We start from the raw sequence: 121,092 nt of genomic DNA on the forward strand, positions 1-121,092 counted from the left end.
GAGGACAGAGCTCATATTAAATATTCAAACAATGATATACAATAATAAATATTATATATAAATAATTATAATGATTACATATAATCACAATATAATTAATATATTATTATTTAAAATTGTTTATCATTTTATATATAGTCATTACATATATAATTGTTTATATATAATAATATAGCAAATTATAATAGTTTTATATGTAATTGTCAATATATAAAGTATTATAATTATTAATTATATATATACAAGTTCATATATAATTGTTAATATATATAAACTATTATAATTATATATATACAATTAACAATTTGTGTGTGTGTGTGTGTGTGTGTGTGTGTGGAGATGGAGTCTCGCTCTGTTGCCCAGACTGGAGTGCAGTGATGTGATCTTAGCTCACTGCAACCTCCGCCTCCCAGGCTCAAGCAATTCTCTTGCCTCAGTCTCCCGAGTAGCTGGGATTACAGGCATCCGCCACCACGCCTGGCTAATTTTTGTATTTTAGTAGAAATGGGATTTCACCATGTTAGCCAGGCTGGTCTCCAACTCCAGACCTCACGTGATCCACCCATCTCAGCCTCCCAAAGTGCTGGGATTACAGGCATGAGCCACTGCGCCTGGCCCCTTTAACAATTTTAATTGTTATTATATATATTATGTATAATACACACACACACACACTCTCTCTCTCTCTCTACACTAAGATGAGTTCTCTTCCCCTCACCCCACAGTGTCATTTGGCTCCAGGTGGGGGTGGTGGGGGTGAGGTGGTCCAACAGCACATGCAAAATCCCAAAGGGGTTGAATGGGAAGGAGATGGTGCTTAGAACCTGGCATTAAGGTGTGGGGCCAGATGGGCACCCAGCTGGGTGCTGGAATGAGGAGCAGGACCAGGACAAGCAGTGCATTTCGGCATCATGGAGCTAGGGGGACAGCAGCCCACCCTATCATGGATTCTCATCTCTGCTGCTTCTGAGGACACTGGGGAGCTTGTCTCCAGGTGTAACTGTCACAGACATTGATGAGGGTCTGCACCGCAGCCATTACTCACTTCTTCCTTAACAACCAAAACCAGTTCTGTTTGAGTGGCTATGCTCCAAGCCCAGGGAGCAAGTGGGAGGGAAATGGAGTTTAGATTAAGGCGATTTTAGCAATCCCATTTTCAGGGTTTGGTTCAGAGCAGGGCATATGACCAGATATGACCAATAATACTTAAGGCAGAATAGAACAATGTTCCTGGAAATCATATTTATCTCTTAATAACAGAGGGTTTCAAAAAAAAAAAAAAACAGAAAAGAAAGTTTTTTGCATCAGAATAGTCCAAACATTTCAAAAACATTGAAACATTCCATCATAATCACTACATTGCAGACTAGTCCTCCTCCCGAGACGCGGTGACTGTAATGATCTCAAGCTGGGATCTCGTGGACAGACACGGGAACTCAAGCTAAACCCTGGTCTTCAAAGAGTTCTGCATGATACAGTCCCGGGTATGTTCTTTCAATCTAATCCAATGTTCTGTGAATATGTTGGACTGAGCCCATAAGACAGCAATCCATCTAAAAAATAACAATAAACCAACTAAAACTGCTTAATATAATATATTAAAATTTTTTTTTAGGCCAGGCACAGTGGCTCACGCCTGTAATTCCAGCACTTTGGGAGGCCGAGGCAGCCGGATCACAAGGTCAGGAGATCAAGACCATCCTGGCTAACACGGTAAAACCCCGTCCCTACTAAAAATACAAAAAAAAAAAAAAAAAAATTAGCCAGGCGTGGTAGCGGGCGCCTATTGTCCCAGCTACTCAGGAGGCTGAGGCGGGAGAATGGTGTGAACCCGGGAGGTGGAGCTTGCAGTGAGCCGAGATGGTGCCACTGCACTCCAGCCTGGGCGACAGAGCGAGACTCCGTCTCAAAAAAGAAAAACAAACAAACAACAACAACAAAAAACCTTTTTTTAATGCCTCAAAGATATAAAAACTAAGTGAAGGCTGTGCAGTCAAAAATTAAAGAAAGACGGAATCCCCAGACTCCAGCTGAATACTGAACCTGGTGCTCACCTTGATGATAAGGAATTAACTGAGCTTTATTTTCATGGTTTTGTAAATCATGGGGAGAAGCACAAACTGCAGGGGTGCACATTCCAAAAGCTTCCAGCTCATCCTAAGAATGATTTCGCCAGACGCAGTGGCTCACGCCTGTAATCCCAGCACTTTGGGAGGCCAGGTGGGCGGATCACGAGGTCAGGAGATCGAGACCATCCTGGCTAACACGGCAAAACCCCGTCTCTACTAAAAAATACAAAAAAAAATTAGCCGGGCGAGGCGGCGGGCGCCTGTGGTCCCAGCTACTCGGGAGGCTGAGGCAGGAGAATGGCGTGAACCCGGGAGGCGGAGCTTGCAGTGAGCTGAGATCGCCACTGCACTCCAGCCTGGGCGACAGAGCGAGACTCTGTCTCAAAAAAAAAAAAAAAAAAAAAAAAAAAAAAAAAAAAAGAATGATTTCAAATCACTCTCCAACTTCTCGTGATTGCAAGGAATACTACATTTGTTTTGAAACTTAGCATCAAACCAAGTGGCTCCTGAGAATGACTTTCCTGCTTCTGACTCTTCTTTTACTTGCAGAATGGTTTCTCTGTAGGAGAGTCTTCTTCAGTGATTTTTCACTTCAGCGATTTTTAATCAGCTTTATCAAGGAATCCTTGGCAGACAAACTGCCTTCATTGAAGCTGTGCAATTCAGTGAATTCTGACAGCTGTGAAACCACCAACATAGCCAAGAGTTTCCTCACTACTCAGAAGATTCCTCATGCTAACATCAAAGGTCACAGAACACATGGGCAGTACTCTGGGTTTTTCCATAAAAGGGGTGATACAGAGCTGTCCTTGCTCCATATTCTCAGAGGGCCCCTCTGCCTTTGCATTCCTCTAAGACTTTGATCCCAGCTGGAGAAAGTGTATGTCCAAGGCATGCTACAGATCCAGCAGAGCACAGCTTACTCATTCAAAAATGCTACTTGGACTGGGCGCGGTGGCTCACGCCTGTAATCCCAGGACTTTGGGAGGCCAAGATGGGCAGATCACAAGATAAGGAGTTCAAGACCAGCCTGGCCAACATGGTGAAACCCCCTATCTACTAAAAATACAGAAAGTAGCTGGGCGTGGTATGGCGTGCACCTGTAATCTCAGCTACTCAGGAGGCTGAGGCAGAAGAATCGCTTGAACCCGGAGGCGAACTATGAGTATGAGTCGAGGATCATGCCCTTGTACTCCAGCCTGGACAACAGACAAGGGCGCTCATCTAAAAAGAAAAAAAAGAAATAAAAACGTTACTCGTTGTGGGATGCACAGGCATGGAGTAATGATTCTCACACTAGACTCAGATACACACACAATATTTGCAACTAAAATCAAATTAAACACCAATTAAATGTCAAGTGGAAGGAACCAACAACGCTACATAAATAAATGACGCCGTTCTGGCGATGAGGCGTCGATTAAAGAAGAGTTTGCATTAGAATAGTTCAAATGTTCAAAACTGATTTCCAACTACATGATCCACTCGCGTTGCTAGCCAGTCTTCCTCCTGACATGTGCTTCCATGCGTGTGATCTCAGGCTTGGACGGCCTGTGGACAGACGGGGGAACTCAAGCTAAACCTTGTGTGGTCTCACCAGAGTTGGCACATTGCAATCGTGTCTTTCCTTCCAATGGAATCAATCCTCAAGGTCCCCAGTTCCTGAGCAGCCCTGGCTCAGCCAAGGGAAGTGTCTAGAGAATCTACAGGTCACCGACTGCTTGCAGGAGGTCTGCACTTCTTGCGTTTCAGGAGATTCAACTGCAAAGCCCTCCCAGGTCATCCATTTGGCTCGTGTCTGGCTGTCCCACCCTTCTGCCTGGAGAGCCTCTTGTTCAGCCAAAAAGCAGCAGCCTGAGGGGTGAGGTGGTATGGGGACTGCCACGTCTCTCTTGCCATCTTGATTTGAGGAGGGAGCCCTGGAAGGAAGACCTCAAGGACGATAGTCATCTCCATTATGGATTCCCACCTGCCTGGCTTTGTCTGAATGTGTGCCTGGCGGCCTGGCCCGGGTTCCGATGGTGGATGAACCTGGCTTTCCACGGGCTCCCACCTCCAGCCTGCGTTGTGGAGAGACCAGGTCCTCGGAACCATATTTTAACCTTGTCCTCCCTTCCCTGCCGGGGTTTACCAAGACATAGTGGATGTCACAGATGTGAAAATGCTTCTGCTATACCAGAGTCAGGAACTAAGCAAAACTGAAAAATGCACAGGATGTGGTCCGCCAGGTGCTAGCATCACAGCTCTAATCTTTAACAAGATCCAACCGCAGGTACGGAAATAAACAGCTTCTCCCTGCCCTGTACACGTCTCCAATTTTACCCAGGATGGGGCTGAGGAAGCAACACAGATTCATAAATTTTACTTTTTTTTTTTCTTGCATGAGAGCCAAGGCAATATAAGGCAAGCCTTGCTCCCTAGTTAGTGCCTGACAGGAACCATATCTCCGTCCCAATCCTTCTATTCAAAGGAGGCACAATTTGCTTTTACCAAATGTAAAACTCACGTCAAAACTGTGGTGTGAGTATTTACACCAGAGAAATCGGCAAACGCTACACGTCAGGGTTGTTTTTTGTTTTTCCTTTTGCTTTTTTTTTCACAGAGCTGATGGTCAAGCCTTTACCAGCACACCACTGGTAAATTTCCAAGGGCCAATTTAAAGAAAAATTTTTTTTACAGAACACGTAAAAAAAATCAACGTGAAGTCAACATGCTCCAGGAAAATCAGAGAATTGATAAAGCATGACTATTTCTGTAGCACATACTCCACCCTGTTTACCCCTCCTACCTCAGCTACCGTAATCAGCATCTGAAGTCTTATGTTCAAATTTCCCTTGCACTTTTGTACATACAGTGTTCTCTCATCGATGTATCTATTTGGCATGTGTGTGTATATATATGTAGGCTGTCATCTTTAAAATTTATTTATTTATTTATTCATTCATTTATTCATTTATTTGAGACAGGGTCTCACTCTGTCACCCAGGCTGGAGTGCAGTAGCACAATCTCAGCTCACTGCAGCCTCCACTTCCCGGGCTCCAGAGATCCTCCCACCTCAGCCTCCTGAGTAGCTGGGACCACAAGCACGTGCCACCACACTCCACAGATTTTTGATTTGTTTTATTTTGTTTGATAGAGATGGGGTTTTTTCTTGTTGCCCAGGCTGGTCTCAAACTCCTGAGTTCAAGCTCACCCACCTCGTCCTCCCAAAGTGCTAGGATTATAGGTGTGAGCCCACACACTTGAGCCATGCTGTCATTTTGTTCTTGTCGCTGCTGTTATGGCAACAGACTCTCACTCTGTCGCCCAGGCTAGAGGGCAGTGGCACCATCTCGGCTCACTGCAACCTCCGCCTCCAGTGTTCAAGTGATTCTCCTGCTTCAGCCTCCTGAGTAGCTGGGATTACAGGCACCCCCCACCACACCTGGCTAATTTTTGTATTTCTAGCAGAGACGGGGTTTCGCCATGTTGGCCAGGCTGGTCTCGAGCTCCTGACCTCAGGTGATTCACCTGCCTTGACCTCCCAAAGTCCTGGGATTACAGGCACTCAATTTTAATTTTAGTGCAAAGTATAGTTTTCAAAACAATGTTTGCAATGTCATCAAATGTAGAATGAGCATGCATCGATGTTTCCTTAATTCATTCATGATGAAATCATCATCGAAAATTCCTATCTTTACCCAAATATTTAGCTTCTTCTGTTGCTCTTCATTTGTTCCTGCATTTCTCCATTTCCACTGGTATTATTTCTTCTTTTTTTTTTTTTTTTTTGAGACGAAGTCTCGCTCTATCGTCCAGGCTGGAGTGCGGTGGCGCGATCTCGACTCACTGCAAACTCCACTTCCCAGGTTCACGCCATTCTCCTGCCTCAGCTTCCCGAGTAGCTGGGACTACAGGCACCTGCCACCATGCCCGGCTAATTTTTTTGTATTGTTAGTAGAGACGGGGTTTCACCACATTAGCCAGGATGGTCTTGATCTCCTGACCTCGTGATCCACCCACCTCGGCCTCCCAAAATGCTGGGATTACAGGCATGAGCCATCGTGCCCAGCTGGGATTATTTCCTCTTGTCCAAGCCTTTTATTCTGGCAACCAATGAATTTTTCACTCTTTCTATTGTTTTGCCTTCTCCAGAATGTCACATAGTTGGAATCAGACAGTGAATTCCCTATCTGGGCTGACTTCTTTCATGTAATGATATACATTTAGCTCTCCTCCACGTCTTTTCATGACTTGAGAGCTCATATCTTCTTCGCACGGGATAATATTCCATTGTCTGGACACACAGTTAATCCACTCACTTACTGCAGGGCATCTTGATTGCTTCCAAGTTTGGGCAGTTATGAATACAGCTACCGTAAAGATCCACATGCAGATTTCATGTGAACATATGTTTCAAAACTTTCCTCAGACCTTGAAATTATGAGAATGTAATTGCTGGATTACATGGTAAAGCTATATTTAGTTTTAGAAAGAGTGCCACACTGTATCTCCCAAAGTATGGCCTTGGACCATTCACTTAATCCACCAGCAATGAATGAGAGTTCCTGTTGCTCCACGTCCTCCCCAGTATGCCAGTATGTGGGATGGAGTCGCGTTTTCAGATTTGGCCCACTCTCTAATGGGTGTCGTGGTAACTTGGTTCCTAAGATACTGAGAGAGGTGCAGAGCACCAGCTGGGAAGTCAGCCAGAATGAGCTTCTCCTGTGACGTCCCATCCCACAGCCTCAGTGACCTCGGACAAGCCACTTGCCCTATAAACTTCTCTCTTCTTTTTTTTTTTTTTTTTTTTTTTTTTTTGAGACGGAGTCTCGCTCTTGTCACTCAGGCTAGAGTGCAGTGGCACAATTTCAGCTGACTGCAACCTTCCACCTCCTGGGTTCAAACGATTCTTCTGCGTCAGCCTCCTGAGTAGCTGGGATTACAGGCACATGCCACCACACCCGGCTAATTTTTGTATTTTTAGTAGAGACAGGGTTTCCCCACATCGGCCAGGCTAGTCTTGAATTCCACCTGCCTCGACCTCCCAAAGTGCTGGGATGACAGGCATGAGCCACCGCACTCAGCTACTTCCCTTATAAACTTTTCTAAACATCAATGTGTGACTATTCTTTCTTCAGAAGCCCAACCACCAATATTTATCAATTGCTTATTATCTGCTTGATGTTTGAGATTCAGGAGTGAACAAAACATATCCAGCCGCTGCCATCAACAGAGCTCTGAGTCTAATGATGATAGGGACAGGATCAAAGAGCAAATCACAAATTATTTAGCTACTATTGTGAGATAAGAGTTAGGGTGACACTCACCACTATAGTAAGTAAGTCTTAAAATGCTGGCCGGGCGCGGTGGCTCACGCCTGTAATCCCAGCACTTTGGGAGGCCGAGACGGGCGGATCACAAGGTCAGGAGATCAAGACCCTCCTGGCAAACACGGTGAAACCCCGTCTCTACTAAAAACACAAAAAATGAGCCAGGTGTGGTGGCGGGTTTCTGTAGTCCCAGCTACTGGGAGGCTGGAGGCAGGAGAATGGCGAAACCCGGGAGGCAGAGGTTGCAGTGAGCTGAGATCACGCCACTGGCGCCCAGCCTGGGCGACAGAGTGAGACTCTGTCTCAAAAAAAAAAAAATACCATGGCTTAACACAATGAGGTTTGGCATCTCACTCATGTGAATGACCAGTAAGGGTTTCTCTGGGCGGAATTTGAATTTTATCTCCAGGATGACTCAGGGACACCCGCTTCTTCCATCATATCATCCCTCGGGCAATGGCGTCCCATCCTTCACACAGAAAGAGAAGAAACAGAAAATGTTTGTACACTTGCAACGTTGATTGACGCACATCATTTCTGTCCAGACTTTTGGCTATAAATAGTCATATGGTCAGTCACACACGGATGTAAAGGAGACTAGGAGAAAAGTCCCTTGGTGGGGGTAGCCACCTCCCAGAGGTTCCAATGCATGCACTGTAAGGGGAAGTACAGAATTTTTTTTTTTTTTTCTGGTGAGCAGCCACATATCTCTGCCTCATGTGAAAAATAATCTCAAGAAGAAACGAACCTGAGACTGTACAGCCAAGGAGCACGATGCTGTGACACCCTGATTGATGGGCCATGTGGCGTGACTGACTCCTCTGTACTTAGAAGGAAATCAAAACCAAAGTTTCAAGTAATATTAAAGATAAAAATTATCATATTCCCTCTGGAACCCATGCACATCTTAACTTACCTGCAGAGAGCTGTAGAAACCACTAGAACCAAGGGAAGCAGCTCTGTGCAAGGGTGGTGGCCTTCTCCCCTCCCAGTTACCTTCGTTCTGGAGTTCGATGAAGGACGGGGTCCACACGGCCCACTCCGTTTCCTCTTTCTCTGAACCAGGGATGCAGAACCTGAACCCGGGTAACCTCTGGGTATGAGTCCAGCCCCAGATCACCAGCTGTGGTTTTGGCTGCCGCGGTGACCGTGGCAACGTCCAGAGTCGTTTGCTGTTGTGGGTATGATGGACAGCTGGGACATTTTCCTGGACTCCCACCAAAATCTTTATCTTTAACGTCAAGATCGTCTTCTCCATCCCAACGGGACTCATCAGACCCAGAAGGCTCCCAGCCCCAGAGGTTCCCAGAGGTTCCCAGAGGTTCCCAGACGTTCCCAGACGTTCCCAGAGGTTCCCAGAGCTCTTCACGTGGAATGTTGAGTCTGGACCAGCCAGGATGGTGACTCTGGAGAAGTTCTCCAGAAAAGAATCAGCATCTAGAGTCTCATGAGTTCCAGGCCCTGAGAAATTTAGACTCCAGAACCACTGCCAAAGTAACCCTCTCAGCCCAGTTCTTCGGTACCCGGCATCCACTCTCCTGCTGGGAGTCCGTTGTGTTGCTCCAAGAAGACAGATCCTCACCGTTACCGGAGAGACTGACCCTCCTGAATTCAGGTCCTGTGGCCCAGACTCAGCTCTGGAAGAGAAATCTGGATTTAAAATGCTCAGTACTTCGCTCGAAATCTGCACTTGATGAAGTCTGTAAGCTCTTGGTCCCAGCCTGGGCTGCGAAGCCTGAGGCTTGGGCAGATAATGCCTTCCCGCCATCATCTCTGCTCCCTCTTCAATCACTAAATCCCCACAGCATTGATCTAACCAGACATGGGCCCAGGGAGAGAGCTGTCTTCCCCGCCTCCCAGCCCCGATCCCTCGATCCCTCACCTGCCACGCCAAGACTGGTCAAGGGAAAGTCCAGGAAGAAACCATGGTAAGCGGCGCTGTGCTGCCTGCACCGGCCCCACTGTGCAAACGGCAGATGCTCGGGATGCGGTGCTCAGAGACTCGGTCCCCACTGTCTTCTGGTTTCTTATCAAGTATCTCCCAGGAAGGCACCATGAGGCTTCGTTCTTCCTTCCCGTGACTGGGGTAAAGGAGAGAACTGTCTCTTTAGACATCATCATCCATATGCTCGGCCCGAACGTCATCTCTGACCCAAACACCAAATCCAGACGGGCAACCATGACTGTGGGGTGTGGAAGGGGAATCTGAACACCAACCTGGAGGTCAGACTTGAAGGAGACGGCGACGCTGCCTACACCCCATCCAGAATATACAACCTTCAGTGGGCCACCTCCCCAGTAAGCCTTCATCCATCAGGCTTGGTCAACGTTCTTTTTGTGTGAATCAAAGCATACATATCCAGGCACCTATTAAGGGCTTGAGTCTGTGTCAGAGACGAGCCACGCAAGTCCACGGACTTCACAGTCTAATGTGGAGGACACACATCTGAGTATTCAAACGTCTTATAGGCCAGGTGTGGTGGCTCACACCTGTAATCCCAGCACTTTGGGAGGCCGAGGCAGGTGGATCACCTGAGGTCAGAATTTCGAGACCAGCCTGGCCAACATGGGGAAACCCCATCTCTACCAAAAATACAAAAACTAGCCCGTGGTGGTGGGGCATGGTGGCGGGCGCCTGTAACCCCAGCTACTCGGGAGGCTGAGGTGGGAGAATCACTTGAACCCGGGAGATGGAGGCTGCAGTGAGCCGAGATGGCACCACTGCACTCCATCCTGGGTGACAGAGCAAGAAGAGAGGGAAGGAAGGCGCACAAGCAAGAAGCTGGCACAGTGGCTCACGCTTGCAATCCCAGCACTTTGGGAGGCTGAGAGGTGGGCGGACACAGGTCAGGAGATTGAGATCACAGTGAAATCCCTGGCCTCTACTAAAATACAAAAATTAGCCGGGCGCCGGTGGTGGGTTTCTGTAGTCCCAGCTACTCCTCGGGAGGCTGAGCCAGGAGAATGGCGGAACCCGGGAGGAACTTGCAGGAGCCGAGATCACGCACCAGACCCAGCCTCATGGACAGAACTAGATCTCATCCCTGAAAAAAAGAAGGAAGGAAGGAATGAAGGAAAGAAGGAAGGAGGGAGGGGGAGGGAGGGAGAGGAAAGAAAGGAAAGAAGGAAGGAAAGAAGAAAGGAAGGAAGGAAGGAAAGAAAGGAAAGAAGGAGAAAGAGAAGGAAAGAGAGAAAGAAGGAAAGGAAAGAAAGGAAGAAGGAGAAAGGAAGGAAAGAAAGAAAGAAAAGAAGGGAGGAAGAGAGGAAGGAAGGAAGAAGGAAAGGAAAGACAGGAAGGGAGGAAGAGGAAGAAGAAAGAAAGAGAAGGAAAGGAAAGAAAGGAAGGGAGAGGAAAGAGAGGAAAGAAAGAAAGAAAGAAAGAAAGAAAGAAAGAAAGAAAGAAAGAAAGAAAGAAAGAAAGAAAGAAAGAAAGAAAGAAAAGGGAAAAAGAAAGAGGGACTCGACCCTGAGAGCTGGCCCCAGGGAAAGGAAGCCACCTGCACTGTGGAGTGTAACCAGGGGCTGAGGACTGACAAACTGGCAACGGGAACAGCAGTGTGGGGGGCTTGAGGGAGACGTGGGCCGAGGAGACAGCTTCTGTGACAGTCCCCATCCGGAGATAATTTGCCTGTTGTAAGTTGAGTGGATTCCAGATGGAAAAAATAACGAAGAAGAGAATGTGTATGGGTTGAGCGGGAGTCTCTAAAAGGCCAAGTAGAGTTTTGGTATTTTACCCTCAAGAGAGTGGCAAAGGTTCTGAGCCTCCATGTGGCATCATCATATTTTCGTCTGGAACATATCGGTGAGACCGCTTCCCGAAGTCAGAACTGCATGAGGCAATCGAAGGAAGAGGTAACTTTGCTGATCTCTTGCTCTATGCCAGACACTGCCCTGAGTCCCCCTTACGGCTAGTTTCTTTAATCCTCACAACTGTGGGAAGATATTGTCATCCTTAGGCCAGCTTTACAGATGAGAACACTGATGCTCCGGGAGTTAATTAATTTGATGAGCCTCTTGCACCAAGACGCCCCGGAGACAGGGCTGACGGCCGCTGACCCGGAATGCTGGCGTCATCGTCACAAGCGTACGACATGCCTTCGTGAAAATCAGACTCTCCCTTCCAAATGCAGGTCTAATTTCATAAAATAAGGTATGCTGATAAGAAAATGCAATGGGGTAGTAAAATAACAACACAATACAATAAAAACATTCGCCACTCTGTGCCACTCTTCTGCTCAGAAGCCTTCCAGGGCTTCCCTCCTCAGTCTTACTGACACGACTGCAACTTCCATCCCCCAACTCGGGTTAGTGCTTTGATAGCATCTCCTCCAACTCTGCCTTTCACTGACTGTGATGCAGTCCCAGTGACCTCCTTGCTACTCCTAAAAATCATCAAGCACGCATCTGCCTCCGGGCTTATCCACATGCCATTCTCAACCCGGAATGCTCTTCACCCAGACAGGCGCAGGGCTCCCCCCTCCCTCTCCTTCACTGCCAACCCCAGTATCTCCTTATCCTTCAGACCTTCTTGGACCATCCTGTCTGAAGTTGCAACACTCCCTCCAGATTTCATATCACCTCTCGCTGCCTTTTTTCTTTCCTCAGCATGTATCATTAAGCTTTGGCACATGTGCACGTATTTTACTTATTAATATTGTAGACTATCTGCCTTCCCACTACAACGTATCCCCATGAAGCCATAGATTTTTTTTCTGCAGCGTTTCCTAGAGTGTCCCTGCACCTGGAACACTCCCTAGCACACAGTACATAGTAAATATTTTTTGATGGCCAGGCGCAGTGGTTCACACCTGTAATCCCAGCACTTTGGGAGGCCGAGGTGGGCGGATCACAAGGTCAGGAGATCGAGACCATCCTGGCTAACACGGCGAAACCCTATCTCTACTAAAAATACAAAACATTAGCTGGGCGTGGTGGCGGGCACCTGTAGTCCCAGCCACTCGGGAGGCTGAGGCAGGAGAATGGCGTGAACCTGGGAAGTGGAGTTTGCAGTGAGCCGAGATCGCGCCACTGCACTCCAGGCTGGGTGGCAGAGCAAAACTCGGTCTCAGAAAATATATATATACACACACATAAATATATATATAAATATATATATACATAAATATATATAAATATATATATTTATGTGTATATATATATTTTTTATGAATGATGAATGAATAGACATAGTACATAGGAAGTACGGGGAAAGTTATGAGTTCATGATTATCAGTACAATTCCAGACGCCAGATATCTAGATTTTTAATTTTGGTCGTGCCAGTTATAAGCTCTGCCGCTTTAAACTAAGTTTATTAACCTCTCTATTTCTCTGCCTCTTCCTCTGTAAAATAAAAAAGCAGTGGTGCCTAACTCATAGAACTGCTGTGATTATTCAGTGTGTAATTATGTTAACGGTACTCACACTGAAATTACTTGATAGCCGGCTGGGCACGGTGGCTCATGTCTGTAATCCCAGCACTTTGGGAGGCTGAAGCGGGCAGATTACCTGAGGTCAGGAGTTCGAAACCAGCCTGGCCAACGTGGTGAAATCCCATCTCTACTAAAAATACAAAAAATTAGCCAGGTGTGGTGGCGCACACCTGTAATCCCAGCTACTCAGGAGGCTGAGGCAGGAGAATCGCTTGAACACAGGAGATAGAGGTTGCAGTGAGCCGAGATTGCACCACCATACTCCACCCTGGGCAACAGAGCAAGACTCTGTCTCAAAAAAAGAAAAAAAAAAAAAAGAAAAGAAAAGAAAATTACTTAATGGGTACAATGCACATTATTTGGGCGATGGATACCCTGGAAGTCCGGATTTCATCACTATGCAGTCTGTACATACAACAAAATTACACTTGTACGTCATAAATGTTTACAAAGTTTTTTAAAAAATAGAAAAATGAAAGGCAAAAGTAAGCATGCTTTCTTAAAAATCAAAAGTAGTCAGACGGAGCCTGACATTACCAAGGGTTCTAATATTGATTACTGTTATTTACTTATTTATTTTTTGAGATTGAGTTTCACTCTTGTCACCCAGGCTGGAGTGCAGTGGCACAATCTTGGCTCCCTGCAATCTCTGCCTCCCAGGTTCAAGTGATTCTCCTGCCTCAGCCTCCTGAGTAGCTGGGATTATAGGCCTCCGCCACCACGCCCAGCTAATTTTTGTATTTTTAGTAGAGATGGGGATTCACCATGTTGGCCAGGCTGGTCTCGAACTTCTGACCTCAGGTGATCTGCCTGCCTCGGCCTACCAAAGTGCTGGGATTACAGGCATGAGCCACCGCGCCCAGCCTAATATTGATTATTAATGGTTGTTATCATAATTGTTATTTTCATTATTGGTGTGTTGTTATATGCACAAAACAGCACCCATGGAGAACCCACATTCTTTTCAGGAACTTATGAAAAATCGACAAAAATTGACCACTTCTCAATCCACCAAGGAGGTCTCAAAATACTCCAAAGATCTGATATAATGAAACCACATTTTGTGACTACAGAAATTACATAAGAGACCAAAAATTAAACGTTTAAAAAACACACATTTTTAAAACAACAAAAATCTACATAACTTCTGAGTGACTGTTAAAACACACACACACAGAAGTTGTGACGTATTTAGAAATGAACAGACAATGTTATTCATATCGAAACTTAGATGCAATAAAAATCACACTTAAAATGAAATGTGTGTTGTTTTAAGTGCACTTTTTTTTTTTTTTAAAGAAATTATGAAGTTTGGGGTCGGGCGCGGTGGCTCACGCCTGTAATCCCAGCACTTTGGGAGGCTGAGGCGGGCGGATCACAAGGTCAAGAGATCGAGACCATCCTGATGAACACGGTGAAACTCCAAACCCCATCTCTACTAAAAAAAATTAGCGGGGCATAGTGGTGCCTGCCTGTAGTCCTTCGGGGAGGCTGAGGCAGGAGAATCGCTTGAGACGGGAGGCCGAGGAGGTTGGGAATGAACCCAGATGCGTGCCGTGCTCCAGTGTGGGTGACAGGAGACTCTGTCTGAAAGAAGAAAGAAAAGAAGAAAAGAAGAAAGAAAAGAAAGAAAAGAAAGAAAGAGGGAGAGAAAACGCTTGCCGCTGGCGCCAGTTGCCGCTGCCGCCGCCTTAACGCCCGCCGCCGCCATGCCCTTGCTGGGCGGGTGCGGGCGGGCGTGCGGGCGGGTGGGCGGGTGGGCGGGCGGGCGGACATCGGATCAGGATCAGGATGTCGGATCGGATCGCTTCCATCCGTTTCGGACGGACCAAGCTGCATTATCACGAAGGAAAAAGAAAATAAAGAAGCCTTCATAGGTGGGAGAGAAAAGACAATGGTGTACTAAGTTTCTATTATCATAATTACATCAGACTTCTCATCAGTCACTCTGGAATTTAGACGACCAGGGAGAAATACATTTGAAAATACCCCATGGGCTGGGCGCGGTGACTCCTGATTGTAATCCCAGCACTTTGGAAGGCGGATGCAGGCAGATCACCTGAGGCCAGGAGTTCCAGACCAGCCTGGCCAACATGATAAAACCCTGTTTCTACTAAAAATACAAAAAAAATAGCTGGACCTGGTGGCGGGCCCCTATCATTTCAGCTCGGGAGGCTGAGTAGGAGAATTGCTTCAACCTGGGAGGTGGGGTGCAGTGAGCCGAGATAGAGCCACTACCTCCAGCCTAGGCGTGATGAAGTGAGACTTGTCTCAAAAAAAAAAAAAGAAAAAAGAAAAAGAAAATAGCCGATGTACGTCTACGGAGAGATCCCAGAGTGTATAGTTAGATATTAACATCAGGATAGCGTCTGCATTATTATTGCCAAGAACTGGGAAATCAGAATATACATTCATACTGACTTATACTCACTTAGAAACAAACAGGGAGGATTGACATGAAAGAATTAAAGTGTGTGGCTCTCCCGCGTTTTCTTCCCGGCAAGACCCACCTGGACAAGCTGCAGACCTAGAAATCCCTTCCGGAGCTGCTTCTTTCTCACCTCTCCCCTTGTTCTACCTTCAGAATCCGTCCTCATGCAGACCGCGGCTTGCCAGCACCACGGCCAGGTTCGCCTCTCTCCCCACTCCTGCAGGGAACATCCCTGGCTGGGCCTCTCCATGCTCTGCTTGCTACTCAGTTGCCCCTCTCCACACTGTAGCCAGAGTGATCTTTTTTTTTTTTTTGAAGTGATCTTGCTCTGTCCACCAGGCTGCAGTGCAGTGGGTACAGTCTCGGCTCGTTGCAGCCTGCGCCTCCCAGGTTCAAAGCGATTCTCCTGCATCAGCTTCCAGAGTAGCTGGGATTACAGGCACCCACCACCACACCCAGCTAATTTATTTGTATTTTTAGTAGAGAACAGGTTTCACCATGTTGGCCAGGATGGTCTCGATCTCTCTTGACCTCGTGATCCGCTGACCTCCCAAAGTGCTGGGATTACAAGTGTGAGCCACTGTGCCTGGCCCCAGAGTGATCCTTTAAAGCACTCATCCGGTTATGATCCAAATTTGAAATCTCCAGTGACTTCACGGTGCGCCATGAAACCCAAACTCCTGGCGACCCACGGGACCTCCTCATCTTTCAATTTCACGTGGTCCCTGTACCCCTCACTCCCTGCCCTCGGGCGCTGCGTACATGACATTCCCGCTGTTCCTTGAAGACACCAGGTCCCTCCCTGCCTCAGGGCTCCTCGTCTCTGCCTGGATGCACTAACCTCCTGCTTTGCACCACAGCCTCCAGGTCTCTGATCAGCCTTCCCAGACCACTCTGTTGAAAGAAGTCCACTCCCCTGACACTCATCCCTTTGCTAAGAAGGTTTGTCTTCGTTCCCTCTTGACGTTCATCCTCCTTTCTAATTATCTACTCGTTGACTCGTACGCTGTCCCCTCCTGCAGTTAGAATGGAGACTTCACTTGGCCAGGGACCTCTTCTGTCCAGATCATCGCTCTATCACCGGCACTTAGGGCCAGGCACATAATAGATGTTCAGTAAATACTTGTAGAAGGAAGAGCAGTGAATTAGAAATATATTGCTCATCACTTAATAGACACTTAAATGTTCAACAATGCCCCCCCCACCCAATGCAATGGAATACTGTGTAGTCATTAAAAATGATGGTGCTGCTGGACGCGGCAGCTCACGCCTGTAATCCCAACACTTTGGGAGGCCGAGGCGGGTGGATCACGAGGTCAGGAGATCGAGACCATCCTGGCTAACATGGTGAAACCCCGTCTCTACTAAAAACACAAAAAATTAGCCGGGCGTAGGGGCGGGCACCTGTAGTCCCAGCTACTCGGGAGACTGAGGCAGGAGAATGGTGTGAACCCAGGAGGCAGAGCTTGCAGTGAGCCAAGACCACGCCACCGCACTCCAGCCTGGGTGACAGAGCGAGACTCCGTCTCAAAAAAAAAAAAAGATGGTGCTATTTAACTTTTATTGACAGAGAAGATGCCAAGGATTTTGCTGAGTGAACAAAACAGGAAAAAAACATGTATATAGGGGCCACGTGTAAGTTAAATTATGTATGCATATTTACACACACGTTTATGGAAGGAGACATTAGTAGGAAAATATTAATCAAGATGTTTGTACAAATTAATATTAGGTCAAGGGAGTTTAAATGGCTCTTCATTTTTTGAGGTGTTTTTATCTGAATTTTTAAATTGAGTATGTGTCAGCCTTATAACTGAAAAAAAAAAATTATTTATACCTGAGGGAAAAAAATAAAATGAAATAAAAGTGCCCCCTTGAAGGAGCTGAGGGTATTGGCTTAGAAAGAACAGGCGGCCGGGCGCGGTGGCTCACGCCTGTCATCCCAGCACTTTGGGAGGCCGAGGCAGGCAGATCATGAGGTCAGGAGATCGAGACCACCCTGGCTTATACGGTGAAACCCCGTCTCTACTAAAAATACAAAAAATTAGCCGGGCGCGGTGGCGGGCTCCTGTAGTCCCAGCTACTCAGGAGGTTGAGGCAGGAGAATGGCGGGAACTTGGGAGGTGGAGCTTGCAGTGAGCCGAGATGGCACCACTGCCCTCCAGCCTGGGCGACAGAGCAAGACTCCGTCTCAAAAAAAAAAAAACAAAGAAAAAAAAGAACAAGCAAGGTACCAAGATCTCTTTCCTATGACTGATACCTCCTCATTTTTCCCTCCTGAGTTTCAGTCATGCAAGATGAGGAAACCCTAGAGTCTCCTGTGCAGCTTGCTGTGTGCAGGGAACAATACTGCCTTGTAGCCTTACAAATTTGCTGAGAAGATAGCTCTTATGTTAAGCGCACTTATCATCATAAATTGATATGGGATAATACAAATATTATCAAATAATAAGAAATAGGCCGGGCGCGGTGGCTTATGCCTGTAATGCCAGCATTTTGGGAGGCCGAGGTAGGTGGATCACCTGAGGTTAGGAGTTCAAGACCAGCCTGGCCAACATGGTGAAATCCCGTCTCTACTAAAAATACAAAAATTAGCCGGGCATGATGGTGCGTGCCTATAATGCCAGCTACTCAGAAGGCTGAAGCAGCAGAATGGCTTCAACGCAGGAGGTGGAGGTTGCAGTGAGCCGAGATCGCACCATTGTACTCCAGCCTGGGCAACAGAGCGACTCTCCATCTGAAAAAAAAAAAAAAAAAAATCCATCCCAATAACCCTTCAAAAACACTTTTGAGTTCTGACTTTATTTCTTCTTGTTTTCTTATTTTCAATGGAATTCATTCTACTGTTTTCACATTTACCATTCAGGGATATTTGGACAGAATTACACGGCCACAGGTCAACCACTGTGACCATGATTCCCTTTCTAAGAATGAGGAAGGATGTGGTCAGTGAGGTTTATTCATATTATGTTACTGCTTTGCAACACTTTTTGTCCATTTTATTTCTTACATTTATTATTTCAGATGCTATTGTGAATGTATAAACTATTTCTCCATTTATGCATGTATGTATGTATTTATTTATTAATTTTGTGACAGAGTCTGGCTCTATCGTCCAGGCTGGAGCTAAGTTTTTGTTGGTTTATTTGTTTGTTTTAGTACACATCAGGTTTCCCCATGTTTACCAAGCTAGTCTCGTACTCCTGACCTCAGGTAATCCACCTGCCTTGGCCTCCCAAAGTGCTGAGGTTACAGGCATGAGCCACCACACTCGGTCTCTCTATTTATTTAGATCTTTAACTTCTCAGTACCTTTTGTAACTTCTAGTGTCCACGTCTTTCACTTATTTTATTGCATTTCATCCCATTCAGTTTGTTATTTTGGAGGCTTTGTAAATGAAATTGCTCTCCTCATTTCATTTTTAAATTATTGTTCGTTAGTATACAGACACATGATTGATTTTGGTGAATATATCTCCCATCCTGCTAGGAATGTGTTGTACTTTCCAACTCCAGAGCTTCCATTTAGTTTTATGTTTTAATAAGTTCACAGGATAGCACGGTGCTCACTGGTCATTTCATGTAATTAATATTTCTATTAGCCGGGCATGATGGCACTTGCCTGTAATCCCAGCTACTTGGAAGGCTGAGGTAGGAGAATTGCTTAAACCCGGGAGGCGGCAGTTGCGGTGAGCCGAGATTGCACCATTGCAAGTCAGCCTGGGCGACAAGAGCGAAACTCTGTCTCAAAAAAAAAAAAAAAAAAATTCTAACTTCGTGCATTTATTGGGATCTGGATTGCCATCCTTCAGATTTCTTGCTCTAGCCTAATGACTCTGTTGTTGTTCATTGCAAGTTTTATTTTTATTTTGTTTACTTTTTAGCAGCTTTATTTAGCTATTATTGTTCTTCTAAAAAAAAAAAACCCTCTCACTTAATGTACACAATTAGATGGATTTCGACCTATGCAATAACCCCTTAGAAGACATTCACGTGCACGCGTTGTTGGCTTTTTGCTTCTCACGGGAACATATTTCAGGCATTTCCATCTCCACGCTACACATGGGGAAATAGAGGCTCACAAAGGAGAAAGGGTGTGGTCCGGTCCAGGTCACACCTGTCCCTGGTCCTCCAGGCTGAGGAGCAGAGACACCACCCACCTTGGGGGTGCGAGGGTTTGACGCGTATCTCGGGCGCCCTCTTGTGGTCGCAGTGGAGAAACTCCCTGCTTAGTTCATTTCTTTACCATCCGGTATGCATTTTTCTCATGCAGTATTTGTTGGTCCTCTCCTGTGTGCCAGACACTGTTCGAGGCCCTAGCGGTCCGTCAATATACAAAACTAACATCCTTGGTATCGAGGAGCTTTTTTTTTTTCTTTTTTCTTTTGAAACGGAGTCTCCCTCTGTGGCCCGGGCTGGAGTGCATTGGTGCAATCTCAGCTCACTACAAGCTCTGCCTCCCGGGTTTAAGCGATTCTCCTGCCTCAGCCTCCCGAGTAGCTGGGATTACAGACTTGCACCACCACGCCCAGCTAATTATTGTATTTTTAGTAGAGATGGGGTTTCACCACGTTGGCCAGGGTGGTATTGAACTGCTGACCTCATGCTCCGCCCATCTCAGCCTCCCAAAGTGCTGAGATTACAGACTTGGGCCACCGCGCCTGGCCGTTAAAAAAAAAAAATGCTGCCAGCATATCGTCCAGAGTTCCTTTCCCTTTTATCTCTCCCTCGTTGCTGTTCTCAGCTGCTTTCTCCCAGACCTCTGCCCTTCCCGCTGTTCCATCCAGAACCGGCCACATAATTGGTGGTGTCGATTGCAAATGAGAACACGGGGTCCCTTCTTCAAAACGTAAGGATTTCAAATTGGTGGCAGCTGAGCATTAAAAAGAAGTGTGGTGGCCGGGCGCGGTGGCTCATTCCTGTGATCCCAGCACTTTGGGAGGCCAAGGCAGGCTGATCACCTGAGGGGTTGGAGTTCAAGACCGGCCTGGCCAATAAAGTCAAATCCCGTCTCTACTAAAAATACAAAAATTAGCCGGGCATAGGGGTGGGTGCCTATAATCTCAGCTACTCAGGAGGCTGAGGCAGGAGAATGGCTTCAACCTGGGAGGCGGAGATCTCAGTGAGCTGAGATCGCACCATTGCACTCCAGCCTGGGTGACAGAGCAAGTCTGCATCTCAAAACAACAAACAAAATTCCATCCCAATAACCCTTAAAAAACACTTTTGAGTTCTGACTTTATTTCTTCTTGTTTTCTTACTTTCAATGGAATTCATTCTACTGTTTTCACATTTACCATTCAGGGATATTTGGACAGAATTACATGGCCACAGGTCAACCACTGTGACCATGATTCCCTTTCTAAGAATGAGGAAGGATGTGGTCAGTGAGGTTTATTCATATTATGTTACTGTTGCAAGATGACACTTTTTGTTAATTTTTATTTCTTATATTTGTTATTTTGGATGCTATTGTGAAGGTATGAACTGTTTCTCCATTTTTATATGTACGTATGTATGTATGTATTTTGAGATGGAGTCTGGCTCTGTCACCCAGGCTGGAGTGCAGTGGCACGATCTCGGCTCACTGCAACCTGCGACTCCCAAGTTCAAGCCATTCTCCTGCCTCAGCCTCTTCAGTAACTGGGATTACAGGCGCACCCCATCACATTTGGCTAATTTTTGTTTGCTTTTTGTTTGTTTGTTTTTTAGTGGAGACCAGTTTCCCCGTGTAGGTCAGGCTGGTCTTGAACTGCTGACCTCAGGTGACCTGCCTTCCTTGGCCTCCCAAAATGCTAAGATTACAGCAGTGAGCCACCACGCTCGGCCTCTCCATTTATTAGATCTTTAACTTCTCCACAGCGTCTTTTGTAATTTTTAGCATACCCATCCTTTATTTATTTTACTAAATTTCTTCCCACTCATTTTATTACTTTGGAGGCTTTGTAAATAAAATTCCTCTCCTCATTCATTTTTAGACTTTTTTTTGTTAGTACACAGACACATGATTGATTTTGGTGAATGTGTCTCCCATCCTGCTAGGAATGTGTTACACTTTTCAACCAGAGCTTCCATTTAGTTTTATGTTTTAATAATTTCACAGGATTACTGTGCTCACTGGTCACTTCATGTAATTAATATTTCTATTAGCCAAACGTGATGGCACATGCCTGTAATCCCAGCTACTTGGAAGGCTGAAGTAGGAGATTTGCTTGAACCCGGGAGGCAGAGGTTGAGGTTAGCCGAGTTCATGCCATCGCACTCCAGCCTGGGCAACAAGAGCGAAACTCTGTCTCAAAAATATATATCTATATGTGTGTGTGTGTGTGTGTGTGTGTATGTGTATATATGTGTGTGTATATACATATATGTATATATGCATATACATATGTGTGTATATGTATATACATATATATATGCATATACATGTGTATATATGTATACACATGTGTATACACATATATGTGTATGTATACATATATGTATATATGTATATACATATGTGTGTATATATTTATACACATATGCATATATGTATATATACATATATGTATATATATTTATGCGCATTATGTACATATTTATGCGCATTATGTACATGTATGTATATCTTTGTGGATTTATTGGGTTCTGGACTGCTCTCCTTCAGATTTCTTGTGCTAGCTTAATGGCTCTGTTGTTATTGGACGCAAGTTTTATTTTTTTTTTATTTACATTTTAGCAGCTTTATTTAGATATATTGTTCTACTAAAAAACCCTCTCACTTAATATACACAATTAGATGGATTTCGACCTATGCAATAACCCCTTGGAAGACATTCGAGCGCATGCGTTGTTGGCTTTTTGCTTCTCACGGGAACGTATTTCAGGCATTTCCATCTCCACGCTACACATGGGGAAATAGAGGCTCACAAAGGAGAAAGGGTGTGGTCCAGGTCACACCTGTCCCTGGTCCTCCAGGCTGAGGAGCAGAGAGACCACCCACGTCGGGGCTGCAAGAGTTTCACACGTATCTTGAGCGCCCTCTTGTGGTCTCAGTTGAGAAACTCCCTACTTAGTTCGTTTCTTTTCCGTGGAGCCTTGGTTTTTCTCATTCCCTATTTGTTGGTCCTCTCCCGTGTGCCAGACACTGTTCGAGGCCCTAGCGGTCCATCAATATACAAAACAAACATCCTTGCCATTGAGGAGCTTATTTTTTTTCCTTTTTATTATACTTTAAGTTCTAGGGTCATGTGCACAACGTGCAGGTTTGTTACATATGTATGCATGTGCCATGTTGGTGTGCTGCACCCATTAACTCGTCATTTACATTAGGTGTATCTCCTAATGCTATCCCTCCCCCCCTAACCCCACCCCACGACAGGTCCCGGTGTGTGATGTTCCCCGCCCTGTGTCCAAGTATTCTCGTTGTTCAATTCCCACCTATCAGTGAGAACATGCGGTGTTTGGTTTTCTGTTCTTGCGATAGTTTGCTGAGAATGATGGTTTCCAGCTTCATCCATGTCCCTACAAAGGACATGAACTCATCCTTTCTTATGGCTGCATAGTATTCCATGGTGTATATGTGCCACATTTTCTTAATCCAGTCTGTCATTGATGGACATTTGGGTTGGTTCCAAGTCTTTGCTATTGTGAATAGTGCCGCAATAAACATATGTGTGCATGTGTCTTTATAGCAGCATGATTTATAATCCTTTGGGTATATACCCAGTAACGGGATGGCTGGGTCAAGTGATATTTCTAGTTCTAGATCCTTGAGGAATCGCCACACTGTCATCTTCCACAATGGTTGAACTAGTTTACAGTCCCACCAACAGTGTAAAAGTGTTCCTATTTCTCCACATTCTCTCCAGCACCTTTGTTTCCTGACTTTTTAATGATCGTCATTCTAACTGGTGTGAGATTGTGTCTCTTTGTGGTTTTGATATGCATTTCTCTGATGGCCAGTGATGATGAGCATTTTTTCATGCGTCTGTTGGCTGCATAAATGTCTTCTTTTGAGAAGTGTCTGTTCATATCCTTTGCCCACTTTTTGATGGGGTTGTTTGCTTTTCTCTTGTAAATTTGTTTGAGTTGTTTATAGGTTCTGGATATTAGCCCTTTGTCAGATGAGTAGATTGCAAAAATTTTCTCCCATTCTGTAGGTTGCCTGTTCACTCTGATGGTAGTTTCTTTCGCTGTGCAGAAGCTCTTTAGTTTAATTAGATCCCATTTGTCAATTTTGGCTTTTGTTGCCATTGCTTTCGGTGTTTTAGACATGAAGTCCTTGCCCATGCCTATGTCCTGAATGGTATTGCCTAGGTTTTCTTCTAGGGTTTTTATGGTTTTAGGTCTAACATTTAAGTCTTTAATACATCTTGAATTAATTTTCATATAAGGTGTAAGGAAGGGATCCTGTTTCAGCTTTCTACTTATGGCTAGCCAGTTTTCCCAGAACCATTTATTAAATAGGGACTCCTTTCCCCGTTTCTTGTTTTTGTCAGGTTTGTCAAATATCAGATGGTTGTAGATGTGTGATATTATTTCTGAGGGCTCTGTTCTATTCCATTGGTCTATATCTCTGTTTTGTACCAGAATCATGCTGTTTTGGTTACTGTAGCCTTGTAGTATAGTTTGAAGTCAGATGAGGAGCTTATTTATTTATTTATTTATTTATTTATTTATTGAGGCAAAGTCTCGCTCTGTCACTCAGGCTCTAGTGCAGTGGCACAATCTCGGCTCACTGCAACCTCCGCCTCTTGGGTTCAAGCGATTCTCCTGCCTCAGCCTCCTGAGTAGCTGGGACTACAGGTGTGCCCACCACCACGCCCGGCTAATTTTTGTATTTTTAGTAGAGACAGGGTTTCACTGTGTTAGCCAGGATGGTCTCGATCTCCTGACTTCGTGATCTGCCCACCTCGGCCTCCCAAAGTGCTGGGATGACAGGCCTGACCCACCATGCCCAGTCGAGGAGCTTATATTCTCGCAGAAGGAGACAGACAGTAACCCTTGGGCGTAATAAGCACATTCTCAGCCTGCTAGAAGGTGAAAGTGATTTGGATAAATGAGAAAGTGCAGCAGTGGTCTGGAGGGTGCAAAAGTCAGCAGGGGGAACAGTGTGGTGGGTGCAGACTGAGGGCCAGGGAAAGGGAAGTGGTCATGAGTGCCCTGAGTGAGTGAGCTGGAAGGTAACACGAATGACTCCAAGTAGAACACCCTTCACGAGGATTCTTCTTCCCAAACTTCCTCTCGAAAGCTGAGGAACCCTCTCACCACAGGGAAGGCTCATCCCATTAGACTTCAACATCCTCAGCAATTCCCTGCCCACCCCTTTCTAGGAGTCAGGATTCCTCCATCCTGATCTAGACCAGCATCTGGTGGCCCCTAAAAACCTGTCCTGGAAGTCTCACAAGGCTCTTCCACTCACAGTTTGTGATATGATGACCCCAGAGTTGTGCAGTACACAACTGGCACAGCTGGACATGATGGGCCTGGCGCTCTTCCTCTGTGCTCCCACTGCGCTCTGTGCTGACTATGTCATTCCACTAGATGGTGCCATGTCAACTTCTCTCCTCTCCTCTCAATATCCTGTAAGCTCTTTAAGGATAAGATAGGATCAAAGTTCCATCCATGTCCCTGCTACTCAGAAGAGGGGCTGAAACATTGAAAAGGGAAATGTTAGAAATCCCTCAATAGCACTAGACTTAAGAAAACAAATTGCCGGGTAGTGATGATTAGATTGCTATAAAAGTCTGAATAATTACAAAAATATTCTAGGAACTGACATATAATTATGTAGGGGCACTGGCAGTATGTAGTCACTGAAATCGGCTAAGGAATCATGGTGCAGTCTCAGGAACCAGCTGGGCACAGTGGCTCAGGTCTGTAATCCCAGGACTTTGGGAAGCTGAGGCAGGTGGATTGCTTGAGTCTAGGAGTTCAAGACCAGCCTGGGTAACGTGGCGAAACCCCATCTCTACACAAAGTTAGCTGGGCATGGTGGCACACAACTGTAGTCCCAGCTACTCGGGAGGATGAGGCAGGAGAATTGCTTGAACTAGGGAGGCAGAGGTTGCAGTGAGCTGAGATTGCTCCACTGCACTCCAGCCTGGCGACAGAGCAAGACTCTGTCTAAAAAAAAAAAAAAATGTTGGGAATGTATCCAGATGAACCAAAAAACCTAAAACCTTTGACCTTTCGTGTTCTTCCGAATACTTTATCTCTCTCTCTTTCCCTTCATAGAGGATACCCTGGGTTATCTGCTGACCCCTCCGCCCTTCCTGGCCTCCTCTCTCTCTCTGGCCTTCTCCACTGCAGACTGACCTCTGCCTGCCCACCCCACTTGGGTCTGCTCTCACCCAGGCCCCGAGTGAACTCTGGATTCTTACTGAGTCCAGTGGACCTCTCTCCCTCCTTCATTTTTTTTTTTTTTTTTTTTTAATCATACTTGGCCTGCTTTTGAAACCACAAGAAAGGGACGATGCATCTCCCACTCCAGGCTTCTGGAACACACCTCTCTCTTCTCCCTCTTTGCTTTATCAGGCTGCTGCCAGGATATCATCCAGAGTTCCTTTCCCTTTTATCTCCATTGTTGCTGTTCTCAGCTGCTTCCTCCCAGGCCTCTGCCCTTCCCACTATTCCCTCCAGAACCAGCCACATAATTGATGGGGTCTATTGCAAATGAGAACACGGGGTCCCTTCTTCAAAACATAAGGAATTTCAAATTGGTGAACGCTGAGCATTAAAAAGAAGTGTGGTGGCTTGTCACGGTGGCTCATTCCTGTAATCCCAGCACTTTGGGAGGCCAAGGTGGGCCGATCACCTGAGGTTAGCAGTTCGAGACCAGCCTGGCCAAATGGTGAAAGCCCATCTCTACTAAAAACACAAAAATAAGCCAGGCGTGGTGGCACGTGCCTATAATCCCAGCAACTCAGGAGGCTGAGGCAGGAGAATCGCTTGAACCCGGGAGGCGGAGGTTGCAGTGAGCCAAGATGTCGCCACTGGCACTCCAGCCTGAGTGACAGATAGAGACTCCGTCTCAGAAACAAACAAAAAGGCCAGGCGCGGTGGCTCACGCCTGTAATTCCAGCACTTTGGGAGACCAAGGCAGGCGGATCACCTGAGGTCAGGAGTTCAAGACCAGCCTGGCCAACGTGATGAAACCCCGTCTCTACTAAAAATGCAAAAAGTAACTGGGCGTGGTGGCAGGCACCTGTAGTCCCAGCCACTGGAGAGGCTGAGGCAGGAGAATTGCTGGAACCTGGGAGGCGAAGGTTGCAGTGAGCCGAGATCTCACCATTGGCACTCCAGCCTGAGCAACAGAGTAAGGCTTCGTCTCAAAAACAAACAAAAAAAGAAAAGTGTAGGGCCCTCCGAACATGGGTCGCTGGGCAACCCATGAAGCTGGCCCTGCTTTGGCCCCACCTCCCTCCCAGGACCTGAGTTCTGAGGGGCACTGTGGTAGGCAGAATAGCCCCACCCACCCCCACTCTGCCCTACATGCAAGGTGTCCACGCACAAATCCCTGGGACCCGCGAGTATGTCTGCAGATGCAGTTAAGGTTGTTAAGGTTGTGGATCTTACATCAGGGAGATTATCCTGGCGTGATGGATAGTTGTTTTGTTGTTGTTGTTGTTTTTGTTTTTTGAGACGGAGTCTCGCTCTGTCGCCCAGGCTGGAGTGTAGTGGCCGGATCTCAGCTCACTGCAAGCTCCGCCTCCCGGGTTCACGCCATTCTCCTGCCTCAGCCTGGTGAGTAGCTGGGACTACAGGCGCCGCCACCACGCCCGGCTAATTTTTTGTATTTTTAGTAGAGACGGGGTTTCACCGTGTTAGCCAGGATGGTCTCGATCTCCTGACCTCGTGATCCACCTGCCGCGGCCTCCCAAAGTGCTGGGATTACAGGTATGAGCCATTGCGCTCGGCCGAAGGTTAGTTTTATGTGTCCACTTGACTGGGCTCTAATCTCCGGTTATTCCATCAGACTCCAGTCTGGGTGTCGCTGTGGAGGCATTCCGGAGACGCCGTTAACATCTACAGTCCATGGGCCCTCAGTGAAGATTGCCCTTAGCAATATGGGTGGACTTCATCCAAGCCACTGAAAGGCGTTGTGCAAAACGGAGGTTTCCCAGAGGAAGAAGAAATTCTGCCACCAGATGGCAGCACTAACTCCCGCCTTAGTTTCCCTCCTACCCTATGGATTCCAGGCTTGCACAATTCAATTCTGTGAAATAGATCTCTTTTCTTTCTTCCTTCCTTCCCTTTCCTTCCTTCCCTCCTTCCCTCCTTCCCTCCTTCCCTCCCTCCTTTCTTTTCTTTTGAGACTGAGTCTCGCTCTATTGCCCAGGCTGGAGTGCAATGGCACGATCTCAGCTCACTGCAAACTCCACCTCCCGGGTTCAAGCGATTCTCCTGCCTCAGCCTCCCAAGTAGCTGGGATTACAGGCACCTGCCATCATGCCCGGCTAATTTTTGTATTTTTAGTAGAGATGGGGTTTCACCACGTTGGCCAGGCTGATCTTGGACTCCTGACCTTGTGATCCGCCCATCTCAGCCTCCCAAAGTGCTGGTGCTGGGATTACACACGTGACAAATAGATCTCTTATATACATTTCTTTCTTTCTTTCTTTCTCTCTCTCTCTCTCTTTCTCTCTTTCTCTCTTTCTCTCTTCCTTTCTTTCTTTCTTTCTTTGAGAGTGAGTCTTGCTCTGTTGTCCAGGCTGGAGTGCAGTGGCTCGATCTGGGCTCACTGCAACCTCCGCCTCCTGCGTTCAAGTGAGTGTCCTGCCTCAGCCTCCTGAGTAGCTGAGACTAGAGGCACACACCACTGCGCCCAGCTAATTTTTGTATTTTTTTAGTAGAGTCAGCGTTTCTCCATGTTGGCCAGGTGGTCTCGAGCTCCTGACCTCAAGTGATTCACCTGCCTTGGTGGCCTCCCAAAGTGCTGGGATTACAGGCGTGAGCCAATGCACCCGGCCTTTATATATATCTTAAGTACATAATACGTGTAATGAACCACTGGCACATGCTACACATGGATGAACCTGCTTATGTGATGGAAGTCAGATAGGTAAAGCTGTACGATGTGTGATTCCATTTATGCGAGTGTCCAGAAGAGGTAATCCATAGAATCAGAAAACAGGAGAGTGGTTTCCAGGGGCCGCAGAGAGCGGGGCATGGGGAGTGACCGCTTAATAGGGTTTTCTTTTGGGGTGATGAAAATGTTTGGGAACTTGATAGAAGGGATGGGTACACAATTACCAGTGTACCAGTTAGGTGCGTTCCATTGGCAATGTACTAAGTGTCACTGAACTGTACACCCTAAGGTGGTTAATTTTGGCTGGGTGCAGGGGCTCATACCGGTAATCCCAGCACTCTGGAAACCGAGGCAGGCGGCTCACCTGACGTCGGGAGTTTGAGACCAGCCTGACCAACATGGAGAAACCCCGTCTCTACTAAAAATACAAAATTAGCTGGGCGTCGTGGCACGTACCCGTAATCCCAGCTACTTGAGAGGCTGAGGCAGGAGAATCGCTTGAACCTGGGAGGCGGCAGTTGCGGTGAGCCGAGATCACACCATTGCACTCCAGCCCAAGCAACAAGAACAAAACTCCATCTCAAAAAAAAAAAAAGATGGTTATTTTTACATCAATAGAAAATACTTAATAAAAGTCTGTAACATATACATACACATACATATATATATATCTCTCTCTCTCTTTTTGATTATTGAGTTTCTGGTGACCACTGCCCCCCTCCTTACATTTTTCTGTGGGTGCTGAGTCCTGACCTGATTTACTCCATCCCCTGCAGGGACCCCAGAGGGAACTTTCTAACACCTGGATCTTTCCCTGCCATTCCTCCGGGTTCCCCCACGCCTGCAGGGCAAAGTGAGGCTCCCAGTGGCTTTCAGGCTGGCTTCTCCAGGCAAATCAAACTCCACCTGGCATCTGAGAACCTCCTGCCCCACCCAGCTTCCCCACTCCGCTCCGATATCCATCCTGCTCTCCAGGGTTCCATCAACGCTCACTCATCCTTCAAGACCCAGCTCAAGGCTGCTTCCTCGTTATCGCAAATTGACTATCTTCTCTCCAGCACTACAACCCCATCCCCAGCTAGGGATAAAACCACTGACTTAGCCTCCCACCTGGGGGCCTCCCCTTTCTCTCACCAAGCTGCCTCCTACCTAGGCTTCCCTCTACCTCTCCCACTGACCCTGACCCATCCTCCCACCTGGGCCTCCACCTCCCTCCCACTGACCCAGCCCCCCATCTGGGTCTCCCCTCTCTCTCAATGAGCTTCCTCCTACCTGGGCTTCCCTCTACCTCTCCCGCTGACCCTGACCCAGCCTCCCACCTGGACCTCCACCTCCCTCCTAATGACCCAGCATCCCACCTGGGCCTCCACCTCCCCCCACCACTGACGCAGCCCACTGACCCAACCTCCCCCTGAGCCTCCACCTCTCTCCCATTGACCCAGCCTTTCACCTGGGCCTCCCCTTTCACTGAGCTGCCTACCACCTGGACCTCCACCTCCCTCCCAATGACCCAGCATCACACCTGGGCCTCCACCTCCCACCTCACTGACCCAGCCTCCCACCTGGGCCTCCACCTCCCTTCCACTGACCCAGCGTCCCCCACCTGGGCCTCCACTTCCCTTCCACTGACCCAGCCTCCCACCTGGGCTTCCACCTTCTTCCCACTGAGCTGCATCCTGCCTTGGGACTCTGCTCTCCCCCTCTGCTCTCTCCCTGCCCACACTGCCCTGAAGGAATTGTCCTGACACCCAAACCTCACTCTCTTGTCATCAGTAGACACGGGTGCTTAGAATGAGATATGACCTTTCTATGACCTTTCTATGAGTGGCTTCAGGCAGGAAAGTTCATCTAGTGGATGCAAAGCCTCAGACACCCTCCGTGCTCTTCATCCTCCTGCTGCTTTCACTGTCTGACCTTCTCCCTCTCTCTCTGTCCTGTCTCTCTGTCTCCCTCTCATACAGCTGCAATCTGGAAGAAATTACTCTTCTAAACAGCCAGACTTCCCCAGTTTCAGGAAATTCCAAGCTGGGCAGGGGAGGGGCCAGGCTGGGGGCGCGCCCTGTCCAGCCCCACCCCCTCTGCCAGTTCCCCCTGCACACTCAGTCCTGGCCTCCTCCCGCCCCCACACTCCGCCCAGAGGGGCCTCAGCTTTTCCACCACTGCTTTCTAGTCCTTTAAATCCTAGAGGCAAACTTTTGGGGGATAAGAAAGGCTGGGAGGGGCCTGTGCCAAAACCCGCTCTGCCTGGGGACTGGGCGGCGATTCCGCTTCTGCCTGGGCTCCTACCATGGCCCCCGAGAGGGGCTGACACTTTAGTTCCCGGCGCAGGTAAAGGGGCCTTATGCCAGGGCTTGCCAGGGGTGGGGTCTGGACTCCTAGGCGTGAGGGAGGAGGGGCTGGGGGTCTGGACTCCTGGGGTTGAGGAAGGAGGGGCTGGGGTCTGGACTCCAGGAGCTGAGGGAGGAGGGCACTGGGGCGTCTGGATCCCTGGGTCTGAGGGAGGAGGCGCTGGGGCCTGGACTCCTGGGTCTGAGGGAGGAGGCGCTGGGGCCTGGACCCCTGGGTCTGAGGGAGGAGGGGCTGGGGGCCTGGACTCCTGGGGCTGAGGGATGAGGGTGCTGGGGCGTCTGGACCCCTAGGTCTGAGGGAGGAGGGGCTGACTTTCGGGTCTGGGGTAGGATTAAGAAAGCTAAGAGCTAGGACGCCTGGGACCTGAGGGCGAAGAAGGAGGTGGCTCTGCGGACCCGGATGCCTGGCCCCTGAAACCCCCTCCGGGTTCCTCATGACACTTTCTGTACCAGGTGAGATCCCGCCCGGAGGAAGAAGGAAGAAGGCGGGGGCCGAGGATTAGGGAGGTGGAGGCGGACTCGGAGCCAGGGAACCGGGGGTCCAGGCTAGAGCCGCAGTGGTGAGCGCGCTCCTGCCCCGCTCTGGGAGGACCGCGAGGTAAGGCGCGGTGGGGGACAGGGGTCCTGGGGTCCTGGTCGGGAGGGAAGAGGGGGCAGAAAGCGCAGGAGACGGCGGCCGCTGAATTCCCGGCCACAGCCACGTGGCTGCAGGAAGCGCGCAGTGAAGCCCTTACCGGGCCGGGGGTCTCCCCATCTGGGGTCCCCACCCGCCTCCCCGCAGCTCCCACGGGTCTGAGAACCAGTCGGGCCGGATCTAGAGCGGGTTGTTATTTCCGTCCTGGCGGGGCCGGGACTGAGAGAGGACAGAGGTGAACCAGCTGTGCCCACCACCCTGCACCTGGAGCCGTAGCCCTGCCCCAGCAGGAAAGAGAGGGGTGGGTGGAGGCCGGGGGAGAACGCGAGGCCAGGGGCTCCCGGGGCTCCACGGTCGCGCCCCGCTTTCTGCCTGTTCCACGTTGGTCGCAAACAACAGCCCCTCTGTCCCGAGGCCTGGCAGCGGGAGGGACTTTTTCCAAGCATGACCTCATTGCTTTAAACACGACTCAACCAGAGGGAGGTCGGAGGCTTCTATTTAAGAGGACACCCAGGCTGGCAGAAGCGAAGTGACTTACCCAGGGTCTCAGAGCTAGGGCGCAGGGGTGGCGTTGGAAAACGACTTCCAACTCGTTGTCGTGGTCTGGACTGGAAAGGAAAAAAGACAATCAAGGGTGTCAGAGGAAATCCCTGGCGTTCACATCAAATCAGAACATGATTATTTTTTTTTTTCCCATGGGGTGGCCTGTCCATCCTCTTCTGTGGGTAGCTAGAGTTCATCTGGATTCCGAATCTGGCGCCCAGCATTTGCTGCTGAGTGACCCAGGGCAAGTTACCTAACCTCTCTGTGTCTCAGCCATCACGCATCTGTAAAATGGGGTTGTCCTGAAGATTAAATAAATTAGTTCATTCATGGGGAGGCACTCAGGCAGGATAAGCACTTGGGAAATGAAATTTTGGCCCCCTGAATGTAGTCTTTCTTTTCTTTCTTCTTTCTTTCTCTCCTTCCTTCCTTCCTTTTTTTCCCTCCCTCCCCGCCCTCCTTTCCTTTCCTTCCTTTCCTTCTCTCTCTCTCTCTCCTTTTCTTTTGTTTTCTTTTCTTCTTGAGACAGGGTCTTATTCTGTTGCCCAGGCTGAAGTGTGGTGGGACGATCGTAGCTCACTGCAGCCTCAGACTCCTGGGCTCAAGTCATCTTCCCTTTTCAGCCCCCCAAGTAGCTAGAACTGCAGGTGCATGACACAGCACCTGGCTAATGTTTTGTTTTTATTATTGTAGAGAGGTCATCTCACTTTGTTGCCCATGCTGGTCTCAAACTTCTGGGCTCAAGCAATCCTCCTGTCTCGGCCTCCCAAAGAGCTGGGATTATAGGTGTGAGCCACGGCGCCCAGCCACAAACAGGAGTTCCAACCCCTGTTTTTCGAGGAGTAAACTGAGCTTTAGGTTGAGGAAGCCGGTTTGGGATCCCGCAAGAAGGAAATGGCAAAATTTGAGCCAGGCGTGTTTCATGTCAGAAACCAAGACTTTATGTGTGTTGCCAGGTGCTGGAAAATGGTGACCACTGATAGGGCAATGGAAGGGGGATGCGAGATGCATGCTGGGAGCTGGGTTTGAGCAGAGGCAGGAGCTGAGAGCTGTCCAGGAGTCAAGAGGTAGCAGAGTGGAGGGAGCCAGCTCTGGACACTGGAGTTCCCCAGAGCTGGCTTTGTGATCTTGGGCAGTCACATCCTCTCTCTGATCACCCATTTCCTTCTCTGGAACACTGGGAGAATGAGCCAAAGTGCGACTCCATTGAGCACGTGCTAATTGAACGTTCCCTGTGTGCTGGGTGCTGTGCCAAGACTTACATGGGTATATCATTCCACCAATTCTTGCAAAAGGACTGCAAAGTATTATCTTCCTATCATGCCATTTTCAAGATAAGGAAATGAGGTCAGAAAGGTCAAGTAAGTTGCTCAGAGCCACACAGCAATCAGCACAGCCAGATTCAAACCTGCATATTGGGCTTTCGGAATTCCACTGTTCACCTCTGACTCACTGCAGAGGAAGTGCTGAGATCACAGGCTGTGTTCGCAGCTGGAGAGGATTTTTTAACTGTGGATCCAGAAGATACATTCATGAGCTGAGTTCAACATTTAAAAACAAAATCGAGTACAATAGAAAATATCAGAGTAGGGGCCGGGCGCGGTGGCTCACGGCTGCAATCCCAGCACTTTGGGAGGCTGAGGCGGGCAGATCACGAGGTCAGGAGTTCGAAACCAGCCTGGCCAACATGGTGAAACCCCATCTCTACTAAAAATACAAAAATTTAGCCAGGCGTGGTGGTGTGTACCTGTAATCCCAGCTACTCGGGAGGCTGAGGCAGCAGAGTCACTTGAACCTGGGGGGCGGAGGTTGCGGTGAGCCGAGATCATGCCATTGCACTCCGGCCTGTGCGACAGAGCAAGACTAAGAAAGAAAGAGGGAGCGAGAAAGAAGAAAAAAAGAAAAAGAAAGAAAGAGAGAGAAAGAAAGAGAGAAAGAAGGAAAGAAAAAGAAAGAAAGAAATAGAAGAAAGAAAAAAAAAGAGGAAAAGAAAGAAGGGAAAAAAGGAGAGAGAAAGAGAGAGAGGAAGGAAGGAATAAATAAATAAATCAGAGTATCTACCACGTTGTAAGACAAGTATTGGCCAGGCTTGGTGGCACACACCTGTAATCTTAGCACTTTGGGAGGCCAAGGCAGGCAGATTGCTTGAGCTCAGGAGTTTGAGACCAGTCGGGGCAACATGGCGAAACCCCACCTCTACAAAAAAAATACAAAAATAACACTACGTGGTGGCATGAACCTGTAGTCCCAGCTACTCAGGAGGCTGAGGTGGGAGGATCGCTTGAGTTCGGGAGGCGGAGGTTGCACTAAGCCAAGATCTCACCACGCACTCCAGCTGGGTGACAGAGTGAGACCCTGTCTCAAAACAAGACAAATCTTGTTTCTCAAAATGTTTGTTTCCATTATGGGTAAGGAGGGAGCGGAGACTGTGTGCTAGGTAACGATAAAAATATATTTATTCATCTAGGTTGAGGTCAGAGAAATTTGATAAATGCTGCAGAGGTAGTAAATCAAAACTAGTTTCCCCATGGAAATCAATGTAAAGTGTGTGTGTGTGTGTGTGTGTGTGTGTGTGTGTGTGTGTGTGTGTGGCAGAGGCCAGTCTTCCAAATCTAGCCATCTATAATTATTTTAAATCCCTTTGGCTTTCATTTTCATCCATATTATCACCAGTACTTCCCAGGGTGCCTGTTACTATGCAAACAACATCAGTGTTCTATCCAACCTAATTTTTGTTCCACAGTTATTGTTAGGGAAATATTTTACCCCCAATGCTAGCACTACCAATAGGTGAGCACTATTACAAGTATAGTTTTCTCTGATCAGACTTTTCTGTGTATCCTGAAAGGAAGGTAGTGTTATTTTATTTATCTTACAGATAGAAAAATAGACAGGGAAATAAAGTAATTTATTCCAATTCATACAGCTGGCAAAGGGTAGGGCTTCAACTGAAATAGGTTTTTATTGTTGCGATAACAGTGACTGTTAAAACAAAAGTACAAGGTCATCAGAGTCCCTCCCAGAAGTTCCATACAAAACATGCAATGACCAGGATATGGGCAGAGGCTGTGGCTGCAGTTCTATTTCTCATTGAATTTAGGCCACGCGTGGTGGCTCATGCCTGTAATCCCCACACTTTGGGAGGCCAAGGCAGGCGGATCACCTGAAGTCATGAGTTTGAGACCAGCCTGGCCAACATAGTGAAACCCCGTCTCTACTAAAAATACAAAAATTTGCCGGGCATGGCAGCACACGCCTGTAATTCCAGCTGCTTGGGAGGCTGAGGCAGGAGAATTGCTCGAACCCCAGCCTGGGCAACGGAACAAGACTCCGTCTCCAAAAAAAATGAATTTGGTGCAGTTTCAAATATATGCAATTCTTCCCATCTTTTAACATAGGGGATTTTTTTTTTTTTTTGAGACAGTCATACTCTGTCACCCTGGCTGGAGTGCAGTGGCACAATCTCACCTCACTGCGACCTCCGCCTCCCAAGTTCAAGCGATTCTCCTGCCTCAGCCTCTCAAGTAGCTGGGATTACAGGCATGCACCACCACAACCAGCTAATTTTGTATTTTTTTTTAGTAGAAACGGGGTTTCACCATGTTGGTCAGGCTGGTCTTGAAGTCCTGACCTCAGGTGATCCACCTGCTTCAGCCTCCCAAAGTGCTCAGATTACAGGTGTGAGCCACCGTGCCTGGCTAGGGAATTTGTATTATTATTATTTTAGAAAACATAAGACATCATAATATTAGGTTGTAGTCTTTCAAGATCAGGTACAGTTGCCCCTTGGTAGCAGTGATGGGATTGGTTCTGGGATCCCCATGGATACCAAACTCTGAAGATGTTTAAGTCTCTTATATAAATGCCCTAGTATTTGCATATAATCTATGTACATCCTTTCCTACACTTTAAATCATCTCTAGATTACTTATAATGCATAATACAATGTAAATGCTTTGCAAATAAGTGTTATATTGCTTGAAACTTGTACTCGTTTTTTTATTACTGTATTTTTCCCCAGTATTTTTGATCAGCAGTTAATTGAATCTGTTGATGCGGAACCCATAGATACCAAGGACTGTAATTCAAATCATAAAATGCACCCTAGGCAAAGTCTGCCTGGGCCTCTTCCTTGTGTGCCTGGTGGGCTCTAGGCAGGATCTGCTTTGCTCAATGGACAAAGTCAGCCCTGTCTTCAGAAAAGGAGCCTGGGAATTTCCATCTTTGACAAGCTGGAGTTTTCTTTTTCTTTCCATTGAGCCAGGGTTTCACTCCTGTTGCCCAGGCTGGAGTGCAGTGGCCAGTGCAGTGACACAGTCTCGGCTCCCTGCAACCTCTGCCTCCAGGCTTCAAGGGATTCTCCTACTTTAGCTGGGATGACACGCGTGCGCCACCATGCCTCGCTAATTTTTGCATTTTTTATAGAGTTGGGGTTTCGCCATGTTGCTTAGGCTGGTCTCGAGCTCCTGGCCTCAAGCGATCCGCCTGCCTCGGCCTCTCAAGCTGGGATTACAGGCGTGAGCCACCGCACCTGGGCCAACAAGCTGGAGTTTTCTATCAGTCAAGTCTGAGAAGCACTGTGAAGGGTTTGTGAAATATTTGTTATTTGGCCTCTAGGAAGGCTCAAGTATTCGCTCTTAGGAGGATCGGCATAGCGTGGTGGTCATGGGAATTCTGGAGTCAGGTTAGGAAAACCTCGATCCGAATGTGAGTTCAGCAGCTGTGCCCATGGGACCTCCTGGAGTCTCATCTTACCCCATCTGTGACACGGGAGGCCGGGCGCGGTGACTCACGCCTGTAATCCCAGCACTTTGGGAGGCCGAGGCGGGCTGCTCACCTGAGGTCAGGAGTTCAAGACCAGCCTGGCCAATATTGTGAAACCCGTCTCTACCAAAATACAAACATTGGCTGGGTGTGGTGGAGGGTACCTGTAATCTCAGCTACTCGGGAGGCTGAGGAGGAAGAATCGCCTGAACCCGGGAGGTGGGGGGGGGGGGGGCGGTGAGCTGGGATGGCGCCACTGCACTCCAGCCTGGGCGACAGAGTGAGACTCCATCTCAAAACAACAACAACAAAAAAACGGGAGCCGTCCCCCATCGTCCTTTGAGCAGTCTCTCGGCTGCGAGCCCCGGGGCTGGGGCCTCGCTGACCCTCCCGTGCCCCTCGCAGATGCCCGTGCTGAAGCAGCTGGGCCCCGCGCAGCCCAAGAAGCGGCCGGATCGCGGCGCCCTGTCCATCTCCGCGCCGCTCGGCGACTTCCGGCACACGCTGCACGTGGGGCGCGGCGGCGACGCCTTCGGGGACACCTCGTTCCTGAGCCGCCACGGTGGCGGGCCGCCCCCAGAGCCCCGGGCGCCCCCCGTGGGGGCCCCCCGCTCCCCACCGCCGCCCGCCGTCCCGCAGCCCGCGGCGCCCTCGCCTGCCGACCCGCTTCTGTCCTTCCACCTGGATCTGGGGCCCTCCATGCTGGACGCCGTGCTGGGCGTCATGGACGCGGCGCGCCCGGAGGCAGCTGCCGCCAAGCCCGACGCGGAACCCCGCCCCGGGACGCAGCCCCCCAAGGCCCGCTGCCGCCCCAGCGGGGACCTCGAGCTGGACGACGTCATCGGCCTCTAGGTTCCCCCATTCCCCGCGCCTTTCCCGCCCGGCACCCCACTTCTGTATACATAAACGTCCAAGGCGTGTGCCCGGGCTCTGACTTTTCACTTTGCACGTGGGAAGGGATGACTGATAGGGTCCTGGCGCCTCTGAGAGCCGGAGGTGTCACCGGGAGATCTGCTCCGGGTCGGACGATTGCCCTGGGGTGGGGTGCGGCTCCTTTAAGAGAGCCCGGGGGCGTGGCCAGGCGGTGCCGCTTGCAGAGGCGGCCGCTCCCGCAGTCCCGTTCGTCAAATACTGAGCGCCACCGCTGGCTGCACTTGGTCCTGGGGCCGGGCCAGACTCAGCCACCGCAGAGCCCGCCGAGGCGGGGCTGCCGATTGCTGTAGCCCCGGGAGTCCTGGGCCTCCACGCCTCGGGTGGACTCCGACCGGGCGGGGCCGCCCTTTACTCTGGGAGCGGCTGCAGAGGGAAGTGTCTGGGAACCTTTTAGAGCAGTCGGGGCCTGGTCTCCGTGGGGGAAGGGTCCGCTGGCATCTTGCTTCTTTAAGGTCCCAGAAGGATGGGGCGAAACGTGCAAATGATTTGGACTGAGGGGCCAGGTTCTCTTAAGTTTCCCTGAGGGACGCGGCCGCAAATGTAAATCGCCTGGACTGAGGGCGGGTCCAGGTTCTTTAGAGACGTCCCCTCAGGGGCGGGGCACACATGTATCACCAGGAAAGGGGCGGGGCACCATATGTAAATTACTTGGGGAGAGGCACACATGTAAATCACCCGGAAAGGGGCAGCACAAAAGGATCACCGGGAAAGGGGCAGGGCACGCATGTAAATCACCTAAAAAGGGATGGGGCACACATACAAATCACTTGGGAAGGGGAGAGGCACACATGTAAATAACCTAAAAGCGGGGCACACGTAAATCACCCGGAAAGGGGCGGGGCATTACATGTAAATTACCCTGAAAGGAGCGGAGAACACATGTAAATCACTTGGGAAAGGGAGAGGCACACATGTAACACACCTGAAATGGGCGGGGCACACGTAAATCACCCGGAAAGGGGCGGGGCACTACATGGAAATCACCTAAAAAGGGGCGAGGCACACGTAATCACCAGGAAAGGGGCGGGGCATTGCATGTAAATCACCCAGAAAGAGGCAATTCACACGTATCACCGGGAAAGGGGCGGGGCCAGGCTCCCAAGAGCTCCGGGAGACCGAGACGGCCGCAGCCTTTCCGGAGCTCGCTTTCCCGGCGCTGGGGGAGGGCGCAGCCGGGAAGTCCCAGAGCAGCGGTGTCAGGCTCTCCACGAGGGAAGGACGGGGCCAGAGTCCTCGCGAGGGCCCGGGGCGTGGTCCCCTGGGCTGGGCCGGAGCGCGGGCCGCTGACGTCACTGTCGGGTGAAGCTCGGTGCCTCCAAGCGGAGCCGCCCTCCGTACGGGGTGACCTGGTCTGCGCGGCGGGCGTGCCAGCTCCCCGCACCCATGGCAGCGGCCAGAGGACAGCCGGAGTTGCCGCAGGAAGCCCCCGCCACGGAACCCGCGCCCCCGCCGGCCTGCCGCTTCTTCCTGGAAGGCCGCTGCCGCTTCGGCGCCCGCTGCCGCCAGCCCCACCCTGGGGCGCCGGCGCCGCCTGACTGCGAGGCGCAGCCCGAGGCCGGGGCCAAGAAGCCGCCGCTGCGCACAGCCGCAGATGTCATCCAGCGCATCCGCTGGGACCCGCGCCTCGACCCCGCCGACTTCTCGGTGGGCTACGTCGACCGCTTTCTGGGCGTGCGCGAGGAGCCCTTCAGCGCCTTCTGCTGGGACGAGCCGCTGGCGGCGCTCGGGCCCGGCGTGCTGGCCGTGCCCCAGCACCGAGTGCGCTTCTTCCGCTTCCGCGGCCGCCTCGTGTGGGACCGCGCCTCGCGCACCGACCTCGTCTTCGGCTCTGGCTCGACGGCGGGACGCGGGCCCACCATCCTGGACGCGCTGGACAACGAGGGCGCCCACGGGGCGGCGGACGCCGAGTGGACACCGGCGGTGGCAGGGCAGGAGGCCCAGGCTGCCCCCGAGCGGGGGAGCACAGGGCCGCTCCGCACAGGGCACCAAGAGCCAGGCGTGGAGGAAGCCGGAGAGCTGGAGGCGGCCCAGGAGCACGCGCTGGGCGCAGCTGCCGATTTTGAACACTGGCCCCAAGAGGACGCCTCGCAGGAGTGACTGAGGCGGCACTGAAGCCAACAGCAGCCGCCAGGATCACATGGCTGCGAAGCAAGGAAGCACAGGCTCTGGCAGCCCCGGGGGGCCCCGCTGAGGAGACAGAAGCCGAGTGGGGTCCTGGGGCCTGGCCCGAGGACAAAGGGGCCCGCCTTAGTGTGCAGCCCCTCGCCAACCGCACCCCATTTTGTGGCCCTCATGGTGACCCAGCCTGGGCTACAAGCAGAAGTGACCAAGGCCCAGGAATACCTGGTCCACGTGGCCCCACACCGCGCCGACTTCCTGTGCCCACCCAGAACCTACACCTGCCACTGGCCCTGCTGCTACCGGCAGGCGCTGGGGAGGCGGCGGCTACCATCAGGTCTCTGAGACGATCCTCTTGCCCCTGGGGCTAAACACACCCCCTCAGCTGAGCTTTAGGGAGCTGGTCCTCCTGGGCCCTCATGTGCTCTGTGCCCACCCTCTCCCACACTGGAAGGCATGGCACAAATGCTGAGCCAGAGGCTGGAAGCCGAGGGGCTGAGAGTGCTACAGTCTCCAGGGCAGCTGCATCGACACCTCATCGTGGCCAAGGTGCCCCATGGTTCCCAAGTCCACCTCCCCAAGCTGGAATTCACCCTCAGCCAGGAAGCGGGGTGCCAGACCCTGCAGACACTCTGGCTGTGCCGTATGGCGAGGACACGGGGGCCTTTCCAGCCCCTGGCTGAGATCCCACTGGAGTGACACCCCCAAACCTCTGGAGGAGACAATGGATGCAAACAGCCCACACAGGAAGGACAAAGCGGGAGCGTGTGCTCTCTCTCTCTCTCTTTAATTTTGGTTTCTCTCAAGCTTCCAAATGGTGCTCAGTGCTCCAAGGAAAGGAAGGAAGGAAGGAAAGGGAGGGGAGAGGAGGGGAAGGGAAGGCAGAGGAGGAACATCTGGAAAAAAAGCAGCCTGACAGTCCAGCTGTTTGCAAACTCATAGCACATCCTCCAGTTACATGGCAGAAGAGGGAGGGAGGGAGGGCCAAAAAGAAAAGGGAAAGGAGGAAGAAAAATAACTTAAACACACACACAAAGAAAAGAGAAGGCAACATGACGTGAGCTGGTGATCCATGAAGGCAGGGAGGGAGGGGAACCATTTTACCTGTGCTGAACCAAGGGAGGAATGCGGGGAGGAGGGAAGGAAAGGGGAAAAAAAAATCAGAAGAGACATTGGGGCAGAGGGAGGAGGGGACACGGAGACAACTTTATACAACTTGAGACGAGGCGGCCCGGCCGGCGTGTCCTCAGTGCGGTGTGGCGGCGGAGGATCTGGTGCTGGTGGTGCTGGCACTTCAGGGTGGGGGGCCAAGGACGGGCACAGTCTCTAAGCAGCTCCCCTCACCCCAAACACGGAGGCCCCAAAGGGCTGGGAACAAGAGTCTGTGGCGAAGCAGGTGAGGCAGCAGGCGGTGGGCAGGCTTGCTGGATGCCCCCGCCGCAGGCGGGCACGGGCTGGACGGCCTGTCTTCTTTCCACTGGCCCCCCGGCATGGGATGGGCCAGGGCGCCGGGTCGGGTACCGGAGTGCAAGCTCGAAAGAGAGAGAGAGAAAACACTGAGACAGCATTAGTGGAGTGAAAGGCGGACACAGATGAGCCTGCAGACCATGCCCCCAACCCTCCGCTGCCCATCCCCTCCTCCCCAATCCCATCCCTCTGAGGCAAAAAATAAAAACGTAGAAAAATCTCTGTACAGACTCCCCGGTGGGAAAACGGGGGCAGGGATGGTGGCTCTTCCTGGAGCCCACTCCCCACAGATAAATTTACAACCCAAGTCCACGGCTCAAAAACAGAATCCGCAAAGGCAGCGCTGGGGGCTGCAGCCCCTGCCCCCGCCCCCTCCTCGCTGGGTGCTCAGAAGGCTGACAGCTGCGCCAGGCTGAGGCGGCAGTCGATGCTGGAGTTGTCCGGGCCCGTGTAGGCCAGGCCCAGGGGCTCTAGGAAGGCCCGGCAGGCGGCCTCGCCCTCGAAGGCCAGCTCGGCCTGCAGGTAGGAGACTGGCAGCGCAGGGCGGAAGCTATGGAGACAAGAGGAGAAGGTGATGAGGCGGGCGGGCGGGAGGGCAGGGGAGGGCCCCACGAGCGGGGAGGCCCCCCATTCGGGTACCCACAGGATTTCCTCAGCACAGTACCTGCTGGCTTCCCCACCCGCCTCCCAGCCTCCCCACCTCAGGGGCTTGGGGGGGCCCGGGGTGGGGTTAGTGGCCCCAGCCCCCAGCTGTGCCCCCCCTCGCCCTCACTTACCTGTGCAGGGGGCCAGGGAGGAGAGGGGACAGGCAGGGAAGGGCCCAGCGGGCTTCTCCGCTGGCTTAGGGGCAGGGGTCAGATGGAGGGAGCAACACGCGGCAGGGGATGGGGATGGCAGGGCTGCCAGGGCCACCGTGGGGACCCGGCCCTCGCTGCTTCCCCTGCCCTGCATTCCAGTGTCTTTGGGAAGCCAGGCACAGGGGCGCCGCCAGCACTCACCACTACATACTGAAAGCAGCCACTTCTGGCTGCTGTAAGCCACACTACTAAGCATCTAGCACGACCCAGGTCCTCAGAGCTCCCTGAACCCTCTTCCACAGGCGGTGCGCCCTACCCTTTCCACACACACAGGAACCAAGGCACCAAGTGAGGGGCACTAAGTCCTGGAACCCGCTTCTGCTCCAAAGCCAGAGCTTCATGGAGGCCCTGGGATCCGAGTCCACGCCATCTCCCAGTCTCGCTGGCAGGGCAGCGTCAGCCTCCTTGGGGGAAAGGTGCTGACACAATGAGGTCAATGACAGACTAGGGCCCCACCCACGAGGAGCCTCTCGGCTATGTTCCCAACCAAGGCCAATTAGGCATCGATTCACCAGGACGCTCCACCACAGGACCCTGTGCAGTCGGAAGCTTGAGAGCCGCCATTCATGGGGCCCATCATGGCAGCAGACTGGGCAGCCTCCTGCCTCTAACTTCCCAAGCTGGCATGGAGCTCTGGGCACGGCATCCCACATGCTCGTCTGCTCCTGTGACTCCTACCCTGGCTCAGCCTCTCCCTGAAGTTGGCTTAATCCACACTAGATTCCAGGATGAGTCTCCCAACCTCCAGGCTGACGATCCCTCCCTAGCTCCAAACTATGCTGTGGCTATGACCTCAACCAGAGGGCCACCTGGCCAGGCACTCAAGCCTCTCCAGTCTACTGGTCAACCTCTTCGACCAGAATTTCTCCACCTCGGCAAGACTGACCTCTGGGCCCCAGTGGCAGTGGTGGGGCTGCATACCTGGCCTCAGCACCCCTGGCCTCCACTCACTAGATGCCAAGAGCATCCCCTTGCTGTGACAACCGAAAACCTCTCTTGACATTGCCCAGCGTCGCCTGGGCACCTCAATCACCAGACAGAACCATGCGTCTAAACGTGAGTCAAGCAACTGTCCCCTACCCACAGCGAGCCAAGAGCAATGTCTAGTGAACAAAGGACACTGCAGGGGCCTGGCCTGACCAGGGGCCTTTGGCACCGCACCCAGTGTGGCCTCATCGCAGGCGTCTCCCTAAGTGTTTCTGGTGCTCTCCAAGGAGCTGCGTGGGACAGGGCCTTGTCCTGTTAGACCAGAGACTGCCTGGATGGCCTCTATGGCGGGAGCACAGCGACAAGCTGAGAAACAGCGACCTCAGGGTTCGGAGGAAGCCCAGAGCGCGGAGTGAACTGGGGGATCCAGGCAGGAGAGAACAGGAGGAAGAGACGCACAGACGGGGTGGAAAAGAGGCCCCAGAGGCAGTGAGCTGGGAACAGTGGGGAGGCGGGGAGGAGTGACCCGGAACACAGAGGTGGCCAAGAAGGAAAGCAAGAGGAACTGGAGAGGGGAGGGCTGAATGGAGAAAGATGGGGGAGCAAGGACCAGGAGAAGGGTCGGAGGCTAGGGGAGGCCTGCGGCCAGGAGCTGGTCTGAGAGGTGGTGTGAGGCAGAAGGATGGGAAGAGCAAGGGCAGAAGGGAGCTTGGCATCACATACGTTTTGATCATGGCTTTGAGGGCGACCTTGCGTTCCCGATCTGCAAACTTGTCCACGAGGTAGCCAGACATGCAGGGTGCATGGCAGTAGAGCCGGAAAAAGCGGTGGTAGTTGCCCAGGGCCCAGGCTGTCCTTAATGCCAAGGCGTGGGCCACGCAAGGATCTGCCTTCAGTTCTCGGGTGAGGTATGCCAGCTCCGTGGTGATGTCTAGCGCCAAGACAAAGAGGGTCAAGTCAGCAGGGCTCAACCCTGGGCACCACGGCCTCCGTCCCAGGGACTGGGCCTCACCTCCCGAGTTCTTGGTGAAGATGTAGTAGAGGATTCGGTAGGCAGTAAACTCGCCCACGTTGCCAGGCAAGTTCTCGGCGTACAGCGACTTGAGCTGCGTCTGGCACTGGTTAAACTCTTCATGGTCACCCTGCAAGGCAGAGGCATGGAGGGAGGAGAGCAGAGTGAGGGTGCTGAGGGCAGAAGAGCAGCAGGAAAGGGGCTGGGGAGGCCCGCAGAGGCCAGCTCACCTTCTCCAAAGCGATCCGGGCGTGGGTCTCATACACCTCCACCGTGAACTCGGTGCGGATGCCCTGCACCTGGGGCCACGGGGCGAGAACAAGAGTCACAAGGAGCGGGAGGCAGGACTGGCTGAGGCCAGGCCCTTCCCAGCACGAGACTCACCGTCAGATCCTGCCGGATCGACTTCATCTGCTCGCAGGCAAACGCGTAGTCCTGCTTCTCTTTCCAGTGGGACTTCACCATGCACAGCGATTTTTTCAAAACCTGGAAAAGGAAACTGAATTAGCACTCGGAGTACAGCTCAGGTCCAGTAGGCAAGGGTTTCCACTGATTTGGTAGGAGAGTTGCAACATTAAGGAAAAAAACAACAAAAAAAGGCCGGACGCAGTGGCTCACGCCTGTAATCTCAGCACTCTGGGAGGCCAAGGCAGGTGGATCATCTGATGTCAGGAGTTTGAGACCAGCCTGGCCAACATGGTGAAACCCCGTCTCTACTGAAAATACAAAAATTAGCCGGGTGTGGTGGTGCACGCCTGTAATCCCAGCCACTGAGGAGGCTGAGGCAGGAGAATCGCGTGAAGCCAGGGAACGGAGGTTGCAGTGAGCCAAGATCACGCTACTGTACTCCAGCTTGGGCAACAAAGCAAGACTCTCTCCCCCACCAATTAAAAAAAAAAGAGAAAAAACACACCAGACATGGGTTAAGAGTGGCCACCCCACACCCATTTCCCCGTAAGCACACGGCTGTTCACACGTTCTGCAGCAGAACAGTGAGGACGCAAACCCTGGGAAGCACAGCCCCCCGTGCCCCACAGCCCACGGGCCTGGGAGAAGGCTCTGTGCTCCCTGTCACCTAAGCCAGGGACCATGGCCCAGAGGGCAAGCGATTCGCCGGCCAAGCTGCACACCCACCATGCAGGATCCGGGGCAGCAGTGTGCCTTCGCGCTCCTCTCAGAACGCAGACCGGCCGAGGCTTCCCTGGCCGGGCTTCCCCTGCCATACCAGAGCCCCCATGTGGCCTCTGCCACCCTCCCTGGCTCGGCTCTCCAAGTCCTGAGCCAGCAGGGCCTCACAGAGCAGAACTGCCCAGCCCAGCCGGGCACTTACTGCCACAGGGCGCACGGTGGACGGGTCGGGGGCACAGGTGAGGCGCAGGTAGTGCTTGGTGATGTCAGGGCAGGTGCCCACGATCTGCAGCTCCTGCCAGTCAGGGTCGGCCCCGCTGCTCTCCAGGCTGCTCATCTGCAGCACCAGGGGCTCGAGGCGCAGACGGCGGGAGTGTCCATGCTGGAAGCGAGCTGCCCGCTTCTGCTTCTTCAGCTCGCGCTCGGGGTCCTCGCACTCCAGCGCCGCCATCTTCTTTCGACTGCGCTTGGTGGAAGCCAGATCATGCCTAGGAAGGGGTGAAGGCAGTTGAGCGGGACGGGTGTCTCCAGCCACCCTACAGCCTCGCCTCTTTGGCAGCTGGCCATCCACCTGTCTAGCCTCTTCCTCCTTCTCCCACAGGTCCCCAGTACCCTCCTCCACCCTGGCCTGTGTCTCAAGCCCCTACCCAGTCTCACCTCTTCCCACGCTGCGCCCTGCCTCGGCCCCGATCCATATGGGCCCCTCGACCGCCCCGGCCCTTAGGGGGCGGGTTCCTGCGGCCCACAGGGTGACACTCGTTTCCTGAGTAGGAACTGTCGGAGTCTGAGTGGGAGTCACTGCAGGAAGAAGCAGGAAGATCAGGCCTGAAACGCCCCTCCCCCACACACCCCCACCCCAGCCCGGAGCCTCAGTACCTTCTGCGGAAGTGGCGGGTTGGGGACCTGGAGGAGGAGCGGGAGCGGGAGTCTGTGCTGGACGAAGAGCTGTTGTCCTTCATGAAGACATTGCGGTTGCCAAACTTGGTGAAGCTGTTGCCCCGGGCTCGACCAGCACCCCCAGCCCCCGGCGTCCCTCGCTGGGACGGGGCACCCCCGCCCCTAGTCGCTGAGCCCGCCCCTCTAGGAGGGTGAAGGCTGCTAGGGGCCTCCCACCGCTTCTTCTTAGGGCTCTCGGCCACAGGCTCCCGGGTCAACCTGAGGATACAGCAGGGCAGGGCATTACCATCCCCGCCAGACACGGGCAGGACAGCCAATACCACCTCCCTCAATCTACCAACCTACCTCCGAAAGGAAAGGCACTTACCCCAGGCGGCTCAGCTATTACGGTGCAGAAATGAAATACAAACCCAGGTTTTCTGTGTCCAGAGGGTGCGCTTAACCACTAAGCAATGCACACCTCTGCAGCATCCATGGTCCCCACCCCACCCACTGGCCTCCCTCCAACCAGGACTTCATTCCCCTGGGAGCCAACTTTCCAGTTCATTTCTCTTTGGAACTCCTGGTACCTGGGACCCCCAACTCTCCTACTTCCATACCCAGCCCGTGCCTCGCACAGCACCACCCTCCCACCTACGTCCCCCACCCACACTAACCCTGGCAGGGGCTCCCGGCTCCAGTCAATGGTATAGGCCGAGCCGTCCTGCAGCCGCGCCTGCAGCACCTCCTTGAGCAGCTTTTCCGTGCGGTCCTTGTCCTCCTCCGACTCACAGGCGGTGAAGCAGCGCTCCACATACTCTTTCATGTCCTGGGGCCAGTCGTCGGGCTTCCCAGACAGGTTCCCCCGGGCAGAGGACCCACTGCGGGAGGACAGATGAGGGGCTCGGTTGTAGAGAATTCCCAAACTCAGAAGACTATCCCCAGCACCACTCTGAGCCGACACACAGCGGGACACAGTCCCCATGCTCTCCTTCTGTCTCCTTCAGTGCTCACAGCAACCCCCAAGGGAGGGTCCTTCTCCCCTTTCCAGAGGTGCACACTGAGGCTCGGGGTGGCAGCTGGCCAGTGGCACTGGACCACAGACGCTGAGTGCAGTGTGCGGGGCTGTGACGGGGCAAGTGGGCAGACGTCACCTGTGGTTCTGAGCTTTCTCAGGGTTGGGCTGGGGGCCGAAGCCGCCGTGCTGGCCCTCTGCGTTGGAGCCAAAGCTCTGGGTGGTGACAGCAAACGGTCGCTTCTGGATGTTGAACTTGAGACCTCCAGTTCCAGGGGCTGCTGTGAGGGCAGCAAAAGCTAGAGTTAGGCCCTTCCCCAGCACATCCAGAGGTCCCCAGGGGACAGCAGGATGTGGAAATGCAGGGAGGAGCGGTCAGGTTCTAGAGGAGGGCTCCAGCACACACGTGCTGGTCCAAAGCAGCCCCACCCCAAGCCTGGCGATCACAACACCCAGAAATAAGGAGCAGCACACACCATATGCCTCACACCTAGGAGCTCTGTAAGGGCCCCAACCCCTCGAGCCTCCACACGGCTTTGCCGACTTACGTTTCATGCGGTTCCACAGTTGTTGGCCCTTCTTGGGCTTGGCAGGTTCAGTGTAGCTGTGTGGCCCATAGGCCTGGCCTGTGGCGGGCCCCGCCTGGCTGTGCTGTGTGGCTGGAGCTGTCCCAGGCTGAGGGCCACTGTTCAGCGTGTGAGCCCCATGCGGGGGATTTGAGGGCTGAGGGGGCTGAGCCGACGGCAGCTGCTGAGGGGGAGCCTGGTAGGACATGCCCTCATCCATGCCGGGGACTGGGGGCTGCAGAAGGAAGCAGGCGCTAAGCACGGGAGGCAGATTCGGGAGCTGGCGAGTGGCACTCAGCCCTCACCATGAGGACACAGTGGTCACAGCACTCGACCCTCCTGTGACCTTCCCACACGTGCTCATTCGAGTCCTCAGTAGCTCTCTGAGGTTAACATTTGTTAACAATCCTTTTCACAGCTGACAAGTCTCCAGCTCAGAGACTAAGCAACTTCCCAGGGCCCTGAGCTATGAAGCAGCAGCTGGCAGCGTCTCAATGCTGGAGTAACAGCCACCGACAACACACCCACTCCAGCGTTGCCATGTGAGCACACACACTCATAGAGCACGAGGACGAGGCCGCCATCCTTCCCGCTTCCCAGAGCGGACCGAGATGCGCACGTAATTACACCGGGGTGGGCACGCTGGGATTCAAACCCAGGCCTACCTGCCTCCTATGCACTAGCCCGGCCATCCCTCCAAGCTGCACCTTAAATGCAAAACCCAACCCGTGTGCGTGACCACACTGCGGAAAAAGACGTCTTTCAACATCTCAGGTCTGGCCTTGGCTCGGCCTCAAACCCACCCTAGGTTCAAACACTATGCTTTGTCCTCCTCATTTTCAGACCAGGAGTTGCTTCAAAGGAAAAAAGCAGTTTAGGGAGCACAGGCCATTCCTCATTGACAGCTCATTCAAAAATCTACATTTCCTCTGCTTGAGCACGGCATGGGAACTGGGCTAGGGTGTTACCTGGTTCAGAGTCCCTTGGTGCTGGGGTGCGGATGGCTGCTGGGGTGTGGCTGAGCCATAGGAGCTGGCCATCCCATACTGGGAAGGGGAGCCGTAGCTCTGGTACATGCTCTGCAAAGGTGCAGGGAGGGAGGGTTTAGTGGGAGGCCTGCCCTTTCCACTTCCCCAGCCCACTCAGGAACTACACCAGCCATGGCCCTCTACCGATCCCTCACCCCTTTCTCTCTCCACTACATTAATGCACCACACCCCCTCATCTACTAAAAAAAGAAAAACCTCTATCAATCCCGCATCTCACTTAGCTAGTTCTCAGAAAAATATAATCAACAATACTGAGTGCCAACTTTTCTAAGCACCACGACGAACAGTAAGAAGGAAAACCCATGAACTAATGAAGCTTGTGCCTGAATTACATGCCCGGCTGTAAACATCAATATATAATATATCCAGCAATAAGAATCATGAACAACAAAAAGGCAAAGAAAGGGAGAGAGACAGGCTGCAAGGCAGGAATGCTACTTTCAATCAGTGTCAGGCAGAGGCTCTCTGAAGGCGGCATCTGAGCAGAGACCTCCAAGAGGCGGCAACACAGGGAGCACTGCAGCCAGGGCAAAGCAAGAGCAGGCCTGGCAGGGGCGAGCATCAAGGAGGTCTCCGCTTTGATGGCCATGGCAGAATAAGCATGAGGAGAGAAGGGACCAGAACCAGGTACGTAGGACCTTGTGGCTCATGGTGAGGACCTTGGAATGCACCTCATGGGCAAGTAGAGGGTTTCTGAGCAGTCATCACCGCTATCTCCAGTCCATCCACCACCGGGCCCCATCCCGGCAGACTCCGCCCCGCCCCACCCCGCCGGCTGGGCACTCACCATGGGATAGTAGTAGCTGTAGGGGTAGGCATAGTTGTACTGCTGGTACCACTGGTAGTACTGCTGCTGCTGCAAAGCTGAGGCTTCTGCCTGGGACACGTACTGTGGAAACAGAGAGGCACACGTGCTGTCAGCAGCCCAAATCCACAGGCGGCCCCCAAAGCACAAGCCTGTTGTTTACTGGTGGGTAATTGCCAAGGGATGAAACTGGGTTCATGTATCTGCAAAGTGAGCCACCGTCTCCACCATGAGACTCACGGACGTTAGAGACCAGGGACATGGGCATGGCCTCCCTCTTCAGAACCACATCACACCCTAGATTCCTCAAGGAAACAGAACTTTTCCGTTCAGACTTAGATACCCTGGAACATCTTTTTATGTTTCCCCTCAGAGCACCCCGTCCGAATGATACAAGAGGACGCCAGACTGTCTCTCTCCCACGACCACTGGCTCAGGGTACCCCAGCCCCATGTCCTTCTCACTTGTGCACTGGCCACAGGCCCATTGCTGCTGGACTTGGCAGAGCTGCCGGCGGCTCCTGACTTGCTGATGCTGGCCAGGGCCTGGCGGGCCTTCTCCCACTCCGGGTTCTCGTGCATTGGCGTCTCCATGCCATTCTCTCGGCCTGCCCCAGCCACCATGCTGTACTGAGAAGACCTGCAGAGAGAGGACCTCAAGTCACACCTGTTCTCCCCACTGTACACAGGTGGGCAAGTTGGGAGGCAAATTCCAGTCCCTGGATCCCCAATCTAACTGTTACTACCTATCTAAGCCTAAGTTTTCTAATCTGTACTATGCTGATAAAGGGTTTCTGCTTCAGAGTCTTCTGGGAGGGATAAATGAGATCACCCACTTAAGGTACTTATCCCAGAGCCTGGCACACAGGACTTGTTAAAACCAAACAAACAAAATTAACAGAACCCACAGAACTGAACACAGGCCCTGGCACCTCCTAGGGCTATGTCTTTCATGAATCAAGGAATTCCGTCTGACATCACCCCAGTCGGCAGGTTATCACACTATTTTGAGAAAAAATAAGGAATTTGCAGAAAAACAAATAAATGAGTGTCTATTGAGTGTTGGGAACCTGCCTCCTAATTATACTTGCTTGAATGAATCATCACAATTCTGCAAAGCAAGCACTGTACTGTGAAAAATGAAAGCTCCAAGAGGTAAGGCTTGCCCCTCTCCACACAACCGAATGCTTCCCTCTGTGTTTGCCTCAACACCACCCCCAATCACAGGGATTGTGGTATCACTTCCCCTAAGGCCACGTGAGGTCCCACCCCAGAGGATAGCACTGGGTCTTGCTTCCTCTTCCTCCCGACCGGCCTCCATCCCTCTCGCCTCACTAACCAATCTGTGCTACGTTGATCACCCACGTTGGCCGCCATCTGGACCTTGGGGTATAAGGGGTGGACCTCGGGAGCCAGACTGCTTTTTCACTGTCTATGAGAAAAAGAATGAGTTAGGGAGACTTAAGGCGGAGCTAAAAACATGTCACAAAGTGGGGAGGAACAGTAGATGGACTCACGAGAAGCCAAGTAGAAAAGGGGAGGCTGACAGAGAAGCCACTGGGGTCAAGGATCTGAAGAGTTCTGGGTGTGGACTAAAAAGGCTGGAGTATGAGGAGAAGCCCCTGGCCGCTTTGTAGTGCTCCAGGTGGAAAACGAAGGATTTGGAAACAGGGAAGCCAGAACAGACTTCCCAAAGGGAAGGAGAAGGGTCTGAAATCCATGTGAGCAAAAAGAGGGTGTGATGAAAGGTCGAGAGGGTGGGAGTGCCTCCACCAAGGGGAAAAGTTCTAAAAAAAAATTCTAGGGGCCAGGTGTGGTGGCTCACGCCTGTAATCCCAGCACTTTGGGAGGCCGAGGCAGGCGGGTCACCTGAGGTCAGGAGTTCGAGACCAGCCTAACCAACATGGACTAACCCCGTCTCTACTAAAAATACAAAATTAGCTGGGCATGGTGGCACATGCTTGTAATCCCAGCTACTAGGGAGGCTGAGGCAGGAGAATCGCTTCAACACGGGAGGCAGACGGCAGTGAGTTGAGATTGCACACCACTGCTCTTCAGCCTGGGCAGCAAGAGCGAAACTGTCTCCAAAAAAAAAAAAAAAAAAAAAAAATTCTAGGGAATATGGGTTGTGAAAGGAACCTGAACCAAGAGAACAGATGCTATAATGAGAAGAGTCTGAGGGAACCCTTAAGGCTGAGAGGGTGGAAAGGTTTCCGAGAACTCTAAAAAAGACAATGCCGACGTGAACCCCAACGTGAAGAAACGGGTTCTTAGCACCGAGAGACTGATTTCAAACAGGTCTCTGAAGGGCAGTAAGGAGACCGACGTGGGAGTCCTCAGTGGGACTACCCCTGCCTGCTTCCACGGGAGGTTCCCGGAAGCAGGGGTAGGGCTGGGAGAGAAAAGGGATCACCTTGGTTGGGTGTCTGGACATAAAGCTTTGGGAATGCCAAAGAAGACCCAAAACATGTTCAAGGAATTAAGAGTGGGGTTGAGAGAACTGGAAGGAAAGTGGAGTGTCTCCGGGGCGAGGACGGCGAAGCCTAAACTCCCGCGAGGGAGTAACCGATAAGTAGGATAATGAATCCCGCAGGAGAACCGGAATTCTCCCAAGTTGACGGGATAGGAACAGGAGTCTGGAGCTGTGGAAAAGCCCTAGAAACGCAAAGGCTTAACTTAAACAGGACACAGGGCGTGAGTGGAGACGAGGGATCGTGCCGGGGACACAGGAAAAGGCGCCCCCGGGCAGAACGGAGATCAGAAATAAGGTCAGGAGTTGGGGGCTGGGGAGAGGACTCCAGGACGGGTCTCAAGAACGGGAACAGGCACCAGACGTGAAGCCTGGGGTCCCGGGAGCACCTGGCCGTCCCGCAGGCTGGGCGAAGGCAAAGGAGGACGCCGGGTGGAGGAGGCCGCCCGGATCCCCAAAGACTGGCCACGGAACCACTGCCCAGGCCGCGCCTGCGCACCACGCCCCAGAAAGACTCGCTGGAGTCGCCCGTCGCCCGGGGCAACACCCCGTCAATGGAGAGTGAGGGGCGCGCCCCGGGGCCCCAAGAACTCCGAGGGAGAGGGACGGGGAGTGGAAGACTACGGCGCACGCGCGCTAGTCCCCGAACGCGCGCCCCCAGGCCCGGTGCGCAGGCGCAGTGGCTGCCCCCTGCCCCGCCACACCCTGTCGACGCTCGCGCGCGGCGTCTGCTGCTGCGACAGCCGAGAAGGCCTCGGGGCTCGCGGGACACTAGACCGAAAGGAGATGCTATCCCCGCCCGCCTGCTCGCCCGCCGCTCCCCTTACCAACCAGGACCCTTCGCTGCAGGGACACGCCAACAACCACCCAGGCGATTACCAACACGGCCACGACACAGCTCGGCCACCCGGCTGGCTCTGGTCTTCTTTGGCTTCGACGTTCTGACCGCGGCGTCCTGACGTCACGCGGCGGCCTCGCCCCGCCTCGCTCGGCCCTGCACAGCCAATGACCGCCACGAGCTACGCTTGAGCCCGCCCTCCCGCCCACGCACTTACGCATGAGCGTTTTAAGGCAGGCCGGAAGTCTGGGTGGGGACGGTGGCCCCGAGGGGACAAATGAGGCCGCATTAGCTGTTTTTGCCTCCCACGCAGCCCCGTTTTGTTGTTGTTGTTGTTCTCGTTCTCCGAGACGGGGTATTGCTCTTGCTCTGTCATCCGCCAGGATGGAGTGCAGTGGCGCGATCACGGCTCACTGCAACCTCCGCCTCCCGGGTTCAAGCAATTCTCCTGCCTCAGTCTCCAGAGTAGCTGGGATTACAGGCGCGCGCCACTATACCCGGCTAATTTTTGTATTTTTAGTAAAGACGGGGTTTCACCATGTTGGCCAGGCTGGTCTCGAACTCCTAACCTCGTGATCCGTCCGCCTCAGCCTCCCAAGTGCTGGGATTACGGGCGTGAGCCACCGCGCCCGGCCGCAACCTTGTTTTGACTGAGTCAGTGGGAGCCATTACTGTTCCTCCATGTACACTGGCGTGACAAGAGTTCCGGGATTCTCCACAGCACCGTGATGTGGAAGCCCTGGGGAGAGAATGATAAAGAAAGGGGGTGAGGAACAGCTCCCCCCGGAAGAGCGGGCTTCCCTAGTCAATGAATCTGGAAGGGCGCAGTGGAGGGGGCGCGGCGAGTTCAGATGGATGGAGGCTGGAAGCTGGCGCGCTTGCAGGGCGCTGGGGTGGAAGCGTGTGGGGTCACAGGTGTGTAAGGGTGGGCGCGGAGCGGACCCCCAGAGGTCACTGAGGTCAGGCTGAGACATTGGACCAAATCTGTACATAGGCATTTCTCTGAACTCCGCGCCACCTGTTTCCATCCAGGACTCGGATACAAATTATCCAGTCCGCTGCAGGGACCGGTCACTGTGTCACAGTAAGTGGTAGGATTTAAGAGGCAGTTTTCCTCCTTATTTTGTACCATTATGAACTTGTAGCTTGAAAAGCACATACCATTTTCATAACTACGTATTATTTTGTTAATGCTAGCATAGATCTTTTTCTGTGTGTGGTGGGGGGTCGTTTTCTTTTGTTTGTTTTTGTTTTTGTTTGGGTTTTGTTTTTTGGTTTTTGGTTTTGGTTTTGGTTTTTTTTTTTTTTTTGGTACCAAACTTTTTGTTCCGGAATAATTTTGGATTTATTCAAAACCTTGCCAAGGCCGGGCGCGGTGGCTCACACCTGTAATCCCAACACTTTGGGAGGCCGAGGTGGGTGGATCACCTGAGGTCAGGAGTTCAAGATCAGCCTGGCCTGGCCGACATGGTGCAGTCTTGTCTCTACTAAAAATACAAAAATTAGCTGGGCGTGGTGACGCGTGCGCCTGTAATCCCATCTGCTCTGGAGGCGGAGGCAGGAGAATCGCTTGAACCCAGGAGGCCGAGGTTGCAGTGAGCCAGGGTTACGCCATTGCACTCCAGCCTGGGCGACAAGAGTGAAACTCTTGTCTCAAAAAAAAGAAAAGTTGCAAGATCATAATGCAGTCCAGCGTATTTTATGCCCAGTTTCATCTGATGCTGTCATCAGAAGCATCAATAAAAGTGCTTTGTTACAAATACTGAGAGGATGCGTTAGTGTAACTAAACCCCAGACTTCACTGGGATTTCACCTTTTCCTCCAGTGTTTTCTTTACATGCCAGAGTCCAAGCCAGGACCCACGCTCCATTTAGCTTTCTTTTACCTGTTGTTTAGGGCAGGTTTCTTGTAGATAGCATGTAGTTGGATCTTGCTTTTTTTTTTTGCCCAAGCGAACAGTCTCTGCCTTTTAAAAGAGGTGTTTATAACTGTACTTTTATTTTTTATGTCTTATTCTTTTAGCATTCTGTAACAGACACAGCGATAAAATGAAATGACTGGAACTTAAAAGTGAAAACTCTTTACAATTAAGCCCACAATTAGATACATTTATCTTACATGTCAGTAAAAAAAAAAAAAAAAAAATTATGAAAACAGGACGAATTATATCACAAAAGAACCCCAAAATAGAAAAAATACCTAAGAAATGTGTCTAACCATGAAAAGTACTGTTCTTTTGGTGTCTTCTGTGTACTTAAGTACAAAACATTGTTGCCTTTGATTAATGCACCCTGTACTTATTTTTCTGTTGTCCAGTTACATATTTGGTCGAATCCAGGGCTATGTTCATGTACCATCCAGGCAAACCAGCACCCCTCCCTTAATCCACTTCAGAATTTTACCCCAACTGTCTGATGATTTGCTCTAAGAAGTCACTAGGGGGTTGCTTTTTTTTAAAATCAATTATTTTATTTTATTTTTTTTTTTTTGAGACTGCTATGTTGCCCAGGCTGGAGTGCAGTAGCACGATGTCAGCGCACTGCAACCTCTGCCTCCCAGGTTCAAGCAATTCTTGTGCCTCAGCCTCCCAGTAGCTGGGATTACAGATATGCACCACCACACCCAGCTGCGTTTTGTATTTTTAACGGAGACGGTTTCACAGTGTCGAGCAGGCGGGTCTCGAATTCCCAATCTCAGGTGACCCGCCCGCCTCCGCCTCCCAAAGTGGTGGAATTACAGGCATGAGCCACTGCGCCTGTCCAGTAGGGCGTTGCTTCTGAACACTTATTTTAATAATCTTGGGTGGGCCAGGTGCGGTGGCTCACGCCTATAACCCTAGCACTTTGGGAGACTGAGGCAGGTGGATCACCTGAGGTCAGGAGTTCTAGACCAGCCTGGCCAACATGGCGAAACCCCATCTCTACTAAAAATACAAAAAAATTAGCCAGGCGTGGTGGCGCATGCCTGTAATCCCAGCTACTCCGGAGGCAGGAAACCTGAGTTGTAATCCCAGCTCTTTTACTTAACCAGCCGTATGAGTTGGAAAACTCATTATTTCCCTTCTGTTGGCTCCAGATTCCTCATCTTGCAGCTGGGATCCAGAGTTCATACTCCAGGAGCCCAACCACAGCAAAAACCAAAACTGCACTTTTTTTTTTTTTTTTGGAGACAGGGTCTCTCATTCTGTCACCCAGGCTGGAGTGCAGTGGCGTGATCTCGATCTCAGCCCACAGCAGCTTCAACCTCCCGGGCTCAAGTGATCCTCCTGCCTCAGCTACACAGTGTGATGGTATTTTGTTATAACAACCAGCATGTAGTTAAGACATTTATTGAAGGATGTCTCGGTTCCTTCCAAGTTTTTGGCAATGATCCATAAAGCTGCATAAACATGCACGTGCAGAGTTCTTTGCGGGCACAGGTTTTCAGCCCATCTGTGTAAGTACTGGGGAGCACTGTTGCTGGTTTGTATTCTACCAGTATGTTTAGGATGATGAGAGACTGCCACACTGTCCTCCAAAGTAGCTGTACCATTCTGCATTGCCAACACCAAGTAATGAGAGTTTCTGTTGCTCCACATTTCTACCAGCATTTGGTGGTGCCAGCATTTTGGATTTGGCATTCTAATAGGTATGTAGTGGTGTCTTGTGGTTTGTTTTTTTTTTTTTTTTTTTTTTTGAGACAGAGTCTCGCTGTGTCTCCCAGGCTGGAGTGCAGTGCAGTGGTGTGGTCTCAGCTCACTGCAACCTCCTCCTCCCGGGTTCAAGCGATTCTCCTGCCTCAGCTTCCCAAGTAGCTGGGGCTACAGGCGTGCGCCACCACGCCCGGCTAATTTTTGTATTTTTAGTAGAAACGGGGTTTCACCATGTTGGCCAGGATGGTCTCGATCTCTTGACCTCGTGATCCACCTGCCTCAGCCTCCCAAAATGCTGGGATGACAGGCGTGAGCCACCACACCCGACCAGTGGTGTCTTGTTTTAATGCGCAGTTCCCTAATGACATACGACGAACATCTTTTCCTATGCTTATTTGCCATCTATATTAGGGTTCTCCAGAGGGCCAGAACTAACAGGATATATGTATATATTGAAAGGGAGTTCATTAGGGAGAATTGGCTCACACGGTCATCAGGCGAAGTCCCACCACAGGCTGAGGAAGGAAAAAGCCAGTCATGTCTCCAAGTCCGAAAGCCTCAAAAGTTGGGAAGCCAATGGCCAGCCTTCGGTCTGTGGCAGAAGGCCCAAGAGTCCCCAACAAACCACAGGGAGAAGTTCAGGAGTCCAAAGGCCAAAGAACCTGGAGTCTAATGTCCAAGGACAGGAAGCATCCACCACAGGAGAAAATGAAAGCCAGACGACTCAGCAAGCCAGCCCCTCCCACCTTCTGCCTGTTTTGTTCTAGCCACGCTGGCAGCCAACTGGATGGTGTCCACCCACACTGAGAGTGGGTCTTCCTTTCCCACTCCACTGACTCAAATGTCAGTCTCCGCTGGCAACACCTCACAGACACACCCAGAAACAATCCTTTTTTTTTTTTTTTAAGACAAAGTCTCACTCTATCACCCCGGCTGGAGTGCACTGGCACCATCTTGGCTCACTGCAACATCCGCTTCCCGGGTTCAAGCAATTCTTCTGCCTCAGCCTCCTGAGTAGCTGGGACTACACGTGCCAGCAGGTTCGGCTAATTTTTGTGTTTTTAGTAGAGACGGGGTTTCACCATATTGGCCAGGCTGGTCTCAAATTCCTGCCCACCTCGGCCTCCCGCAGTGCTGGGATTACAGGTGTGAGCCACCATGCCCGGCCTCTTTTCCTGTTTTTTAATCAGATTGTTTTCCTGTTAACTGAGTTTTCAGAGCCCTTTGTATATCTTGGATAACAGTCTTTAATGAGATAGGTCTCTTGCAAATAGTTTATCCCAGGCCGCAGCTTGTTTTCTCATCATATTAAAAATGTTTTTCAAAGAGCAGAGGGTTTTTTTATTATTATTTTAATAAAGTCCAGCTTGTAAGTTTCTTTCATGGAGCACGCCTTTAATGTATCAAAAAATTTATCATGGCCAGATACAGTGGCTCACAGCTATAATCCCGGTATTTTGGGAGGCTGAGGTGGGCGGATCACTTGAGGCCAGGAGTTTGAGACCAGCCTGGCCAACATGGTGAAACCCCATCTCTGCTAAAAATACAAAAATTAGCTGGGCATGGTGGCGCACAACTGTAATTCCAGCTACTCAGGAGGCTGAGGCGCGAGAATCACTTGAACCCAGGAGGCAGAGTTTGCAGTAAGCCAAGATTCTACCAGTATACTCCAGCCGGGGCAACAGAGTGAGACTCTTGTCTCAAAAAAAAAAAAAATTTCACAAAACCCAGTCATCTAGATTTTCTCCTAGGTTGTCTTCTAGGAGTTTTATAGTTTTGCATTTAACATTCAGGTCTGTGATCCATTTTGAATTAATTTTTGTGAAGAGACTAAGGTCTGTGTCTAGATTTTATTTATTTTGGCATGTTGATATCCTCTTGTTCCAGCACCATTTGTGGGGAGAGGTTTGAGCATTTTTTATGATACTGTTCTTTTTCTTTCTTTTTTTTTTTTTTTAAGATGGAGTCTCACTCTGTCATGCAGGCTGGAGTGCAATGGCATGGTCTCGACTCACTGCAACCTCTGCCTCCCAGGTTCAAGCAATTCTCCCACCTCAGCCTCCCAAGTAGCTGGGACTACAGATGTGCGCCACCATACCCAGCTCCTTTTTGTATTTTTAGTAGAGACAGGGTTTCACCATGTTGGCCAGGCTGGTCTCGAACTCCTGACCTCGGGATCCGCCTGCCTCGGCCTCCCAAAGTGCTGGGATTACAGGCGTTGAGCCACCGCACCCAACCTTATGATACTGTTCGATCTCTGCTCTGCGCCCACCACCACATCCAGCTAATTTTTGTATTTTTTGGTAGAGACGGGGTTTTACCATATTGACCAGGTTGGTCTTGAACTCCTAACCTCAGGTTGTACGCCCGCCTCAGCCTCCCAAAGTGCTGGGATTACAGGCGTGAGCCACCGCGCCTGGCCTTGTCTTCACTTTTGAAAAACAGTTTCAATGAGTATAGAATTCTAGGTTGACTACTTTTTTCTTTTGCTACTTTAAGAATTTTCTTACACTGCTTTCTCACATTGTTTCCAGTGAGAAATCTGGTGTCATCCTAATTTTTGTTCCTCTGTTTATAAAATATTTTTGTTTTTCATCTGGCTGTTCTCAAGATTTTTCTCTTCATTACTGGGCTTAAGAAATCTGATTAGGATGTGTCTTGGTATTTGTGTTTCTTCTGCTTGGGGTGTGTTGAGTTTCTTGGATCTTTGGTTTTATAGTTTGTATCAAATTTGGGAAATTTGGGGTTGTTATTTCTTTAAACACTTTCTCTGTTCCTTTCTCTCTCCTTATGGGCCTCCAGTTACACATATATTAGAATATCCCACCACTCACTAGTGTTCTTTCCATTTAAAAAATATATATATTCATTCCTTTTGTGGCAGGGCATGGTGGCTCATGCCTGTAATCCCAACACTTTGGGAGGCCAAGGCAGTAGGATCATTTGAGCCCAAGAGTTTGAGACCATCTTGGGCAACATGGTGAGACCTCATCTACAGAAAATGTTTAAACATCAGCCAAGCATGGGCCGGGTGCAGTGGCTTACACCTGTAATCCCAGCACTTTGGGAGGCCAAGGCGGGTGGATCACGAGATCAGGAGATGGAGACCATCCTGGCTAACATAGTGAAACCCCGTCTCTACTAAAAATACAAAAATATTAGCTGGGCGTGGTGGCGGACGCCTGTGGTCCCAGCTACTTGGGAGGCTGAGGCAGGAGAATGGCGTGAACCCGGGAGGCGGAGCTTGCAGTGAGCCAAGATCACGCCACTGCACTCTAGCCTGAGCAACAGAGCGAGACTCCGTCTCAAAAATAATAATAATAAAATTAAAATTAAAAAATTAGCCAAGCATGGTGGCATGCGCCTGTAGTCCCAGCTACTCGAGAGGCTAAAGTGGGAGGATCGCTTGAGCTGGGGAGGTTGAGGCTGCAGTGAGTCATGATCATGCCAGTGCACTCCAGCCTAGGTGACCAAGTGAGACCCTGTCTAAAAAATAAATAAATCATTTTTTAAAATGTTTCATTTGGACAGTTTCTAATGCTGTCTTCCAGTTCATGAATCTTTTTTTCCCTGCAATGTCTAACCTGCTGTTCTAGCCAGTGCCTTATTTCTTTCAGACATTGTAATTTCTATCTCTTGATATCCAATTTGGGCTTTTTTAATATCTTCTATATCTGTAAAGAACTTTTGAACGTATGGAGTACATTATAATAGTGGTTTTAATATTCTTACCTACTAATTCTAACTTCTGGGCCCATTTCAGTTGAATGATTTTTATCCTCACGATGTGCCCTATTTTCCTGCTTGTTGCATATTTGGTGACTTCGTTATTGGATACTAGACAATGTCAGTATTACCTTGTCAGGCGCTCGTTACTTTTGTGTGCCAGTAAATATTCAAAAATTTGAGAATGCAGTGACGTTACGTGGAAGCAGCTCGATCCTTTCAGGTTTTGCTTTTTTTTTTTTTTTTTTTTTTTTTGAGACGGAGTCTCGCTCTGTCGCCCGGGCTGGATCTCAGCTCACTGCAAGCTCCGCCTCCCGGGTTTATGCCATTCTCCTGCCTCAGCCTCCCAAGTAACTGGGACTACAGGCGCCCGCCACCTCGCCCGGCTAGTTTTTTGTATTTTTTAGTAGAGACGGGGTTTCACCGTGTTCGCCAGGATGGTCTCGATCTTCTGACCTCGTGATCCACCCGTCTCGGCCTCCCAAAGTGCTGGGATTACAGGCTTGAGCCACCGCGCCCGGCCAGGTTTTGCTTTTAAAATTTCTCGGCCGGGCGCGGTGGCTCACGCCTGTAATCCCAGCACTTTGGGAGGCCGAGGCGGGCGGATCACAAGGTCAGGAGATCGAGACCACAGTGAAACCCCGTCTCTACTAAAAATACAAAAAATTAGCCGGGCGCGGTGGTGGGCGCCTGTAGTCCCAGCTACTCAGGAGGCTGAGGCAGGAGAATGGCGTGAACCCGGGAGGCGGAGCTTGCAGTGAGCCGAGATCGCGCCACTGCACTCCAGCCTGGGCGACAGCGCGAGACTCCGTCTCAAAAAAAAAAAAAAAAAAAAAAAAAATTTCTCAGGTGGGGCCAGAACAGTGTTTAACCGTCTGTTCCCCACAGTTGACGTAAGACCCTTCTCAGTGCTCTCCCCAGTGTTCCTTCAATTATGAGGTTTTTCTGGCAGGAACAACGCCTTGTCAAGCCCCGTGTGAGTCCCCAGAACTCAGGCACTATTTCCTTCAGTCCCTCCAGGCGGTTATTTCCCTGGCATTCTAGTCCATTCAGGCTGCAGTAATGGAGGACCATGGACTAGTGACTCAAAAATAACAAACACTTATTTCTCACAGTTCTGGAGGCTGGAAGTCCAAGATAATTTATTTTTATTTTTATTTATTTATTTTTTGAGATGGAGTCTCGCTGTGCTGCCCAGACTGGAGTGCAATGGCATGATCTTGGCTCACCGCAACCTCTGCCTCCCAGGTTCAAGAGATTCTCCTGACTCAGCCTCCCAAGTAGCTGGGACTACAGGCACTCACCACCACACCCGGCGAATTTTTTGTATATTTAGTAGAGACAGGGTTTCACCATGTTGGCAAAGCTGGTCTCTTAACACCTGAGCTCAGGTGATCTACCCGCCTCGGGCTCCCAAAGTGCTGGGATTGCTGGGATTACAGGCGTGAGCCACCGTGCCCGGCCAGTTTTTTGTATTTTTAGTAGAGACAGGGTTTCACCGTGTTGGTCAGGCTGATCTTGAACTCCTAACCTCGGGTGATCCGCCTGCCTCAGCCTCCCAAAGTGCAGGGTGAGCTATCGCGGCCGGCCCATAACTGCATTCTCAAAACAAAGCTCAGACTCTGCTCTCTCCTCTGCTCACGGAGTCCTCCCAGCTCCGCCTCAGTGTTCCCTCCCTGTCCCATGGCCTGGAAACTTGTAACAGGACCCTGCGGCAATTTTAGGGCTTTTCTTGATGTTTCCCATCCCTCAGGGATCACTTTCTTGTGAGAGTCTTGACTGCTGTTGCTCTGTTTTTGGGGGGCCGTTGCAGCAAGGAGAGCAAGTCCAGACTCTGTGACTCCATCTTGGTCAGAGTGGAAGTCCCCATAGGTAACATTCTAAAAATAACCACTGGATTTTGCTTTTGTAAAGGTTGGATAAGATGCCTTCTTTTTTTTTTTTTTTTTTTCTTTTTGAGACAGAGTCTCACTCTGTTGCCCTGGCTGGAGTGCAATAGGTGTGATTCCAGCTCACTGCAAGCTCCACCTCCCAGGTTCAAGTGATTCTCCTGCCTCAGCCTCCTGAAGAGCTGGGATTACAGGTGCCCGCCACCATGCCTGGCTAATTTTTGTATCTTTAGTAGAGACGGGGTTTCACCGTGTTGGCCAGGCTGGTCTCAAACTCCTGACCTCAGGTGATCGCCTGCCTCAGCCTCCCGTGGTGCTGGGATCACAAGCGTGAACCACGGCGCCCGGCCAACTTCTTGATTAAAGATCACCCCCGGGCTCATTGGCATGGGAGATCAAGCAGCTGAATCTCAAGGTACTTTGCACCCACCCAACAGTAACAGTCAGCGGTTGCCTGTGCTTGGGAAATGGGCTCAGGGGCACTAGAGGGCAGTGTTTGAGAGGAAAGAAGTCAGCACAGCAGTAGGGCCGGCCCCGGGGCAGACAGCCCACATGGTCAGGAAAAAGTGAGTGAACGGATGTGGCCCCCAGAACCCCTCCCTGAAATTGCAGTTGATTTTTATTCCCCACCTCAAGCCCACATATCCAAAGCTTCCTCTGAACGCTCCTTGCAGTGCACAAGATAGAAATGATTGACAGGCACGGAGCCGCGGCGGGCCCCACGCTGGACACCAGCATCTGGCACCGTGGGTCACCAAGCACCAACCTGATCTCCTCGGAGCCAGGTGTGTGTTGGGATTCAGGATTTTTCCGTTTCAAAGGTAGTATGATCTCTACTCCACAGGGCACACGGCACCCTCAGTGCTCAGCACAGCAGTGGGCAGCAGCCTGGTGAGCTTTTCTGCAGGGAAGTGTGTGAACGTTCACACCGAGCGGGGTCAGTCACGTCTGTGAGTCATCTCCCACCAACACAGGTCAGGTTTTCCCGCCCAATGAGCTTGGGGATGGCTTCACTTCGAAGCTCTTTGGATCTGTGGATTCTGGAATTTTGGATTTGTGATACCCATTTGATCAAAGAGGCAACCAAAGGCCGGACGCGGTGGCTCACGCCTGTAATCTCAACACTTGGGGAGGCCGAGGCGGGAGGATCATGAGGTCAGGAGATCGAGACCATCCTGACTAACACAGTGAAACCCTGTCTCTACTAAAAATACAAAAAAAAAATTAGCCGGGCGTGGTGGCGGGCGCCTGTAGTCCCAGCTACTCGGGAGTCTGAGGCAGGAGAATGGTGTGAACCCGGGAGGCGGAGCTTGCAGTGAGCCAAGATTGCGCCGCTCACTCCAGCCTGGGCAACAGAGCGAGACTCCGTCTCAAAAAAAAAAAAAAAAGAGGCAACCAAGGTCTAATGGGTCAAGTGACTTTCCACATCCGTGAAGGTCATGAGAAGCAGGACCAGGATGGTGGCCCAGCAGTGTCTTCAAGGATAAGCTGGGCCCTTCACCGTGCAGGCCCCTCTCCGTCGGTCCACTCTGCCACTGCTGTCTGCCACACCCTGCCCTGATATCTCCTCTCTGCCAGGTTTTTCCCTTACGTCCTCAACTCAGCCAAGAGCTGGTTTCTTCCAGAAAGAGCCCTGCTGTCAGGTGATTTATGGGACTTCTCTTTTTGTGGATGTTTGTTTTCAGGGTTTAGCTGATCAAAGTGGTATCGTTGTAACAGGCAGCTCTAAATATAAGTTTTCAGAGGCCTGTGTGTCTTTTTCTGTAAATCAGTTCCCAAAAGCAGGATTGTTGGGGCATGGGGTGTATGCAGTTTTGATCTGATCACATACAAGCACATTTTTTTTTTTTAAGGGATAGTGGCAGTTTGCAGCCTCAGAAGTGTTTCGAGTGCCTGTTCCTCCAGATCCTTGCCCGCCCAGGACGTCAGCACTCTTGTTAATTTTATTGTATCTGGGTAGTGAAAAAGAGTAGTCTCTCATTCTTTCAAACTGCATTTGCCAGTTATTAGAGTTTGAATCTTTTTGTCTGTTTACTGATGTTGGAATTTTTACTTTATTGAATATTCATCTCAGTCGATTACTTTTAAATGGGTTGTCTTTTTCTTAGTTTATGAAAGCTTTTGTAGATTATATCTGTTAAGAATATATTTAGATTATATCTTTTAAGAATAATCTATTTCTGCATCACAACTTTTAACACACATGCACACACACACACACACTCTCACACTCTCTCTCACTGTTCCCCAGTCTACCAATTTGCCATTTGACTTTACGGCATTTTTTTCCATCTATAATTTGTCAAATAAGCTATCTTTTCCTTTCTGGTTTTATGATCTCTTGCTGAAACTCCTCCCTCCCCACGTTCCCTACCCAGTTATACAACATGCAGACAACATACAAATATTCTCCTAATTTCTCTCTTTTTTTCCCCCCCCACCAGAGATGGAGTCTCACTCGGTCACCCAGGCTGGAGTGCAGTGGGTGCAACTTCCGCCTCCTGAGTTCAAGCAATTCTCCTGCCTCAGCCTCCCGAGTAGCTGGGGTTACAGGCTTGTACCACCCCGCCCAGCTAATTTTTTTTTTTTTAAGTAGAGACGGGGTTTCACTGTGTTGGCCACTCTGCTTTCAAACTCCTGGCCTCAAGGGATCCACCCATCTTGGCCTCCCAAACTGCTAGGATTACAGTCATGAGCTACCGCAGCCAGCCTCTCTCTGTTTTTTGTCTTTTTTTTTTTTTTTTTTTTAAGAGACAGGCTCTTGCTCTGTTGCCCAGGCTGGAGTGCAGTGGCATGATCACAGCTCACTGCAGCCTCGAAACGAGCTCAAGCCAGGAGCCTCAGCCTCCCGCGTAGCTGGCACCACAGGCATGCACCACCATACCCACCCTCCTAATTTCTCCTGAAATTCTTCTGTGCCTTTACTTGTACACATCCAGATCTTCCACCCATCTTATCTATAGAAGGTTTTGGCCAGATGGAGAGCCGATATGTCACTACTGCTGCTAAACCAACCGTCCTTTCCACACTGACTTGAAATCTGTCTTCTGTCATGCGTGTGTATATACACACACACACACACACACACACACTTAGATCTATTTCTAGGCCATCTATTCTGTGCCAGAGATGTCTGTATCTTCCTATATCAGAACACATGTATTACTTTTAGAATCAGAAGAAAGGGTTCTTTTTGTTTTTTGATTTTTTTTTTAAAAAAAAAAAAACCATGTCTTTGGAGCCCCTGCTGAGCCTGGACAGGCACAGAAATTCCTGGCGGCTGGGAGGCCAGGGGAGAGAGGACAGCAGGGAGGATGTCACAGCCCCGAATCAAGGGAGAGGAGAAATAAGGAGGACTCAGCTGCTTGTAAAATAGTCTTCCCTTTTATTTTCAATCAACCCTTTTCCAAGTTAGTGCCACGAGTTGAGATCAGGGGGTCAGAGCCCACTGGGATGTGGCGGGGGCAGCAGGGGGACTCATGTCCCCCGCACCAGCTCAGTCCCTCCAAGGATGGGACCGGCAGCCAGGGATGAAGGGTGTGAGGCTGTCTGCCCCCTCCCCTGCCAGCCCTACTCCCTAGTCTGCCCCCTCAGCTACTCCCAAGGCCAAGGACAGGGAGGCGGTCCTGTGCGGGCTGTCCGTGGCCAAGAGTGTTAGTGGTCAGAGCCCAGGCAGGCTGGGTTAGTGGGGTCTCCTCCGGCAGCCAGGGAAGGAACTGCAGAGAGAGGGAGAGACCGGGCAGTGATGCAGGTGGGAGGGCCTGCCCCGTGTGATCCACCCAGCAGGAAGCACGCAGCCCATGCCTGGAGCAGCTCAGAGGGCAGGAGGAGAGGGCAGAGGCCAGGCTGTAGGAGCTGGGGGTGTCCTTTGGAAGCTCACCGAAGAGGGGAGCCAGGGTCCAGTCCAGCAGGGAGGAGGGGCTCAGATAGACGACTGCCACTGCACAAAGCGCTTGGATTCCTGCTGGAAGATTCAGGGGAGAGGAGGGAATGGAGTGGGAATTGGTTTTGTACTGTGGGAGCCCTGCCCCTCCTCCCTCAGGCCCAAGTCCAGGCCCCCAGCCCCTCCTCCCTCAGACCCAGGAGTCCAGGCCCCCCGTCCCCTCCTCCCTCAGACCCAGGAGTCCAGACCCCCAGTCCCCTCCTCCCTCAGACCCAGGAGTCCAGGACCCCCAGCCCCTCCTCCCTCAGGCCCAGGCGTCCAGTACCTGAGGGTTGAAAGGGTCGTCATCGTCTGTGTCATCGTAGTCGTCACTGGGGTTTGATGCGGGGCATGGCAGAGAGGCGGGATGGGGACCCATCAGGAGGCTGCACCCCCCACCCCAACCATGGTCCCCAGGTGCTGCCCCCGCTCCCCAGGACCCTGCCCTCCCCCGCTCCTGACCTGGGTGGGAAGAGGGCCCAGGCTCGGGGCAGGCTGCAGAGCGCAGTGGCCAGTGCTCCTGCGGACAGCAGGGAGAAGAGCAGCAGGAAGAGCAGGCCTTCCAGGGCGTCTTCGCACAGGCCCCGCAGGGCTGCGCCATAGTCCTGAGGGGAGGGCGTCATCGGGCAGTGTCCCCACCCCCTCCCCCACCAGCACACACTGTGCACACCAGTCTGGCTGTCCTCCCAGCTGTGGTACTGCACACGTCAGCTGACTGCTCTGTGACTCAGTTTCCCCTGTCAAAGGGCAGTTCTGAGAATACAGTGGGGTCGTTGGTGTGATAGGCCTGGCACTCAGGAATTAATTGCACAGACTCCAGACTTGGCGTCTCCTGAGCTGCACACTCCCCCCCAACCCTGTGTCATTGCAGGTCCCCATCTCCCTTTCACATGGATCCTTCCCCACCAGCACCCCACATCCAGAACCAGTCCAGCATCTCCCACCAGCCCTGGGCCCTCTCCTCCATCTTCATCTGCCCCGGAACCTGAGAACTGCCCCTCCTGTTTCCCTTCTGCGTCCCGGCAGCGGCACCCCCTGCAGAAGCATCCTCTCCTGTACCAAGCGCCCGCAGGCCAGCCACCGCCAGCTCCGCCTTGGCCCAGGGGTGAGGGCTTCATAAGCTGGGCCCTGCTGACATTTTGAGCCAGATCATTCTCTGTGGTGACGGCACTGCCCTGTGTGTTGTGGGGTGCTGAGCAGCACCGCTCAGTTCCACCCACCAGATGCCAGGAGGACCCCCTCCCGCAGTGTGGCAACCAACAGCAACTCTGCACCCAGTCAAGTGTCCGTGGGGGCTACAGCACATGGAACGGCACGTAAAAGAACCAACCAGTGGCTCAGGATGACACCACACACACAATACACACTCAACACGCCAACAAATGCTGGCTCTGATGACTGTCATCCCAAGAAATCAGCAGAAGCGGCCTTCACCGAATGCTAAGCACCTGCACAGCCTAATGCACTCAGTGGGGGTTGACAGAGCCTGCTCCGCCGCGGGCGCTGCCCCCAGTACCAGGAAACTTTGGTAAACAGGACAGAGAAGTTCATCTCAGAGGGTGGTGTGTGCAACGAGGTAGGAGGGCGAGGGTCAGTGCAGGGTGGGAGTAGGTCGGGTGACCCCACCAGCAGGGATGGGTCCTCCAGGAAGGAGCCAGGCAGAGGGCTGTGCAGAGGAAGCTGGGAAGGGCTGAGGCCAGAGGCAGACGTATCCAGGACTGACCATCCAGGCCCTTGTAGGTCAGGGCGAGGAGCAGGGATTTTAATCCGTGTCCAGGGGGAATCACCAAGGGTTTTAAGCAGAGGAAGAACTTGATCGGATTGTGTTTTAAAAGGATCACCCGGCTGGCTGGCTGCTGCATGCAGGACAGATGGGGGTAGGCGAGGGGGGGACAGGGAAGAGGCCCCTGCGGTCATGGCGTTTAGGATGCGGGAACCTGGGCACAGTGGTGGAGGTAGGAACAGTGGTGGGAGTCCAGATAGGTTTCAGAGGAAGGGCCAACAGAACTTGTTCCGAGAATGGTTGTGGGAGGTAAGAGCAGGGAGCTGGTTGTGGGAGGATAAGCCTGAGTTTCTGGCAGGAGCACCTGGTTGAGGTGGGGTGTCTGTTACTAAGCCAGTGAGGGCAGGGGTAGGGACCTATCAGGGCAATGGAGGCTCTGTTTGGAGAGTATTGGTACATGCACACTGTCCTTCATCCTCACAACAGCCCTGCCAGGCAGACACTGACCCCCACACGCTGCTGCCTTTTGCAATGGTGGAAAGAAGTTGCAGCCCAGAGAGGGCAAGCTACTTGTCCGGAGTCACACAGTCTGGAAAGGGCAGAAGTGAGATGGAGCTGATTCACTTAGGCTCCGGCGCACACCCTCCTTCCTCCTCATCCCTGATGTCCCTTATTGTTGATTTTTTTTTTTTTAATGTTAAAATAGAGATGGGGTTTCACCATGTTGGCCAGGCTGGTCTTGAACTCCTGAGCTCAAGGAGTTCTGATCTGCCCCACTGGGCCTCCCAAAGTGCTGGGATTATAGGCACAAGGCACCCATGCCCAGCCCCCTCTATTTTTTTTTTTTTTCTTTGAGATGGATGATTACTCTGTCGCCCAGGCTGGAGTGCAGTGGCATGATCTCAGCTCACTGCAACCTCCACCACCCCGGTTCAAGCAATTCTCGTTCCTCAGCCTCCTAAGTAGCTGGGAATGCAGGGGTGCGCCACCACGCCTGGCTAGTTTTTCTGTATTTTTAGTAGAGATGGGATTTTGCCATGTTAGCCAGGCGGTTCTCAAACTCCTGACCTCAGGTGATCCACCCACCTTGGTCTCCCAAAACGCTGGGATTAGGGGCATGAGCCACAGTGCCTGGCCTGGCTGATTATTCTTGATTTTTAATCTGTGAGGACCCTGATGCCCTGACAGGGGAGATGGAGGCCCAGGTTCTCATGGTGCAGCTGTAGGGGAGGGTAGAGTGATCTGTCCTCCTCCTTCCCTTCCCTCCCTCCACGAAGGAGTCTGGGGGCCTGTATTCCAGTTTCTGCCTAGGCCACAGAAAAGTGCCTGGACCCCAGTTTATCCTTATGCAAAAGATCAGGGCAGCCCTGGGCTGGGTGGGGGCCCAACCTTTCCCAGCTCAATAGTCGGCCATTCTGAACATGGCTTCAGTGCTTGCTCCCCACTCCCTTTTCGGAATGCCAATTTCAGAAGGGTGGGGGGCAGTGGGAGCCACAGAAGGGGTCCGTCTGAGCCAGACCAGGGAAAGCTCAGGTCCAGGTATGGTGTAGATGAATCCCTTTTGGGTAGGGTTGCCAGATCAAATTCAGGACTTCCAGTTCAATTTGAATATCAGATGCCCATAAGGATAAACCGGGATCCAGGCAGTTTTCTGTGGCCTAGGCAGAAACTGGGCTGGAATATAGGCCTCCCGGACCCCTTTGTGGAGGGAGGGAAGGAAGGGAGGAGGACAGATACATAATTTTCTAGGGTAAGTATCTCCCCAGCATTGCACCGGGCATACTTATAGCAGAGTGGTTTGCTGTTTGCTGAATCTGGCAGCCCTATTCTAGGGTCCATGGGGGGACAGATGGGGAAGGGACCATGCTTCCTTCTCCAGCAGACAGAACGAGGCCTCAGCTGCAGTAGGGGCATTGGGCATTGAGAGTAGATGGATAAAGGCATTCCAGAAGCAGAAAGGACAAGACTGGGCAACTGCCTGGCTGTGGGGGGCAGAGGGTGGGGCCCTCCGGAACGTCCCTCTCTCTTCAGTGTGCACGGGCTGGCTGGCCGTGGGACCTTGGGAAAGTCCCTCAACTCTGCACCTCATCTTCTAAGTCTGTTCAGTGGGATAATCATAGTTCCTTCCTCATAGCATTGTTATGAGTCATCGATGAGTTACCACCTGTGAAACGCAACAGGGTCAGGTACTCGGTGAAGCTATGCACATGTGCGGTCTTTGATGGGCAGACTGGCCGGGGAAAGGCATCCTCGGGTGTGTGTTTTCGAACAGCTCTCACTGGTTTTGTTTGTTTGTTTGTGACAGAGTTTCGCTCTTGTCGCCCAGGCTGGAGTGCAGTGGCGCAATCTCGGCTCACTGCAACCTCTGCCTCATGGGTTCAAGTAATTCTCCTGCCTCAGCCTCCCGAGTAGTTGGGATTATAGGTGCGCGCCACCACCGCGCCTGGCTAACTTTTTGTATTTTTAGTAGAGATGGGGTTTCACCATGTTGGCCAGGCTGGTCTTGAACTCCTGACGTCAGGTGATCCGCCCGCCTCGACCTCCCAAAGTGCTGGGATTACAGGTGTGAGCCTCTGCGCCCGATCAGCTCCTACTGTTTTATAAGGGAATTTTTTTTTTTTTCAATCCTCACGACCATCCAGTAAAAAAATAATAATAATAATAATAACACTCGTCCTTCCTCACGGTACGGGTGGGAAGCAGAGTCAGCCATGCTCACCTGCCTGCGGCCGTGCAGCCTACAGCAAAGCCCAAGCCGGAGTCCGCAGGACACCAGATATCTTTCCTCCTGGGCACCCTGCCCGCCCCTGCCTGTCCAGTGTATGAACAGCATACGCCCCAGGGGAGCTGGACAGGTGCCCACTCTTGCAATCCCAGTTTTATAAGTGAGGGAACTAACTGAGGTACAGAGAAGTTAGGTGACTTGCCCTTGGTCAAGAGCTAGGACTGGAACCCAGGCAGTCTTAGTCCTGAACTCACTGAGCGGCAGCCTCTAGGAGGGAGGGAGAGGCAGGAGGAAGGAGAGAGGAGAGAAGACAAGGAAGGAAAAGGTGGCAGGAATGGACGGGGAGGGTGGGATGGGGACCCAGGGAGGAGTGCGGGAGTTGGTGGGGGGAAAGGGAGGGAGGAGGGAAGGAATATGGATAATGCTTGATAGGTAGGTAGACGACAGGTAGAGAATAGATACAGGACAGATAAATCATATAAACAGAGGATACAGAGATAGCCTCAGGCGCAATGGCAGGGGTCCAAGGAGAGGAAGGAGCTAGTTCTGTGGGTCGAGGCAGAGGCTCCCAAGACTCCCCGTGGGAGAAGAAATTGGGAAGGGGAAGGGGGTTCACCTTGTGCAGGCCACGGCAGTGCAGCAGTGCCACCAACTGGTGAAAGTTTCCTTCTGTCACATTCAGAGTCTCCTCCAAGGACAGCAGAGGCTTCTGCAGGGCGAGCACAGGTCGTTTTCCCACCTACTCGTCAGGCTCACCCAGCGCCCTGGCCCCGCCCACAAGATAGGGCCCCGCCCAGCTCTGCGGCCCCGCCCACAAGATAGGGCCCCGCCCACACACGGCCAAGGGGTGCGGTTCTTTGGGTCCCACCTACGCCCCACAGCTCCACCGCGCCCCTCCCGCCTTCCCCTTGGGGTCCCCGTGTCTGGGGAGCGCCCACCCACCGACCTGCGCTGAAGGGAACTGAGGCACAGCTTCTCTCTCCAGGCCCAGCAGCTGGGAGTGGATGTTGGCCAGAGCTCGCTGGGACAGAGTCAGCCTCTGCAGAAAGAGAAAGGGAGGGAGGAGGACCCAGGAGTCGACGCCCCCGGCCCTCTTTCCTCTCCTCCGGACACAGCACTCGGGCCCCTGGCCTGCATCCTCCCCGGAACCCAGGAGTCCAGGCCCCAGCCCCAGTCCCTCCCCCTCCCTTCAGAGTCCAGATTTCTGGTTCCCTCAACACCCCTTTCCCTTGCCCGCAGCCCTAACCTGTTGGAAGGGGTTGGAGACGGCCTGGTTGCAGAGGAAATAATAGCTCAGGATGTCTGAAGTGGGAGGAGGAGAGGGGAGGAGGCCATGAGCCTGGGCCCCCAGGGACCTCCCGGGGGAAGGCCGGGGACTGGGGGTTTAGCAGGGTTAGGGGCCTCAGCCCAGCTCTGGAGGCCTCCTGGAGCCAGATGGCCTTACCTTCAGAGACCCGCCAGCCCCGCGTCCCTTCTGCTCCTGCCACAGCCAGAGCAGGCGCTGGTGCGCATCCCTGTACTCCCTGGGAAACCCTGACTTAATGGTGCTCCCCAGTTTTCTCCAGGGGGTGAAAGCCCCCATTCCTGACGCCCAGAAGCACCCTTTCCTGACCCTCCTCTCTCTTCCTGGCACCAGCGTATTAATCCCGCCCTCTTTTCCAGCGCACCAGGAGAGGCGCTGCCAGCGGGAGCGGAAGGGATGAGGGTTTGGGCGGTGGCGGGGCTCCAGGAGGGCTCCCAGCTGAGGAGTGGCCAGGAGCCCTGCTTCCCTTCCAGAGGGCTGGGTCTCGCCTGGCGGGCTGTACCCCCACCCCACCCTGGGCAGGACCGGGCACAGAGGAGGCCTGAGGAAGCCAGGGCCTGCACTGCCCAACCCGGCGGACCCACCGGGCCCTTGGAAATCACCTGAGCTGAGCCCTGTCTCCTCCTGGGTCAGGTTCAGAACATAAGGGTCTGGATTGGAGCAGAAGTCACTGAGGCCCTGTGTGAGGCAACAGAAAAGGGGCTCAAACCTGAAACTGCCCCGATTCCGCACTTCCACAGCACCCAGTGCCTGGCTCCCCGGCTCCCCTCCGCACCCAGGGGTCCAGGTCCCAGCCCATCCTCCCTCAGACCCAGGAGTCCAGGCCCCAGCCCCTCCTCCCTCAGACCCAGGAGTCCAGGTCCCAGCCCCTCCTCCCCCTCAGACCCAGGAGTCTAGGCCCCCAGCTTCTCCTCCCTCGCACCCAGGAGTCCAGACCCCCAGCCCCTCCTCACTCGTTCCTAGGAATCCAGGCTTCCAGCCCCTCCTCCATTACAGCCTAAGCGTCCAGGACACCAACCTGTACCCACTCAGGACCCAGGAAACCAGCCCTAAACCTCAGAGCTGTGATCGTGCCCCTCAATTCCTTTCTCTGCTAAGCCATGCCATCCCAGGATCCAGAAGTTGAAGTCTCCAGGCCCCCTGAGTCCCAGAGCCCAATGGCCCGGCCCCGGCACTCACCACGGCCGTGGCTGCCTCCAGGCCCATGGAGCCCCAGCTCAGGACGAGAACCAGGAGACTCATGACCGTCATCCTAGAGTGGGGGAGGGAGGATCAGCCTGGGGTTCTTAATCTCCTAGCCTAGCCTCTTTCCACACCCCAAATCCCATCACAGCCGCCCCCCCAACCCCACACCCACCTCTGGAGCCTGGAGGATCAGAATTAGGGACACAGAAGTTCGGTGGTGGGGGGTGGGCCGGTGGCTGCTGACGTCCAGCTGGACATCTGGCTCCTGCCCAGATGAGCAGGGTGTGGGGTATGAGCAGGGCCCTGGGCTAGGGGGTCGTGGCTTGGATCCCAGCTCCAGGACCCTGAGACAGTGACTGCTCACCTCTGGGCTCACTTCCCCCAAAGGTTCCCAAGTCCACCCACAGCCTGGTCAGCCTCTGGCTCTGCCCTGTCTCCTCTGAGAATGGGAGACAGTTCCAAGGCTGAAATCTGAAAGTCTCTGGACTTTCCAGGTGGGGAGGGGTGCAGGGGGCGTGTCAGCATTGGTAGGGTGACCAACAAGCTGGAAGGGCACCCAGGGGTCCCCAAACTGAAGGCCTGGCCTCCAGTCCCAGACTTGCCCCGTGTTGGCTAGGTTTACCTGTCTGCAAGCCTTCGCGGGGTCTCTCCCACTCTCTCAGGGACAATGGAGGCACGAGTTCAACTCTGCCCCACCCCACCAGGGCCAGAGAGGATGCAGGGACTCCTCCAATGGGAATGGCCTGCCTGGTTCAAATCCCAGCTCTGGCACTTCTAGCTGTGTGGCCCTGAGCAAGTGGCCCAGCCTCTCTGATCTTCAGTCTCTCCCTCTGTTAAACAGGGAGAAGGGCCGGGTGTGGTAGCTTGTGCCTGTAAACCTAGCACTTTGGAAGGCTGAGGCAGGCAGATCACTTGAGGCCAGGAGATCGAGACCAGCCTGGGCAACATAGCGAGACTCCATCTCTACAAAAATATGCAAAACTTAGGCCAGGCGCGGTGGCTTATGCCTGTAATCCCAACACTTTGGGAGGCAGAGGCGGGCGGATCACCTTAGGTCAGGCGTTCGAGACCATCCTGACCAACATGGAGAAACCCCGTCTCTACTAAAAATACAAACTTAGCCAGATATGGTGGCACATGCCTGTAATCCCAGCTACTTGGGAGGCAGAGGCAGGAGAATCGCTTGAACCCAGGAGGCAGAGGTTGCAGTGAGCCGAGATCGCACCACTGCACTCCAGCCTGGGCAATAAGAGCTAAACTCCATCTCAAAAAAAAACTTAGCCGGGAGTGGTGGCATGAGCCTATGGTCCCAGCTATTCTGGAGGCTGAGGTGGGGGGATCACTTGAGCCTCAGGGGACAGAGGCTGCAGTGAGCCGAGATCGTGCCACTGCACTCCAGCCTGGGCAACAAAGCAAGACCTTCTCAAAATAAAAAACAAAAATAGGCCGGGCGCGGTGGCCGAAGCCTGTAATCCCAGCACTTTGGGAGGCCGAGACGGGCGGATCACGAGGTCAGGAGATTGAGACCATCCTGGCTAACCCGGTGAAACCCCCGTCTCTACTAAAAAATACAAAAAACTAGCCGGGCGAGGTGGTGAGCACCTGTAGTCCCAGCAACTTGGGAGGCTGAGGGAGGAGAATGGCATAAACCCGGGAGGCGGAGCTTGCAGTGAGCTGAGATCCGGCCACTGCACTCCAGCCTGGGTGACAGAGCGAGACTCTGTCTCAAAAAAAATAAAAAATAAAAAACAAAAATAAAAAACAGGGAGAAGGAAGCACCTTCCTCACAGGGTGGGCATGAGGCACTCCAGGGTAGTACAGAGAAGAGTGTCGGGCGCGTAGAGTGATCTACGAAATAAGCGTGGTCCTGCGGCTCTGCCACGACACTTAAGGGCCGCTCAGCCTCGGACTTGGCCACCCTCTGCCTCAGGTCCCTGACCGGCCACATGGAGTCTTATGGTAACTCCTTTATCTGAAGGAATCAGCATGCATGACCCTCAATAGATCATCATCCTCATCTTTTTTTTTTTTTTTTTTTTGCACTCTGTCGCCCAGGCTGGAGTGCAATGGTATGATCTCGGCTCACCGCAACCTCCACCCCCCGGGTTCAAGCAATTCTCCTGCCTCAGCCTCCTGAATACCTGGTACTACAGACGCACATACCACCAAACCCGGCTAATTTTTGTATTTTTAGTAGAGACGGGGTTTCTCCATGTTGGTCAGGCTGGTCTCGAACTCCTGACCTCATGATCCACCCAGCTCAGCCTCCCAAAGTGCTGGGACTACAGGCGTGGGCCACAGCACCTGGTCTCATCCTCATCTTTATTGCAAACACAATGATTATTTCTGCCATGATTCCAGCATACTTCATACTGTGAGGGCTGCCTGTTTTCAGGTCTGTCTCCGCCTCCCTCCTGGGCTACTCTGACTCTTTTCTTCGTGTGTACCCAGCCCTGAAGGACCACCGTCCTCCGTGTAGGACAGTTGTAAGACTGAGGTCCTGCCTGCCAGGAGAGTGCCAGGCACGCACTGGGGAACCCCTACTGCCTACACTTACACGATCACCAGCCACTTGCTCTGCTTCGCCAGGCCCAGGAGGGTGAAGAGGCAGACCAGCAGCTCCAGGAGCAGCAAGAGGACATAGGCCAGCCACCTGGGAGGGGAGATGGTAGGGCTGAAACCACAAACCTGCCTCCAGGCACCCCGGCGGAACAGCAACCCCGCCACCAACGTTCACCCCGCACCCCCAGCTCAGCCTCACATTCACTATCCTCCAAGCTCAGCCTCCTGCTATTTACTGTGTCTGGGCCACAGCCCAGCTCATCTGTGAAATGGGCTCATCAGGAGATGGGTCACTGGAGAGGTTTAGAATACAGGTCCTGAGCACCTGGGACTATCCCCTGGCTGGGCCGCACACACGTGCCCTGGACCAGGGACATGTGATGTGTCCTCTCCGAGCTCCCCATCACCGACCCCGCCCTGCAGAGTGGAGATATTCCTTCTCAGACTGCACCGAGGAGCCCATCGCATCCCCTGAGGGCAAACGTCTGGAGGCAGAGGCTGCCTGGTCTCAATCCCAGCCCCTCCGCTTAACCAGCCGGGTAACTCTGTCTAGGTAACCTTAGCCTCTCGTTCCTCAGTTTCCCCACCTGCAACGTGGGGAGCGCAGCACCACTGGCTTGAGAATGTTGCCCCAAGTGGGATGCGTGACTAGAAGTGCTCAGAGAGTGCCAGGTACGTGGACACACTTAGAGGTTAGCCTGAGCATGAAAGAGGGAACTGAGATGTTATTTAACAGTTAACACTTGGCCGGGTGCAGTGTAATCCCTGCACTTTGGGAGGCTGAGGCGAGCGGATCACTTGAGGTCAGGAGTTTGAGACCAGCCTGGCCAACATGGTGAAACCCTGTCTCTACTAAAAATACAATTAGCCGGGTGTAGTGGTGCACACCTGTAATCCCAGCTACTTGGGAGGCTGAGGCAGGAGATCATTTGAATCCAGGAGGTGGAGGTTGCAGTGAGCCAAGATGGCGCCATTGCACTCCAGCCTGGGCAACAAGAGTGAGACTCAGCCTCAAAAATGGGAAAAAAAAAAAAGTTAATACTTAAATATCTGCAAAGCGCCCACCACGATTCAGGAGGTGCAAGCACCCAAACCACAGTGAGAGACAGGACCAGCTGGATTTCCTAAGCCCACCAAGAACCCCTAAGCCTAGCTGGGAAGGTGACCACCTCCACCTTTAAACACGGGGCGTGCAAGTTAGTTCACACCTGACCAATCAGGTAGCAAAGAGAGCTCACTAAAATGCTAATTAGGCAAAAACAGGAAGTAAAGAAATAGCCAATCATCCATCGCCTGAGGGCACAGGGGGAGGGACAGTGATCGGGATATAAACCCCCGGCATTCCAGCCTGCAACGGCTACCTGCTTTGGATCCCCTCCGTTTGTATGGGGGCTATTTTCACTCTATTAAATCTTGCAACTGCACACTCCTCTGGTCCATGTCTGCTATGGCTCGAGCTGAGTTTTACTCGCCGTCCACCACTGCTATTTGCCGCAGTCGCAGACCCGCCACTGACTTCCACCCCTCCGGATCCAGCAGGGTGTCTGCTGTGCTCCTGATGCAGCCAGGTGCCCGTTGCTACCCCCAATCGGGCTAAAGGCTTGCCTTTGTTCCTGCACTGCTCAGTGCCTGGGTTCGTCCTAATCAAGCTGAACACTAGTCGCTGGGTTCCACGGTTCTCTTCCGTGACCCATGGCTTCTAATACAGCTATAACACTCACCGCATGGCCCAAGATCCCATTCCTTGGAATCCGTGAGGCCAAGAACCCCAGGTCAGAGAACAAGAGGCTTGCGGCTACCTTGGAAGCAGCCGGCCACCATCTATGGAGTTCTGGGAGGAAGGACCCCCCCCAGGGAACAACAGTGCAGTGCCTGGCACATAGTAAGTGCCCAGTTAATCCTGCCATTCTCTGCAGGCCCCACAAGCTTGGGCTTCACTCCTTACCCTCATCTCTGGCTGCTTCCCCCAGCCTCACAAGTGCCGCCTCCCGCAAGACTCCCTTGAGGGCCCTTGATTTGTCTCTCGAGGGACTCCCAAGTGTGGGGTGCTTTCGCAGTGGTGCACCCGGAATACACCCTGGCATCACCCTCATGGCTACCCCCACTTCCCTGCCCTCCCCCAGGAGGAGGAGCTGAGGCCCGGCTTGTGTGGCCCCTGGGCCTGACCACGGTGCAGGACCTGGATTTCCGCAAACTCAGGCCTGTCTGTCTATTGCATCTGCTGCCCTGCGGGTGTGTCTTGACCTCCAGCTTTTTCAGCCCCAGTCTGCCTTCCCCACTCCCGGAAGGTCTCCTGAATCTCAGCCCATGCCCCGCAGGCAGGGCCCTCAGCTGACGTCGCATGAATGAATGAATGAATGAATGAATGAATGAATGAATGAATGATTACTAATGGTCAGAGCGATGAGGATGCCATCATGGTGGCTGCTGGGAATGGTGGCTGCCTGGACGCTGCACAGCCCCCTGCCTCCTCTCCTCCAAATGCCACCTTCTCAGTCCCCCTGATGAACTGCCAGACTCTGTTCCACCTCATCTCCCTCTATAATTTTTTTTCTTTCTCTCTCTTTTTTTTTTTTTTTTTTGAGACGGAGTCTCACTCCACCACCCAGGCTGGAGTGCAGTGGCGGGATCTCGGCTCACTGCAAGCTCCGCCTCCTGGGTTCACGCCATTCTCCTGCCTCAGCCTCCCGAGTAGCTGGGACTACAGGTGCCCGCCACCACGCTTGGCTAATTTTTGTATTTTTAGTAGAGACGGAGTTTCACCGTGTTAGCCAGGATGGTCTCCATCTCTTGACCTTGTGATCCTCCCACCTCGGCCTCCCAAAGTGCTGGGATTACAGGCGTGAGCCACCGTGCCCGGCCCCCTCTGTAATTTTCTCCAAAGTTCTCATGGCCCAACACCTTACAGACGGTTTTGCTCTGCGTTTGTCCCTTGCTGGCGCCCCCTAGAGGACGCAGCCACGTGGCAGGGATTTCTGCCACTTGCTCACTGCCCTGCCCCCCTACCTGGGCAGCTGCACTTCCTGTGCATCTCTGCGGTGCTCTCCCTGTGCCAATCGCCCTTCTCGGCACTCAGATGCCAACTCAACAGTTCACAACAATTTAACAAGGGGGACGCTGCCCCGATTCCCATTTCACAGACGGGGCCTGCAAAGTAACTTGATTGCAGCCGTGTAGTTAGGGAGGGGCTGGCTGGCTTTCAAGTGCAGGTTGCTAACCTGTAGGTCCGCTGCCTCTTTCGCCAGAGGGTGCTAAATAAATGGGGTGGAACAACACTTTGGGAGGCCTAGGAGGGCAGATCATGAGGTCAGGAGTTCGAGACCAGCCTGGCCAACATGGTGAAACCCCATCTCTACTAAGAATACAAAAATCAGCCGGGCGTGGTGGCGCATGCCTGTAATGCCAGCTACTCCCAAGGCTGAGGCAGGAGAATCGCTTGAATCCGGGAGGCGGAGGTTGCAGTGAGCTGAGATCGCGCCGTTGCACTCCAGCCTGGGTAACAGAGCGAGACTCCATCTCAAAAAAAAAAAAAATAGTGCTGAAAAAATGCACGTGTCACATGGATGAACGGGTGAGTGAGTGACCTGCTGGGTTAGTTCAGGAGTGACTGAGTCCAAGAGTGACTTGCTGAATGAATGAGTCAAGGAATGAACGCATGTGTGAATAAGTGAGTGAAGTGATGATGGAGGGGGTGGGTGAGTGAATGGGCGAGGACATGGGTGTCAGGATGGTCATGGGGTCCCGTGATCTGTCCCTCCACAGCAGGGTTTATCGACCTCATCATTTTTTTTTTTTTTTGAGATGGAGTCTCACTCTATCGCCCAGCCTAGAGTGCAATGGCGAAATCTCGGCTCACCACAACCTCCACCTCCCGGGTTCAAGGGATTCTCTTGCCTCAGCCTCCCAAGTAGCTGGGATTACAGACGTCTGCCACCACACCTGGCAAATTTTTGTATTTTTGGTAGAGTCAGGGTTTCACCCTGTTGGCCGGGCTGGTCTCAAACTCCTGACCTCAGGTGATCCACCCACCTCAGCCTCCCAAAGTGCTGGGATTACAGGCCTGAGCCACTGAGCCTTGCCAGCCTCGTCATAATTGACATGGTGGCTGGATCATTCCCTGCCGATGGGTGGGGAGGGGGGTCCTGTGCCTTGCAGGGTGTTGAACAGTCCCTGGGCCCTACCCACTGGATGCCAGAAGGTGCACACTGCCCCCCACCGGCTGTCACCACCAAAACTGTCTCCAGACATGGCCAACTGTCCCCCCGGGGACTCTGTCTGAGAGCTGCTGGCACTGAGAGCAAGAGCAGCAGCAGCCTCTCACCTGTATTCCTCCACGAAGGACACATCTTCAGCCACCTGCAGGGGGCTCAGGGGCACTCCCTGCCAGAAGGCCAGCCCCTGTAGCTGCTGGGCCACCGCCTCTGCCTGCCGCCGAGCCCCTCGGGCAGCAGCCACCAGCTCCGTGCGCGGCTCGAGCACCTCCTCCAGGGTGGTCAGCTCTGTCCTCACTGCCTCACCCAGCCTCTCCACCGTCTCCAACACCTGGGGACAGGACAGGGGCTGAGGTCTGGGAAGGACATCCTTGGGGGAGCCCACGGTCAAGGCCCAGGGTTTTAGAGGTGAAGGAGGGGTGCACAGTAGCGGGTGTCTGAGATCTGGAGTCTGGGACATCTGAGGATTGAGGAAGGGAAGGGGTTGGGGAGGGGCTCCAACATCAAGTTCATGGAGTTCTGTGGCCTCTGTCCAGAGCTCTGGGCGGTTGGTAGCTTGAGCCCAGGGTAGTGAGTCCAGCCCCAGGACTGAGATTAAGTCTGGAGCTTTAGGTCTGAAGTTTTCATCTGCCTTCCAGAATCTGGGGTCTCAAGTCTGGGTCCCATGGTCTGGGGTCTGCAGCTGGACATGGAATCTAAGGCCTGAGGTGGGGCCAGGCCTCAGCCCCAGGGCCCAGAATCCTGGAGCTGAGGTCAGAACTGAAGCCTCAAGTCGGGGACCTGGGCCTCAGGGCGGGGGTCCCTGAGCTTGCTTATGGGCCAAGAATCAGGTCTGGGGCCCTGGATCTGGCCCGAGGACAGGGGCTGGTGTCCCTGGTAGTTGGTTTCTGTGTGGTTTGGGGGTTTCAGGTAAGGTCCAGGGCTGGGCCTGGGTGTGAGGTCCTCAATTTGCAGCCAGGGTAGGGGGTTGGGTGGACAGTCTGAGGTCCGTGGGTCTCAGGATGAAGTTCCGAATCTGGGGTCCTAAGCTTCAAGCCTGGGGTCTTAGCTCTGAGTTTGGATCCCTTTGTCCTTGGGTGTGGGGAGCCCATCCGGGTGTGGGTCTGGGGTCCCACTGGTCGCTGGCCCCTCACCAGGTGGTCAATGGCGCTGAGTGTGTGGTTGGCGTGCAGCAGCGCGGAGCTGAGCTGGGACACCCCATCACTGGTCTCACTGTTGCCATAGAAACCGATGCCAATGCCAATGCTGAGCGGAGGAGGAGGGAGAGGAATCTCAGCGGGTCCCAGGACCCCGGGGGCCACCGTCCCCTCCCACCCCATCCCCTCCACCCCGCCTTCTTATCCACCCCTCCCATCTCTCAGCCCCACCCCATTGGTCCAGCCCGTGGGAAAAGGGCGACTTCAGCCTGGCCCCCATCGGTTGCCAAGGTAACGGGAAGGCCTCACTCCCCCAGCGGAGGGACGTCATTGTGATGCTAATGGTGGGTGGAGTGGTAGGGGGGAGGGAGCCCCCGATTTAACTCGCACCTCCCTGGAGCAGAACCCCAGTCACACCCAGCTTCGGGATGGGCCGTCTTCCCCTCCCGATGACTGCCTGCCCCACACCCTTCCCCTGCATCCTTTGCCAGGCAGGCAGCCCTCCTGGCACCTGTCCTAGGGTGCCCTAGGGTCCTTGGAGTCCGCAGCGTCAACCCCTCGTGCTGAGACGTCCCCCGCCCCCACCTGCTGGGGGTTCCTAAGGGTACGAGGGGGCAGCTGTCACCATCTCCTGGGGGGGACGCTGAGCCTGGAGCTCTCAGCCTTCCCCCACCCGGGACCCAAGCGTCTGGCCAGCTGGGAGGGAAGTAAGGGAATGTGGGAGGGAGGCTGGAGGATGGGCCAGAAGCCGTGCCCCCGCCCGGGCCCTGCCAACACACAGAGCTCCATTGTGGGGCCTGAATGTGGGGCCCCAGACCCCTCCCGTCCCCGCCCCCGGCCGGTGTCCCGCAGTGGAGGGGGCGGGAGCCTGACACCCTCACAGTTCCCAGCCCCGGCTGGGCCTCCACCCCCATCCCTCGGGGTCGGACGCCCAGTGTCCCCGCCCCATTGTTTGGAGTCCTACAAAGCTCCTCTTGTTCCCAGTTCCCCCCAGGCTGCGGGGGCTGGGGCCGTGTCTCTCCCCCACTGGGCCTTTGTCCACCTCCCCTGTCTCCCCCCACGCCAGAGAGCTGGAGGAGGAAGCGTCCTGGATACAGGGCACCCATACAGGTCCCTCCCCTTGCCCACTGTGGGTCTGGGGGCAGGCCGCTGGCCCTGTGGGACCGCCCCCCCGCCGTCTGTGGAAGAAGATAGCCGTCTGTAACTTGTGGGTGCCGCTGTGCCGGGGAGGGGGCTATGCTCAGAGCTTGCTCTTGGTAGGTGGTGTGTTCACATTGGAAGCCCCCTAAACTCCCTTTGCGGGGTGTGACGGGGTCCTACTAACCTGGGTCTGAATCTCCATGCTGCCTCTTAAACCACGTGGCCTTGAAAGGTGACCTCCCCTCTGTCCCTGAGCTTTCCTCTTTGGAAACTGGGCCTGATACCCCTGAATCCAGCAGCATTATTGTGAGAAGGAATTAGACCAGCTCAGGTCTGGGCACAGATGAGGTGCTCTTGGAGGGTGAGTATCTATTTATCGTCTGTCTCCCTGATTAGAACATAAGCTGCATGAGGGGCTCCTTGCCTGGCTTGGTCAGTATCTGGCACATAGTAGATACTCAATAAATAGTTGTCGAATGAATGAACTGGTGAATGACGGAATGACAGACATCACCAGTTAACGTTGGCTGAGAGTAGCTGCAAGCCAGACACCGTGCTTTCTCTCCATCTTACCCCAGCAGGAGGTGGGTGAGACGGTAATACCCACTTTACAGAGGTGGACATTGAGGCCCAGGGAGACTATCACTCCCTTAGGTCACACGGCTCTTCAATGGGAGAGCCACCAAAACCAAGCCATCTGACTGCCCCTGCACCTTCTCACCAGATGGCTGCCCTTGATTCACTTCCTCTCCAGAACCTCACTTTCTCCATCCATCGAATGGAAGAGTCCTTCCTGCTGTGTGCTGAAGCGGGCTTGCAAATGGCGGGGAGAGGGACGAGGGAATTTTCTCCTTCCTGTCTGCTTCCTCCACGTCCCCGGAGGACACCCCCAGGAAGGCCAGCAGAGAGCTTGGGGAGCCCTGTCCCCACCGCCCACCCACCCTGGGGCCCCATTACCAGCCGGCGAGAAGGGCGACAATGCAGCTCCAGGTGACGCAGCCTCCTCCGGGCGAGGGGGTCTTGGACCCGGGAGGCTCGGGGGGCCGGCAGCAGCAGAAGCGGATGAGGTAGACAGCGATGAAAATGAGGCTCAGGCCCAAGCCCAGGCCCGCCAAGGCCGCCACCAGCAACAAGGCCTGGGGAAGGGGGTGACATCAGGCCTCCGAGGGCACCAGCGTGTTCCACACTCAGATCCCCCTTCCTGCGTGGCTTGGGGGTCGGGGTCTGGGACGTCAGAGTGAAGGTGGGAGGCATCCCTGGCCTAATCTTGGGGGAGATTGGGGCCCAGCCCCTCCCAGGCCGGCAGCTGGGGCTCCAGGTGTCAGGGCCAGCTTGCTGGAGGGAGCTTCCAACTGGGGGCCCCCAGCCTTGGGTCCCAGGTCTGCTCTGCCCTCCCATAGCTGTGCAACCTTTAGCAGGAACCACCCCTTCTCCGAGCCTGGGTTTCCTTCTGCAGCCGGCAGTTGGAATGGAGCATTTCCCAAGGCCCCTCCACAATTGTGTGGGATCAGGGGGCCAGTGGGGGTGTGGGGGCACCTGTTCCTGGTGCCTCGGGCCAGGCTGGGGGAGGTGTGCTTCCTCCCCCTCTCCTCCCTGCTCACTGTCTCCCCTGCTGCTAAGCGCCACACCCCACTGCACCTGAGCTTGTCACCCAGAGACGGGGCGAGGGGCTGTGTGGCAACGTGTGTGTGTGTGTGTGTGTGTGTGTGTGTCTGCAAGACTCAGAAATGGAAACTGGGAGAATGAAGACAGAACAGAGAGAGAGACAGAGATGGAGGGAGGCTCAGGCAGAAAGACACAACCAAAAAAAGAGACAAAGATAAGACAAGGTTTGGGCATGAGTCAGAAAAAGGCAGAGAGCAAAAGAGATCAAATCAGAAGAGCAGAGTAAGGGAGAGAGAGCGTGAGAACACTATAGAGACAGGAGAGACACACAAGGACAGAGAGGCTGAGAGAGCCAAGGCCCGGGCAGACAGAGGCAGGCAGTGGAAACATTCTGCGGTGGGGAAAGCCTTGCAGAATAACAGGGTGTCCACGTGGCGGGGATTTTACAGCTGACCTGTGCGGTCCCAGAGGCCCAGAGGACCACAGTGGCCCAGGGGGTTTGTACTGAGCCCCGGAGCTTGGAGGGACAACATTGGGATCAGAGTCACACTTCTGGACTTGCCAAGGCTGTTTCCCCTAAACCATGGTGTTTCTGCCTTTGTCCACACACACACATACAGACACACACACACAGTGGCACAGTGGTGTGTTGTGTGTGTCCTAAGTGTGTGCAGTGTTTGTGTTTCTGGTGTGAGACTGGATGTTTTTATCTTTGGGTTGTCTCCATGAGATGAGGATGCACCTGAGCGTGTCTCCTGGGTGCACTGGTGTCTGCAAATGAGAACATCTGTGGGCATTTGCGTGTTCTGGGCACAGTTCCTTGGGTCTGTGAGTGGGTCCAGTTGTGTGTGTGTAACAGTGTGGGTGAGTGTGTGTGGATGCGTGACTGCATGTGAGGGTGTGTGTGCACATGAATGTTAGAGTCAATATATGTGTGCGTGTGTGTGTATATGTGAATGTGAAATGTATCAATGTGTATGTGCATGTGTGTGTATATGGGAGTATAAACGTGTATGTGTAACTGTGCATGCATGAGTGTGTGAGCATATATATATAAGTGCAGTGTGTGCTTGTATATGGGAACAAATGCTTATGTGTGTATGTGAGCGTGTGTTGAGTCACTGTGTGCAGTGTGTGTGTGCATATGTGTGATTGTGTATGTGTAAGTGGGTCTAGCCACGTGAGTGTATGCATGTGTCCATATGCGCGTGTTGTATGTGGGTGTGAGTGCATAGTGGGAGTAGTAAATGGGTATGTGTGTGCATAGGTGTGTGCATGTGGTGTATAATGAGAGTAAGTGGGCGTGTGTGTGCCTGTGCAGATGTGAGTGTGTAATGGGAGTGTGTGCATGTGAGTGTGTAATGGGAGCGTGTGTGTGCCTGTGCAGATGTGAGTGTGTACTGGGAGTAAGTGGGCGTGTCTGAGTGTGCCTGTGCATATGTGAGTGCATGTGTGTAATAAGATTAAGTGGACGTGTGTGTGTGCCTGTGCATATGTATGTGTGCAGGTGTGTAATGAAAGTAAATGGGCATGTCTGAGTGTACCTGTGCATGTGTGTGAGTGCATGTGAGTGTGTAATGGGAGTAAGAGAGCGTGTGTGTAATGGGAGTAAGTGGGCGTGTCTGAGTGTGCCTGTGCATATGTGAGTGTGTGCATATGAGTGTGCTGGCAGTAAGTGGGCGTGTGTGTGTGCCTGTGCATATGCGGGTGAGTGTGTGTGTGTGTGGCTGTGTGCCTCCCCGCGGGCCAGTGTCCCAGAGGCCCTGGCTGTGTCTGCAGCTGTGCCCACGGTGGTCGCGTCCCTGGAGGGGTCCCCCTCTCCCCACTCGGCTGTGGGGCTCTGCCTGCGCATCCCTGCCACCCTGACCCTGACCCCCGACCATGGGGGCGGAGTGAGGCTCCCCCAAACCCGTGCCTCTGGCGGTGACTGGGGCCGCGGATCCCCGCGTAAGGCTTCGGGAGGTCTCGGGGCCAGAGCGGGCGTGAGTCTGGACCCAGGCCCGAGCCGGTGGAGCAGCGGGGTTGGAGGTGGCCGTTGTGTAATCGCGAGGCTGTGGGCGAGGGGACGGCGGTCCCCGTGTGTGGGGAGAGGGGGCGGGCGAGGAGCAGGCGGGGAAGAGCTGCTCAGGGCTGTGCCAGCCATGACCCAAATAGCTCAGAACACAGCACGCATCCCCTCCGCGCTTTTCTGGGACCCCCTCCACGCCCCCTGAGCTCTCCAATCCCAGCCCCCTTTTCCCAGGAGCAACCCAGGACAGCGCCCAGGGACTCAGGCCCCATCGGCAGGGTCCTGGGGCCACATCGGGACTCCCTGCACCCCCACGCGTGCCCAGCTCTGCCGAGCCTTTCTCCTCATTAATCTCAAAGTCAAGGACTTGAATTAAACTGGGTCAGAGGACAGCTCTTTCGCCCGTTGGAGCTGCCCCGAGCTGGGTCCCTTCCCCAGGGACCCCGGCTTCTGCGAGGTTCCCACACCGGCCCCACCCTCGGGACCCGGGTCTGTCATCCCGAGGCTCCCCAAACCCAGCCTCATCTCGGCCCTCACCCCTGCAGCGTCCTGACCACCCCTTCTTTCTTGGGACGGGCAGGAAGCTTTCTCTCCCAGCGCGCCTTCATTTTCCAGCCCTGGCACTCAGCCCCTTGAGCCCCCTTCCCCATTTCAGACTTTCAATCCCATCCCAGCACCCCAGAAGCCAGCGTTTTCCCCTCCACCGTTATCAGGTCCGCTGTCTCCTGGGTCCCGCCTTATCTGGGACATATTGACCTGCTCTGATCCTGTGGGGCTGGGTCATCTTTTAGGGCAGGGAGAGTAGACCTAACCTCCCGATGACCCTGGAGGCCAGCTTCCCAGGCAGGTATCAGACACCCGGGAATCCGGGCCCCCCCTCCCCTCCACTCCATGAACTCAGGGGTCCAGGCCCCCAGCCTTCCCTTATTGAGAGAGCTCGAGGTCTGGACCCCGCGCGAGCGCGCGTCCCGGGAGAACCTCCAGGTATGGAAGCCCCAGGCTCCTCCTCCCTTCGCAACCCCAAAGTCCGGGCCGGCCCCCAGCCTCCGGGGGAGCTCAGGAGATCTGTGACCCAGCCCCCTCCTCCCTCGGGACCCAGGAGCTCCGGCCCCCAGCCCTGGCCCCCAGGCCCTGGCGCCCGGTCCCACCTGCTGGTATTCCTGCTCTTGGGGCGCGAAACCGCTGGGCACCGGGCGGAGCTGGAAGTCGGCGCGGGGCAGCTGGTGGAGGAGATGCACCCAAGCCGAGGGCCGGTAGCCCGGGGGCGCCCCCATGGCCCCCGGGGGAGGGGGCAGCGGGGCGGACGCCGGGGCTGCGGGAGCCTCCGGAGTCGAGCGGGGCGCGGGCGGCGCGGGGTCTGGCTGGGCTCAGGGGAGCGGGAGCGGGGGGGGGAGGCGGGGGGGGGGGGGCGGAGATTGGGGGGAGGGAGGCGCGGGCCGGGCGGGGACGGTGCTGCCCCTGGTGGTCGCGGCGGGGACTGCGGGAGTCGGGAGGCTCCGGCGCTCCACTCCCCCCTCCTCCCGCCCCCACCGTGGTCGCGGCTCCCACCTGCTGCCCGCGCAGGTACCGCGCTGCTGGCGTCGGTGGCATCCGGAGAGCTGGCTTGCACCGCGATTGAAAACAGCCCTCCTTATCCATAAGAGGCCACTCATACTGTTATTTCACCCTAAAACCTAATGATCCCTTTATCCTTATGGAGAACCTTCATGTCTGCGTAAAGGTCGCTAGTAAGTACAGAGCGTTTTACAAAGAGCGGCCAGTTCCACGGATAAAAATTCCTCTGTGTATGAAAGTGCTCTCACCTGTAAAAGATGCCCGTGTTTCTGTAAAATCTCCGTCCCACTTTTATTCCTAACCTGTATAAGGACACAGCTTCTAAGCACAAACCCTCCTGTGTGTATAGGCTACTCCAGAACGTACTGTAAAATCCACACGCCTGTGTAAGAAGCCTTCATATCTGCATAAGGACCCCTTCTACCTGCATAAGGACCCTGGCCATCTATATAAAGGGGCCCTTCCCTTCCTGCAAACTGACTCAGGATTGCTTCCGTGTGTACAACAACCCCTGCCCCTTGGCATTCGCCGTACAGTTACAAAGTATTTTTCCAGCCACTCCCCATGTTACATCTCACTGGAATCCTCCGATGCCACACTGATAGATGGGGAAGTGCCAGCCCTGGGAGGGGACTTGGCCACTATGACATCATCACCCAGACTGTCATTATTGCAGCCAAAACTAGGTGCTCAGGAATCTGGCCCCAGGGGTCCCCTCTTGCTGTAAGGCAGGATGAGACTTTGCCATCTGAAAACCACACACGTGGCCTCTCTTGTGGGGATTGGGATGAGTGAAAGAAGGGAGACTAGTGCTTCACTTACCCCATTTCCATATTTTGCTCCAGATTGACAAGAAAGGACTAGGGAAAAGAGGAATGCTGGTGGTAGTGGAGGTGGTGGTGGTGATGATAATGATGGTGGTGATTATGTTCGTGATACGGTGTCATGATGATGGTGACAGTGACGGTGATGGTGATGATGATGGTGATGGTGATGATGATGGTGGTGGTGATGGTGATGGTGATGATGATGGTGATGATGGTGAATAAATATCATGTAAATAATAAATAAGTAATGTCATGTGTAATGTAAACAATAGTAATGTATAAATGTAATAATAATAATGTAAAGTAAATAAAGATAAATAAATAAAGATAAATGTAAATGTCGTAATAAATGAAGTAATGTCATGTCATGTCGTAGTAAATAAAGATAAATGTCATTAAAGTAATAATGTGTCATGTCATGTCTCATAAAGAATCATGAAAATAATAAGTAATAAGTAATAAATGTGTGTGTGTAATGTAATGTAATGTCGTAAAATAAAGAATAAGTAATAATGTCATTAAAATTTCTAATTAATGTGTCAGAAGATAAAGAATAGTGATATTGGTGATGGTATTGATGATGAAATGGGAGAGTGAGAATAGGCACCTTATCTCTGTCTCTCTCTCTCTCTCACACACACACACACACAGACACCCCTTCTCCTCACTACCCCAGGTCTTCTGTGGTTCTGCCTAGAGTCATGTTCTCCACCATTCCCAGCCAGGTGCTCTACCTGGGGCTTGGGGATGAAGAAGATCCTGAGATGAGCAGTCAGAGGTGTATTGAATGACTCTAGGCAAGTAGTTTTCCATCTTGGAGTCTCTCTTTTTCTGTCTGTAAAATGAAGGCTTAACGCTTTAGGGCTAAGATTAGTGTATTCTAAAACTCTTGTTCTGACAATCTCTTGCATCATGTCCACAGCCAGTGTTTGTTGTAGCAGCAGGATTTGCAAATGGGAAGAATTCCAAATGTCATGATGTGCACAGTTGGGTGTGTGTACATCAGAGTGCAGGACAGTGAGGTGCTGGTGGTGACTCTGCAACCCAATAGAGTTCAGTGGCTTCATATTGCCCAGAGAATCAAATCATACCCTCAGCCCTAAGTTTATGCCCTTCATCGTTTGGCCCTGCATCAGCCCTTTCCATAAGGATAATATTCTAGATTAGTGGTTTCCAATTTATGGGGCCACAACCCACAGTGAGAAATACATTTTATGTTATGATCTAGTATACACACACACACACACACAAACACACACACACACAAAGTAAAAAGTTTCTGACCACTATGTGCAGTGCTCTTGGATAATTTCTATCCTCTGTTACTTCTATTTTATAATACAAATCTGGTCACAACCTTCTAAATTGTTTTGTGGCTGGCTGATGGATGTTGGATTGCCACCTGAGAAACATGAACCCCAAATTGCAGAGAACAATCTGGGTTGGTGTTAGAAAAGGGGTAACTGGGGGCTGGGCGCAGTGGCTCAAGCCTGTAATCTCAGCACCTGGAAAGGTGGAGGTGGGTAGATCACTTGAGGTCAGGAGTTCAAGACCAGCTTGGCCAACATGGTAAAACCCTGTCTCGGCCGAGCCCGGTGGCTCACACCTGTAATCCCAGCACTTTGGGAGGCCGAGGCCAGTGGATCACCTGAGGTCAGGAATTTGAGGCCAGCCTGGCCAACATGGCGAAACCCCGTCTCTACTAAACATACAAAAAAATTAGCCCGGCATGGTGGTGTGTGCCTGTAATCCCAGCTACTCGGGAGGCTGAGGCAAGAGAATTGCTTGAATCCAGGAGGTGGAGGTTGCAGCGAACCGAGATTGCACCACTGCTCTCCAGCCTGAACGACAGAGTGGGACTCCATTTCAAAAAACAAACAAACAAGCTGGGCGTGGTGGCTCATACCTGTAATCCCAGCACTTTGAAAGGCCAAGGTGGGTGGATCACTTGAGGTCAGGAGTTCGAGACCAGCCTGGCCGATATGGTGAAACCCCATCTCTACTAAAAATACAAAAATTAGTCAGCGTGGTGGCACACGCCCGTAGTGCCAGCTACTCGGGAGGCTGAGACAGGAGAATTGCTCGAACCTGGGAGGCGGAGGTTGCAGTGAGCCGAGATTGCATCATTGCACTCTGGCCTGGGTCACAGAGCAAGACTCTGTCTCAAAACAAACAAACAAACAAACACCCTGTCTCTACTAACAGTACAAAAAATTAGCTGGACATGGTGACATGTGCCTGTAATCCCAGCTACTCAGGAGGCCAAGGCATGAGAATAGCTTGAACCCAAGAGGCGGAGGTTGCAGTGAGCTGAAATTGCGCTACTGTACTCCAGCCTGGGTGACAGAGTGAGACTCTGTCTTAAAAAAGAAAAGGGGTAACTGTTACTAAGTAGAAGTAAGTTATATTAGCTTCCAGGGAAAGCTCATTGCTTTGTTCTTACTGCTATGTCCGCAGCATGCTGCTTTCTTACATGAAATACACACACACATCCCATAGTCACCACATATGCTATTCCCCTAGAAAAAAACTTTAAATTGATGGAGTCTCTCTCTCTCTCTCTCTCTCTGTCTCTTTCTCTCTCTGTGTGTCTCTCTCTCTCTGTCTCTCTCTCTGTCTGTCTCTCTCTATCTATCTCTCTATCTCTCTGTCTCTCTCTCTCTTTATCTCTCTCTCTCTGTTTTACTCCAGCTCTTTCTGTCCCCACCTCTCTGTCTCCCTCGCACGTGTTTTGGGCCCCAGAAGGCAGACCTCTTTAGAGAATGGCTTAGCCTGTATGGATTAAACCTAGGACATCCATCCTCCTGCATGGGACATCTGCATTGCTGCCTGACAGAAATGTGTTATCTCCACCTTCTCTGGCTGTGGTTCCCTGGGTCTGTTTCTGCTGAGGAAAACGGTCATTCCAGGTGGCCTTTGGGTATTTCTAGAGCCCTTGGCCGAATACCACCCCCAAACTATCTCAGGTTCTACAGGTGTTCATTCACGGCTTGGGACGTGTGCAAACCCCCTGGTAGAGGGGAGCTCAGAGAACATGGTTGTTGCTATTTCGTTTCAGCCAACGCTTGCCATATGGGAAGAGGGACCTGGCACCACCAGATGTTCCAAATTTCCAAGAGAAGGCAGAAATCTGGATATTTTTAAAAGCAAAATCCCTCAGCTTTTAAATGTTAAAACTAATTCAATATGAAAAAAAAAAAAAATGCTGTGTGGGCCAAATAAAACCTGTCTGTGGGTTGGAGCTGGCTGGTTTGTAAGCTCTGGTCTAGCCAGGCATGGAGTACCACAGGCATGAAAGGGACAAGTGGAGAAAGAGGGGCCCACAAAAAGACTGAGAAGGAGCAGCTACAGAGATGGGAGGGAAGCTTGGGGCAAGCGGTGATGCTGCCCCCTCCAGGAAGGCCTCTTGACCAGCTTCTGCTGACAGAAGGCAAGGGCAGCTCCTGGCTGAAGGATTCAGCATGTGCTTCCCATGGCTTAAGCTTTGGGAGACTTGCCTGCTTAACTGAGTGGCTGTAAGGATGCCAGGAGAGATTTCCAAGTGCTCGGCCCTGTGCCTAGCATGTAGTAGGCTCTCAATAAATCAGGACCACGTGTGCTGTGCCCTCCTTCCCTCCTTCCCTCCTCCCTCCCTTCCTTCCTTCCCTCCTTCCTCCTTCTCTTCCTTTTTTCTTCCCTTCCTCCCTTCCTTCCTCCTTCCATCCTTCTCTCCTTCCTCCTTCTCTTCCTTTTTTCCTTCCTTCCTCCCTCCCTTCCTTCCTCCTTCCTCCCTTCCTTTCCTCCTTCCTCCTTCTCTTCCTTTTTTCCTTCCCTTCCTCCCTTCCTTCCTCCTTCCCCTCCTTCCTTCCCTCCTTCCTCCTTCTCTTCCTTTTTTCCTTCCTTCCTTCCTTCCTTCCTTCCTTCCTTCCTTCCTTCCTTCCTTCCTTCCTTCTTTCCTTCCTCAATAAATCAGGACCACAGATGTGTCTGTCCCCCACACACATATCGATGCCTACTATGTCCTAGGCACTGCTGCACGTTCTGGAGACACGGGGATAAGCAAAAAAGACAAAGTTTCCCGTTGGCACAACTAAAACTGCCGGAGTAGAGAAGGTAGAAAATTGAGGAATGAACAGTGAGCCGAGTCTGTACTATCAGGTAAGAGGAAGCAACACATAGATGTGAGTGGATGTGGTGGGGATGGGGGCATAGGGGGATTGCTCCCTTTCTTTTTTTTTTTTTTTTTTTTTTCTTTTTTTTTTGCGATAGTGTCTTGCTCTGTTGCCCCGGCTGGAGTGCAGTGGCATGATCTCAGTTCACTGTAACCTCCACCTACCCAGTTCAAGCAATTCTCTGCCTCAGCCTCCCGAGTAGCTGGGATTACAGGTGCCTGCCACCACACCCAGGTAATTTTTTGTATTTTTAGTAGAGATGGGGTTTCACCATCTTGGCCAGGCTTGTCTTGAACTCCTGACCTCGTGATCCACCCGCCTCAGCCTCCCAAAGTGCTGGGATTACAGGCGTGAGCCACCGCGCCCCGTGGTTGCTACTTATGTAACAGAAGGTGCTCGCGGCATGTCTCTGTCTCCATTTGGGTGATATTTGAACAGAGACACAAATGAAGGACGCTGTTTAGTTCATGATTGGCATGACTAAGAGCTCAGGCTTTGCAGTCACACTATCTGGTTTCAACCCTCCTGTCTCAGCTCTTTATTAGCTCGGTGACCTTAGACACTTTTCTCAACTCTCTGTGCTTTTGGTTCACATAAATAGGATGAAAATAGTAACCTTGGCCAGGCGCAGTGGCTCACGCCTGTAATCCCAGCACTTTGGGAGGCCGAGGCGGGTGGATCACCTGAGGCCAGGAGTTCGAGACCAGCCTGGCCGACATGGCAAAACCCTGTCTCTACTAAAAATAACAAAAATTAGCTGAGCGTGGTGGCGGGCGCCTATAATCCCAGCGACTCTGGAGGCTGAGGCAGGAGAATCACTTGAATTCGGGAGACGGAGGTTGCAGTGAGCTGAGATCGTACCACTTCACTCCAGCCTGGGCAACAAGAGTGAAACTCTGTCTCAGAAAAAAAAAAGAGAGAGAGTAACCTTAACTAATTCCACAGGGCTGTTGTGAGATTGAGTGAACACGCGGGAAGTGTTTGCTGAGCTAGTGCTTAACATGTGCTACTGAATTATGGTGGTGATGGCATATCTCCCAAATAGGAGGAAAGCAAAGTAAGTGAATGAATTCACAAGAAGATAAGAAAATGACCAGAAAAGGCATAAATAGATAAAGCTGTTCAGCCTTCAGATGTTCAGTCATCCTTATGATCTTTCCCTCCCTCCCTTCCTTCCTTCCTCTTTCCCTCCTTCCCTCCCTCCCCCTTCCTGCCTTCTGGCCTTCCTTCCTTTCTTCTCTCCCTCCCTTTCTTCCTTTCTTCAGCCCTCCCTCCCTTCCTTTCTCCTTCCTTCCTTCTTCGTCCCTCTCTTCCTTTTTTCCTTCCTTCCTTCCCTCCTTCCTCCCTCCCTTCCTTCCTCCCTCCCTTCCTTCCTCCTTCCTTCCTTCCCTCCTTCTGTTCCTTTTTTCCTTCCTTCCTTCCCTCCTTCCTCCTTTCCTTCCTCCCTTCCTTTCTCCTTCCTTCCTTCCTTCCTCTTTCCCTTCCTTTCTTCCCTCTTTCCTTCTTTCCTTCATTCCTACCTTCCTTCTTCCTTCTTTCTCCCCTCCTTTCTTTCCATTAAATGTTTAATAGCTGCCAGACTGTTCAGTAAGTCCCAGGATCTATTAATAATAAAAAAGAATCCGTACATTCATTGGTTTGTTCATTCCCCAAGTATGTATTTATTGGACAGCGACTAGGTGTCAGGCACTGTTCTAGGCCCTGGGAATTCAGCAGTGAACTAAACGAATGAAAATCTCTGCTTTCACAGAGCGTGATAGAGATAACTCATTAGGCAAATGAGCAAATATGCAGATATAGCCAGTTTATTAAATAAGCTGATGTCATGGTTAATTTTATGCGTCAACTTGACTGGCCTAAGGGATGCCCAGATAGCTGGTAAGACATTATTTCTGGATGTGTCTGTGGGGGTGTTTCTGGAAGAGGTGAGCATTTGAATCAGTAGACTGAGTAAAGAAGTTCTCCCTCACCAATGTGGGCGGGCATCATCCAATCTGCTGGAGGCTTGAATAGAACAAAAAGCAGAGGAAGGGCGAATTCACTGTGTTTTCTTAACTGGCACGTCCATTTTCTCTTGCCCTAGGACAACAAATTTCGTGGTCCTCATGCCTTTAGCCTCAGACCGAATGATACCACCAGCTTTCCTGGTTCTTCAGCTTATAGACAGCAGGTCGTGGGACTTCTCAGCCTCCAGAATTGTGTAAGAAAAGTTCTCATAATAAACCTCCACTGGTATCTCTCTCTATAGCTCTTTGGTTTTCTTTCGTTGGACAAATCTGACTAATAGAGCTGCATTCAACCGCAGTGAAATACCGACAGCCCAAAGCAGGCCTGAGATCCACAGATTCCAGGAATAAAGCACCCGACTGTTATACATTATTGATGAGAGAGTAAAGGGTACAAACCCTTTAGGAAAAGGCCTGGCAGCTTCTTACAAAGCTAAGCCCACACCTATCCCATGACCCAACAATTCTACTCTTTTTTGGTTTTTGCTTTTTGTTTTTAGACGGAGTCTCACTCTGTCACCCAGGCTGGAGTGCAGTGGTGCAATATTGGCTCACTGCAACCTCTGCCTCCCGGATTTAAGTGATTCTGCCTCAGCCTCCCGAGTAGCTGGGACTACAGGCGTGCACCACCACGCCCGGCTAATTTTTCTATTTTTAGTAGATACAGGGTTTCACCACGTTGGCCACGCTGGTCTCGAACTCCTGACCTCATGATCTGCCCGCCTTGGCCTCCCAAAGTGCTGGGATTACAGGCGTGAGCTACTGCACCCGGTCAACAATTCTACTTTTACCCCAAAGAAAGGAAAATATGTATCCATACTAAGAATTGTGCAAGACTGTTTACAGCAGCTTTATTCATAATAGCCTCAGGCTGGAAACAGCCTGCATGCCTGTCAACAGGTGAATGGATCAAGATATGTCATATAGCCACAGAATGGAATACCACTTAGCAATGGAAAGGCACAAGCTAATAATGCATGCACAATACGGGTAGGTCTCAAAATTATTGTGCTGAGTGTCAGACACAAAGAAGGACGTACTCTATGAGTTCAGTTAGATGATTTTCCAAACAGACATAATCAGCATATGGTAGCAAAAACAATCAGAACAGTGGTTGCCTCTGGGTGAGTAGGGTCAGGGTGACTGGGAAGGGGGCTGGGGGAACTTTCTGGAACAAAGGAAATCATTCCGTATCTTGATGAGGGTTGTTTTGGACCAGTGTCTGCATGTGTCACTCACTTAAGATTTGTGCATTTCAGGCAGGGCGCGGTGGCTCACGCCTGTAATCCCAGCACTTTGGGAGGCCGAGACGGGCGGATCACGAGGTCAGGAGATCGAGACCATCCTGGCTAACACGGTGAAACCCCGTCTCTACTAAAAAAATACAAAAAATTAGCCGGGCGCCTGTAGTCCCAGCTACTCGGGAGGCTGAGGCAGGAGAATGGCGGGAACCCGGGGAGGCGGAGCTTGCAGTGAGCCGAGATAGTGCCACTGCACTCCAGCCTGGGCGACAGAGCAAGAGTCCGTCTCAAAAAAAAAAAAAAAAAAAAAAAAGAGGCAACCAAGGTCTAACGGGTCAAGTGACTTTCCCACATCCTACTACTCTAGCGGTATGGTTCCTGGCCCTGGGTGATGAAGGCAGGTGCACAGCAGCCTTGAGTGTGAGAACTCAGAAAGGAAGGTGGCTGGGGGCTGCGCTCTGGACTGGTTGGTTTGCATGTGAAAGGTGTGATTGAAAGAGTTGTTGGCTTGGCCGGTGGCTCAAGCCTATAATCGAGCACTTTGGGAGGCTGAGATGGGTGGATCACCTGAGGTCAGGAGTTGGAGACTAGCCTGGCCAACATGGTGAAACCCCTGTCTCTACTAAAAAAAAAAAATTAGCCGGGTGCAGTGGCAAATGCCTGTAATCCCAGCTACTCGGGAGGCTGAGGCAGGAGAATCGCCTGCACCGGGAGGCAGAGGTTGCAGTGAGTCAAGATGACGCCACTGCACTCTAGCCTGGGCGAGAGAACGAGACTGTCTCAAAAAAAAAAAAAAAAAGTTAATGGTAGCTGTGTTCACAAGAACCCCCAAGACTGGAAACGGCCAGGTGTTCATCAGCAGAAGAAAGGATAAAGAAACGACGGAACCCCGTACAAGGCAATCCTGCGCCACAGTAAAAGCGAACGGACTGTGGACACACACAGCGGCACGGAGGAATCTCAGAGACACCGAGCTGAGTGAGAGCCAGAGAGGAGAGTTTAGCTTTCTGAGAGTTTATGACTCTGCTTGTGTGAAGTCCCGGAACAGTGGAAATTAGACTATAGTGAAAAAATAATAATAATATCAGAGGAACGGTGGCCTCCAGGAAAGTAAAGGCGGGATGTGACTGGGCAGGTGCATTCGGGAGCTTGCTGTGACAATGCCGTGTTCTATGTCTCCATAGGAGCTTCAGTATATAATTTTGAAACACACTTAGGCCAGGAGCGGTGACTCACGCCTGTAATCCCAGTACTTTGGGAGGCCGAGGTGGGCGGATCAATAGGTCAGGAGATCGAGACCATCCTGGCTAACACGGTGAAACCCCGTCTCTACTAAAAATACAAAAAAGTAGTCGGGCGTGGTGGCGGGCGCCTGTAGTCCCAGCTACTCGGGAGGCTGAGGCAGGAGAATCGCTTGAACCGGGGAGGCAGAGGTTGCAGTGAGCTGAGATCATGCCACTGCACTCCAGCCTGGGCGACAGAGCGAGACGCCATCTCAACAAATAAATAAATAAATAAATAAATAAATAACCCCCGCCACACACACACACACACAGTTAATGGTGTACTTAAGATGTGTGAAATGGCCAGGTGTGGTGGCTCACACCTGTAATCCCAGCACTTTGGGAGGCTGAGGCGGGCAGATCAATAGCTCAGGAATTCAAGACCAGCCTGGTCAACATGATGAAACCCTGTCTCTACTAAAAATAGAAAAATTAGCTGGGCATGTTGGCTCACACCTGTCATCCCAGTGCTTCGGGAGGCCGAGGCGGGCAGATCACTTGAGGTCAGGAGTTCGAAAGTAGCCTGGTCAACATGATGAAACCCTGTCTCTACCAAAAATACAAAAAACATTGAGCCGGGCGTGGTGGCAGACACCTGTAATCCCAGTTATGTGGGAGGCTGAGGCAGGAGAACCGCTTGAATCCGGGAGGCGGAGGTTGCAGTAAGTCAAGATCATGCCACTGCACTCCAGCCTGGGCAACAGAGCAGGACTCTGTCTCAAAAAAAAAAAAAAAAAAAAAAAAAAAATTGTGAATGATTGAGTCTGGGTGTCTGGTTGGTGTGGATGGGGTATTCATTCTAAGATTCTTTCAACTCTCTCTATGCTTGAAAAAATTTTATAATAAGATGTTGGAGAAGAACTCAGCCTTTACCAACCTCCTCACCCACAGGTTTGTCGATCTCCTTAAATTACAAAAAAAAAAAAAAAAAAAAAAAAGACTTGGGGCACCTGTCACAAAGTGTGTGGGAAGAGGTTTTATTTTGGGAACCACCTTGGCTGCTATGCACGGTGGCAAGTCATAATTTGTCATTTTCCGCTTTCTGTGTATGAACCTTTTTGCCACTTGGAAAGAGGTCCCTGTCAGTCTGAGTCTCAGTGGGAAGTCTGGTTCTGCCTTCCTTTGTGGAAGGAAAGGTGCTCTCTGTCCAATCCTTTGAGGTAGAGATTGGGTTCCCCCATCACACGGCCCCACGTGGGATTTTTTTTTTTTTTTTTTTAAGAGATGGAGTCTGGCTGTGTCACCCAGGCTGGAGTGCAGTGGCGAGATCTCGGCTCACTGCAACCTCTGACTCCCTGGTTCAAGTGATTCTCCTGCCTCAGCCTCCCAAGTAGCTGGGATTACAGGGACACACCACCACACCCAGTTAATTTTTGTATTTTTAGTAGAGATGGGGTTTCATCATATTGGCCAGAATGGTCTCGATCTCCTGACGTCATGATCCGCCCGCCTCGACCACCGGAAAGTGCTGGGATTACAGACGTGAGCCTCCACATCTGAACGTTTTTTCTTTTCTTTTCTTTTTTTTTTTTTTTTGAGGACGGAGTTTCGCTGTTGTTACCCAGGCCAGAGGCTAGAGTGCAGTGGCGCAATCTCAACTCGCCACAACCTCTGCCTCCCAGGCTCAAGCGATTCTCCCGCCTCAGCCTCCCAAGTAGCTGGGACTACAGGCGCGCACCACCAGGCCCAGTTAATTTTGTATTTTTAGTAGAAACGGGGTGTCTCCATGTTAGGTTGGTCTTGAACTCCCAACCTCAGGGCATCCACCCGCCTTGGCCTCCCAAAGGGCTGGGATGTGGCATTGTAGTCGTGTGAGCCAATTTTCCTTATAAACTCCCTTTTGCATATACATGTATCCTATCGGTTCTGTCCCGTGGAGAACCCTGACTAATAAAGGGTCCTAGAAATAACAGAACTCTTTATTTTTTTGAGACAGAGTCTCCTTCTATTGATAAAACTGTAGTGCAGTGGTACGATCTCAGCTCACTGCAACCTCCACCTCCTTGGTTCAAGCAATTCTCATGCATCAGCCTCCCAAGTAACTCCCAAGGGCCCAAGTAAGACTACAGGCCCACACCACCATACCCCAGCTAATTTTTGTATTTTTAGTACTGACAGGGTTTCACCATGTTGGCCAGGCTGGTCTTGAACTGATGACCTCAAGTGATCCGCCTGCCTCAGCCACCCACAGTACTGGGATTACAGGTGTTAGCCGTCGTGCCCAGCCAAAACAGAACACTTAATTATAGAAGTCATAATAGCTTTCATATACTGACAGCTCCCTATGTAGACACTTTGTATAAGTGATGTCCATCCCTCACAATACCCATGCGAGTTACTGCCCTGCTTTACAGATGGGAAGACTGAGGCTCAGAGAGGTTAGGAAACTTTCAGAAGGCCACACAGCCAAAGGGCAGAGCTCAGGTCTGCTCACTTTGCCAGGTTTCCTGACAATGCCCTTTGATTGCCCTGTGACTGGGAAGGAAATTAACTATTTTTTTTTTTTTTGAGACGGATTCTCACTCTGTCGCCCAGGCTGGCGTGCAGTGGCCCAATCTCGGCTCACTGCAAGCTCCGCTTCCCAGGTTCATGTCATTCTCCTGCCTCACACTCCCGAGTATCTGGGACTACAGGCGCCCCCACCACACCCAACTGGAAATTAGCTAATTTAAAAGGGTTCAGCTCACTGTTTTGCATTCCTTCTTTCCAGGATTTTCCAAGGTAGTGTTCCTTGGAATACTGGTCTGAAAGCAAGACTAACCACATAATTTGCTGGGACCAGTGCAAAATAAAAACACACACAAAAGCAGAAAAAAAAAAGCCCTTTATAGGAGGCTGAGGCAGGAGAATGGCGTGAACCTGGGGCCCGGGCTTACAGTAATGAGCGAGGTCGGCGCCACTGCACTCCAGCCTAGGCGACAAGCCCAGACTCCATCTCAAAAAAAAAAAATGCTCTTTAAGTTATTAAAATATAAAACTTCTTCCTTTCTTCCATCTTCTTTCATTACTTCTCACAGTTTAATTATTATTTAGTGCCATTCTAAATAAAAATTAAACGTTTAAATTATTAGTAAAAATAAAATTATGGTAATTAGCATATCCATCACCTCATGCATTTATCTTTTTTTTTTTTTTTTGAGGCAGACTGTGGCTCTGTTGCCCAGGCTGGAGTGCAGTGGTGCGATCTCTGCTCACTGCATCCTCCACCTCCCAGGCTCAAGTGATCCTCCCACCTCAACATCCCGAGTAGCTAAGACTACGGGCACGTGCCATGTGCCACCACATCCAACTAATTTTTTTTTTTTTTTGAGATGGAGTCTCACATTGTCACCCAGGCTGGAGTGCATTGGCCTGATCTCGGCTCACTGCAAGCTCCGCCTCCCGGGGTCAAGTGATTTTCGTGCCTCAGCCTCCCGAGTAGCTGGGATGACAGGTGCCCACCACCACGCCTGGCTAATTTTTTGTATTTTTAGTAGAGACAGGGGTTTCACTATGTTGGCCAGGCTGGTCTCAAACTCCTGACCTCACAACCTGCCCTCCTCGGCTTCCCAAAGTGCTGGGATTACATGCATGAGCCACCAAGCCCAGCTAATTTTTGTGGTTTTAGTAGAGACGCGGTTTCATTGTGTTGCCCAGGCTGATCGCAAACTCATGAGCTCAAGCAATCCACCTGCCTCCGACTCCCAAAGTGCTGGGATTACAGGCATGAACCACCGTGCCCTGCACCATTTATCATTTCTTTGTGGTGAGAACATTCACAAACCTGTCTTCTGGCTATTTTGTTATATACAATAACTTGCTACCCAGTATCTTTGCCATCAATTCCTTTTCTGCCCAAAGCAGTCAGTCATTTTCCATTTCTTGCCACCCAAGACCCTGAACTGATACAGGTTAATACTCCTACAAGCACCACTGCTTTTCCTAACTGACCTTGCTTAGGGTCTCTCTCTATAGAAGACATCTGCATGTCTGATCCATTTGCTCTTAACAACAGGGCTATCAGATTCTGATATTAAACCCTTTTACAGAAGAGGAAACTGAGGCACAGAGAGGCAAATTACTTGACCGAGTTGGCATAGGTAGTAGGGTGCTGAGCTGGGATTCAAAACTTGGAAGGTTGAAATTGGGAGGCTGACAACCAGGAGCTCTAAGAACAGGTTCCTTCTCTGTCTCGCTAGTGAGGCTCATTATCACTCCTGTGTCTTTCTTTTTTTTTTTTTTTAAAGACAGAGTCTCACTCTGTCACCCAGGCTGGAGTGCAGTGGCATCATCTCTGCTCACTGCAAGCTCCACATCCTGGGTTCAAGTGATTCTCATGCCTCAGTCTCCCAAGTAGCTAAGACTACAAGCACCTGCCACCACCCCGGCTCATTTTTGCATTTTTAGTAGAGACGGGGTTTCACCACATTGGCCAGGCTGGTCTCGAACTCCTGACCTTGTGATCTGCCTGCCTCGGTCTCCCAAAGTGCTGGGACTACAGGTGTGAGCCACCATGGCTGGCCGACTCCTGTGTCTTTTCTGCTTGGCGGGAACAGATTCTTCTGTGGCGTGGGGGCTGCCCTGGGCACTACAGGTTGTTTAGAAGCATCCCCGGCCTCTACTCATTAGATACCAGGAATAGCCCCTGTTCAAAAGTTATGACAACCAGTGTCTCCAGACATAGCCAAATGTCCCCTGGGGAGCAAGATAGTCCCTGGTTCAGAACCACTGCACTAGTGTGGTCTTTCTCTTACTTTTTGTGGAGAGAGTCGGGGGCAGGATCTTGCTCTGCTGTCCAGGCTGGAGTGCAGGGGTGCAATCAAGCTCACTGCAGCTTTGACCTCCCAGGTTCAAGCCATCCTCCCACCTCAGCCTTCTGAGTAGCTGAAAAGAAAAAGTAGTAGCTGAAAGAGAGAGAAAAAAAAAAAAGGCTGGGAATAGTGACTCTCGCCTGTAATCCCAGTACTTTGGGAGGCCGAGGCAGGTGCATCACCTGAGGTCAGCAGTTCCAGACCAGGCTGGGCAACACAGTGAAATCGCATCTGTACTAAAAATACAAAAAAAAAAAAAAAAATTAGCCAGGCCTGATGGCAGGCGCCTGCAGTCCCAGCCACTCAGGAGGCTGAGGCAGGAGAATCGCTTGAACCCAGGAGGCAGAGGTTGCAGTGAGCCAAGATCGTGCCACTGCACTCCAGCCTGGGCAACAGAGTAAGACTCCGCCTCAAAAAACAAAACAAAAAATTTAGCATGCATGCACCACCACACCCAGCTAATAATAATAAAAAAAAAAACTGTAGAGATGAGGTCTCACTCTGTGGCCCAGGCTGGTCTTGAACTCCTAAGCTCTAGCGATCTTCCTGCCTTGGCCTACCCAAAGTGCTGGGGTTACAGGCCTGAGCCCCCAGCCCAGTCCTAGTGTGGTCTTTCTCGACACACAATTCCCCAGGTTACTCCACTGCTGATGCCCCTCACCTGGTCATTGCTAACCCAGGTGTGGACCACAGACCAGCAGCACTGGCTTCACCTGGGAGCTTGTTAGGACATCAGAAAGGCAGATCCCAGCCCAGTCCTGCTGGTTTAGAATCTGTAGTTGAACAAGATCCCCAGGTGACTTGTATTCACATTAAAGCTTTAAGAACATTGTCCTAAGAGACGCTAAGGAAAGCCCTTTGATGGATCCGGAGACCTATCCCATCCCACTCACTGCGATTCTTCCTTCTAGAGAAAAGGCATGACATGAGTCCATCGTGACAATTTTCTTTTTCTTTCTTTTTTTCTTTTTTTTGAAATGGGGTCTCACTCTTGTTCAGGCTGGAGTGCAGTGGTGCGGTCTCGGCTCACTGCAACTTCCACCTCTCAAGTTTAAGCTATTCTCCTGCCTCAGCCTCCCAAGTAGCTGGGATTACAGGTGCCTGCCCCCACACCTGGCTAATTTTTCTTTTCTTTTCTTTTTTTTTTTTTGGTATTTTTAGTAGAGATGGGGGTTTCACCATGTTGGCCAGGTCGGTCTTGATCTCCTGACCTCATAATCCACCTACCTCAGCCTCCTAAAGTGCTGGGATTACAGCCTGAGCCACCACGCCCAGCCTGACCATTTTCTTTCTTTCTCTCTCTCTTTTTTTGGAGAGGGATTCTCACTCTGTCGCCCAGGCTGGAGTGCAGTGGCTCGATCTCAGCTAATTTTTTGTATTTTTAGTAGAGACGGGGTTTCACCGTGTTAGCCAGGATGGTCTCGATCTCCTGACTTCGTGATCCACCCACCTCGGCCTCTCAAAGCGCTGGGATTACAGGCGTGAGCCACTGCGCCTGGCCCGGCCTATTTTCTTACAGCAAACTCTGCAGGGCTTTCTGTGACTCTTCCCATCAGAGAGATGCTACTCTCTGCATCAAGGAAAAATAGTGTGGCATTCTGGCTAAATTCCTGTATGAAGCCTATCTCTGCTTAGAGGTTATATGAGGTTTAGAGGATTGTGTGAAGTGTCAGTGTAATACAGAGGAAAGAGAGGGACTGCTCAGTGGTGAGTCTTACATGGCAAAATAGAGATAATGCTTTCTGCCCTAAGCACAGTAAGAAAACCGGTTAGACTCCCTCTCCACCTTCAGCAGCTGCCCTGCTGTGCCTGTAGGGCTTGGGTGTGGGATATAAGGAACCCTCTGTCTCTGCTCCCTTAAAACAAGCAAGCCACACCTGCCGGGGTGGGTCCTAGGCTGGTAGAGCTGTAAGGCAATCCTATTTTTGGTGGAAGCCTGAAAGCAATGTATATAATCCATACATATTCATAAGGTTTGCCTTGTGCGGTAGGAGCCTCCCAGATGGTCCCCAATAATCCTCACCTCCTGGTATTTATAGCGTCATGTCATCCCGTCCTTTTAAAGATGATTGTGTGACTTGCATTCTGCTAGCAGACTCTTTTTGCCTTCTTAGTTTGCATACTTTGATGAAACAAGCTACCCTGTTGCAGAAAGCCTGCACGGCAAGGAACTGAGGGGTAGCCTCTGGCCGACAGTCAGCAAGGAACTGAACTGCCAACAAGGCCATGAAGTCAACAGAACCTTGAGATGGCCACAAAGCCGCTGGCCCCTTGATTGTAGCCCCGGGAGAGATCTTGAAGCCGAAGAAGACCCGGCCGGGCTGTGCTCAGATCCCTGACTCATGGAAATCGCGAGATAATAAACGTGTGTTGTTTGAAGCTGCTCCCTTTGAGGTGATTTGTTACACAGCAGTAGCTAACTGATACATATAGAAATAAAGAGAAAATGAAGTCTTGGGTCTCTCTTTTGATATCTTCATCAAGAAAGTTTGATCACTTTACCAAACACATATTATGTATTTTTCATCAATAAAAGAGAATCTATAAAACAGCTTAAATAATGAAACATTAATGACATGGCCTCACTTAGCCCACCATCCAATTAAGAGCTACAATCTTATCTCGACCACCTCATCTACCCAGAATATCCTTCCATTCTCATCCTCCACTTTCCTCCTCTGCAGAAGTAACTGTGCTTGTCATTCTCTTGTTCATTTTATTTTTTTATTTTATTTTATTTTATTTATTTTACTTTAAGTTCTAAGACAGAGTCTCACACTGTAGCCTAGGCTGGAGTGTAATGGCGTGATCTGGGCTCACTGCAACCTCTGCCTCCCGGGTTCAAGCAATTCTCCTGCCTCAGCCTCCCAAAGAGCTGGGATTACAGGTGCCCGCCACCACGCCCAGCTAATTTTTGTATTTTTAGTAGAGACAGGGAGACAGGACTTCACCATGTTGGCCAGGCTGGTCTCAAGCTCCTGAACTCAGGAGATCTGCCCGCCTCGGCCTCCCAAAGTGCTGGGATTATAGGCGTGAGCCACTGTACCTGGCCTCTTATTTGTTTAAAATAGTATCTCTAAACCACATATTGGAATAAACTTGGTAAAATGACAACAAAAATCATGAAGTTTTTTTGATATGATTCGTGAGATCATTTTCAATGCCATCGTTTGAAGCTTTCCAATATAGGTCTACATCACAGTTTTTGTATTTTTGTACCTGTTGATGGACACACGAGTTTCTTTTATTTTAGTTACTTTTCTATTTCTATTTATTTTACTTTCCCTATTATGTAACAGACATTTTTTACATGTTTCTTGGTGCATATGTGCAAGAATTTTTTTAGAGGATACATATAGGAATGGAATGATCGTGCTATAGGGATTGTTAGTTTCAATTTTTTGAAATAGTGTCAAAGTATTTCCAAAAGTAGCCTTACCAATTTTTTCCCAGCTTAATTGAGATATGATTGACAAATAAGAGTGGATATATTTAAGGTGTACAACATGTTTTGACATAAGTATACATTGTGAAATAATTACCATAATCAAGATGTTTACCATATCCATCACCTCACTTTTTCTGAGACATGGTCTCATTCTGTCACTCAGGCTAGAGTGCAGTGGCGCTATCTTGGCTCACGGCAACCTCCACGTCCCAGGTCAGGCGATTCTTATGCCTCAGTCTCCCGAGTAGTTGGGATTACAGGTGTGTACCACCACACCCGGCTAATTTTTGTATTTTTCATAGAGATGGGGTTTGGCCATGTTGCCCAGGCTGGTCTCAAACTTCTGACCTCAAGCGATCCATTTGCCTTAGCCTCCCAAAGTGCTGGGATTATAGGTGTGAGCCACCGTTCGTGGCCACATAGTTGTCATTTTTGCAAGTGTGGTGAGAGTCCTCACGATCTACTCTGTTAGCAATGTTTAAGTACATAACACATTTTCACTGATTAGTCGCCACATTGTACAACAGATCTCTTGAATTTATTTTTTTCTATCTAAAATTTTGCACCCTTTGACCACGATCTTCCCAATCTCTACTCCCCTTCCCAAGCCCCTGGTCGCCACCATTCTGCTTTCTGCTTCTGTGAGTTCAACTTCTTTTTTTTTGAGACAGAGTCTCACTCTGTTGCCTAGGCTGGAGTACAACGGCATGATCTTGGCTCACTGCAAACTCCGCCTCCCGGGTTCGAGCGATTCTGCTGCCTCAGCCTCCAAGTCGCTGGGAATTACAGGCATGTACCACCACACCTGGCTAATTTTTGTATTTTCAGTTGAGACAGGGTTTCCCCATGTTGGCCAGGCTGGTCTCGAACTTCTGACCTCAGGTGATCCGCCCACCTCAGCCTCCCAACCTGCTGGGTGGGATTACAGATGTGAGCCACCGCGCCCGGTCAGAGGGTAAGCTTTAACTGAGTGGTGGGAGTACAACTGGATTTGAAACAACTTATCCCAGGCTGAAAAATCGTAGCAACAAAAGCAAATTTATGACAAGGACCTGGTGCTGTGTCCTGCATCACGCCACATCCTCCCATTCCTTTTCAGAGAGACTCTAGTGGCTCACGCCTGTAATCCCAGCACTTTGGGAGGCTGAGGCGAGCGGATCACAAGGTCAGGAGTTCGAGACTAGCCTGGCCTACATGGCGAAACCCCATCTCTACTAAAAATACAAAAATTAGCCAGGTGTGGTGGCTCACGCCTGTAATCCCAGCACTTTGGGAGGCTGAGGCGAGCAGATCACAAGGTCAGGAGTTCAAGACTAGCCTGGCCAACACGGTGAAACCCCGTCTCTACTAAAAATACAAAAATTAGCCAGGTGTGGTGGCTCACGCCTGTAATCCCAGCACTTTGGGAGGCCAAGGTTGGCAGATCACAAGGTCAGGAGTTCGAGACCAGCCTGGCCAACATGGCGAAAACCCATCTCTACTAAAAATACAAAAATTAGCCAGGCACGGTGGCTCATGCCTGTAATCCCAGCTACTCAGGAGGCTGAAGCAGGAGAATAGCTTGAACCCGGGAGGCGGAGGTTGCAGGGAGTCGAGATCCTGCCACTGCACTCCAGACTGGGCGACAAGAGCGAAACTCCGTCTTAAAACAAATAAGCAAACAAACAAACAAACAGAGACTCTAGTCAAAAGCAGTTGCTCAGGGTCCCTTGAGTACACCCAGCCCATGTCACATTGTCATGTCTTGGCAGAGACCATGTTCAAGTTGCCTGCACCCTAACTCAGTGAGGGCAAAACCTTTGTGTTGTAATCCCCGTTCCCTAGCTCCTGCCTGCCTACGAAGGCGCTGAGGAACACCGTGTTTGCGGTGTGTGAGCCCCAGCGTGGCTGCTGCTGGGCTGAAGGGCTTTGCTCTTATATCTGCCTCTCCCCACCAGAAGCTGGGCTGCCAGGGAGCCTGGGTCAGGTGGATTCGCCTCCGTCTCCAGTGCCAAACACCGGACCCACAGACTGGGGAACAAAGTGGGGAAAGATATTAGGAGTGAATGATTACCAGAAGGCAATGTCAGAAGACAGGGAGCAACATCCTAACTCCTCTAGACCAGACTTCCTTGAGGCCATGAGATGTCCTTAAGTAGGTGAATAGATAAACTATGGTCTATCCAGACAATGGAATATAATTCAGCATTAAAAGGAAATGAGGCTGGTGCAGTGGCTCATGACTGTAATCCCAGCACTTTGGGAGGCTGAGGTGGGCGGATCACCTGAGGTTGGGAGTTCAAGACCAGCCTGACCAACATGGAGAAACCCCATCTCTACTAAAACTATAGAATTAGCCAGGAGTGGTGGCACATGCCTGTAATCCCAGCTACTCGGGAGGCTGAGGCTGGAGAATCGCTTGAACCCGGGAGACAAATGTTACGGTGAGCTGAGATCGCAGCATTGCACTCCAGCCTGGGCAACAAGAGTGAAACTTTGCCTCAAAAAAAACAAGAAAAGAAAAGAAAAAGAAAAAGAAATGATGCCGGGTGCAGTGTCTTATGCCTGTAATCCCAGCACTTTAGGAGGTTGAGGTGGGCGGATCACCTGAGGTCAGTAGTTCGAGACCAGCCTGACCAACATGGTGAAACCTTGTCTCTACTAAAAATACAAAAATTAGCTGGGCGTGGTGGCGCGAGCCTGTAATCTCAGCTACTGGGGTGGCTGAGGCAGGAGAATCGCTTGAACCTGGGAGACGGAGGTTGCAGTGAGCTGAGATCACAGCCACTGCACTCCAGCCTGGGCAGCAGAGTGAGACTCTATCTCATAAATAAATAATACATAAATAAATATGTATCAAATAAATAAATAAATATAAATAAGCCATCAAGCTATGAAAAGACACGGAGGAAACTTAAATGCATATTACTAGGTAGTAGAAGCCCATCTGAAAAGGCTACGTATTGTCTGATTCCAACAGTATGACATTCTGGAAAAGGCAAAGTACGGAGACAGGAAAAGATCAGGGCTGCCAGGAGTTGGGTGAAGGAAGGATGAATAGGTGTTGTGCAGAGGAATTTCAGGGCAATGGCTCTCCTCTGTCCAACACTGTGATGGTGGATGCCTGTCATGAGACATTTGCCTGAACTCATAGGACGTATAACAGGAAGACTGAGTGAGCCCTAATATGACTTCGGGTGATTACAATCTGTCAATGCAGGCTCATCAATTGTAGCAAATGTACCACTCTGGTAGGGAATGCTGGGAGTGGGGGAGGCTATGAAGGTGTCAGGGTAGGGAGTACATGGCAAATCTCTACCTTCTCCTCATTTTACTATGAACCTGAACCTGCTCTAAAAACAGTCTTTTATTACTATTATTATTATTATTATTATTTTTTTTTTTTTTGAGACGAAGTCTCGCTCTGTCGCCCAGGCTGGAGTGCAGTGGTGCAATCTTGGCTCACTGCAAGCTCTGCCTCCCGGGTTCACGCCATTCTCCTGCCTCAGCCTCCTGAGTAGCTGGGACTACAGGTGCCCATCACCACGCTCGGCTAATTTCTTTTTTTGTATTTTTAGTCGAGATGGGGTCTCACCGTGTTAGCCAGGATGGTCTCAATCTCCTGACCTCGTGATCCACCCGCCTCGGCCTCCCAAAGTGGTGGGATTACAGGTGTGAGCCACCGCCCCCCACTGACAGGTGGGGATTATTACAATACCAGGTGAGATTTGGGTGGGGACACAGAGCCAAACCATATCACCTGCATTCTCAGGAGAGTCGTTTGCTACTCACCAGGCGAAGGAACACTGTTTTTTTTCTGGGTAACACTGTTGACATTCAGGGCTAGGTTATTCCCTGGGGGAGGAGCTGTTCTGTGCATCCTCAGCCTCCACCCACCTCAGTGCCAGCAGCATCACCCTCTCCTAGGGGTTGTGACAATCAAAAGTGTTTCCAGACTTTCCCCAGTGTCTGCATTTGGGACCTTTCTATTATTACCGCTGATTCCATGAGTACATGGTAATCACCCATTGAGTTCCAGGGACTCCACTGTAATTATCCAGCTGGTTCTGGGAGCTCCTGGTGCAATTACCCAGCTGGTTCCTGAGACTGCACCACGATTCCTTAGCTGATTTCCATGTCTTTACACACTGCCAGCGCCTCTTTTCTGTAATTATTCAGCCTGTTATAGAAATCTAATCATAACTACCTGGGCAATTTGTTTTGTTAAGTAGAGCGCTAATGAGTGGTGGCCGATGTTTCAGCCCCTCTTCTGACTACCAGGGATGTGGGTAGAACTTTGATTCTATCTTATCCTTAAAGAGCTTACAGGATATTGAGAGGAGAGGAGAGAAGTTGACATGGCACCACCCAGTGGAGTGACATAGTCAGCACAGAGCGCAGTGGGAGCACAGAGGAAGAGCACCAGGACCATCATGTCCAGCTGTGTAGGTTGTGCACTGCACAACTCTAGGGTCATCATATCACAAACTGTGAGTGTGAAGAGCCTTGTGAGACTTCCAGGACAGGTTTCTAGGGGTCACCAGACGCAGGTCTTGAGCAAGGCTGAGGAATCCTGACTCCTAGAAAGAAGGGGGCAGGGAATTGCTGAGGACGTTTGAAGTCTAATGGGATGACACGTCCCCTGCTGTGAGAGGCAGCTCAGCGTGCTAGTGGAAGTTTGGGAAGAAGAATGCTCCATGAAGGCGCATTCTATCTGGAGTCATTTCTGTTACTTCCCAGTTCACTCAGGATAATCATGGTGACCAACAGGGCTCTGTACACAGGACCTGTGGCCCCAACCCTCACCCCTCTGCATTCTCTTCCTGCCACTTCCCTCTTCCCATCCTTCTGTCTGCAACTGCCACACTGTTCCCCCTGCTGAGCTTTGCACCCCCAGACCCCTTGGACCACCGCTGCACTTTCTCCTTTATCCAAATCACTCTCATCTTCTAGCTGACTGTGACTGTGTAATGCCCGTGGGTTACTGCCCGTCTCCTTCTGCAAGAATATAAGCTCTTCCATGGAAAGGGTGTTTGTTTTGTATATTGACGGACCTCTAGAGCCTCAAACAGTGTTGGCACACAGGACAGGACCAAGAAATACTGACTGACTGAGAAAAATGAACGCCAGATAGAAAAAATAAAAATGAGTTAAGCAGGGAGTTTCTCCACTGTGGCCACAAGAGGGAGCTCAAGCTATGTGCTAAACCCTCGCAGCCCCGAGGTGGGTGGTCTCTCTGCGCCTCAGCCTGGAGGACCAGGGACAGGTGTGACCTGGACCACACCCTTTCTCCTCTGTGAGCCTCTATTTCCCCATGTGTAGCGTGGAGATGGAAATGCCTGAAATGAGTTCCTGTGAGAAGCCGGAAAACCAGCTACGCATGCACGTGAATGTCTTCTGAGGGGTTATTGCATGTGTCCAAATTCATCTGATTGTGTATGTTAAGTGAGAGGGTTTTTAGTAAAACAATTATAGCTAAATAAAGCTGCTAAAAATATATGCAATAAAAATAAAGTAAAATTGCATTGAACCACAACATCCAAGCCATTAGGATAGCACAAGAAATTTGAAGGAGAGTAATCCAGACCCTAATGAATCAACAGAGTAAGAAATATTAGTTACAGGAAGTGACCATAATGCTACCTTGGGAAATTATTAAAGCATATAACTAAATGGAAATTATGAAGCTGAGAAGTACAATAAATTTCTAGCAAGGGCAGGAAGTGGTGGCTCATGCCTGTTATCCCAGCACTTTGGGAGGCTGAAGGGGGGTCAGGGTTTGAGGTCAGGGGTTTGAGACCAGCCTGGCCAACATGGTGAAACCCCATCTCTACTAAAGATACAAAAAATTAGCCAAGTGTGGTGTTGCATGCCTGTAATCCCAGCTACTCGGGAGGTTGAGGCAGGAGAATTGCTTGAACTCAGGAGACAGAGGTTGCAGTGAACCGAGATTGTGCCATTGCACTCCAGCCTGGGCAAAAAGAGCAAAACTCTGTCTCAACAATGACAACAATGCAACAACAACAACAAAATTCCTAGCACGATGAAGACATATTCACTACAATCAATCATGTCTATATACTGACAAAAATAATTCAATAGTGAAATTAGGAAAGCTATTTGCAAACCTCAAAAATAATAAAATGAATAGAAACAAATTTAATAAAGAAATGCGAGACGTGTACACTGAAAACTACAAAAGATTGCTGAGGGAAATTAAAGATCTAAATAAAGAGAGAAACAGTTCATACATTCACAATGACTTGCAAAACAATAAATATAAGAAATAAAATTGGGCCAGGTGCAGTGGTTCATGCCTGTAATCCCAATACTTTGGGAAGCCAAGGTGAGAGGATTGCTTGAGTTTGGAAGTTTGAGGACAGCCTGGGCAACATGGTACAACCCCAGCTCTGCAAAAATTACAAAAATTAACTGGGTGTGGTGTTGTAGTCCCAGCTACAAGGCGAGAGGATAGCTTGAGCCCAGGAGGCAAAGGCTGCAGTGAATTGAGATTGCTCCACTGCCTTCATATCTGGATTACGAAATAAAATGAACAAAACATATTATCTTACAAAGCAGTATCGTAATTTTAGGAACACACTGACTACATCCTTCCCCCTTCTTAAGAAAGGACTCGTGCTTATAGAGGTTGCCCTGTGGCCGTGTAATCACGTCCAAATATACGTGAATGGTAAACATGAGATCATTAAGATGAGTTCCGTGAAAAATAAGAAAAGAGTAAGAAATAAAGTCAGAACTCAAACGTGTTGTTGTTGTTGTTGTTGTCTTTGTGTGTGTGTTTTTGAGCTGGAGTCTTGCTCCATCGCCCAGGCTGGAGTGTAGTGGCACGATCTCGGCTCACTGCAACCTCTGCCTCGCGGGTTCAAGGAATTCTCCTCCCTCAGCTTCCCAAGTAGCTGGGACTACAGGTGCCCGCCACCACACTCGGTTAATTTTTGTATTTTTAGTAGAGACAGGGTTTCACCTTGTTGGTAAGGCTGGTCTCGAACTCACCTCAGGTGGTCCGCCTGCCTCGGCCTCCCAAAGTGCTGGGATGACAGCCGTGAGCCACCGCACCCGGCCCAAAAGTGTTTTATACGGGTTGTTAGGATGACATTTTTAATTTCTACAATGTGCTCCGAGGGACTGCAGACTGCGGATGGGGAGCTCAAGTTCAAAGGCCACCTTCATCCCTTCCTAGCTGAGGATCTTCGGGCAAGTTGCTTAACTTTGCTGTGGCTCAGTTTCCCCATTTGTAAGAGGAATAACGACAGTATCTGACGTGAGTGTTTTAGGGGTAGTGAGATGAGTCAATGTATGTCCAGTGCTTTGAACTGTATCTTGACAAAGCGAGAGTTTCATAGTCTCTGTCCATTGTGATGGTATCTCCTCTTTGACCCACCACCTTTCCATCTGTAAAATAGACTTGAGGCGCTCAATCTCGCCAGTCTTGAAAGGTTCTTTCTAGTAATTTGCAGTGTGGCAGGTCAGGCTGGGGCCCGAGAGGACTCCAAAGCAGTTCTTGTCCTGGGAAGTCTCAGCTTTCCGGGGTGCTGAGACGTCTGTTGGTGTTAAGGCAGCTGAGTCCCTTACTGCACAGGGACACGGGACTGAACGTGAAGGCTGGAGAAGGGGGAGAAACTTGGAGGAGTGAAACCTGCTGCAGAGAAAATGAGGAAAGGTGGGGGAGAGAGGAAGGCGCTGCCCAGGGGGACCGCGAGTCTGGGGAAGCTGTGAGCATGAGATGTTTAACAGGCAGTGAGAGTGTCACCGGCAAGCGGGCAGAGGGAGCCCACATTTGTTACAGAACTGGGGAGGCCGGGTTCTGTGCTGGGAGTTTACCTGGGGACTGCTGCCCAGCTTTACTCCTCCCAGAGCCAGCGTCCTCACCTATAACACAGAGGTGAACATACGAACCCTTTACAGGATCCTCGTGGGGATTAAATGAGGCTCGAAGATGGAAGCCGTTGCCTGCTGTGGAGCCTGTTCCTGCAGACGCAGATGTGCGTGTGGATAACACAGACCTGAGCGCACACCTGTAGGGGCAGGTGCACCCTCTCCTCCCTGCGAGGACGGGAGCCCAGCCCTGCGCCGTGATGCCCAGGAGGGGAGGTTTTCTTCTGGGTACCGAGGCTCCTCTAGGCCTGGACACACGCATCAGCCCACAAGTTGCTGCCACTTAGGAGGAGAGCAGTGTGGGGACTGGCACCCGCAATCGAGTTCTGTGAAGAAAAAAACAGGAACTTGAACTTGGGCGGAAAGTTGAGCGGTTGCGGAGTGCCTGGGAAAATAATTTTTAAAAAAATTTAATACAGATAAAGGCAGAAGAGCCACGACACACACCGTAGGTGCTGAGGCTCACGGGTCACACCTACGGGAATCTCCCAGACTCTCAAACCTATAGAAGCTCTCTGCAGACACTTGCAATTGAAAACAAAAAACAAAAACAAAAAACCCTACTCTATTGAAGAATAATTGACATATAAAAAGCAGTATGTATTTAACGTATACGACTTGAGGAGTTTGGAGAGGAGTATGCCCTGCGTGTCCACACCACAGTTTACGGCATAAACCCGCCCACCACCTCCCACAGGTTCCTCCCACCTGTTTGTATATTATTATTGTTTGATAATATTTCTATGACCACATATCAATTTGTGATGATTAAGAGCACTTAACAAAAGATCTACCTTCTCAGCAAATGTGTAAGCGTACAATACTGTATTGTTACCTGCTGGCACTGCACTGACTAGGAGGCTCTCGCGTTTCCTCATCTTGCATGACTGAAACTCGTGGGGAGAAAATGTGAAGGGATCAGCCACAGAAGGAGGTCTTGACACCTTATCTGTTTCCACCTAAGCCTGTACTCCCAGCTCCTCATAGGTGGCTGTTTTTTTTTAAATTTTCTTGAACAAAAAATAATTTTGTTTTTCCTAGTTACGACTAACACATGCTAATGTAAAAAAAATTTCACTGGACGCAGTGGCTCACACCTGTAATCCCAGCACTTTGGGAGGCTGAGGTGGGCGGATCACCTGAGGTCCAGACTTGGAGACCAGCCTGACCAACATGGAGAAACGCCGTCTCTATTGAAAACACAAAATTAGCCGGGCGTGGTAGCGCATGCCTGTAATTCCCAGCTACTTGGGAAGCTGAGGCAGGAGAATCACTTGAACCCAGGAGGCAGAGGTGGTGGTGAGCCGAGATCGCACCATTGCACTCCAGCCTGAGCGACAAGAGTGAAACTCCATCTCCAAAAAAAAAAAAAAAAAAAAAAAAATTCAGTCAGGCATGGTGGTTTACACCTGTAATCCCAGCACTTTGGGAGGCAGAGACAGGCGGATCGCTTGAACCCAGGAGTTAGATACAAAATACAAAAATTAGCTGGGTGTGGGTGGCACGCATCTGAAGTCCCAGCTACTCGGGAGGCTGAGTTGGGAGGTTGACCTGAGCCCTGCAAGGTTGAGAATGCAGTGAGTTGTGATCGCGCCCTACACTTCAGCCTGGGTAACAGAGCAAGACCTTTTCTTTAAAAAAAAAAAAAAATCCAAATAAAACAACTCATAAAAAATAAAATAAGAGAATCTGTTAATCACTGCAAACATTTGTGTTGACACTTTCTCAGAAATCTCTTCTTCCATAAACGTGTGCAAATGTACATATGTAACTTAATGTATGTAACCTCTACAAACATGTTTTTTTCCTGTTTTGTTCACTCAACAATACCCTTGAAATCTTCCATGTCAATAAAAGTAAAACAGCATCATCCTTTTTTTTTTTTTTTTTTTTTTGAGACAGAGTTTCGCTGTGTCGCCCAGCCTGGAGTGCAGTGGCACGATCTCAGCTCACTGCAACCTCTGCCTCCCCGGTTAAAGCGATTCTCCTGCCTCAGCCTCCTGAGTAGCTGGGATTACAGGTATGTGCCACCATGCCAAGCCAGCAGCATCATTTTTAATGCTCATCCAGTATTTTGTTTGTTTGTTTTGTTTTGTTTTTTAAGTTTTTTTTTTTTTTTAGCTGAGATGAGGTTTCACCATGTTGGTCAGGCTGGTCTTGAACTCCTGACCTCATGATCTGCCCGCCTCGGCCTCCCAAAGTGCTGGGATTACAGGTGTGAGCCATCACACCCAGCCCATCCAGTATTTCATTGCAAAGGGGTGCCATTATTTAACCTTTAAATGTCCAGTAAACAATGGCCAATATTGTTTCTGATTCACTATTCATTCTACAAGTATTTACTGAACATCTATTATGTGCCTGGCCCTAAGTACCAGTAATAGAGTGATGATCAAGACAGAAGAGGTCCCTGGCCAAGTGAAGTCTCCATTCTAACTGCAGGAGAGGACACCGTATGAGTCAATGAGTGGATAATTAGAAAGGAGGATGAACATCAAGAGGGAACGAAGACAAACCTTCTTAGCAAAGGGATGAGTGTCAGGGGAGTGGACTTCTTTCAACAGAGTGGTCTGGGAAGACCCTTCTTGCTGAGATGGTGCTGAGCAGACCTGGAGGCTGTGGTGCAAAGCAGGAGGTTGGGTCATCCAGGCAGAGAGGAGGAGCCCTGAGGCAGGGAGGGACCTGGTGTCTTCAAGGAACAGTGGGAATGTCACGTGGCCTGAGGGCAGGGAGTGAGGGGCACAGGGACCAATGCGAAATTGGAAAGATGAGTGAGTGTCCCGTGGGTCACAGAGTTTCGGTTTTGGGCGAAGTACACTGTGAAGTCACTGGAGATTTCATGGTAATGAGACATGATTTGATCGACCCTTTTAAAACATCATCCTGGCTATAATGAGGAGAAGGACGGCTAAGAAGCAGCAAATGAACGCAGAGACGCCAGCTAGGGGATGTTCCCTGCAGGAGGGGAGAGAGGGTGAACCTGGCACCGTGGTGCTGGCAAGCCGTGGCTGCATGAGGACGGATTCTGAAGGTAGAACAAGGGGAGAGGGTGAGAAAGAGAAGCAGTCAAGGGGATTTCTAGGTCTGCAGCTTGTCCAGGTGGGTCGGCCGGGAAGAAAACGTGGGAGAGCCACAATTTTAATTTTCTCATATTAATCCTTCCCCTGTTTGTTTCTGGGTGAGTATAAGTCAGTATGAATGTATATTCTGATTTCCCCAGTTCTTGGCACAATATAGACGTCATCCTGATGTCATTTAATCCCTAAGAATACACTCTGGGATCTCTCCATAGGAGTAGATAAGCTATTTTTCTTTCCTTCTTTCCTTCTTTCCTTCCTTCCTTCCTTCCTCCCTCCCTGCCTCCCTCCCTCCCTCTCTCTCTCTTTCTTTTTTTCTTTCCCTCTCTCTCTCTTTCTCTCTCTCTCTCTTTCTCCCTTCCCTTCCCTTCCCTTCCTTTCTTTTTTTGACAGAGTCTCACTCTGTTACCCAGGCTGCAGTGCAGTAGTTCAATCTCAGCTCACTCCAACCTCCACCTCCCAGGTTCAAGCAATTCTCCTGCTTCACCTTCTGGAGTAACTGGGACTACAGGCATGCGCCACCAGGCCTAGCTAATTTTTTGTATTTTCAGTAGAGACAGGGTTTCACCATGCTGGCCAGGCTGGTCTCGAACTCCTGACCTCAGGTGATCCACCCACCTCGGCCTCCCAAAGTGCTGGGATTACAGCCGTGAGCCACTGAGACCGGCCATAGGCTATTTTCTTTTCTTTTCTTTTTATTATTATACTTTAAGTTCTAGGGTACATGTGCACAACGTGCAGGTTTGTGCTTTAAAGTTCCTATGGAACCAAAAAAGACCCCGCCTTGCCAGGACAACCCTAAGCCAAAAGAACAAAGCTGGAGGCATCACGCTACCTGACTTCAAACTATACCATAGGCTATTTTCAAACGTATTTCTCCCTTGTCAGCTTCCAGAGTGACGGAGAAGTCTGATGTAATTATAATAATGGAAACTTAGTGCACAATTGTCTGCTTTTTCTCACCTAGAATATGTTTATTTTCTTTTTCTTTTGTTTTCTAAAAGTGTCGTGATAATGCACCTTGGTGAGTGCCTTGGGCACTTAGCGGGGCGTTTCTTCTATTACCCTTGTGTTCACTGCTTTTCTGGACCCTTCCGGCCCCTCGCCTAGACTTCTTTTCTCCTTCCAGTTCCACAAGTTGCATGCTCAGTAAGTAATTTCCCAAACTTCATGTTTTCTAAAAAAAAAAAAAAGTGTACATTTTCCTCTAATATGACTTCTACTGCATTCAGCAAGTTTCGGTATGAATCACTGTCTCTGTTCATTTCTAAATATTTTATCTCCTGTGTTTTTTAAGTCTGAACTCATAAGTTATACTGAATTTTTAGTTTTAAAAATGTATTTTTAAATCTTTTAATATTTAATCTTTTACATAAATTTGTAGTCACAGAATATGGTCTGTATTTCTTTCTTTTTTTTTTTCTTTCGTTCTTTCTTTTTTTTTTTTTTTTGAGATGGAGTTTCACTCTTGTTGCCCAGGCTGGAGCGCAATGGTGCAATCTCGGCTCACTGCAACCTCCACCTCCCGAGTTCAAGCAATTCTCCTGCCTCAGCCTCCCAAGCTGGGATTACAGGCATGCACCACCACACACGGCTAATTTTGTATTTTCGGTAGAGACAGGGTTTCTCCATGTTGGCCAGGCGGGTCTCTAACTCCGGACCTCAGGTGATCCGCCCTCCTCGGCCTCCCAAAATGCTGGGATTGCAGGCATGTGCCACCACGCCCAGCTAATTTTGTATTTTTGTTAGAGACAGGGTTTCTCCACGTTGGTCAGGCTGGTCTCGAACTCCCAACCTCAGGTGATCCACCTCCCTCGGCCTCCCAAAGTGCTGGGATTGCAGCCATGAGTCAGCATGCCCAGCTGATTTTATTTGTATACATTTATAGGGTACAAGTGTAACTTTCTTGCATGGATAGATTGCAAAAAGATGAAGCTAGGGCTTTCAGGGATTCATTAACCCAGTGACATACATTGTATCCATTAGATAATTCTTTTTTTTTTTTGGATGGAGTCTCGCTTTGTCGCCAGGCTGGAGTGCAGTGGCGTGATCTCGGCTCACTGCAACGTCTGCCTCCCAGGTTCACGCAATTCTCCTGCCTCAGCCAACATGATTACTTTTAACTTAATAACTCACTGAATAGTCACAATAGTTCTGTACCATTACTTTGAAAAATTTTTTTTACAGAGGAAGAAGTAGAGGAACAGAGAGGTTAATAAACTTAGTCTAAAGTCACAAAGCTTCTAACTGGTACAACCATAATTAAAAGCTAGAGATCTGGCTTCTGGAATTGTACTCAGTAATCATGCCCGTGTAGCTTTCCTTATACTTCCTATATACTGTGTATGTCTATCCATTCATAAGTTTCGAGGTTTTAGATACTCAACAAATATTCATTCAAAAAAATTTATTGAGTATGTATTATGTGCCAGGGACTGTCCTAGGTACAGGGACACTATAGGAAACACCGCAGAAAAAAATCTATGACTTCATGGGGATATATTCTAGTGGGGAGGCAGATCATAAACAATATTAGTAAGTAAAATATATGCAAGATTAGTGATATATGCTGAAGAAAGAAAAAAGGCAGCCAGAGGTGATATAAAATCTGGAGGGCGTGTTGCAACTTTAGATAGGATGGTCCAAGAAGGCCTGAAGGAGAAAGGGATATTGGAGTCAAGAGTGAAGGAGGCGGAAAGTGAGTCCCATGCATCTCTGGGGGAAAGAGTGTTCCGGGCAGAAAGCATGGCACGTGCAAAGGTCCTGAGGCAGATGCATGCTAGGTGTATTCTAGGAACACAAGGATATCCATGTGGCTGGATCAGCGTCGCGAAGGGGAGAGTGGGGGGAGATACAATCAGAGCACTAAGCCAAGAGATGGGTGGGGGAGAGAAGATGCAAAGTCTTGTCAGTATGACCGAGGTGGGAAGTCCTGGAATGCTTTTGGGCAGAGGAGCGTGTTAGTCCATCCCGGGTGCCAATTTTCTGTGTTAGTCCGTTCTTGTATCGCTGTAAAGAAATACCTGGCACTGGGAAACTCACAAAGAAAAGAAGTTTAATTGGCTCATGGTTCTGCAGGCTATACAGGAAGCATAGTAGCTTCTGTCTGGCTTCTGGGGAGGCCTCAGGAGGCCTTCAGTCACCGCGGAGGGCAAAGGAGGAGCAAGCACTTCACATGGCTGGAGCAGGAGGAGAGAGAGAGAGAGAGAGAGGAGAGGGGTGCCATACACTTTTAAACAACCACATCTCATGAGAACTCACTCGCTATCATGAGAACAGCACCAAGGGGGATGGTGACCGACCATTCAGCCGGGCCATCCACCTCCCAGTCCCCATTCATGCCATTCCTCCATGGTGTCCACAGTCCATTCCTTCCAGGCCACCTCCATGGGCCATGCCTCCACCAGTCCACCATTCCATGCAGGCCACCTCCATGAACCAATCACCTCCCACCAGTCCCCACCATTCATACGGGCCACCCCACTTGGGCCAATCCACCTCCCACAGTCCACCATTCCTTGCTGGAGCCACTGCCATGAACCAATCACCTCCCACCAGTCCCCACCATGCATGCCAGGAGTCACCCCATGGAGCCAATCACCTCCCACCAGTCTCCACCTCCAACCCTGGAGATAATAGTTCGACATGAGGTTTGGTGGGGACACAGCTCCAAACCACACTAAGGAGTGACACAAAGTGGCCAGTGCTTTTGCTATACTGCCACTTAATTGCCAAATTGTATTCTATGATCAGCATGCCTTATTTTATGGAATTGGACTTGCACTTTGGAGGGAGACTTTGATTTTCATGAAGGCATGTGGCATGCATGTGACAATGACGTCAGCAATCCAGGTAAGCTGCCATCAGCCCTATCTCCAGGACATCACCCGTGTGAGTAGCTGGGCATTACCCTTGTACTTCCATTCTGCAGGCTGGTCACCAGGACCTGGCAGCAGGTACCTGGGACCTTCACTCTCTAAGGAGACACCCTGGGTCTCACCCGATGACCCTTCCTTGCTCCTGAGGGGTGTCCTTCCTGCTCTACCTGGAGGTTGGTTTGATTGTGTTCCTCTCAGTCACCTGTACAGGGACCGTTGCTTCCAATGAAGACGTCTTCTCCAAGGAGGGCTCCTTCCAAAGCCACAGTCTTGATTTATGCAAAAATTTCACAGGAATAATAAAACATTTCATAGGAATCAGCTCTTGGCTAATTTTCCCCCGTTGCCTGATCATCTTTTGAGTCATTTACCGCATAATCTTTTGTAGAATCCACCTTCTTCTGACAAAGTTCTGTTCTCAAGGGAATGATTTCCCAGAATGACAGCCATAAACAGAAGCTATTGTCTTCTCTCATCCGGAGCCACCCAAAACTCCAGAAACGAGCTTGGCTGGCACGATGCGTGGGCAGGCGTCCCTGTGGCTTGGAGCAGCCACTGCTGTGTCTGATCGGCTCTGATCCTTAGGAGAAACGTTATCTTTTTACAGGACAACTCTGCTACTGGGTGGAGAACAGATTAATAGACGAGGAATGTTAGATGCAAGAAGGATTAATTAGGAAGCTCTTGCAATGATCCAGGTACAGCAGACAGTGGTTCAGGCCCGGGTGGTCTTCAAGAGGTGGTGGGAAATGATGCGATTCTGGAGATATTTCAAAGGGAAACATCTTATAATGTGTTCACAGCTGTGAGATATGAGGAGAAGCATAGAGTCAAGGATAACACTATATATATTTTTTTTCCCAAAAAACTAGTGACTGGAATTCTCATTTACTGAGATGGGGAAGACCTTAAAAAGAGCAGATCTGGGAGTGAATATAAGAAACTTAGTTATAAACATGTTAGGTTTAAGTTCCTACTGGACACCTACCGTGTGGCTTGATGTCTTTGATTCGTTTTAGGAAATATTGTTTAGTAACCCTTCCAATATTGTGTCTGCCTGATTCTCTTTCTCTGTCTTTCTTCCCCTTATGGGATTCCAGTTGCACATATGTTAAGCGTTTTCACCACGTCCCATATTTCCTTCCTTCCTTCCTTCCTTCCTTCCTTCCTTCCTTCCTTCCTTCCTTCCTTCCTTCCTTCCTTCTTTCTTTTCTTTCTTTCTTTCTTTCTTTCTTTCTTTCTTTCTTTCTTTCTTTCTTTCTTTCTTTCTTTCTTTCTTTCTTTCTTTCTTTCTTTCTTTCTTTCTTTCTTGAAACAGAATCTTACTCTGTCACTCAGGCTGGAGTGCAGTGGCACCATCTCGGCTCACTGCAACTTCTGCCTCCAAGCAATTCTCCTTCCTCAGCCTCCTGAGTAGCTGGGATTACAAGCGCCCGCCACCACACCCGGCTAATTTTTGTATTTTTAGTAGAGATGGAGTTTCACCATGTGGGCCACGCTGGTCTCGAACACTTGACCTCAGGTGATCTGCCTGCCTCGGCCTCCCAAAGTGCTGGGATTACGGAGCCGTGAGCCTCCGTATTTCCATT

General features: G+C 51.2%; 4 protein-coding genes across 24 annotated transcripts; 2 read left to right on the top strand and 2 right to left on the bottom strand.

The window, feature by feature from the left end:
- Nucleotides 1-30,323: 30,323 nt before the first annotated feature.
- CDC42EP5 (CDC42 effector protein 5) lies at nucleotides 30,324-37,474 on the top strand. 2 transcript variants are annotated; one of them, XM_009195299.3, is made up of 3 exons: nucleotides 30,324-30,586; nucleotides 31,060-31,204; nucleotides 36,953-37,474. In XM_009195299.3, exon 3 carries the CDS (start codon nucleotides 36,953-36,955, stop codon nucleotides 37,397-37,399), a length of 447 nt encoding a protein of 148 aa, XP_009193563.2. In that variant the 5' UTR covers nucleotides 30,324-30,586; nucleotides 31,060-31,204; the 3' UTR covers nucleotides 37,400-37,474. The 2 variants fall into 2 exon arrangements, with proteins under 2 accessions (XP_009193563.2, NP_001162354.1); NM_001168883.1 differs by lacking the exons at nucleotides 30,324-30,586; nucleotides 31,060-31,204 and having other exon boundaries at nucleotides 36,953-37,399.
- A 1,389-nt stretch (nucleotides 37,475-38,863) lies between these two features.
- Nucleotides 38,864-39,577, top strand: LENG9 (leukocyte receptor cluster member 9). Its single transcript, NM_001168882.1, is given in 1 exon segment — nucleotides 38,864-39,577. A coding segment is annotated over 1 exon segment (714 nt).
- A 791-nt stretch (nucleotides 39,578-40,368) lies between these two features.
- On the bottom strand, nucleotides 40,369-53,457 carry LENG8 (leukocyte receptor cluster member 8). Of its 6 annotated transcripts, XM_003916091.5 has the most exons (16): nucleotides 52,597-53,457; nucleotides 50,639-50,731; nucleotides 49,765-49,939; nucleotides 49,283-49,384; nucleotides 48,415-48,525; nucleotides 47,429-47,681; nucleotides 47,020-47,161; nucleotides 46,543-46,746; nucleotides 45,866-46,144; nucleotides 45,647-45,787; nucleotides 45,192-45,477; nucleotides 44,246-44,347; nucleotides 44,092-44,160; nucleotides 43,862-43,991; nucleotides 43,573-43,780; nucleotides 40,369-41,615 (listed from the first exon to the last, which is right to left on the bottom strand). In XM_003916091.5, the coding sequence occupies exons 2-16, from the start codon at nucleotides 50,674-50,676 to the stop codon at nucleotides 41,453-41,455; spliced, it is 2,403 nt and encodes an 800-aa protein (XP_003916140.1). In that variant the 5' UTR covers nucleotides 50,677-50,731; nucleotides 52,597-53,457; the 3' UTR covers nucleotides 40,369-41,452. The 6 variants fall into 6 exon arrangements, with proteins under 6 accessions (XP_003916140.1, XP_017808156.2, XP_009193572.2 ...); XM_017952667.3 differs by lacking the exon at nucleotides 40,369-41,615 and having other exon boundaries at nucleotides 42,849-43,780; XM_009195308.4 differs by lacking the exon at nucleotides 40,369-41,615 and having other exon boundaries at nucleotides 42,849-43,780; nucleotides 52,649-52,757.
- Nucleotides 53,458-65,215: 11,758 nt separating this feature from the next.
- Nucleotides 65,216-86,775, bottom strand: TTYH1 (tweety family member 1). Of its 15 annotated transcripts, none has more exons than XM_031659013.1 (14): nucleotides 86,522-86,775; nucleotides 82,718-82,896; nucleotides 80,618-80,729; nucleotides 79,595-79,815; nucleotides 75,269-75,364; nucleotides 72,706-72,778; nucleotides 72,129-72,204; nucleotides 71,470-71,525; nucleotides 71,170-71,262; nucleotides 70,840-70,932; nucleotides 66,238-66,380; nucleotides 66,062-66,107; nucleotides 65,734-65,814; nucleotides 65,216-65,569 (listed from the first exon to the last, which is right to left on the bottom strand). In XM_031659013.1, the coding sequence occupies exons 1-13, from the start codon at nucleotides 86,645-86,647 to the stop codon at nucleotides 65,776-65,778; spliced, it is 1,353 nt and encodes a 450-aa protein (XP_031514873.1). In that variant the 5' UTR covers nucleotides 86,648-86,775; the 3' UTR covers nucleotides 65,216-65,569; nucleotides 65,734-65,775.
- Between the last annotated feature and the right edge of the window lie 34,317 nt (nucleotides 86,776-121,092).

Source organism: Papio anubis, chromosome 20, assembly GCF_008728515.1.
Source record: "Papio anubis isolate 15944 chromosome 20, Panubis1.0, whole genome shotgun sequence".
Classification (NCBI taxonomy): Eukaryota; Metazoa; Chordata; class Mammalia; order Primates; family Cercopithecidae; genus Papio; species Papio anubis.

Coding starts and splice junctions, on each gene's coding strand:
- CDC42EP5 (XM_009195299.3), top strand. CDS start 36,953: ATGCCCGTGCTGAAGCAGCTGGGCCCCGCGCAGCCCAAGAAGCGGCCG.
- LENG8 (XM_017952667.3), bottom strand. CDS start 50,676: ATGGCGGCCAACGTGGGTGATCAACGTAGCACAGATTG. Junction 49,385..49,764: donor GGCCTGTGGCCAGTGCACAA/GTGAGAAGGACA, acceptor CTGTTTCCACAG/TACGTGTCCCAGGCAGAAGC. Junction 47,162..47,428: donor ACTGTGGAACCGCATGAAAC/GTAAGTCGGCAA, acceptor CTGCCCTCACAG/CAGCCCCTGGAACTGGAGGT.
- TTYH1 (XM_009195305.3), bottom strand. CDS start 81,726: ATGGGTGCCCTGTATCCAGGACGCTTCCTCCTCCAGCTCTCTGGCGTG. Junction 80,730..81,205: donor CCCTTAGGAACCCCCAGCAG/GTGGGGGCGGGG, acceptor TCCTCCGCTCAG/CATTGGCATTGGCATCGGTT. Junction 75,365..79,594: donor TCCTTCGTGGAGGAATACAG/GTGAGAGGCTGC, acceptor CTCCCCTCCCAG/GTGGCTGGCCTATGTCCTCT.